The sequence below is a fragment of the Nuphar pumila genome, chromosome 7 (assembly GCF_984573655.1).
Source record: "Nuphar pumila chromosome 7, dmNupPumi1.hap1.1, whole genome shotgun sequence".
Classification (NCBI taxonomy): Eukaryota; Viridiplantae; Streptophyta; class Magnoliopsida; order Nymphaeales; family Nymphaeaceae; genus Nuphar; species Nuphar pumila.
This window is the reverse complement of record NC_143255.1, coordinates 41,907,328-42,021,752: the sequence shown is the minus strand read 5'-3', so window position 1 is coordinate 42,021,752 and position 114,425 is coordinate 41,907,328. Positions and strand designations below refer to the sequence as shown.

At 36.7% G+C, this 114,425-nt stretch overlaps 2 protein-coding genes across 3 annotated transcripts; both read left to right on the top strand.

Moving 5' to 3' along the window:
* Window positions 1–25,762: 25,762 nt before the first annotated feature.
* Window positions 25,763–61,918, top strand: LOC149832054 (ATP-dependent RNA helicase HAS1-like). 2 transcript variants are annotated; one of them, XM_090012341.1, is made up of 13 exons: window positions 25,763–26,306; window positions 41,319–41,504; window positions 56,164–56,349; window positions 57,760–57,843; window positions 60,127–60,168; window positions 60,253–60,324; window positions 60,428–60,727; window positions 60,833–60,871; window positions 60,958–61,062; window positions 61,162–61,230; window positions 61,316–61,441; window positions 61,548–61,683; window positions 61,765–61,918. In XM_090012341.1, the coding sequence occupies exons 1-13, from the start codon at window positions 25,809–25,811 to the stop codon at window positions 61,782–61,784; spliced, it is 1,863 nt and encodes a 620-aa protein (XP_089868467.1). In that variant the 5' UTR covers window positions 25,763–25,808; the 3' UTR covers window positions 61,785–61,918. The 2 variants fall into 2 exon arrangements, with proteins under 2 accessions (XP_089868467.1, XP_089868468.1); XM_090012342.1 differs by lacking the exon at window positions 61,765–61,918 and having other exon boundaries at window positions 61,548–61,758.
* Window positions 61,919–63,248: 1,330 nt separating this feature from the next.
* On the top strand, window positions 63,249–77,109 carry LOC149832053 (CASP-like protein 4A4). Its single transcript, XM_090013145.1, has 3 exons — window positions 63,249–63,475; window positions 76,186–76,318; window positions 77,059–77,109. Exons 1-3 carry the CDS (start codon window positions 63,249–63,251, stop codon window positions 77,107–77,109), a joined length of 411 nt encoding a protein of 136 aa, XP_089869271.1.
* The last annotated feature ends 37,316 nt before the right edge of the window (window positions 77,110–114,425 follow it).

The following is a 114,425-nucleotide window of genomic DNA, read 5'->3' as shown; positions in this document are numbered from 1 at the left end:
ACTTAATTGTAATTCATTGTATAGTGTGTGTGTGTGTGGATGAATGCTAGAACTACAAACCAAGGATTTTGTGATGCCATTTTCTAATTGTGAATGAAGATGATGACCATGTTGAATGGCATCAAGCAAGGAAAAGTGAGTATGAATATGCTTGAAAGTCTCAAGCATTCTCTGCATTTGGGCTTCCTGCTTGTTGAAACCCTTGGTTTATTTAAGGCCTCAGTAAATGGGTCTTTAGCAATATAGGAAGGAGGCCTAGAGAAGGAGGAAGTCAACTACTCTATGGGTAGGTCTTTGGAGTCCTCAGTTGTCTCCTTGGGTGGGTGAAATTTCTTTCCACTTTGAAGGGTTATCACAAAATTGACATATTCTTGATGAGTTTTTGCTATGTGAAGGTCATTATGTATTGGTTCTTTACCCCTTGGGTTAATCACAGATTGACTTGCAGTCTCCCTTCACTTTGCCTACTCAAGGCTTCAACCAACTATCTCATTTGTGTTTCTAATTTTGCTATTGACTGTGTATGGGAACAAAGGTTGGCCTTTATGTTAGAAAAATACCTCAAGGAGCTTCTTCTGAAAGGTCTGACTCGTTGTGGGCTTTTGGGTAGAAGGTAGGCTCAACTGAGGGGGTTGTTGGAAAATGGATTTTTGGTAACTTTGCTGAAAGTTACTTGGTCTAACATGTGGGAAGGAAATGGTTGAGACTTGTGGATTTCTTCACGAGAAGTTGGGGTGGTTTTGTCAACCTTGGTTATAAGTGGGTGCATGTGGGTCATGTGTAGGACTGACGAAACCTTTAGCAACATTCACCTTTTCCTAAACAGATTCAGAATCGAGTGGTGTTGTAGGACAATCAGAAACATAGTGTGACAGGCTAGAACGTAACTCACACACTTGACTCACTTGATTCAATGAAGTTGAGTTAACTAATAATTGATCTATTCTTTTGGTCAACTGGCCCACTTTGACATGAAGGTTTTGGTTAGACTCAACTTCATAAATCCCTCCTTTCTTTGGACCACTAGGATCAGAAGTGATCCTATCAAATCTTGAAGATGAAGCATGATGCATAGAATTATCACTTAATGTTTTAAATAGAGACCAGGCTTCGTCTTCATTTTTTAGCATGAATGTGCCCCCCGCAAGCAACATCTACCATTTGACTGTTCTTTTCAATAAGATCGCCATAAAAATATTGCATAAGTTGACATTTTGGAACTTGGTAGTGGGGACATGTGATCATTGCAAAAAAATTCTTTTTCTTTTTAGGGAAAGAGAAAACTCTCGCAGGGTCTACTTGACAGTTTGGAAAAGATTTTGAAAATTTACTCGCCTCTATTTTTAGAAAATGCGAAAAAATGGAGAGACGGGATTCACTCGTTGGTACGAGGTTCAACCGTTCCTGATGTCTTAACTAGGGGTAATCGAACCAAGGATCGAATTTTATGCTTTTGCCATGCTTAAATTTGTCTAAGAAATTATTCTAAGTCCTAAAATGCACATTGAATCAGGCTTGTGCCATGATTTTGAACTTGAAAATATGTATGCTTTTAGAAATACTTTAGAAATTTGGATTTTCTAAGTGTTTTTCAAAAAATATCTTTTAGGAAGAAGGATTGAACTTAAATTAAAATTTTGAAATTGAGTTTGAATTGACAATTTGAAGTTGAATTGAATTTGAATTTGAATTTGAATTTAAATTAAAATCTCAAAATTGAATCGAAATTGGAATTTGAAATTAATTGAGTTTGATTTTGAAATGGGTTTTGAAATGAAATGGAAATCAGAGTTAAAAATTGAGATTTTTGAATTGCTTTTGAATTCAAAATTGATTTAAAAAAAATCGAATTTTGAAATTGAATTTGGAGTTTAAAATTGAAATTGAAAATTAGAGTTTAGAATTGAAATTGGAATAAAATTGAACTTTGAATTTAAAGTTAAAGAATTTGAAATTGAAAATGTAATTGAATTTGAAGATTAATTTGAAAATTAAAAATTGAAATTTGAAAATAAAATTAGAATTTAGAATTGGAAATTCAAAACAAAATTTGAAATTTAATAAAAAAATTGAGAATTGAATTGAAATTAAGAATTGAAATTTGAAAAATAAAAAATTTGAAATTGGCATTTTAATTTGAAAATGAAATTCGAAATTTGGCATTTGAAATTTGAATGAAATAGAAAATTGAAATGGAATTGAAATTCAAAGTTGAATTTTTGAAATTCAAAAATAGAAAGTTAGAATTGAAAAAATAAAAAATTGAAAATTGAAAATAGATATTTGAAATAGGATTTGAAATTGAATGAAATAAAAAAAAACTTTGAATTAGATAATAGAAACTAAAAATGGCTTTGAATTTAGAAATAAAAATTGTTTTTGAAAATCATTTCGAAAATCACTTAGAAATTTGAAAATAACTTGAAATAATTTAAAAAAATGATGCAACTCTATCTTAAATAATGAATATGTTATTTCTTTGAAAAATCATTTGAATTTTAGGGAGAATTTTATACTTTATAGAATTAAAACAAGATTAATTTTTATATATTCATGACTATGGCCACAAATATACTTTAAATTAATCTTTATATTAAATTCTAATAAAGAAAAAGATTTTGTGCCTTTATAGAATTAAAATAAAATTATTTTTTAACATATTCATGACTAGAGCCACAAATATATTTTGAATTAATCTTTATTTTAATTCAAATAAAAGAAAAAATAGAATTATTTATGAAAGAAATGATGCTTTTCAAAAATAACCTAGAAGTGTAAGCTAAATTTTTTTATTTAATAAAGAATAATAACTCTAAGTATTATTTGTACTTCAACTAGGGCCATAAATACAAATTTTACTTAGTTTTATTTATCCTTTATTAAAATGGTGCACATGCCAATTGTGTTTCCATAATGTATTTTAAAATAAAAGGCAAAAATTCAATAATTAATTATAAAAAATTAATCTATATGCTCATTCATTCTAAACTAAGCATAAACAAAAATTCTCATTAATGTAATTATTATAACCCTTGAATGAATTACAATAATTGGAAATAAAAGATAAAAAATTCCTTTAAAATGAGCAAACATGTTAGAAATAAATGTAGGTATTTATGGATTTACTTTAATTATTAAAACATTAAAGGAAAATCCAAGATTAGCCTATTTATGCCCCAAAAAATAAGGAAAAATTAAAATAAAATACAAATCATGCATTGCCTTTGCAAACGCATTTCAAAAATATGTTTTGGAGTTTTATATTTTCGAAATTTGGGTCTAAAACATATAGATTCATTTTAAAACTTGAATTCAAAATGAATTTAACCTTAAAATTGAAGTTTTAATAAAAATATATTGAAAATAATTGAAATAAAAAGCAAATAAACTCTAAAATTTATTTAAAATGAAGTTAAAGCATTCTAACTTGATAAAAATTATTTTCAATTCATGAAATACATGAATTGTATTTAAGAATTGAATTTAAAGTTATTAAAATGCCCAATTTAACTTTATTTTGACAAAGAAGATGCATTTTATAAAACCAGTTTTGCAGAATGAAATGAATGGAGGGTCAAATGACTATAGAAATTTATGAAATTTTATATGAATGAACTATACTTAAAATAAAAGAAAACTCTTTTTACAGTTTTTGAAAATGAGTTTTCATTAGAGAGGACACATCCAAAAAGTTAAAATAAAATTTAAGAAATAGTTAATGAAGTAAAATGACATGGTTCTAATTTTTTATCGGAATCAGATCTGAAAACTTTATATTTTTTTTAAAAAATTTACAGAGATAAACTAGACATTTATAGAAGAATTCTCCACTTTACATATCTAGACAATGATCTCTCATTGAGGAGATCCAATCAGATCAAGTTGACCAAAAATCTGTAAATGCCTGTGAAAAAAAATCAATAGGATTCTGGTTTTTGACCTAATGACAAATGAAAAGTTTATAAAAGTTTATAAAACTTGGCATGCATAAACTATACATTCTAATAAGAAAACTATTTTTTACAGATTTGAAAAATGATCTTCCATTAAGGAGATATAAATGCAACAAGTTGGTCTTTAGCCTGAGCAATGCCTGAGATTGCAAACAGATAGGGTTCCAACTTAAAATGTAAAAGAAATAAAAATATATATATAGAAATAGATAAAAATTTACTGAGATAAACTACACATTTAGATGAAAAAAGTCTTTTTTATAGATCTCAGAAATGATCTCCCATTAAGGAGATATGACTCTGACAAAATGGGCTAAAACTAGGCTCAAAAAGTGATACAGTATAATAGGGTTGCGGTTTTTTACCAAAATGGGGCATGAAAATACTATATAAATTGATGAAAATTGTTGTGAACAAACTAGACTCAATGCTGAAGACATCCCTTTTCACAGATTTGAGAAATCTACTCTGGTTAGGGAGAAATCACTCAAACAAGTTGGTCTAATTTTGGGTCAAATCCGGATGAGGTCAAATGACAGGGTTCAAATCATGATTTTTTTAGAAGTCAAATCAACTTAGATTGATCTGATTTTTTGTGGAGATCTCAAAAACATATGCTTGAAGATACCATAAAATTTTAGATAAAAATGATGCCTAATTATATGTGAATTGATGCAATAAAAAATAGACTAGAATTGAAAATATCATCTAAACATGATTAAGTAGAGTAGCATCTCATTAATGAATTGTTCCAAGGATCAAACATGAGATCTATCATTTTAAATTATGAAAGATGATGAAAATGATGTAAAAACAAAAATAAAAGCATCTAAAATGAAATTAAAAGTATTGAGACATAAATTGAAATCAATTTTTCCTGTTGAATGTGAGATTTAATCTATTGAAGATAAAATCTCAATTCTAAATGGCTAAAATGAAAATACACAAAGTAAATAGCAATTTGAATGGATCAAAACATAAAAATAGAAATTAACATAGAATTAAGATAGATCTACATTGCTTTTACATGATATTAAAAATAAATTTCAAGAAAGAAGAGAAGAGAGGGGGGGGGGGAGGAAGCGATTTTGAGAAATTGAAAGAAAATAAAAAGAAAATGAGAAAAATTAGAAAAAAAAGAGAGAGAGGGCCTACCTTGGGCTTTTTTCTTCTTCACTTCAACCACCAAGAGAGGAGAGGAGGAGTGCTTGAGAGAGAGGGGGGTTTTCCTTCTTAAAAAACTCGTCTCTCATGGGGGCTTTTTATAACATGAGGTTGGGGCATTATGGGCATAGCCCATTTAAGATATTTTCAACCTCTTAGGGTTGATGTGGTAAGGCTCACATGGGGAAGGATGGCACCAATCCCTATGTGGGATTCTTGTTTTGTTGAATGGGTAAAAGTGCCCCTTTGTGAGATATTTTGACATGACATCCTCTTGCAAGAGGGTGACTATGTGTGTCATTTTTTAGTTTTGTAGATGGGCAAAGTAGGCCTTTATTTGAAAATTTGACACATGGCATCACCTTGTGAGTGATGCTCATATGGGTTTTTAAAAGCAAGAGGGTTCTTAAAAGTTTGTTAAAAAAACAATTTTGATTTTGAATCTTGAAAATGCCAAGTGGCGCCCCTCTTTGAAAATAATATTTTTGATTTTTGATTTTGAAATTAAGATAAAAAGAGAAATAAAATATGAGAAATGAAATAATTGGATTTCAAAAATCTAATTTTCATTTATGAAATCCAAATTGGGCAAAAATCGGATCCAGATTGAATTGAGAATTTTTGCAAAAATACTGATTTTGGTTTTTAAAATTCAAAGATTATTTTTTAAATTTAAAGATTATTAATAGATTTTGAATTTGAAATCCTTAAATTGATTTTGAATAAAAATTGGATTTTGATATTGGATGTGGATCCATTCTGATATTTTAAAATCCAAACTGAATTTTGAACTGGATCTAGGGTATTTTTCAAAAGATTTTTACAAAATGATGAATTTGAGATTGAAATCCAAAGATTGATTTTGAAATTTAAGATAAAAATTAAATTTTGAAAGGGATCTGGATCCAAGGTTTTAAAAAAGATTGGATTTGGATATCGATTTGAAGAAAATTGGTTTGAAATGGGAATCAAACCCTAAATATGGATTTCTGAAGAATTGAAAATGAAAAAACCCCAAATTCATAATGCAAATTGGGATTTTGATTTTGGATCTTGGACCCAGTTCAGAGAATGGAATTAAATCTTGGGTCTGAATCAAAATCCAAGAAGTGGAAATTGGATCTAAGATGTTAGATTAATCTAAGTTCAGAAATTGATTTTGTTAAACTTCTGAACGGATCAGGAGGTGGATCCGGACTAAAATGGATCTGAAATGTTTTAATTGGATCCTGGATATCTGATGAGATATTCAAGGTTTTGAAGAATAAATTGGATTTTGGATATGGATTTATGAATGAATCAGATGAAAAATCCAGGTCTTGAAAGAAATTAGACACCAGATCCAACATTGGATCCAATATCCGAATTAAACTAGATTGGATCTGAGATATTGATAAGATATTAGATGAAGGAATTGATTCGAGTCCAAATTTGGGGCTTGCCCTAGTTTAAAAATTATTGAAAACAGTGTCCCGGATAATTTTTTATTTTTTGGTGTTCGCCCTGCAGGGGCAGAAACATGGTATTAGACTGGTTTAAACTAATTTGAACTAAATTGGAATAGAATGAACTGAATCTGAAGCCAGTTATACTCATACGAACTAAATTCGAAGCTAAAAAACTAGCTCAACCAGCTGGGGCTAGCTCAATTTGGATTGAATTGATCTTAGACGAGCTAAAATGAGCTGAAATGCAGGTCCAAGTGACTTTGAATTGGAATTGAGTTATTCGAACTCCTGGTAAACTTTGATTAGACTCAGTGGGATGAGATCTAATGGATTTGACTGAGTCAGGGACAATTTGGTTAAGATTCGAGCTAAAATGAGCTTATTTTACCTGAAACAAGCTAAATTAGCTGAAATGGTAAAAAATTGTTAGGATTCGCTCATCGTAAGCTCAAGGGAGCTAGAAATGATAGATATTTTAACTTTTCTGAACTTTAGAATGAGCTTGACTAGGTCTGACTGACAAAAGGGGTAAGGGTGACTCTGGGGTAAAATGGTAATTGTATTGTCAAACGGGGTATACTGGCCTCTAGACTAGGATAGACCTAGGGATGAGACTTGACACTGCACTGCAAGGTTAGGCATCTGCGAAAAGAGGGTGTCCGAAATGGACCTAAAAAATTTGGGGTGTTTACATGACACTTGTTTAGTAGGTCTTTCAACATATCCCAGGTTTCATGAAATTGTTCTCCCTCTATTTGAATGAAACTAGTTATTGCTTTTCGAAATTGGTTTGTTTTACCTATGAAAAATACTTTTTCAGAAATTATTTTTGCATTTGTTTTCAACTGGTAATTCTAACCGTGTCTAAAGATTTAAGTCAGTGTTTAGCTTTATCCTTTAGGGAGAATGGAAAAAGGGTTAACCTCATAACGTCATCTTCAAAATTGTGAATCCACACAGTAGAACAAATCTCTAGAAATTCGTTAAGGTGACGATATGGATCATCATTACTAAGGCCATAGAATGAATGTAGCATCTGTATCACACTGGCCTTAATCTCAAATTGGTTTGCTCCTACATTCGGTCTCATGATGCAGAAAGCAGGGGTATAGACATTGGAAATAAAATATTCTCGAAGTGGACGGGTAAGCCTTTGATCTTCCTCCATGGGGATAGATCGATTGGATTTCTTGACTAAGGACTCAGGGTCCTTGAATGACAATATAAGCTATGGATCTTTTGACCTACTACCTTGTATACACCTAACGCGAGACCGGTGTAAGCAAACGTCCTAAATTTGGGTTTGCTACCTAACTAAGGTGTACTCATGATCAAACCACGCAAACCATGAAGCAATAGTTATTTTGAAAAATAAATAAAGCAAGTAAATAATCAAACAAACAACACGCACTTGCAATTATTCAATTGATTTTCAAAAATTAAACTAAGTGCAAGGTACCAATCAAGCACAAGTTGTCACCTATTATAGGTTTTTCCTATTTGGGTGAGTCGTGCAAGAAAGTAAACTCAGCACGATGGCTTCGCAAGCAACATGGATCTAATCCTAATTTGCAAAAATAAACTATCAATATTAATTCAAGTGCAAGAATTTAAACTAACAATCTTAAATATTTTGTAAAAATCAAATCTAACAATCCTAATTAAGAGTAAACAAACAGTTAGGTAATAAACGAATACTTGTTTTTCAATCACCGTTTTCCGATAACGGCACCAAAAATTTGGTGTACACTTTGTTAATGTATTTTTAAAAGGATATTTTGATGAAAAGTATTTATGAAAGTTGGTCACCAAATTTAAAAAATCCAACTCTCACAAGTAGTGAGAACCGGGATCGAACTCGATGAACGGGTTGATAAAACTTTGTTAAAAGAGAATTTGTTTATTGCCTTAAAAAAAATTTAAACTAATTAAAAGTAATTACAAAAATGAGAATTAAAAGATTATTAAAGACCCCAAATAATGTTGAAATTAAAATTAATTACAAAGCTTAAATGTGGCCAAAAGGCCTTAATTAACTAGGAATTGAAAATGCTAAAAAAAAAACTAAAAATTGAGCTTCTTCGCCTTTGCTTCTTCACTTTAACTTCAAATCCACTTCACTTTAATCATGTAGAATAAGCAAATGGCTCTATCTTCTGCAAAAACAAACAAAATGCAAAATCTACACTAATTGAATTACTAAACAAAATTATAATTCTGCCACTAGCTATTACAAAGTTTCCTATCAGAACAAGTTTCTTTAATTTGACAGAATCAGATAGCAAATGAATTTAGACCCTACTCAAAATTTTTAGATATCTTTTCAAAACATGAATGAAGAGAATCCAATTTACAGAATTATAAAATTCAATATAGAATTCAATTTATTAACAAGTGAACAACAATATCAAAACTCTGGAAATTGCTGTAAAAAATTTTAACAGTTTCGGTATTTAACATATTCAGTCTAGCAAAATAGATTGAAAATAAATGGAAATTTTACAGCAAAAATTAAATTTAATCATGAATCCAATATATTTTACGGATTTGGATTTGGAGTGCAGAAGTTCTAGATATATCAAAAACAAAAACTAGAAAAATATAGAAAATAAAAGTTGCAGAAAATAGAAATGCCAGAATATACGGCTGGAAAAAGCTAAGAACATCCGATCAATCGAAATCTGAGCGAATTGAATTTTTGGAAAGAATAACTAGACTCAAACACAAATCAGATTCAATTTATGGATCATAATTTGGATTCCAAAATCTCTATTTATGATAAAAAAAAACTATAAAAAATTAGAAAAACGATATTCTAGAATTCCAGAATTTCACACTTTGATCTATTGTATTAGATCAAAGAATGAACACTTCTAAATTAATGGAATTAGATCTAATTACTAAAAAAAATATAAAAAAATAGAATTTGTAGAATGATTAAATTGAAACAAAGAAAGAAAAGAACAACCAAAATTATAGTTAATTCACAAAGAAAGATGTGAAGAAAACTCACCAAATCGTAGATCTAGTGAATTTGAATGATCTTCAACCTAAAAGATGTGTAACTTCACTCTAGATTGGGCTCCCAAAGAGATCTCTATTGTTGGAATAGAAAGGAGAAAAGAGAAAAGAAGAAGAAGAAGAAGAAGAAGAGAGGAGAGAGGAAGAAGATGGAAAGAAGAGGCAAAAGAAAAATTCTTTGGAATTCTTAAAAGGGGTGAAGAGGAAGAAGAGGGGCTAGTGTGAAAGGGGCTGAAGACCCCTTTGACTCCAGTCCTAAGCTTTGTATTTATACTAAATTTTAGGTTAAAAACTATTTACAATTAACTTCCTAAAAGTTTTTTTATTTACAAATTAGTACCTAACTAACTAGATTTTGCAAAAAGGGGGTTTTGAGTCAATTCAAGAGAAGTTTGTAAAAATTATGAAGTGGGTTTGGGTTTAAGTGTTTGCTAAACACATTAGTATTGGATCCAAGATCTAATTAATATATTTTGGACTGGATCATAGTCTGAATTGCTTTGGGGTTCGCTCTAAAACCGTAAAATGGCCATAACTTTCTCATTTTAACTTCGAATAGCATGAAATTCAAACCATGACTTTTTTACCCTTAAAACATTATAAGCATGAAATGAAAACCAATAAAAGATACTTAAATACATGATTTTATGTATTAAGAATGAATGTATTATTATGCATTATTATGGATCCAGAGATATCTGGGTTTGAATCCAGAACTGGATCTGGTTCAAATCAGTATTGAATTTAGATCAAAACTAGATTTGAATCCAAATCAAAACTGGATCCGGATCCAACTGAATGAATCAGTTTTGAATCTAGATCAGTAATGAGTCTAGATACAGATCAAAAATTAATCTAAATATAGTTATGATTTAATTTCAAATTTTGAACATAATTATTGAAATGGCCAAAGTATCCTTGTGTGGACCCAAGATCCGTTTTGGTAAAATGGGCATAACTTTACACTCCAAAATTGGAATCGAGTGAAGTTTGGTGCGTTGGACTCGTATCGTAGAGGAAAAACTTTGTATTTTCTGATTTTGGTCAATACAAAGGCACATAAATTGAGGTCTCACACGTCAATTTGGGAGGAGCATTTTGGTAATTTTGTTAAAATATAAAAGAAAATATGTATTGATACGAATATACTTGTGTAATAATCGGATCCTACTATTAGAGTTGCTTAAAACTCGATTGCGATCCGAACACAAGATTTGTATTCGAGGTAAGGGATATTATAAATAATTTTAGATATGTATAAACATTTTTTTGTTGCATTGTTATTGTAATGTTGTGAATTAGCATGATAGCTTTTTGAGTGTGAACATGATGTACATAAAATGACTATGCATGATATTATAAGATGATTGCATACACGTGTTAATAGTGATATGTCATGCATATTAGAAAGAGATTATTTTGTGATAGCATATCTATGTGATAAATTACTAATAACATGCATTATGATGAGATTGTGTTTAGACTTGAGTTATCTTTATTCTATTCATATTATGTGAACAAATATATTAAAATTAGCATGCATAACTCCTTAAATCCCGAAAGTGATGACATGTGGTAAGGGCTACATGGCTAGAGTGTAGTTACCATAGAGAGTGACTTACCGATGATTTAACGATATGGAGACCCTACATCATTGCATGCTTAGTATGAGATAAGTGTGAATCCTAATGTCATCCTGAGATTAAAAAGTGAGGTTTATCATGATCATTTTACGATATTACTTGTGAGAGAATGCGTGAATTACGAGTTTGAGAATATGGTTCAATGTGTTGAACTTAGCTTATGACTTAGGGTTATACTCACACAGTGTTTGTGACTCTAGACGACCATGAATGGTTGATAACCATCATAGTTAGGATGTAGCATAAACCATACCGAGATTGAAATTGAGCCTAACCTCCCGGATAGCTACCAGCGGGGTCCCTCTTTTGTTTTACTGTAGTGCCTGATAGTTCGGATATCATTGGAAGTACATGGTTTATTGTATGGCCAACATGTAGAATTTGGGTGTTCTATGCGGGTTGCTAACCCCATAGACGCTATGACCGATATTGCCGACCTAGGTTAGTTTGGTATGACAAAGTATTTAAGACAGCTAATGAATGGATAATTAAAACATACAAACTTATGTGGTGTCAAAAATTAAACTCAGACTATGGACTTAGAGACCACTACAATTGTAAGTTAAAGTGTTTATTTGCTTATACTTATTTTTACTAGGTTGTAGACTCACCTCCCTATATAATTATAATTGTAGGTTTCAAGCACACTAACACAGGCAAGGCATGATCAACTACTTCTTCGGCCAAACATTTCTTAGTTTTTATTTTTTTTTATCATTGAACATTTATATATTTGTTATTTCTTATGTTATAAATAATGAGCATTGTGAAAGAAAGTAAGTTATTTAAAAAAGAATGAAAAAAATAGCCATGTTTTCTCTGTGTGAACTTTGTATGATTTTCCTCTGGGGAGTACTACCAACCAAACTCAGACTCCCGAGGACCCAAATTGAGGTGTTACAAAAACAACCGCTCTTATGCATCCATTTGAGCAGAAAGCAATAACAAAGAGCTTGTTCTATCTGATTATGGAAGGAATTGGTTGCCTTGTAGCTTGTCTTTCTGTCGTTCCCTAACTTCATTGGAATTGCACCATTGTGTTGTGATGCTATCGCATGGATTCAAGGGCTTTAGGAACCTCAAAACCTTAAAGCTTCTGCGAGTTTATTTTGACCAGTTAAAGTCTGGTTTTTGGCAGCAAGCACCTCCGAAGGTTAAAGTCAGGTTGGTGTTAAAGCTTTTGCGAGCCTCTTTTGATCAATCGGAGTCTAGAAACAGCAAGCACCTCAGAAGGTTAAAGTCGGGTTGGTGTTATGGGTTTGACACTTTGAATGACTTGTTATTGGTTCCTCCACCTTAAAGGTTGTGGATCTCCCATGCTCTGCTTTTGTTGCTATAAATGGGAAGGACACCACTAAGCATAAGGTGTTGGAAAAAATTGTGTGGGCCTACATATGAAAAATCACACATTATAGGTTGTATATGGTTCAGGCCCTCTTTATGTGATCTAATTCAGTTGGGCCATGTGATATCTCATATGATATGGTCTTATTATGTGAAAAGACCTCTTATGCCCTTATCTGTCATTTTCTGATTCTATAATGGGCTGAATTGGAAAGAGACTCTCAGTTGGTTATGAATTAGGTTATAGTTTCCAAACCATATATAGTGGTTTTCTCTCTTTAAACTCCTCATCTACAACAAAAGAATTTAGTCCCTCTCATAAGGTTTAGAGAAAGAAAAAGAGACACATATATAGGTTCTAAAAGATCATACCTATCAAAGATCTACCAGAGTGCCAATGGATTCAGGTACACTTTCACATTAAGATTCAGTTTATGTTTTCCTTTCAACGATTTAGCGTGAACAAGTTTGACAATCATTTTAGTTTTTTAATGGATTCTAAATCCAACAATTGGTATCAAAGCAACTTGTTCCTGATGAATAGTTGAAAATTTTCAATTTTATTAAATGTATTATGTTTTCTTTTCGTTGTTGGCGTCGATTCATTATCATCGATGTTTAGGCATGGGCGGAGGACGGTCGATCGATCATTCTCACATCGTTCGGATGTGCCCGAATGTAGGGAGGGCCGATCAACCCTCTCTCTTTGAGATATCGGAACAATGCAGGCTAGAACATGGGTTTGCTCCTATTCGGTTATTATCAGACAGGAAGGGTCGGCAAGCCCTTCCCCTTTTTGTTTTGATCGGACTGAGGGGGGCATTTGGCCCTCCTTTGTTTTTCCTCTGCTCGTCGGATGAAAGGAGATATCGTCTTCTGCCCGATTCATCGGGTGGCAGATGGTTACCCTCATCAGGCATCCAGTGGTGGAGGGGTTTTCTTTTGGGTTATTGATCTGATCACCCTCGTCTGCTCTGAATGTCGAATGGGCACCTACATTTTTGGATCGCCGAACGATGGCATTCGGGGTCGCTTTAGACCATCGTCGGTCGCACTCAGCTCACCGACGTTGATAGGGCTTATTTCTAACATAACTAAAGGCACTTGTTCCATCATCCAAAGTCGTTTTCAGGTGCTATTGGATTATTTTTCTAGCCCTCTAACAACGTTATTCTTTTGAATGGGTTGTTTACCGACATTCAGGCCTGATTTCTCTTTTGTCAGCATCTTTCGAGGGTCGACAATAGTTGGTATCTGGTTCCACCCTCCGTCAGCAATGTCTTAGCCATTAGGTGAGTCATTCAAGTGGGTTTACTGGTTCAGCCTTCAGATGATATAGAATAACTCGGGGTTGGTTCAACCTTCTGCCAAACCGGTAACTCGGGTGATTCAGTGTTGTATCATTGTGCAGGTTGATTCAGCGCACCATCAAACGACTTGGTCGAGTAGACCGATTTGGCTGTTCGTTCTGGGCTGGTTTGACCATAAGGCATGGGACAGTTTGACAGCCTTCCACTGAGGCAGTTGTGTTGGGCCAGTTCGGTTACCTGCATAGGACTAGTTCGACCTTGTGTTGTGTTGGGTGTTGGCTTCACTAGCAACCTGAGCCAGTTCAGTGCTCAGTCAAGAACCAGGCTAGCTAAGGTTGCATTCGAGGTGAGGGGAGCATGCTGACTCGATTCAGTCCCATTTAGTTGAGGGACTGAACCGAGTGGGGCTCTATGCGAGTCAAGCCTGGTTAGACCTGGCCCACTAAATGGGCCCGCACCCGGCTGCGTATTACTGGGACTAACCCGATCTGGGTCAGACCAGTTTTTACCCGCAGAGGGATTCAGCCAGATTTGATTGGTCGGATCCGTGCATACGCCTTGAAGTAATAAAAAAATTATGAGGATTTATTATTTTGAAAGGCTATTTGGTGTGCTTTATGGGTTATTTTGGTGGGCTATTTTTGTTATTTTTTTGGCCCCATGCATATTATAATTGTGCCTACTTTATATTCATATGCATAGATCAACGTATTTGAACCTTGATATTCTTTTGATTAAAGGTCTGATATTCTAAATTGAATTGATTGAATCAATATGTTGCCAAAATAATCTTTATTATGCATATTAGCTCATTTTGGAATATTGTAATGTTTATGTATTTGAGGTTCATGCAAATAGTGATTGGCTCAAAGAAAGATTACTATTTGGCCAAACCCAAATACACATTTTTAGTAATAAATATGAGATAATTGTATGATTTTTCATGTTAATAACGAGTTGGTCCAAAGAACGACTCGTTATTTGATAGAATTAATTATTCATGTTTGATTACTGTATTGAGAGTATCACTTACAAGTTGATATTTTTGTCCAAAGACTAAATGTTCATGTTGTGTTGGGTATCTTATGATAGGGTTCACTACAATTTAAATATGTTATTTTATGTTAATGCATGTGAAAATATATGTTAATCGTAAGTTTATTTATTCTTGATTCAGTTAATACTTCCGCTACTTCAATATCTGTAAATGTTAATTCAATCTCTATTTTGAGTGGTTCCAATTTCAAAAACTGAAAAGAGAACGTTATGATTATTCTCGAATGTATGAATTTAGATCTTGCACTACAAGAGGATCAATCACCTGCTCTTACGGATAAGAGTTTCACTAAGGATAAAAAGAACTCTGAGCGATGGGATAAATCTAATCACATGAATCTCATGATCATGAAATGTGTAATTCTTGAATCTTTTAGAAGCACTATGTTTGAAGAGGTTAATGCCAAAGGTTTCCTTGAAGAAATAAAAAAATATTTTGCTAAAAATGAAAAGGCTGAGACAAGTACTCTTCTTTCGAGTCTTGTCTCTATGAGGTATAAAGGTAAAGAGAATATTAGGGAGTACATTATGAAAATGTCTCATCTTGCTTCGAAACTAAAGGCACTAAAGTTAGAGTTGTCTGAGGACTTACTCATGCAATTAGTTTTGATATCCCTTCATACACAATACAGTCAGTTATAACTGCCAGAAGAATAAATAGACTTTTAATGAGCTTATTTTACAATGTGTACAATAAGTGGATACGATGAAGCAAGAGAAGATAAAAAGTATTCATTTGGCAGTAGCCTCTAAGGACAAGTTTAAAAAAAAGGACTTAGGAAGCTGCAGTGGACTCTCAATTGCAAAAGAAACATAAAAAATATCAGGATTCAAAGTCGAGTTGTTTCTTTTGCAAAGGGGAGGGTCACATGAAGAAGGATTGTACCAAATATCACGCTTAGCATGAGAAGAAAGATACACTCCTTACTTTGGTTTGTTCTAGGGTTAATTTAACTTCTATGCAAGAACACAGTTGGTGGATGGATTCTAGTGCTACTACTCACATAAGTGTGTCTATGCAGGGTTGCCTAAGTTGTCGACTGACAATTGATGTTGAAAGATTCATTTATGTGGGTGATGGCAAATCAGTTCAAGTTGAGGCAATAGAAACATTTAGGTTACTTTTAAAGACTAAGAATTATTTAGATTTGAAAGAAACATTTATTGTGCCATCTTTTAGGCAGAATTTGGTTTTTATTTCTGCATTAGACAAATCTGGTTATTCTTATTTATTTAAAAATAGTTAATTTAAATTATTTCTTGATTCAAATCTTATTAGGACTGGTTCTTTATCTGTGGTTAATAACCTTTATTTTCTTAATATTGTTGCCTCATATAATGAAACCTTGTATTTAAGTTCTCGTTGTGCAAAATAAAAATTATCAAATGAGAATTCTGCTTTATTATGACATAAGTGCTTATGTCATATTTCTAAATAAAGAATTAAAAGGCTTGTGTCAAGTAAGATTCTTGATTCCTTTTATTTCACCGACTTTCGGTTTTGTATTGAGTGTATAAAAGGGAAATGAACAAACATAAGTAAATTAGGTGTTGAAAGGAGAACAAACGTCTTAAAACTAATTCATACAGATATTTTTGGGTCATTCTCTATGGCTTCTTGAAATGATCAACAATATTTTATTACGTTCATAGATGACTATTCTCGTTATGGGTACCTATATTTAATTCATGAAAAGTCTCAGTCTCTAGATGTGTTTAAATCTTTCAAGGTTGAAGTTAAAAACCAACTTGGCAAAAGAATTAAGGATGTCAAATCTGACAGTGGTGGTGAATACTATGGTAGATACGATGGATTAGGTGAACAACGTCCTAGGCCCTTTGCTAAATTCTTAGAGAAATATGAGATCATCCCTCAGTATACCATGTCAGGCACTTATAACATGAATGGTGTTACTGAGAGAGGAAACAAGAATCTTAAAGATATGGTAAGAAGTATGATTTCTCATTCTGCCTTACCAAAGTCCCTCTAGGGAGAGACATTAAAGATTGCAGCTTATGTATTGAACAAGGTACCATCTAAAGCAGTAACAAAGACCCCATATGAATTATAGACAAGCAAAAAGCCTAATATGAAGCATTTTCATATTTGAGGATATCCAGTTGAGTTTAGGCCTTACAAGCCACATGAAAAAAAAACTAGATTTCAAAAGGGTTAGCTGTTATTTTGTTGGGTATTCTAAAAGCTTAAGGGGCTATAAGTTTTATGACCGTATGAATAAGTTCTTTTTTAAAATGAGAAATTCTTATTTCTTTGAGGGTGCTGAGTTTGAGAGGAGTGATAAAGTAAAAGACATTGATTTTGAAGAAGAGTTTCTTTCTTTTCCTACAATTGTGGTTGACAATGTTTAGATTTATATTCCTCACATTGTTCCTACATATTTAGATCATGGCAATGCTTTAGATCTCCCTATTCAAAATCAAGCTTCTACTCATGTAGTACAAACTCAACAACCTCAAGAAATACTTCAAGAACAAGTGTTATTAAAAAAATCTACTAAAGAGAGGAGAAGAGCAATTTTAGATGATTATATTGTCTTTCTATAAGAACATGAGAGTGATAATGGCTTAAGGGAAGATGATTCAATCAATTTCCATCAAGCCACACAAAGTTCTAACTCTCAAAAGTGGATTGACCTAATGCATGAGGATATTAAATTTAGGAGGGACAATGATGTGTGGGATCTTGTCTCATTACCTGAAAGTGTGAAACCCATTGGTTGAAAATGAATATTTAAAACTAAAAGAGATTTAAAGGATAATGTAGAAATATATAAGACCTGTCTTGTTGCAAAAGGGTTTACTCAAAGGGAAGACATTGATTACACAAAGACTTTCTCTCCGATTTCTATAAAAGACTCTTTTAGGATTATGATGGTTTCTATGAAACACTCTTTTAGGATTATGATGACACTTGTGGCTCATTATAATTTGGAGTTACATCAGATGAATGTAAAAAACTATATTCCTTAATGGTTACAACCAAAACATTTTGTCTCAGGCGATGCCAAAAAAATAGTTTGCAAATTAAAGAAATACATCTATGGACTTAAGCATGCTTCCCGTCAGTGGTATCATAAATTTCATCAAGTTGTCATCTCATTTAGTTTTGAGATGAATGTGGTTGATGAATACATATACCATAAGTTCAGTAGGAGTAAATATATTTTTCTGGTTTTATATGTTGATAAATATTGCTTGCTAGTAATGATACAAACATACTGCACGAAACCAAAAGATTTCTGACAAAGAAATTTGAAATGAAAGATCTTGGTGACACCTCTTTTGTATTAGGAATCCAGATACATCAAGATCATTCTCGGGGTATACTTGAATTATCACAAAAGAGCTATATTGAAAGGATTCTAGATAGATTTGGCATGAAGGATTGCAAACCAGGTGAAACTCCTGTTGCAAAGGGAGATAAGTTTAGTCTCACTTAATGCCTCAAACACCAGTCTAGAATTAAGGATATGGAATAGATTCTCTATGCATCTGTTGTGGAGAGTATTATGCATGCTCAAGTATGTACGCATCTAGATTTAGCATACATCATTGAGATGTTAGGTAGATATCTTAGTAACCCAGGTATCGATCATTTGAAAGCAGTCAAACGAGTTATGCGATATTTGCTGAGAACAAAAGGTTACATGCTCACATATAGAAAGTCAGATCAATTAGAAATCATTGGGTATTCTGATTTTGACTCTGACTTTGCAGGATGCCAAGACAGTTGTAGATCCACGTTAGGTTATGTTTTTCTATTAGTCAGAGGAGCTATTTTCTGGATGAGTGCCAAGCAAACACTCATTGCTTCTTCCACTATGGCAGTAGAAGTCGTAGCCTGTTATGAGGCATCCAATCATAAAATATGGTTACGTAATTTTGTCACAGAGCTATGGATTTTGAATAATGTTGAGCGACCACTAAAGTTATTTTGTGACAATAATTCAGTAATGCTATATTCCAATAACAATAGGAACTCATCGAAGTCAAAGCATATGGACATTAAGTTTCTTGTTGCTAAAGAAAGAGTGCAGAATGATCAGATATCGATAGAACATATTGGCACAAACTCCATGATTACAGATCTGCTTACTAAAGATTTGTCACCCAAGGTCTTTCATGAACATACTGCTCGAATGAGTTTTATCATTTTATGATATGTAGGTTTAGTAGAAGTTTGTATTTGGACATTTTATGATATAATAAAGTTCTTTTTACCACTTCAAAATAAAGTTAAAGTTTTAGTTTCATTCTGTACTCATATATTGTGATCTCACTAAAGTTGAATGAAGGATAAGTTGAAAATAGGCATGTTTGATCACATTACATGTAATTTTCATGCTTCACATTCATACTTAATCCATGTCATTTGGTTATGTCGATATATGTGATCATTCTGCACTAAAGTCACTTGGCTTGGGAGTCACCGACCTGAAAGCCCGTTACATAGACTTTATAGAGAGCCTAATAGATGTCAACATTGCACATGACAAGAAGCAAGCTATATGTAAACTATTAAAATGAAAGGTCTAGTGACTCGAGTAATTAAGTATGAGGGATACTTTGTATATGGTGCCCTAAGGTCATCTGGTCTGGGAGTCACTGACCCAAAACTCGTTACATGGGTCACGCAAATTGGAAATTTGATATAGTGCTCAACAAAAAGGAAAAAAAGTGTGAAAAAATCAAAAATCTGAAAAGGTAGAAAGAAAGAAATTCAAGAGCATAAAGATAAAGTTCACTGCTTAGAAATAATTTCTGAAAAACCTGTGCAAAAAATATATGAGTAAGGATAAGTAAATAATGACATGTATATATTTGATTTTTTGAGAATAAATCATAAATGATTACAATATTTAGAAAAGTAAAAGAAAAAGTTTTACTCTGTGGTGGCATGTAAAAGACTCTAATTATGTTTTGATAATGTAATGACATGAAATATTTATGAAAACAAACTCCTTAACTAACTAATACTTTTTGAAGTTGAATTTTTATGCATACATGACAGAGATGTTTCTGAATAGCATCACTGCAAACCCTCATAAAACCTTACTCGTCCACTGGGGTAACTCAGGGGTTTAAAGGGCTTGTTGCATATGCTAAATGCAACCATGATTCCTACGAAAGTGAGTTAGGTTTTTGCTTTATTTAGTTTATCTTTTGCTTTTTGTTTAGGGTCAATTTGCTCGAGGACTAACAAATGATAAACATGGAGAAATTTGATCATGCATATATTTTGCATTTTATTCATACTATTTTATATATGATCCAGTGAAAAATTACATTAAAAACTCATTCTTATCAACATTTTTGAGAAACTATTTTTAAATTGAAAATAAAGGAAAATCACATATTTAAACCCTTCCCTGCATTTTTCAGTATTTAGTTTTGTTTATAACTTTTTAATTCTTAGTCTAATTAGTTTAGAAGTGTTTAATTAGTATTTCATTCAATTTATAAGAGTCCTTTTTGTAAAACACGTTTTTTTAGAAGTACTATTTTGAAATTTTTAAAAATTAATTAGAGTTTTCTAAAAAAAATGTATAACCTAATTTTTAGTATAAATAGTATGTTTTCAGCTATGGAACACGTTTTTTCTCTTGGATTTTATGCAGCTCTATCTTCCTCCCTCTTTTCTCTTCTTCCCCTGTTTCACTCTTGGTCGGTTCCTCTTTCTCCCCTTGTTTCATCCTGCTTATGATATTTGCTTTCGTCGGCTTTTTCTTGTCTCCATTATTGAAGCTACATGCAGCTCGAAGGAAGACCACGTTCTTCTCCTCAACTCCTCCATCTGAGGTAAATAATGAGGTTTTCCTCTCCTTCCCCTTCTCTTTACATTAGGTGCATAGATTAGATTTTTTTTCATTCATTACATACATTATCGTATTTGTTTTCTTTCATTACATACATCACATTGTTTATTTTTTTACTCGCACAGCACATAGGATAGGTTGCTTTTGATTTATATTTCTGCATTTAGGTTATACATATTCTTGAGCCGTTGCATCCCTATCATCAAGTTTCAGATTCACATGTAGCGTAGAGTAATTTGTTTGGTTACATCATTACAAGTAGCATAATGCTAGATTTATTAAGTAGTTCATTTCTTTCGCTGCGTAGAATAGGATGTGTTGAGGTTTTATTTTATTTCTTGTTCTGGGGTACACACTGCTATAGTTCCATTTGCATGAGAGCAAAATCGAGCCTGTCATTTTGCTGATAGATTCAGTTGCTCATTACATTGACGCAACATCGGGGTGATCAAAGTTTAATCCCATCTTTACTGACCCAACAATTTCTGGAATTCAGATTGTGCACGCTCAGCAGAACGTTGTGTTCTTGATCATGGTGCTGCAAATCACACATTTTGATGTGATCAGCAACACTTGCATGAATCAACCATCAGGACTGGTCTATATTGCAAATTGGTTCATCAGCACAATCACTTGTTACATTGTTTCCTTTGCTGGGTTAAGTAAAATTTTTATGCAGCATCACCCGATCACGCAAAGCACATATACTCATGCATGAACTGTTAGTATTTATGTCCATTATGCCCAACGTGACTTTCATTAATGAAACAATTACCATTTTTTTTTTTGCAGCAGGTGCTTTGTAGATAGCTAGTTACTCTAGGTTTTTAAATTATTACAACTGCATCTTAGTTGAGTTAGATGTTATGCCATTGTTTACATTAAAAGTAGCAACCCGTGTTAACGATTTTATAGTAATAGTCAACTAAATGTTTCCCAGCCAAGCAGTTAGTTGCAGAATTAATGCTTTGGAGTTATTTAGTTAATTTAGTTTACGTTTTGCTTGTTTTAGTAAAATTCACATGTTCTTATTTAAGTTGTTAATTGGTTAAAATTTGTTTGATTGAATAGTTAGGTTAGGTTTAGTTATATTTTATGTTTTAATTAGCTAGTTTTGAATTCACATTTTTCTTAAACTAGAATCATTAATTAGTTTTAGTTTATTTTAGGCATTAGTGGTATCCACCCTTTTTGTAGTTTTTAAATAATTAGTTGAATGGTTAGTTTTAGTTATTTCCAATTCAGTTACTTGTTCATAGTTGCTATTAATCTAGTTAGTTTGCTAATTAGTTTCATAATTTGTTAGTAGTTTGTTAGATTAGTTAGTTTCTTTATTGTTATTCTTAGTTAGCTATTTTGTCTTTTAGTGAATTAGTTTATTACATGTTAGTTAGTGTGTTATAGGTTAGTTAGATTCTTATTTTATGATTCTTTTGATCGAACTAACATTGACTTTGTGTTTAGTTTTTCTTTGTTTCATTTTTGTTTTGTATTTTTGTTTTGCAGGAAAGCGGTCGGACGTGAAGTAGTTTCTCAAAAGTACCCCTGAAGAGCCCTCTGAGGTCCCTCAAAGGTCTCTTGAAGATCCCTAAAAGCCCCCTAAGAGTGCCCTCAAAGTACTGATCATATTAAGATGTATGAAAAATGTAAGCAGTGAAAATTGTAAAGGAACTAGAGCTCAAGCATTAAAGACCCTTTCTCTTTTATTTTTAGTTTAGAGTTTATTTTATTTAATTCATTGGGTTTGTAATAAGACTACTTTATTATTTTTATTTGTTTAAGCCCTTCATATAGAGTCGTACTCTTAGTTAATTAATTAATTAATTCTTTTATTTTTCAAGGCAATAAATAGTAGATTAGTTTTCTGTGAAATACAAAGTTTTTTTTCGTTTTCTGAGATCGACCCAGACTTTACCACTGGTGTGAGCCGATTTTTATTATTTGGTCTCTGACTTGCATAAACCGTTTTTATAAAAAATATCATTTTTATTGTGATAACCGTTTTTATAAAACTTACACTAATTCTCTTTCAGTCCATCTTTACTGTGATAACCAAGCAATCCTTCATATCGCAGCTACCCCAATTTTTTATGAACAGACCAAGCACATTAACATTGATTGTCAGGTGGTTCACGATCAACTCATGATTAGAATTATACACACTTGTTATATTTGCAGAAAGATCAAATAACTGATCTTTTCACAAAGGCACTTGGACGTGAGTCTTTTTAGCACTTGGTTTACAAACTGGGCATTCGAGATATTCATGCCACAGTTTGAAGGAGAGTCTTATCATTTATCCTAAAAGCATCATTTGAGGGTATCACCAACTCATCATTTGAGGAGTCAACTTATTTTTTGCCATCAATTGAGGAGATATCGTTAACGAGGATAGATCGTTAACAATATCAACTTAATCCCTATCATATCGTGATATCGCGAATGATCTATTATCGCTAACAATATCATCACATCCTTATCAGTTTTGTGTTTTAACAACGGATAACAACAACACCCATTCAGTTGTAACATTTTCTATTTATTTTGTATCATTCAAAGATGAGTGATTAATGAAATATGCGAGATATTTTTTAAGTCTTCAACTTCACAAACACAAAAATGAGGAAATCAAGCCAATTTCAAACTTGGTCAAGAATCAAACACCCCATGCACGGAGGGAGGTTTCCCATGGGTGTTGCCTTTCTGGGCCCTGAGGGCAGGGGTCCTAGACTCAGAGTTTTACGCTACAAGCATGATGACCGTAAGTATGGCAGGCTGAGCCAGTGTGACAAGGTCTTCAGTGCTGGGTGCAATTTCTTTGGGGTATCAATTCAAAAAAAAAAAAAAACACCCCAAGTACTGGTGTACAAACCACAACCACCAGTGAAAGTGAAGCCTCCTACATCATTGTACATAGGGGTGGGCAACGGGCCAGGGCACAACCTTGACTTGAACCAGGCCGGCTTGACCCCTAGCCCACCCCTAGTCATGGGGATACCTCGGACCTGCAGGCTGGTTCTCTCTCTCTCTCTCTCTATATATATATATATATATATATATATATCATTGAACTGGTTAAGTGTCGAACGACGCTCAGATGCACAACTGCATGTTCAAAAAAAAGTTTTTAGCAATGTTTAGTGATGCTAAAGACCTGGTTTTCGCTAAGGTCTTTAGTAAAGAGTGTATTCAATGCAAAATCATCCACTATCGTCAGATGATTTTAGCGTCAATGATATGTGCTACTCTCTCTCTCTCTCTCTCTCTCTCTCTCTATATATATATATATATATATATATATATATATATATATATATATATATATATATATATATATATATATATATATATATATATATATATATACTCTCTCCACTCCCCCACCTCCCTACACATTTGGCTGGAGTGGACATTTTTGGTCGATCATTGGACAGGCTGGTAGCACCTGATAAGGGCGGTACTAGACAGCCATTTTTCTGTTGGCAATCGGCCTAGAAATGGTAGGGATTCTTTTTTTTTTTATGTTTTTTCAGAAATGGTGGTGGCTGATCGACCATTTTCCGGCTGGGAAATGGCTGGGCAGCTATTCTTTTTTTTGGCCTGGCTGGAAAATGGCTGGCCAACCATTTTTTTTTTCGAGAGTATTTTCATATTCAATGACTTGCTGCGACCATTTTCCAGCTAGCTACAGACTAGGAAATGACTTGGATGATGTAGTTCGACAATGGCAACACTAGCCAAGCCATTCTCGACTGGTGGCTGGACGCAAAATGGCAGTCCTTTATTTATTTTTCTTTTTTTTTGGTTTTTTTGTGATCACAAACTTGAAATTCAGGTTTTTAGTGACCAAAACAGCCCATTGTGGATTGGTTTATGGGAAAAAAAATAATCAAGTTTTGCCAAACACTTGGTTTGAGATAAAACCTGGTTTGCCAACACCAGGTTTTGTTCCCCTGTCATCCAATGATCCAAACAGGGTTTTGTTCCCCTGATATTTTCAAAATATTGTGATTTTCACGCGATATTTTCAATAACAAATATTTAAATGAAAATAATGCGATATTTTGAAAGAAAGCATCCATATTGAAAATATAACATTTTAACAATATTTTAACTTATTATTATGCAATAAAAATTTGTTTTATATCGCCCATTTTTTCACATGTATATATTATACATATATACTTGATATACCTATAATTTTTTGACCCATTAATATGACTTTCAGTTTATGTTGATTTCAAACCCCGAATCAATCTGAATCGGCCAACATTTAACCAGCAGTTGACAGTGACTAAAAATTACTAAAATAATATTAAAAACTATTAAGCACATTAAAAAACTATTTTATAGCATTTTTATTATTTATTTGAGAAAAATCTGAATCATTTTTTGTATTGATATTCTTGCAATGTGATAAGATTCGGCCGATTCGCAACGATACTGACAACATTGGACCAATAGTAAGATATCTTAAATATCGGATATGGACATAGAACAACCTCAAGCACTAACCCGATTCCCACCATATTAGTATTACACAGTGACGGATCCGGAACAATCACAAGACCCAATCCACTAGTCCATCTCGGTTCAGACTCAGAACAGAACCCATCCATTTGGAAGTGGATTAATCGTAGATGTAAACGGTTAGAATTCAGGCCGGATATTCGAGGAAATCCTGATCCTTTTAGCCAGATTCAGTAGCTAAGTTGGATCTGAACTGGGTATTGAGTTTTGCACCCAATCCGAGTCCAGGTCCTAATAAAAAGTTAAATTGAGTCATCTGACTAAGATCTGAATCCGAATACATGTAAAAGTCGGATTCTAAGGTAGTCGGATCCGGATTCCGCTTTAGCTGATGCCCAACCGATTCCGAATCCGACTTTGGATCTGAATAAGTCGGACTCGGTAATGCCTAGATCCGACCCGTCAACATCCCTCTATAAAACGCTTCCAGCGGCTACCCTAACACAGTTCGCGATTCTGGTTGAGCAGACAAGGCTGTGTGAGTCTCTCTCTGCGTCCAACCATGTCTATAACCGAAGAGGACGACCACCAGATGACGAAGAAGAAGAAAGACAAGAAGAAGATGAAGAAGAAGGCGATTGAGGAAACGCTAACCCTAGAGAACGCCTCTGTTGCAGAGGCCACTCCCCAGGACGACGAGAAGGAGAAGAAGAAGAGGAAGAAGGAGAAGTTCGAGATGGTGGACGCAATAGAGAAGAAGAAAGATAAGAAGAAGAAGAAGAACCCGGGAATGGTGGAGCAACAGGAAGAGGAGGATGGGGCGGTTGCGAACGAAGATGATGAAGAAGGAAAGGAAGAAGAGGAGGCGGTAGAGGACGCGGCGAAGAAACAGAAGCATTCGGAGGGCGAGGACGAAGAGGAAGTAAGCGACGGTGATGCGAAGAAGCAGAGGACGAGTGCTGGTTCGGGGATCATGAGCTCGACGTCATTCGAGGCGCTGGAGTTGTCAGAGCTGACCATGAAGGCGATTAAGGGGATGGGGTTCACTAATATGACCGAGGTGCGTGCTTCTGTTTTTTGAATTGCTATGGTTATTGGTGTTCTTATTGAGGAAGTTATCCATTTTGGTGTTTTAATTGTTGTGATTTTTTGGTTCTTCTGTATCTGATGAGACTCTGTGTAGCTCTTTTAAACGTGAGTCCGCTCTGATTATGGTCTTTGCGTTAAAGAAATGTGGGTTGTAATGTATCCTCACCAACTTCTTTTTCTCCTTTTTGGTTTTCAAGTTTTTAGTATCTTCCGCTGAAAATTAGGGCTGACAAAAGCCTAACGGGAATGGAATAAGTAAGTCGAATGACAAATTTTCCCACCCCTATTGAAGATAGTTTAATTATCTGTTGGTGATCTTGGATTCATTAATAGAGAAGTAAAAACTGATCAATCTTTCATTTTTTTCCCTTCAATTAGTATAATTGTTTCTGTGGTCTCTGAAAAGACCCTTGAACAAAAAGAGAGAGAAATTTTATTTTGGGAACGGCTTCTGCTTATAGCCATTATAGTGAAAAATCCGCTTCTGCTGTTTTTCTTCACTCTTGCCAATGATATATTCAATCAGTTGCTTATGGTATGGGAAGGCAAGCATGTGCACGCTGAGGCAGGGAATAGCATGTCTGGAGGTTAGCATTGTCTTTTGACAATGTAAAAGTAAAGCGTCTTTACTGACATAAACCTCAGTGGTTCTTTACTTTGATTCCATTGAGATGCAGATATCATGGGACTAAAATGGAGTTGACTCTGCCAATGGCAAATCAAATCAAAGATTTAATGAGGGGAAGAGCAGGGCATGACGACTAGATCAATGACCTGTGACCTCGGCCACAATGAATTTTAATATATTTATTCAAATATTTTGACATGAAATACATTTCGGTAACCAGATTTTAATAGCTATTACCATACTAGGAGCCTTGACCATAACTATGCTTCTGGCATAAATATTTCATACTTATGTAGAAGAGGAAAAAAGTGGACTTTGCGGATTTGAAGAGAGTCAGATCCAAATGAATTGGTCTTACCTTGGTTATCCACCTATGCTAATAGTTTGCATTCTAGGACTAGAGCACAAAATCTCTAAAGTGGAGCACCTCATAAGGTATTGTGTACTGTAATAATAGTATACTTGCGAGGACTCTCATTTTTAATCTTTGTTGTTTGAAGTAGTGGTTTGCAAATACACATATCGATATAAAAATGTAACATGGCATAAAAGGTAAGCTAGTATGGAGGGAGAATAGAATGATGATAAGATTATCCCTTGACCCAGTGTTATTTGTAGAATCAATCATGGCCCTGTATAAATGGGCTGTAATTGAATTGGCATTTGTATCCTAAATATGCTTCTCAATAATGTGCGCTAATAATCTCTAATAGTCTAACTAAGCTTTGTAATCAAATGAGCGGAAATAATAAAAGCCTCTAAGGGCATACAAAGAGCATAAAGAACAATCACAAGTCAAAAAGGACACTACAAAGAGCCAAACATAATGACACTCAGAGGTCACATAGGGCAAGAAGAGAATAAAAACAACGTGAAGGTAAAGCTTTAGTGAAAAAGTCTGCTAGCTGACACTCAGAGGTCACATAGGGCAAGAAGAGAATAAAAACAAGGTGAAGGTAAAGCTTTAGTGAAAAAGTCTGCTAGCTGACACTCAGAGGTCACATAGGGCATTTGAACAGTTTCTCTCAGGTATTCTTCTCTAACATAATGACAATCCATTTCTATATGCTTGGTTCATTCGTGGAATGTATGATTGCTTGTAATATAAATAGCACTTTTATTGTCGCAATACATCTTCGAAGGACCAGAGATGATGACACCTATATCTTTGAGAAGACTCTTTAGCCATATAATTTTCATAGTTGTTGTTGGCATAACTCGATATTTAGCTTCTGCTGATGACAACAAGACCTTTTGTTGCTTTTTATACCTCCAAGATATATGAGAGTCTCCTAAAAACACACAAAAACTAGTAGTTGAGACTCTATTATTGGGATTACCTCCCCAATCAACATCATTATACATAATTAAGTTTAAAGGTGAGGATGAGGATATGAAAAGCCCTTTAGTTAAAGTAGTTTTGATATATCTGATGATCCTCAAAACGACATTAATATGCACAATAGTTGGTGCATGTTGAAACTGATTGGCAGAAAGTATATCCAGTCTTGTGATAGACAAGTAAGTCAGGTATCCAATTAGTTGCTGATATGGAGTTGGATCTTCAAGGAGTGTTCCATCTTCTAGTCTTAGTTTTGAATTGATGACCTTCGACGTATCAACTTTTTTGCCATCATAGATTTCTAATTTGACAACAATATCTGTAACCAACTTCATTTGAGATAATATATATCCTCTAGGTGAATAAGTCATTTTAATACCTAAAAAATATCTTAAAAAACCAAGATCAGACACATCAAAATATTTTTAAGAATTATTTTAATTTCATCAACTCCCTTTTTGTCACTTTCTGTAAAAATCATATCATTTACATATAATAGAAGAATAATAATGTCAACACATGTATCTTTGACAAAAAGAGTAGTATTAGTTTAACAAGATCTAAAACCTAAATTTAGCATAACATTACTAAATATATCATACCATGCTTTTGGAGCTTGTTTAAACCTATACAAAGCTTTTTGCAAGCAAAAAACTTTTCCATTCTCGATCTCAAGACAAGGAGAGTTCATGTATACTTCTTTGTTTAGGTCTCCATTCAAAAATACATTTTTGACATCTAATTGGTAGATAAACCACTTCTTAATGAATGCTAAGGCAACAAGAGTTCTTACACTAGTCATACATGCTACATGTAAAAGAGTCTTCATAATCAATTCCATATTCTTGAGCATATCCCTTCACTATTAGTCTAGCATTAAATCTTTCTAAGTATCCATCCTCCTTTGTCTTAATTGTAATGAAACAAGAGTGCACTAGTACAATGCCAACGAAGGGCTAATGGACAGACAACAATCTCTTAAAAGAGATAAAAAAGTATGAAATCTACAATAGCACAAAGGCACAAAGCTCACAAGAGCATAAAAAAAAGAAATTGTATTAGCTTCACAAATGCTTTAGAAAAAGCATGCATGTACAAGAGAGGTGAGGCTCTATTTATAGAATCTCACAAGTCATTAAGGGAGGCAGTCCAACACCCTAACAATCATAATGGTATTACATTAAACACAGAAAATAAATAAACACAAAAAAGTATTTCAGTCCCTAATGGACTGTACTAAAAATACATACAATGAAATGTCCAAAATACTTGTGATATACGTATATTGTATAAATATACATATATTAGTCAGGTATATATACATAGTATTTTAACACTCCCCCTCAAACTTATGGTGAAATCACCGAAAATTTGCTAAGAAGATACAAAAATCTTGGTAGAGGAAGAGCTTTGGTGAAGAAGTCCTCCATCTGAAACTTGGACTGAACATATGGTAGAGTAATTATCCCCTTCAAGTATTTTTCTTGAACATAGTGACAATCCATCTCAGTATATTTTGTTCGCTCATGAAATGTGTGATTGCTGACTATATATATGATACTTTTGTTATCACAACATAATTTTGAAGGTTCTAAAGCATCAACACCCATATCTGAAAGTAATGATCTCATCCATATGACCTCAGTAGTTCTTGTAGCTATCGCTCTATACTCAGCTTTCGTGGAAGATAAAGACACATTTCGTTATTTTTTGCATCGCCTAGAGATAAGAGAATCACCTATAAACACACAAAAACTTATAAATGAGTGACGGTTATTGGAATCTCCTCCCCAGTCAAAATCAGTATAAGCAATAAGAATATCTCTTTAGATATAGTTTTCTTGATGTATCGAACAATTCTTAATACGCCACTCATGTGAACTAATGTTAGTGTTAAAATACATGTATTCCTATATATATATATATTTATGATATAAAAAATATATATATATATATATATATACATATTTATGATATAAATATAAATAAATATATATATATGTATGTATGTATGTATAATCCCCGATAAGGGTATTTTCATCTTTTTTATAAGTTTTTTTAAAAACAACTATTTATTTTAGATAGTTTTATTTTCATTTTATTTTTTGTATTTTCTTTTATTTTTTGTTTTATTTTATTTTTATTCCACGCAAAAGTGGCCACACATAGAGCAATTGGGACTCCCAACGGTCACAAATGTGACTGTTGGGGGCTCCCAACAACTCTATGGGGAGCCTTCAATGATGCTCCCCTTTTTCCCTTTTTCTCTTTGTATAAATAGGGGCTTCCCCCTCTTGGTTTTTCAAGCTTTAGAGCTCCTCTCTAATAAAGCTCATATTCATTTTTATGTGTTGCCTTTAAGGCTTGTTGTATTGTCCCATAGTGGACTTCTCTCTTGTTCTCTCTCTTGTCCATTGTAGGACATTGTGAATGCTTTAATCATTCTTTATATTTTTACATACTTCATTACAGTTAGCGCATGTTGAAACTGACTTGCAGTGTGCACGACATGCACAATGTCAGACCTGGTAATAGACAGATACATTAATGATTCGATAAATTGCCTATAAGGAGTTGGATAATCTAAAATTACTCCATCTTTAGCTCTCATTTTTGCATTTATCATTTCAAGAGTATCGACAAATTTTGTGTCAATGTTTTCGAGCGCGCAACAATATCAGTTACAAACTTGATTTGAGACAAAATGTACTCTCTTGGCGAGTCTACTATTTTCTAAAAAGTATTTCAAAAAACCAAGGTTAGTCATATCAAAATATTTTTTTAAGTATAATTTTAGTTTCTTCAATTTTCTTCAGATCATTCTCAGTGATAATCATGTCATCAACATACAAAAAGAGAATGATAAGTAAAGTACATGTAGATCTTACAAAAAGAGCAGTGTCAATGTAATAAGATTTAAATCCAAGATTTAACTAAGTTTCACTAAAACGATCTTACCATGCTTTAGGCTCGTTTAAGCCCATATAAGCCTTTTTTAAAACGAAGAACCATACCCTTTTCAATAGTCAGACTAACTGATATATAGGTCATTTTTGATGGATGCTACTGCAACTAGGGTCCTAACTGTGGTCATGCGCGCTACTTGGGCAAATATTTTCTCATAATCTATTTGATATTCTTGAAAATATCTTTTTGTAACTAATCTTGCTTTATATCTTTCTAGGGACTCGTCACTCTTTGTTTTAATTTTAAAGACCCATTTGCATCCTATTGTCTTCTTTCCCTTGGGGAGAGGTTGAACTCTTCATGGGCCTGGTGTAATGCATTTAGTTTTATTTTCATGGACCTCTACCTATTCTTTTAAGTCTTTGCTTCTTTGTAGTTAGATAGTTCATGATATGAATGAATTTCTAGAAGGCAAGCTCTATAGATTGGAGAAAAGGATTCATAAGAGACAAACCTATTTAGAGGCCTATGTATACATTCAGATTTCCTAACACTAGTTTCTTCAACATTTGTTGATTGATTATACCTTTCAAAAGCACATGGATGCTCCCCATTAACACGTCTAGAGTATCGTAAGAGGTTATGAATTGATTTTCTTTCTTCACTTGAGTCATTAATAGACTAAAAAATATCTATATCATTATTATCAATAATTTTATTATTTGATTTAAGTAACAAATCAAATAATAAGGCATAATCAGATTCTTTCTTAGGTTTTTTAAAAGCAAATCCATTTTCATGGTCAAGAAAAGTAACATTTTTATAAACATAAAGTTTATCACTTGTTTGATCATAACATCGATAGCCTTTTTTATTTTTGGCATATCCAAGAAAAACACATTTTATAGCTTTATGAGACAGTTTGTTATATTTTTTAAGAAGCATAAAACATTTACATCCAAATACCCTTAACCTTTTCAAACCGGGAGTAATTTTAAAAAGTTTTTCAATAGGAGATTTGTTTTCCAATGTTTGAGAAGATATTCTATTTATTAGATATACCGCGGTGAGAGTGGCTTCGGCCCAAAAAATTTTCATTTTTTTTTGAAATCATTAGGGTCCTAGTAGTTTCAATAATGTGACGATGTTTTTTTTCGAAAATACCATTTTGTTGGGTATCCTAGCACAAGACCTTTGGTGTAAAATATCATGAATTTTTAGATATAATTGAAATTCATTTGAAAAAAACTCTTCCACTAAGTCGGAGCGGAAGACTTTAATATTTGTTTTAAATTGATTTTTAAATAAATTATGAAAATTTTTAAAACACGAAAAGACCAGATTTGAGTTTAAGAAAGTATATTTAAGTATGTCTACTAAAATCATTTATGAACGTAACATAATATGAATAACCACCTTTTGACATAATGGAGCGTGACACATACATCCGAACGCACTAATTCAAAGATTTCATTAGTTAAGTAAGTTCTAGATCCAAAAGGTATCATTCACATTTTTTCAAGTATACAATGTTCACATACAAAATTTTTATCCTTACAAAAGTTTTTCAAAAATGAAAAATGAGATAATTTGGATATACTTGGGTGTCCTAATCTTTTATGCTAATGACCTAAATTAATGTCTTTGATGTAACGCCCCAAAAATTCAATTTGTAAATTTTGAAAACATTTAGAGAAAACCTTTCAGATTTCAGGGTTTGGTTTTAAAGAAGTCGGCGAAAGCAAATTTTTTTTAGAAAGAAAAATAAGTTTACGTTAGCTTACAAACTAACCTTATCTACAAAGAATAACCAGGACGTCGGCAGAAAGAGGGTGATCTCGAGCCATGTTGCATCGCGCCATCGGCCGTATATAAAGTCCTACTTGCTACCTACCCATGAAATGGGTCATTTTCATAACAAACTGGTAGGTGCACAAATAGACAATGTAGAATAAAATAAAGTAGGACATTCACGAGATAAACAATTTATTTCATTAAAAGCAGTAATTAAAATGTATAATCTATTCTAAAAGGTGCAACAAATGCAGAGATCTATTGTGCTGAACAATGTTATTAAAAGCACGCCTCAAGGCGCAAAAAGCACGCCTCGCCTCAAGGGGAGGGCCTTTGTGCCTTGAGGCGCAGGTATAAAGCGCAAATGCCCCAAGGCGTACGCCTCATACGCCGTGAGGCACATGCCTCGGGGCGAGGCACGCCTCAAGGTGAAGCGTATACGCCTTAGATTTTTGGTCAAATGAGGGTCAAAGCCCTCATTTGACAAAAAATTAGGTTTTAAATAACAGGGTCCCCCGACCCTAATGTTATATTTTCTGAGAAACACGCAGTTGGGAGCCTGTTGTTTTCTGAAAAACAGAGAGCCGAGGAGACGAGTTAGGAGGAGATGAGTTTGGGGGCCAAAAATTTGTTTGGGTGTATTAGGGTTTGTTGTCGTAGAGAAAGGAGGAGACAAGTTCGTTCATTTGAAACACATAGTTTGTACATTTTGGGTAAGTTTCACTTTTTCCCCATTCTTGTTCTCAGATTGTATTTTCTGTTTTTTCTTCGACTTATCTTTCCATCTTTTGGACAAAGCATTGGTTCACAAAATAGGTTTTTCATCTTTGATTTGCAAAGGATGAATGGACTCAACCCTCTGTCCAAAATCTCCTATATAGATTGTGATCTGCAGGTCATCTTTTTAGGTTTCTTTAAGGTGTGGGATAAATGCCTTACTTCTTTTGAGTGTTGATTATGAGACTTTATTACTGCAACTTTGAGAATCCTCTTTAGGTTTTTAACATTAATTATTTTTTGTTTGATTTATTCTAGTTTATAAGCTTAAATTACTTAAATTAAGATTTTCTTTTGATTTACTACGGCGGACCTTTGGTCCAGACCGTTTTGTCAAGGGTGCTTCTCATAAAAAAAACTTAGTGGGTCCACTGGCTGGTCATCATCCTAAATCAATTCTTAATGGTTTTTATCTCTTTTAGTAGTCAGTTGAGCACGTTATTGTGGTGACAAAAAAAAAGATTTAAAAGTTGTCGGTCATTAAATTGATTTGGCAAGCCATGCACAACTTGCTACATTCGGTTGAGGAAGAAAAAAAAATCAAAAGATATGTTGAATCCATTGAATTGATAAGTTGTTAATGCTAACATTCACTTTCTAATTATGTCCATATGATGTTGTTAATGCTAATATGCATTTCGTTGTTAATTTTTTATTGAATAAATACACATATTTTATTTCTTAGATACTTACGTAGATAAAGTTATTGCATTAATGTTACTTTTACATGTTAATCTCATATTCATATTTTTTTAGTATTTATTTGAGATTTTTTATTTCTTGTTGGTTGTTGTTTCATCAATAAAGCAATTCTTATTTATTTATAATTTTAGATATTTTTTATAATCTTTTTTAAGATTAAAAAAAATTGAGGCTTACGCTTTACGCCTCGAGGCTTACGCCTCGCCTCAGATTTTGGTGGAGCGCCTCGCTACGCCTCAACGCTTTTCACAACACTGGTGCTGAAAGAGATATTCTTCACAAGATATAAACAACATTGTAAGTAGTATGAATATACTTGGCATGCTCAATCACTACGAAACAGAAAATCTCAAACAAGTCTTGGGATCGCCGTGAATCCAATCATTCCTTCTGAGTAACCGACTCAGGGTATAATTAGTTGCATCTAGCAACACAGAGATGAAACATAAGCTTTATAAACAGGATTTTGTGCTCGAGGAGTCGGGCCTTGCACAAAGAAGATTCTCTTCTCGAGCTTGTAGTGCCTGTACGCAATTTCGCACCTTTCTGAAAGGCGTGAAATGTGGTACACACACTTGCATGCCCCACGAGGCTTGCCTGAGGGCGGCAACTAGAACAGAAATGTAGTAGCAAATATAATCACATGCGGTGCAACGACAACAAGAAGCAAGTGAAGGAAATTAACAACAGAAACCAACTACAGAACTAAATAAGCATGCAACATTTGTCGGCTACAGGAAACATATAATTTCAAGGATATAAAAACAAGCGAGTATCATCTGTCATTATCTCAATTTTCTAAATCTTTACTTTATTCATCCAAAGTCCTCATGCGACTTTCCCCTACCTCGGGAGGTTGCATCGCTGTGTGCGCCTGCGAGTGTAGGTGATGTAAAGCTCAAGTCACGGGGCACAAACGGGATCCATTGCGTAAATTTGCAAAAGTGTTAAAACTTAGAAGGTTGTAGCTATACTAAAGAATAGAAAGGGACAGAGGTACAACCCCTGTCCGCCTATCAATAATTAGCGTAGGGACAGGGGCGCAACCCCTGCCCGCCATTTTACTGGTAACCCTAAGAAGGGGGCAGTGGCAGGGCACAGAAAACAGCAGGGGGCGGAAAGCGGCAGGGGGGCCACCGACCTTCTGCCGGCCTCCCGACGAACGTAGAAGAAAGGGGGAGAAAGGGAAGACACGACAGGGGGCCACCAACCCTCCGACAAGAAGAAGAAGAAGAAGAAGAAGAAGAAGAAGAAGAAGAAGAGGAGGAGGAGGAGGAGGAGGAGGAGGAGGAGAGCGTACCTGGAAGGGGGCCGACGTCATGCGAGGTCGCCGATGTCATGCGAGGTCGCCAACCTCATGCTAGGTCGCCGACGGCGTCGGGCGATTGTCGAGATATGCCGAATGGGAGGAAGCGAAGGAGAGGCGGGCGTCTGGCTCACTGGGGGTTGCAGAGGAGAGGTCACCAGAAGTGGGAGCAGGGAGGGCGTAGGTTGAGAGCCCTCCCTCCCCTCTGCACGATTTTAAAGGGCACGAAGGGGGGAGATTTAGGAAACCCTAAAAGGGTTTCCCTTTTTCAATCGAAGGGGAAAGGGGAAAGCGACGCAGGGGAGGAAGGGTTTAAAATAAAACCCTCGTTCCCCTGCGATCTTTAACCCTAATGGGTTATCGGGTCTGAATCCGACCCGGGTCCGAAAAGTTTTTTAGTGGGTTTTACATTTGACATGATTATAAAAAGATTTTTTGGGTAAACATAACGAATCTATATATTAAAGATCCCCTCTTCTATGACTTTGGCCAATTAGCTTCCCTGGCTGAAGATCCTGCACCCAACAAGCCTTAGATAAGAAGAATACTTTATACCCATAATCAGAAATTTGAGATACTAAAAAAAGGTTTAAATATAATTTTAGAATAACCCTTACATTTGGAACAAAATAAATTTTTTTGATATATTGTTGAAGTTTTCTATACTTTTAACTTTTAAAGAAGTACCATTGGCGGTTGATACACATGAAAAATATGAATTAGTGCAATCGGATAATAAAAACTCATTATGAGTCATGTAAAAAGAGACTCTCGAATCCAAAATCCAAGAAAATTTACCTAGAGGAAAGGAGGAGGAAATGACAGTGCTGGATGTAGGAGTGACTTTAAGAATTTGTGAGACGACCTCTGCTATTCGGGCAATTGTTAAATCATTGAAGTTGTCCTATTTCTTTGATTATGGAGGTTCTTCACTTATGGCGGCCACTTTCTTGAACTTCGGACAATCTGATCTTATATGATCCGGTTCCTTACAATGATGACAAATAATTTTATTTTTGTATCTTCTTTCGTATCTGCTTCCATTATTTTCTTCTCCATTGATTTTTTTTTCAAAGTGAGGTGGTTTATAAGTTTTTACAAAAAAGCTCATCATTAGACTTGTGCATTCCAAGTTTTGTTTCTTCTTGGTTAATTTGAGCAAGAGCTTCACTATGAATCAAGAATGACCTAACTTATTCCAATTTGGGTCGAAGACCATAAAGAAATGAGAAAAGGTTTTCTCTTTCAACTTGCACTCTCTTCAATTCAATAGCCAAACCTTCCTATTTAGGTTCTAACATAGCTAATTCATCTTAAATATAAGATAAAATACCATAAAAGTCTCTTACGCTTTTATCTCCTTGTTTGGTATTACATACTTTGTCTTGAAGGTAATATAGCCTAACCATATCCTTTTGAATGAAGATGCCTTTTAGAAAAATCTAAGCATCACTTGCTCTTTTAAATTTGATGATGTTGGTAGCGATTTTGAACTCCATGGTATTTATGAACCATGAGAGAATTTGAGCATTGCTAGCTTCCCTATCCTCCAACTTGTTTTGATATTCTTGCAAGGCTTTCTCTTTTTCTTCTTAGGATAACTTGATCTTCTTCTTTTCTTGTCAATTTGAGTTGGGGTTCATTAGTGGTTCCACTAACAAAACCCTAAAGCTGTTTACTTTTGATGTGATTCTCTATAGCGGTCACCCACATCAAATAATTATTTTCGTTGAGCTTGTAGGAGATGACGGAGGCAAAATCTCTTTCTCCCATAATAAAGAATTCTTGTGTAGAAGGAATCAATGAAAACTAACGATTGAAGAACACTATCACAAGGAAAGTATATCCAAGATAGATTTCACAACTCAAGAGCCAAGCTCTTATACCATGTAATGAAACAAGAGTGCACTATTACAATGCCAACTAAGGGCTAGGTGCACAAATATAATATGGTCTCTAATGGACAAACAACAATCCCATAAAAGAGATACAAAAAGTATGAAATCTACAATAACACAAAGGCACAAAGCCCACAAGAGCATAAAAAAAAGAGAAATTGTATTAGCTTCACAAATGCTTTAGAAAAAGCATGCATGTACAAGAGAGGCCTCACAAGTCATTAAGGGAGGCAGTCCACCCCAACAATCATAATGGTATTACATTAAAAACATATAATAAATAAGCACAAAAAAAGTATTTCAGTCCCTAATGAATTGTACTAAAAATACATACAATGAAATGTCCGAAACATCCTTGATATACATATACTGTATAAATATGCCTATACTGTATAAATATACATATATTGTATAAATATACATATATTGTATAAATATACATATATCAGTCAGGTATATATACACAAAATTTTAAAATTAACTTTATAGACCCATCTATATCTTATATTCTTCTTACCTCTGAGTAATAGTTGAATTTCCATGTCTTAGCCTTTTTTAGAGCTCCTAACTCTAGTCTCATAGCATTTACCCATTTGGGATAATCTTTAGCATCTTTATAAGTTGAAGATTCATAAAATGAGTGAATAGATATAAGACATGCTCTATATCTAGGTGAGAAGGATTCATAAGACACAAACCTATTAGAAGTTCTTGAGGTCCTATTGGATTTTCTAATACTAGATTCTTCGTATGGTTGGTCATGCAAATGCCTATCAAGTGCACATGGAGGGTCCTCACCAGTTCTAGAATAAGTTTGAATCTCAAGATTCAAAACTTCTCCATTAAAGGAGTCACTAGAATCATAAATATGTGTGATTCGATCATGATCATTTTCTAATTCATCACTATCGTTACCTTTCTTAGGTAACAAATCAAATAAAAAAGAATACTTAGAATCATCCTTAGGCTTATCCATTTTAAATCCATTTTCTTTATCAAGAAAGTTCACATTCTTTGAAATATACAATTTATCATTTTTCAAATCATGACATCTGTAACCATTTTGGGTTTCTCCATACCCAAGAAAAACACAGTCAAAGGCTTTAGGTGATAATTTATCTCTCTTTACAAAACATTTACACAAAAAAACTCTTAATTTACTTAAATCTGGAATAGTTTGATAAATTTTTTCAATTGAAGATATATTTTGCAAAGATGATGAGGGCATTCGGTTGATAAGATAAACCACATTAAGTACTTTGGCCTAAAATATTTTTAAAACATTTTTTGAAATAAGATTTGTGTTGTTTCAATCAAGGTTGTAAGTATTGTATCATTACGTATTATAATTTTTTATTTTTTTTTAAATTCCAAGAAAATCTAGAAAATTTAGAAAAAATTGGCAAACATTCTAAAAAAATCATCACATAAAACAATGACAAATTGCATAAAATACAACCATAAAATCACATATGAAGGCAAGTGCATAATTTAAATTAATAACAAACCATGCAACTGATAATTGACAATGTAAATAAACGACAACTACATAATTTAAATTTAAAAAACAATTAAAGCCTTAACTAACAAAATTAAATTCATATTCAAGTTGTACTAAAATGTCATAAGTCATAATTGAACTACTAAGAGTTTATGATAACTAAAAATATTACATTTAACCAACGTCTTACATGCCAATCTTTATCTCTAAAGTTCTAAACTATAAAGTAACTAAAGCTTAACTATCCTCTAGAGCCTATTTGCCAAACATGAAGGCATTATTTTCTCAGTGTTGCATCTAACTGCTGCACTAAAGAACAATCACATGTCCCGAAAAAGGACATTACAAAGAGCCAAACAATGGCAATAACAAAAGCACAAACAAGTGCTTACAATGGCCACTAAGGGCAAACACATCAAAGTAAAAAGTGGGATCTTTATTAGTCATAAAAATGCTTAAGAAAAACATTAGTTACAAGCGGGGACTGTAACCCCTTTTTATAGACCACAAGAGGGCCTATATAGTCGTTTTGGGATGCTCCCAACGACTATGTTGATTAAAAACCAATATGCCCTTATACAAAAAGTAAAAGGCAAAAATAAAATAAAAGGGAAAAAATTTGAAAGTCTGCCCCTAATGAGCAATACTAATTACATATATGTAAAATGACTAAAATGCCCCTATAAAGGCAAAGACATATTACAATAGAAAACTGTATATATATATATATTATATACATATATATATATATATATTAACAAGCTTATTGTATGGAATAAATGAAGCAGATTGCGACATTCAGTGAGTTCCATCACGTTCAAACATAGATCTGAGAGCATTGAAGAATATGATTACCTGTTGCAAGAGGAGCTAGAGAGGAGTCTGTAAGAAAAGGAAGACATTTTTTGAGTAAGTTAACATGAACAGGAACAAGTAACGAGTGTAGCAATGTTATTATCTACTTAACAAATGGCTAGACTTGTCTCTAGTAAATGCCACAGTAAAATCAGAGAACTTTTTGGGCTTGAGGACCTGTCTTGAAAAGCTAACACATTGAAGACACACAATCAAACAATGCTTATTGGACTTGGGGATATGTTTATACATGTAATGCACACATTTTCTTTCGTGTGTGTCCCTGAATCAAGTCACATCATTTATCGAATATGGAGAACCATCTCATTGTATAGATCCATGTTTGTGTAACTCACTGCTCAAAGCTTAGAGATCTGGTTCCATGTCCCTATGGGTTCAAGTTCTCCCATCTTTTTTGTTTGAAATCGGTGTATTTGCTTAATTCTTCTTAGTCCTGGATGTTTTAATATTTTGATTTTTCTTTTTTGGAATAAGAAGGGTGTCAAAGTGTTTTATCTTCCACTGGCTTAGAGTTGTTTCATTTGCTTAGCTTAACATTAGCCATCTTATGGTCTGTATGCTTACTCAGGCATCATTCAATTTATTTCCTGCCTTAATTTATGTGGTTCAAAACAAGTGTTACATGTATAGTGGATAATATTTATCCTAGTGGGTGTTCATTAGCACTGAACATACTATGACAATCTTCAAGTGATGGCACATCATGCCGGTCCAAACTTTTTCTTCTTCCTTTAAAAAATACTTTTTCCTTCTAAGGCCGTTCTATCTAGCATGTCTTGATATGGGAGGACATTATCATCCATTGTGATGGCAGGCAACTTATATTTGCAGAATGATTGCAGTTAGATCTATCACATACACTGCAAAAGTGATTTGGTGGTGTGTTCTACTGGAAAGTAACTCTAGCATAGCTCAGGTCACCTGACCTTCCTCTTATTTTTCTTTCAGTAAGGTCCAAAGGGATATTGGGGAATTGGTTGGTGTAACTAATAGCTTTGCAATATCAGTGAGAAGCGCTAGAGTTAGGTTCATCTTCTGATTGTGAATGCAAGTTATTCTTTAGCTATTAATAGAACTTTTCTTTTTGTGATCTCAAAGAAAAGAAAAAAGATCACGAGTAGCACTGTAGCATTTCTCATACTGTTAGTTGAATGATGATCATTTGGATTCCATATGCAGTTGGGATGTTATTCTTAACTTTTTATTTTATATTCACTCTGTTGTTGTTTGTGGTCTTAATGCGTTCTTGCAGATCCAATCTAGAGCGATTCCAGAGCTGCTGAAAGGTTCCGATGTTGTTGGAGCTGCAAGAACTGGATCTGGAAAGACCCTTGCGTTTTTGGTCCCAGCAGTGGAACTGTTGTATCATATCCACTTTACTCCTCGTAATGGAACTGGGGTTATCATAATTTGCCCTACAAGAGAACTTGCAATACAGGTATCTTTACATATACTGTGTCTGAGCTCTGATGTAGCATGGGAGCGTTTTGGATTTCAAATATTTCAAGTTTGTAATTCATCTTGTTCATGCTTGCACACCCTTATAGTATGCTCTGCTGATACTTTGTAGATGACTAGGTTGGCCTAGTGTCATAAAATGTCTAGAGTTGATTTTATAGTTCTTGATGCCATAAGATGTCTGGAGTTGTTTTGGTAGTTCTGTAAATCAACGGATCTTCAACACAATACAGATATAAATCTGTATCTCACTCAAGACAAAGGAAATAATTGCACTAAGGCACTGTGTATTATTAACAAAAAATAGAAAAGCTTCAAAGAAGCAATGATATACAAGAAGGCCAAGAGGCCTTTAAATAAGAACAACATGAGATAGCTGTTGGAGTCCCCAACGGTTAGAAAACTAGCCGTTGGGGAGTCCAACAACTCCTATAGCTGACACAGTCAGCAAAGGAAATACAAAAAAAATAAAAAAGAAAAAATACAAAAAAAGATATACAAAAATACAGGACAGCAATATATATATATATACATATATATATTTTTTTAACACCCCCCTCAAACTCACGGGCGAAAGACCGAAAGTTTGCTGAGAAGGAAATTAAAGCGAGGAGCCACAAAGGGTTTGGTGAATGGCAGATCAATGGACTTCTTCAAAAATTCTTCCCGAACATAATGACAATCCATCTCTATATGCTTGGTTCTTTCATGAAACGTGTGATTGCTGGCAATTTAAATAACACTCTTGTTGTCGCAACATAATTTTGATGGAGAATTCAGGCCTACACCCATATCTTTTAGGAGACTTTTTATCCAAATAAGTTCAGAAGTTGTAGTAGCCATCACTCGATATTCTGCTTTGGTTGACGATAAAGATATTTTTTGTTGTTTCTTGCACCTCCATGATATCAATGAGCTTCCCAAAAAGATACAGAAGCCAGTAGTAGAATGACGATTATTAGGATTTCCTTCCCAGTCTGCATCAGTATATGTAGTGAGTTCCAGCGATGATGAAGAAGACAAAAAAAGCCCCTTTGTTAGAGTATTATTGATATATCTGACAATGCGAAGGACAACTCCCATATGAACTGTAGTTGGAGCATGTTGAAACTGACTGACCGTATGCACAACATGAGAGATATCTGGACGAGCGATAGTAAGATATGAAAGTGCTCTGATGAGTTGTCTGTAAGGAGTGGGATTGGATAATGGTTCCCCATCATTAATCTTCATTTTTACACCCAAAGCTTTAGGGGTATCTACAACTTTATCATCAGTGATTCCTGAACGATCAATAATACTAGACGCAAATTTAATTTGAGATAGAAGGTAGCCTTTAGGTGAGTAGGCTACCTTAATACCAAGAAAATAAGTCAGGAAACCTAAATTTGACATATCAAATTTTTGTTTAAGAATATTTTTGATTTCAGTAATCTCATGTTTGTCACTTCCAGTTATGATCATATCATCAACATACAATAGTAAAATCACAATTCCTTCTTGAGATTTTTTAACAAAAAGAGCAGTATCAGTGTAACAAGATTTGAATTGAAGTTGATCAATTATCTTACTGAATTTGTCAAACAAAGCTTAAGGAGCTTGTTTCAAACCATACAGAGCTTTCTTAAGTTGAAGAATTTTTCCTTGAAGAAGATTCATATGAAGAGGAGGTTCCATATAACCAGTTTCATTAAGGTCTCCATTTAAAAAGGCATTTTTAACATCCATTTGATAAAGAGACCAACCTTTAATGGAAGCAATAGAAATAAGAGCTCTAACAAATGTCATACAGGCTACAGGAGCAAAGGTTTCCTCATAATCTATCCCATATTCCTGAGCATATCCCTTCACTACAAGTCTAGCTTTATATGTCTCAGGACTTCCATCACTTTTAGTCTTAACTTTATACACCCATCGAGACCCTATAGGTTTTTTGTCCTTTGGAAGGTTAACAATCTCCCAAGTTTTAGACTTTTCAAGAGCATTCAATTCACATTTCATAGCTTCCTCCCATTCGGGTTTGCCTTTGGCATCATTGTAATTAGTGGGTTCAACAAATGGATGTAAAGCTATAAGACAAGATCTATGTTTTGGAGAAAAAGAATCATATGAGACAAATTTTGTATGTGGCCTAGTCATTCTTTGAGATCTTCTAACAAACTCTTGTTCATTTCTAATAGGAGAATCACTAGTAGACTCATTCAGATCAAAGGGATCATCAATGGATTCACATCTGATAGGTAAAATCTCTACATTTGTGGTTTCTTCATCAAATGGATCATCAGTATTAGTATCAAAGTCATCATTAGTCAATACAAGGTATATTTAGAAAATAATAATCATTGGAGTTTTGTGAGATACTCTTATCAAATCCATTTTCATTTTCAGGAAAGGTCACATTCCTAGATACACGAAGTTTGTCATTTTTTAAATCATAACATCTGTATCCCTTTTGGTTTTCAGCATACCCTATAAAGACACAAGGAATAACCTTGTTAGAAAGCTTGTCATTTTGATCTGTTAGGACAAAACATTTACATCCAAATACTCTAAGACGATTGTAATCAGGTTATATTTTCAAAAGCTTGTAAATAGGAGATATATTTTGAAGACATGAGGAGGGCATTCTATTTATTAAGTAGACAGTTGTAAGAGCAACTTCTTCCCAAAATTTTTTTGGAACATTCCTTGAAATAAGTAAAGTTCTAGTTGTTTCAATGATATGTCTATGTTTTCTTTCAGCTAAACCATTTTGTTGAGGAGTTTTAGGACAAGACCTTTGATGAATAATTCCATTTTCTTCTAAATAATTTTAAATTCATTAGAAAAATATTCTCCTCCTGAATCAGTTCTTAGCATAATAACATTAGCATCAAATTGATTTTGAATCATTTTGTGAAAAATCTTGAAGTAACCAAAGACTTCATATTTAAACTTGAGGAAATATATCCAAGTATATCTAGTAAAGTCATCAACAAAAATTACATAATAAGAGAAGCCTCCTTTAGAGACCACGGGTGCCCGTTCTCATACGTCCGAATGAATTAATTCAAAAGGTTTAGCAAAAAGAAAATTCCTTGAACCAAAAGGTAGAGCTTTCATTTTTCCCAAAATACAATCATTATAGACAAAATTTTCCTTACAAAATTCCTTAGCAAAGGATAAGGTAGACAGTTTTTCTATGTGTGGATGCCCTAATCTTTCATGAAGAAGATTTATATCAACTTTCTTCATGGAATTACAAAAAGCTTTTTGGCCTAAGTCAAGAAAATCCATGTAGTACAAATCTCTTCTTCTATGGCCTTTCCCAATCCGCATCCCGGACTGACGATTCTGCACAATGCAATCTTTGGATGAGAAGAGGACATTGCACCCGTGATTGGTTATTTGTGAAACAGATAAAAGATTTAAATTCAATTTGGGAATGCATCTAACATTAGGAACTTTAAAAAGTTTGAGATTTTGAAGGTTCTTTTCAAGTTTTCCAATACTTTTAATTTTTAAATTTGTTTCATCGGCCGTAGAAACATATTTGTCCAAATAGATGTGTTTACATTCGGAAAGAATAGTTTCATTGGGAGTCATATGAAAAGAGGCACCCGAGTCTAGAAGCCAAGAATTCATACCTTGATTGGACGAGATGGTGGCTCTGACGAAAGAATTTCCCTTGATCAAAGGTTGAAGTGCTTGAACAAGTTGAGAGATAGAAGCTTGCATCCCTCCCATAAAGGCTTGAATGTCACTTAAAGAAGATTCTTCATTAGCTTGGGACATTTAGGTCTAATATGTCCCGTTTGTTTGCAATAATGGCATACAACATTTTTTGTAAAAATCTTCATTGCTTTGCTTGTTGAAGTGCGGAGGTCTATAAGACTTGACATTATATCCCGGTTTAGACATGGCAAGGACACTATCATTCTTGAGATTTTGACTTGTCAACCTTGTCTCTTCCATTGTTAACTCGGCAAGTGCTTCTTGAATCGTAAGAGGTCATTCTCTATGAAGAAGGGCTGTTTTTACTCCATCAAACTCCGGTCGAAGGCTATTAATGTATTTAAAAAGTTTGTCTTCTTCTAATTGTTGCCTTCGAAGAGCTAAATCAGTTGTCCATTTGGGTTCACATAATAAAAGTTGATCCCATAATTGCATTATTTCTCCATAAAATTCCCTAATAGTTTTGTCTCCTTGTTGTTCCAGCATAATGCCTCTTTGGAGATTGGCCTTGTGAGCAGCATCCTTTAAAGTAAAGGTTTCCTTTATATAATCCAAGCTTCGTAAGCTAATTGAAAATTGGATATTTGAGCTTGTGTGGCCGAATCTACACCCGCTTGAAGCCAATGAATGGCCTTATGATGACCACACTTCCAAGCTCTCCATTTCTTATTGTATTCATTGAAAGTCTTTTCTTTTTCATTTTCATTTAACTTCACTTCTTTCCCTTCAACTTTCTTTGTGAGAGATAGTTGTGGTTCCTCATCGGATCCATCTATATATCCCCAAAGATTTCTTCCCCAAAAAATATGTTCCATAGAAGAGGCCCATGTTCTATAATTGTTAGAAGAAAGCTTGGGAATGGTAGACAAGAAACCGAATTTTTTCTCTTTCATTTCAACAAAACAGAATTAAAAATAAGAAGAATCACACCTTATAGGTTTGAAGAAGAGTATGACTTTTGAACACAAGAATGCCTTTGAAATGCAGCAGTCTTCAAAATTTCAGCAATACACCAATGATAACAGCACAAGATTCTTCCGCCGCAAAGTTGGTTGCTGCAGCACTTCAAACAGCAATCTGTCGCAGCAGATTTGACAGCAACAGATTATGCCCACAGCAGCAGCGTAAGAACAGAATCAGATCAGAAACTGATCTGCCTTTGATCAGAGGCAAAACACCAAACAGTTGGTGTTCAGAAACCAGCAAACCGAGGTGCTTCAAAACAAGAAATAGCTGTTTACAGGGAACCTGGCTCTGATACCGTGTAAATCAGCAGATCTTCAACACAATACAGATATAAATCTGTATCTCACTCAAGACAAAGGAAATAAGTGCACTAAGGCACTTTGTGTTATTAACAAAAAATAGAAAAACTTCAAAGAAGCAATGATATACAAGAAGGCCAAGAGGCCTTTAAATAAGAACAACATGAGATAGCTGTTGGAGTCCCCAACGGTTAGAAAACTAGCCGTTGGGGAGTCCAACAGCTCCTATAGCTGACACAGTCAGCAAAGGAAATACAAAAAAAAGAAAAAATACAAAAAAAGAGATACAAAAATACAGGACAGCAACATATATATATATATATGTATATATATATTTTTTTAACAAGTTCATGCTGCCGTCTGAAGTTGTTTTGGTAGTTCATGCTGCTTATGTTTATTGAAATGATTTTATTTGGCGAGATAATCTAGTATTCATCCAAATTAGTTGCTCTGTAATTGAGGAAAAAGTGCCCAAAATATCCAGAACTAATTCAAAAGCCTTTAAGCCAAGGGGGCTAGCTAGTTAACTTGACGTTGGTTTTGGATTTGGCTTTAACTTTATTTTTCCAGAAAGGATCTAGAAATAATTTGATGATGGACATGGAACTTATGTTTACTGAGGTTGTCTTATATGGGATGTTTTTTTCTTGTTGGCTCAAGGCTGACATTGATTATATTGACTGAAGTGTATGGTAAACTCTTGCAACTTAGGCAAGATTCTGTGTCAACTCTTACACAACTTTTCCTATGCTCCTTGAGCCCCCAGTTAATCTCTATTATGCATTGATGCAGAACCACTTTGTTAGCTTTGTGGATCAGCCATGTGATGGACAAGGGATGTTTAGGTCATCTGATGCTTCTAAGGTTTTTCTTGTGTAATAATCTTGCAAATCACAAGATGCCTGGGATTGTATTCCTATGTGTTCACATTCCGGAAGAATATGCACCTATTACAATGCTTGAGGCTTATTACTAGATATGATTGTTTTGCTGGAATAGTAATCCAAGCATAACTTTGCTGCTATATCAAATAAATAGCTTGATATATATAACTGTAAAGAGTCTTACACACAATCAAGTCTACAAACAACTTACATACATTCACCCAATATGGTAAACCAAAATAGCATACAAAATGCTCCACAGCACAAACATAAGAATAGTGCATAAATGCACTTGAATCTGAATATGTAATATGTAAGAGGTAAAACCCTCTACCTTTGTATTAAAATTACAATGGGCAGCATGCCCTTATTTATAGAGAGGTTACATGAGAGGAGCTATTAAAATAGCTGTTGGGATAGCTGTTGGGCTACTCCCAACAGCTCTATTCAAACAGTCAACATTTTGACTGTTTGACAGAACCTGACAAAAAGGCTGTTGGCTGTTTTGACAGTCCAACAGCTCTAGTCAATTATGATTGTTTGACAAAAAGACAAAAAAATAAGAAATAAATAAAATTACAAAAATAAATAAATAAAAAAGTATTACAAGAATATAAGTATATACTTTAAATATATAGTTATATACATATATATATGTCATTTTCTAACAGTCTCCCTCAAACTTATGGTGAAATCACCGAAGTTTGTCAAGTAAAAAGTTGAATCTTGGTGAGCATAGTGCCTTGGTGAAGAAGTCAGCAAGTTGATATTCTGATGTCACATAGGGAAGATCAATAGTCTTCTTCAAATATTCTTCACGAACAAAATGGCAATCCATCTCTATATGCTTAGTTCTTTCATGAAATGTATGATTTCGAGCAATGTATATTGAACTCTTATTGTCACAGCACAATCTTGTAGGATTCTGAGGGTGAATCCCCATATCTGAAATCAGTTGTTTGAGCCACACGACTTCCATAGTAGTAGTTGCCATTGCTCTATATTCAGCTTCTATAGATGATAATGACACCTTTTGTTGTTTCTTACACCTCCATGAAATCAAAGATTCACCTAGAAATATACAAAAACCAGTTGTTGAGCGTCTGTTATTTGGATCTCCTCCCCAATCAGCATCAGAATATGCAATAAGATCTAAGGAGGAAGAAGAGGACAGAAAGACTCCCTTATTTATAGTGCCTCTGATGTATTTAATAATTCTCGTGTCTGCACTCATACGAGCTGATGTTGGAGCATGTTGAAATTGACTGGCTATATGTACAGCATGAGTTATGTCTGGTCTTGTAATACTTAAATACGTAAGAGATCCCACTAGCTGTCTGAAAGGAGTTGGATTGTCCAAAGGAACTCCATCATCGACTCGCATTTTCATTCCAATAATCTCTGGAGTATCAACAACTTTATCATCTGAAAGTCCCGACCTGTCAATAATATCTGAAGCAAACTTTGTTTGTGACAATATGTATCCTCGGTTAGAGTATGAAACTTCTATACCAAGAAAGTATCTTAGAAACCCAAGATTTGTCATTTCAAAAGACTTTTTCAAAAACTGTTTTACTTTCTTGATTCCCTCCTTTTCACTACCTGTAATCAACATATCATCAACATATAAAAGTAAAATTATAATACCAGCAGAAGAGTTCTTGATAAACAAAGTTGTATCAGTATAGCATGGTTTAAAACCATACCTTGTAATAACATTGTTAAAAGTATCAAACCAAGCTTTAGGTGCTTGTTTGAGGCCATATAATGCCTTTTTTAATTTAAGCACTTTACCTGAAGGAATTATTAATCCAGGTGGAATATCCATATATACTTCCTCATTGAGATTCCCATTTAAAAATGCATTTTTAACATCCATTTGAAATATATTCCAATTTTTAATAGCTGAAATAGCTACAAGCATTCGAACAATGGTCATCTTGGCAACAGGAGCAAAAGTTTCTTCGTAATCTACTCCGTATTCTTGAGAATATCCTTTGGCAACTAATCTGGCTTTATGCCTTTCCAAGGATCCATCACTTTTGGTTTTTACTTTAAAAACCCATCTACAACCTATTGTCTTTTTTCCTATAGGTAAATCCAGAATTTCTCAAGTATTAGCATCTTTAAGAGCTTCTAATTCTATGTGCATAGCTTTTATCCATTCAGGTAAATTTTTTGCTTCATTGTAACATGAGGGTTCAAAATATGAGTGGATAGCTATAAGACATGCTCTATGTTTAGGAGAGAATGAATCATAAGACACAAATTTATTTGGGATTCTTGAGGTTCGTTCTGATCTACGAATAGTGGTTTGTTCTGAAGGAATTTCTGATGCTTCATGATTACTTTGATTTACACCTTCATTGAATGCATTTCGATTTCTTCTAGTGTATACTATTGGTTCAACTATTGTTCTATTTTCAATAAGAGGTTCTACATAAATATTTTCATTATTAGACAATAGTTTGAACGAGAAAGAATAACCAGAGTTTATGTCTTCCGACATGTTTTCTTCAAATCCACTTTCATTTTCAACAAAATTAACATTCCTTGAAATGAGAAGTTTATCATTTTTGGTATTATAACATTTAAATCCTTTTTGTATTTCTGAATAACCAATGAACGCACATGAAATAGCTTTAGAACTATGTCACAGGGATTCGGCTAGCAGGGTGCCGCACCCGCGTCGACGCGACTCGACGCGGGTGCGGCACCAGGTGCAGTCAACCCGAGCCTGGGTGCGTTGACCGCACCCAAGATCATTTATGTCCTTTTTTTGGATTTTTTTTTTAAAATTGCCCCTGCGATTTTTTTTTAAAAAAATCTGCTGACAGCAGTTGTCAGCTGCTGTCAGCTCCTGACTTTTCAATGATGGTGGTAGCCTTGCTTGTGCTATCGTGCAGCTGTATATAAAAAAAAAATCTGCTGCTGTCAGGAGCTGACAGCTGCTGTCAGCTCCTGACTTTTCAATGATGGTGGTAGCCTTGCTTGTGCTATCGTGCAGCTGTATATAAAAAAAAACTGACAGCAGCTGTGACAGCTGTGACAGCTGCTGACTTTTCAATGATGGTGGTAGCTTTGCTTGTGCTATCGTGCAGCTGTATATACAAAAAAAATCTGCTGACAACAGCTGTCAGCTCCTGACTTTTCAATGATGGTGGTAGCCTTGCTTGTGCTATCGTGTAAAATTTGAAAAAACCCGCCCCCGACCCCTTATATATATTTACATTTTTTCCCTTGCCGCACCCCCGCACCCGGGTTTTTTGGAAGTGCCGAATCCCCGCACCCGCACCCGCCCGCGCCCGCACCCGCACCCGCACCCATGTGACATAGCTTTAGAAGATAGTTTATCTCCTTTATCATTCAAAACATAACATTTACAACCAAAGATTCTCAGTCTTTGATAGTCAGGTTGATATTTGAATAATTTTTCAAAAGGAATTTCATTAGATAAAGTTTTGGAAGGCATCTTATTTATAAGATATACTGAGGTTAATGCAGTTTCATCCCAAAGATTTTTTGGAACATTTTTAGCAATAAGAAGAGTTCTTGTAGTTTCCATAATATGTCTGTGTTTCCTTTCTGAAATTCCATTTTGTTGCGGGGTTCTAGGACATGATCTTTGATGTAAAATTCCTTCATTTTCTAAAAATTGTTTAAACTCATTTGACAAGTATTCTCCTCCAGAGTCAGTTTTGAGAATTTTGAGTTTACTTTCAAATTGATTTTTAATCATGTTATGGAATGTTTTGAAGGTTGCAAATACATCTGATTTATACTTAAGAAAGCAAATCCAACAATATCTAGTGAAGTCATCAATAAACACAACATAGTAGGAGAATCCGCCTTTAGAGGCTACAGGAGCAGGACCCCATACATCCGAATGAACTAATTCAAAAGGCATTGAGGAGTAAAAAGTTCTTTGACCATAAGGCAAGACTGTCATTTTACCAAGTAAACATTCTTTGCATTCAAAATTATCTTTACAAAGATTCTTGGTAATAGGTACAAAATTTAATTTTCTTATATTTGGATGCCCAAGTCTATGATGCCAAGTCCGTATGTCTTTTGTTTGGGCAGTGTTGCAAAATGATTCCTTTGGAATACAAAGGAAATCTATATAATAGAGATCTCCTTGCCTAGAACCTTCCCCAATCAATTTCCCGGACTGGCGATCCTGCACCCAACATTTACTTGATGAGAAAATGACATCACATCCATGATCCGAGATTTGAGAAACAGAAAGTAGATTAAGATGAAGTTTTGGTATAAGTCTTATTTTCGGAATATAAAAGTTGTTATGTTTTGACAAATCATTTTTAAAGATTCCAACACCCTCTATTTTCAAGGCAGTACCATCGGCAGTGGAAACAAATGATGCATTTGAATTAGGTTGACATTCGGATAGTATAGATCTATGTGGGGTCATATGAAAAGAAGCTCCTGAATCAAGAAGCCAAGAGCACATACCAGGAGTAAAAGAGGTTGTAATGGCCGCTCCTGAGGTAGATCCTTTAAGCAGTGGTTGCAATGCCTCCGTCAGTTGAGATAATGATTTGGTGAGGTCTTTGAGATTCAAAGTATCTTCATTTTGTTTTGATGGTGCAGCCGCAACACGCTTTTCTTGAGGCCTATATTTGTATCTAGGACATTGAGGCCTAATATGACCAGGCTCATTACAATTATGGCAAATGATTTTTGATTCTCCTCGATTCTTATTAAAATGATGAGGTTTATATGGCTTGATATAGTGTCTTGGTTTTGATGCGGCAAGTGCGCAATACTCTTCTTGACCATTGCTAGAAGTAGCAAGCACACTAACATTTTTACTCATGTTTAGCCTAGTCTCTTCTCCACTAAGTTTAGTGAGAATCTCATGAATAGGAGGAGGTGATGAAGATGATAGCAAGGAGGCCCTTGTTTGTTCAAACTCGGGTCTCAAACCATAGAGAAAAGCGAAAAGTCTCTCTTCTTCAACTTGAACTCTCCGCATTTCTATACACTTTCCTTCCCATTTGGGTTCAAATTGGGCAAGTTGGGTCCAAATGGAAGATAACTCCATAAAATAATCTCTTATATTCTTATCTCCTTGTTTAATGTTTCTAACTTTTTCTTGGAGATAATACTTGTGAGCCATATCTTTTTCGGTAAACATACCTCTAAGATATTCCCATGCTTCATTTGCCTTTTTGTAACACAAAAGGTTTGAGGCAATTTTTGTCTCAACTCCACTAAGCATCCATGAAAGAATTTTGGCATTTTTCATTTCCCATTCATCTAATTTTTTGTAGTATTCTTCCATGGCTTTGTTTTTTTCTTCAAGACTAGTCTCAACGTCATTTTCACCTAATGTAATTTTGGGAGTGGGTTCAAGAATAGTACTTCTTACAAATCCCCACAAACCTTGACCCTTGATGAATGTCTCCAAGTGTCCCGCCCAAATGTTATAGTTGTTTCCTTCAAGTTTGAATGGCGGAATGAAGTTGGAGTTGCTTGTATTGTGCGGAAAAAATTCACCCATGATGAATCCAAATAAAAAAAGGAACCACCAATCACGAAAGAAAGAAGGCACGCTTTACGAGGCAACTCACCAATGCACGGTTGATCATACACCATGCTCTGATACCATGTAAAGAGTCTTACACACAATCAAGTCTACAAACAACTTGACAAAACATACATTCACCCAATATGGTAAACCAAAATAGCATACAAAATGCTCCACAGCACAAACATAAGAATAGTGCATAAATGCACTTGAATCTGAATATGTAATATGTAAGAGGTAAAACCCTCTACCTTTGTATTAAAATTACAATGGGCAGCATGCCCTTATTTATAGAGAGGTTACATGAGAGGAGCTATTAAAATAGCTGTTGGGATAGCTGCTGGGCTACTCCCAACAGCTCTATTCAAACATTCAACATTTTGACTGTTTGACAGAACCTGACAAAAAGGCTGTTGGCTGTTTTGACAGTCCAACAGCTCTAGTCAATTATGACTGTTTGACAAAAAAGACAAAAAAATAAGAAATAAATAAAATTACAAAAATAAATAAATAAAAAAGTATTACAAGAATATAAGTATATACTTTAAATATATAGTTATATACATATATATATATATACATATACATACTCTTGTATTACGAAAAGTATGTATATATATATAAATATATATATATATATATATATTCAAGTATATACATATATATGTCATTTTCTAACAATAACCACTAAAATATGTTAACTAGAAATATGTGAACCAGAGTGTGAACTAAATATTTCTGTTACTTTTTCATAAATCTGACCCTGCAGATGTGTTCAGCACACTCTATTTGCTAGGAGTCATCTGTTGGATCATGTATTTTTGACGAAAAATATGATTTTTGGATGGATGCTTCAATATTTACAAAAAATCTGAGATGTTGATTTTCGAGCCTTAAAAGATCTTCTTATGCATTGTAATCGGACGATCAGAGAGCCGGTCCCCATAAAACCAAGCATGTAGATCACATTGTACAATGAGATTTAAAAAAAAATTTAAAAACCTCACGAAAATCTCGATTCATACTCTGGTTCACATATTTCCGGTTAACATAATTTTTGGTTGATCAGATCTCATTGATACGATCTACACGCATTCTTAAGTAGAAAACAAGTTTTGGATCATTCGATTGTGATGTCTGTATAGGTTTTTAAGTCCTTAAAAATCAACGGCCCACAATGTACCAAAGTTTTATGATTTAAACAATGCTATTTTATGTCCAAAAGACATGATTCAGAACATGATTCCTATCAAATAAACTATGTTGAACACATCTATAAAGCTTGATTGAGAATATGCAACCTGCATCTAGTATTTCTACCAGGTGGGTGTAGGTGCTCCCAGAGCACCGTTGAATTATATATACATATGTTCGCTGTTGTATATCAAATAAATAACTTGAGGCCTATGTAACTTGGACTCTTCTAACAGGGCACCGCACCCGCGTTGCACCCATACCCAAGTGGGTGCGACACTTGGACACAACTTCCTTTGTGTTAGGTGAACTCAACCACACTGAGGTCCATTTCTATCCAAAAGTATATTCAATTAACCCTAATCAAGTCCATTTTTATCTATATTATATATATAAATACATAAATGCATACAAATACATGTAGTGTTAACTTAAAACTGTTAAAAATTATATATATAACCTTCCCGCACCCCCGCACCCAAGTTTTTTTAAAGTGCCACATCTCCGCATCCGCATCCGTACCTCCACCTATGTGACATAGCTTGAGGCATGTGGTCCGCTCATCAGTATATTAGGAAGTTAATGCCCGCCAGTTTGCAGGTTGTTATCTCTGTTTCTCTAAGGCTCTTTTCAAAGGGAAGGTTGATTTCTATTGGCTTCTTCTTTACTTAACCGATTGTTGGATGATTGGTAAAAAGCATGTGAGAATGCATTGTTCCTGACGGCCTGACCCCTTCATAGGTACATAGCTATGTCACATGGGTGTGGGTGCGACACGGGTGCGGCGCGAATTTAAAATTTTTGGACACGGGGACTCGGCTATATATATATATATATATATATATATATAAGTGCAAAGACAGCACAGTCACAGTCTGTGACAGTGCACAGCACAGTTCACTGTGCAACCCCGCCTCCCCAAGATTTTTTTTTAATTCTGTAGCCCAGAATTTTAAAAAAAATCAAAAAATGGACCAAAATGCGTTGACTGCACCCAGGGTCGGGTTGACCGAGTCGGAGCCGCACCCGTGTTGGTGCGTGTCGACGCGGGTGCGTCTACCTTGGAGCCGAGTCCGTGTGACATAGGTACATAGACAGCCTTGTTCTTGTTGATGATGTCCATAGATTTGGGATGAAAAGCATCATAGGGAGGTTGCCATATGCAGATGATGCTGGCAGTCTCTGCATTCCTAGGAAGGTTAAGGACTGTAGCAATGTAAGGAAAGAAGAGCATTTATGATCATTACTCTTTTTTTGTTCCATTTTTTCTTGAATGTTCTTCCAAATTGTCATTTTAGACATTCATGATTGGGGATCAGGCAAGAGATTCCACACAAACCATGCTTGCATGGTTTGATAGAGATATAGAAGAGGAAACCTGAAGAGAAGGTCCATTTGGAACAAAAATTGTAGCGGTGCCATTGATCCATGCGATGTAAGTCCTCTTTAAGTTATTGTGGCCTTCAGACACCTTTGGTGCTTGATGCCTGTAATTTTTTTTGGCGTTAAAAATAATAAAGAAGAATATTTGAACCAGAAATGATCCTTTCTAGATGTTGGTTACTTTGTTGCCATAACTAGGCTAAGCTGTAAAAGGACAGCCATATATGTGAAATCGATCAGATTAATATTTAAAAATTCACTTGATTCAATGTTGTATTGAAGCTTTTTATGTTGTTCTGTGCATAGTCCCTGCGATGGTCCAAAAGTTTAACTATTTTGCAGGCTAACTAAATGACTAACAATGTTTGTTTTGTTTCTAGTTACTTATGCGTATGCCCATTTGTCACTATAAGCAAACTATTTCATGTGTAATTAATTTTCCTGATAGATAGATGTAACCTGTTTTTTATATTGTGACTTGTCTGCTGTTCCAATCTCCAGTATTTTATAGTATTGACATTTCTTACTGGTTTATGGAACAATCATAAAAGGGTCTGTATGCAACTGGAACTTCTTTAAATCTCTAGGTGTTCTACATGAATAAATAATTATTACTGAAGATTCTGTTATCTTTTCTGGTAATAACAGACCCATGCTGTTGCAGAGGAGCTTTTATCACACCACAAACAGACCCATGGTGTAAGTTTTGGTGGTACTGCTCTAAGGGGAGAAAGAGAGCGCCTTGTGAAGGGCGTAAATCTTTTGGTCGCCACTCCTGGTAGACTTCGTGATCATCTTGAAAACACTTCAGGGTTCATATATAAGAATTTGAAGGTAGATATTCTATGTCTGTCATCATGCATTTTGAGTAATTTATATATCATACATGTTTTTTTTTTCTTTCTGCAAATCTGAATTATTATCTCTTGCTATCTGATTGTGCTATAGGGATTTACTGAATTAGGTAATTGCAGTTCTTCCTGTTGGAAGAAATATATTATATGGGGTTGTAAACACTGTCGTTACTGCATTCATTTCTTTGTCAAAGGAGGTTGTTCCTGCAGTAAAACCACTTTGGGTTCCATGCTAAGTGACTTGTTGTTGTTGTTTGCTGAATACCCATTTTCATCCGACTACGTTTTTCCCATGTGGCAGCTTTATCAACTCCCACGCTATGATGCATAGCATGGGTACGAGTACTTGGTGTTCTGGATCGGGTTGGGTCCAACCTTGATCCAACCCAAATAACTTTTGTTTTCCTTTTTTTTGTTTTGTTTACGTTTGACCTGGAGTGTAAGGGCAGGGAGGAAGAAGAAAAAGGAGAAAAGAAGAAGAAAGAGGAAGGAATAAAAAGAAGAAAAAGAAAGATGAGAAGGAAGAAGAAAGAGGAGGAGAAAGAAAAAGTAGAGGAGAGAGAGAGAGAGAGAGAGCATACCGGTTCTTCCTCAACCTTCTGAGAGAGAGAGAGAGAGAGAGAGAGAGAGAGAGTTGTGTTCGGTGGGGGGGAGGGGGCTGCTGAGGGATGAAAGCCTCCCTCTCTGCCCAACCCACCACTTTATTTTTTTTAATCCACCCACTTTTTTAGTTTTTAAATAAAATTTCATTTCTTCTCCTTTCTTTTCAAAAATTGCAGTCAACCTCCTTTAAATATTTTTTTTTCTAATTTCTGATATGGACCTTAATGTGGATCCACACTTGATCTAGACCCAAACTCTCTCTCCCTCTCTCTCTCTCTCTCTCTCTCTCTCTATATATATATATATATATATATATATATATATATATATATATATATATATATAGGGGCAGAGGCACATTAAGGGGAGGGTGGGCACGTGCTCAACGGGCTGACAGGCCGAGATTGCCTCCCCTTTCCTAAATCTTCGTTCCCCCAAAATCTCTAGCTCTCTCTCCACGGCTCCGCCCTCCCCGTAACGGTGCGACCCCACCTCTGTGGCACCCCATCTCTGCTGCTCCACCCCTGCTCGTGATCCCACAGCCAGCCCCGACCCAACCCAGGGGCATGGCATACCCGCACCAAGTCCTGTACCCGTACCCGTGTCCTGCTGTGTCGAAACAGGTATGGGGGTGCATGACGTGTCTATTTGACAGATTAGGAATTAGATCCTTTCAAATTTTTCTAGATTTTTTTTGCTGGGTTTTATCACTTTTATGCCATTTTTAGAATCTTGCAATTATTTGTTGCTTGTTACTTTTCTAAGCTGAAATTTGTCAATGTTGCAGTGTCTTATAATTGATGAAGCTGACCGTATACTGGACCCTAACTTTGAGGAGGATATGAGAAAGATTCTTTCACTCCTACCTAAGGTATGCTTATGCTTCTTTGGCATGGAAAACATTTCCTTCAGTCATATGCTATAGCCTGATCTAGATCTGAATGTTCATCCAATTTTCATTCATGTGGATCAATGATGCCTCAATTTGGGGTGCCATGGTTCTAGCCTTAGTTGTCAAAGGCGGTGTCTAGGCAACCGAGTCACAGCCCCGCCACCTGGGTGACCAGGTCTGGGCGGTGGGGCCCTATTTTGCAGCCTAGGTTGTCACCGCCTAGGCTTTTTTTAAAGCCTAGTTTTTTTTTGTTTTTTTTGTAAAGATTTTTTTTGTAGACATCATTTGTTTTCTTCTTCGAAGAGGAGAAAAAGAAGAAGAGAAGACATTTTATTTGTATATTGCTTGTATTATGTCTATTGCTGAGAAGAATAAGAAGACATATTATTTGTTTATTGCTTGTATTATGTCTATTGTTGAGAAAAACAAGAAGACATTATTTGTCTATTGTTGTTGACTTTTTTGTATACATGATTTTATTTTTTGTGTATTGTTCATTCGCATTGTTAGTTGTATGGTTTGTTTATTCAATTATTAATTTATTCAATTGTAATACAATTGTTTTACAATGTTCAACTACATATTATTTTTCTATTGCTTATTATTGATTGATTTTATGTTGTATACATGTTTCTTATTATATTTTTTATGTTTTTTTTTTTTTTTGTATTTTGGGTACCGCCTAGGACACCTAGGCCCCGCCTAGGCCTTTTTAGGGGCTCACCGCCTAGGCTCCGCCTAGCTTCTATGACAACTAATGTTCTAGCAAGGTTGGCTGCTAGAGCGTGTAGAGCCCTCTATACCAGTGAGACTGATTTTCTGAGTGGTTCCAATGAGTGAACCTGGCTCTCAGTGGAGTTTCCTCACTACCTTTAATGCTGGTAGCTCATCTGTTGGAACTGCTGAAGGTCAAACTGTTTATTTTTCAGCATCGATTGGAATCTAAAATCCATTATTCTAAATTATAAATGAAGCACTTTGCATGTCTGCTTATATGCATGTGCATTGTGTGTGTTTGTGCTCGTGTGCATGCATGTTTGTGTAGTGCAATGAAGGGTTGTATGCTGTGCTCAGGAACGATGAAATCTCTTGTTTGTGTGCACGTGTCTGTTTGTGCGTGTGTGCATACGTGCATGCCTGATTTTGAATCATAGTCACAGATGCAACCGGTAAATTGAAAATATGTGCTACATAAATCTTATTTTTTTAGAGAACAATTTAAAAGGTAAAAGTATCGTAATATTTTCACAAATAATTTTATAACGATATTGTCACAATAATATCATGATATTTTCAGTTACTTTTTAACTCTTTTGTTTATTTCTTTTATATATCTTAAGTATGTTTTTCTTCTTTCTTTTATATTTATTTATTTCTTTCTTTTATTATATTTTATACCTGTGTATTTATTATTTAAACATATTATTTATTTATTTGTTTATTTCTGTTATTTTATATTTCAAATTTTTGTAAGCCCTGAGTCTTTTTTGAGATTATCTTAAGATTTATAAATCAAAACCTATATTATCGCAAGATTTGCCTTGTGATATATAGCCAGGACAGATATTTGTGACTATGAACGAATATCCCAAATCCCAGTATGGTCTTTGCTAGCAGGAGCTGGTATTTTGGTATTGTCAAACTTATTATTCATTATACCTTGTTTTAAACAACTCCTTTTGGGAATATGTTGCAAGTTGTGTGTAATTGTTTTGTGACATTAGTAATGTGTACTGTATTAATAAATTCTTTTCTTTTAATTTCCCGTTGACATTTCTTAACAAAAGGGAGATATTAAAGTAGTTAGTAATCTTCTTTCCAGTTCATTGCTTGCATTTATTTTGGACTAAACGATCTATATTAGGTGAATTTTCAATTATTTTGGATTAAATAATTTATATTAGGGTTAATCTACCAATAAACCAGTTAGGTTTAACATTAGTTGGATTAAAAAATGACTCAAACACACTTAAAAGATGACATTTTTTAAAATGAAAGGTTACTTTTTGAGGACAAAAAGGTATCATAAAGTTACTTTTTTGGAAAAGGTGTTTGACTTTTCAATTCCCTCCAAGTTCAAAAGACTTGTAATGCCCAAAAAAGTAACCTTGCATTTTCAAAAAATGCCATTATTTTATTGGTGTTTTAGTCATTTTCATAAGGTTGAATCCATCTAATGTTAAACCTAACTGGTGTAATGGTAGATTAACCTTTTATATTAAGTGAAATGTCTAACAACACATCCTTGTTTGGTGTGTGCAGACAAGACAAACTATTCTTTTCTCTGCCACTCAGACTAAAAAGGTTTGCTATCCTCACTATAGCTTTTGGATCTTCAACGTTTGATGTTCCTTGAGGTAATCATGTTGTGCTGATGGTTTACAATAGGTTGCCGATCTTATACGTTTGTCATTTCAGTCTTCTCCAAAATATATTGGTGTGGATGATGGGAGGATGAAGGTAAATGTTTGGATGGGTTCCATATCATGGTTCTATTTCCTTTTTCTTCTTTACTTGTTCACTTGATTTATCAAGCCTGACCAACTTGATGTTTGCATTGTAGGCTACTGCTGAAGGCTTGCAGCAAGGCTATTGTGTGGTGCCATGTGCAAAAAGATTTGTTCTTCTATACTCTTTCTTGAAAAGAAATAAGTCAAAGAAGGTTATGGTTTTCTTCTCTTCTTGCAACTCGGTCAAGTTCTACTCTGAACTCCTTAGATACATTAACATTGAGTGCTTTGATATTCATGGAAAACAAAAGCAACAAAAAAGAACCTCTACATTCTTTGACTTCTGCAAAGCAGAAAAAGGTTTTCTTTTGTGCACAAATGTTGCAGCCCGGGGACTTGATATCCCTTCTGTGGTTAGTTCTTTTCTTCCTCTTTTAGCAGGTTAGTTTTTTTCATTATACCATTTGCTGAGCTGGATGCTCACTTGATTGTTACTGTATTTTTGGTCTCATTTGTAGGACTGGATTGTCCAGTATGATCCTCCAGATGACCCGAAGGTGCATCTTGTTGTCATGATCCACTTGCTAAATATGCTCTTTCTTCTTCTCTTGTAAAGTTGTGGTTTATTTGCTTTGTGTTTCAGGAATACATTCATAGGGTAGGTCGAACTGCCCGTGGGGAATTTGGGAGTGGCCACGCTCTATTGTTTCTACTGCCAGAAGAGTTACAATTTCTCTCTTATCTAAGGGTCTGTTTCGAGTCTTTACTCGCTGAGTTATGTCGTCATTGCATTGGAATTATTAACTTTATTACATAAATGGAATCTCATATACTTCTTTGTTTCCAGAAAGAAAGGATTCCACTAAAAGAGTACGAGTATAATGAAAACAAGCTGGCAAACATTCAGGCTGCTTTGGTATCCAACTTTCCTAATGATCATTGGCTGCTTGTTTATTGAGTTACTGTAATGTGAAATAACCTTGATCAATTGCTTTTAACAGGATAAGCTGGTAGCGAACAATTATCACCTTCTCCGCTCGGCAAAAGAGGCATATAGTTCTTATATCAAAGCATATGCATCTCACTCCATGAAGGAGGTATTCAATGTTCACCGCCTAGATGTTCAGGTAATTCTGAGCATGATTGGATAAGGTTTCTGCTGATTGTTATTCCTTTTGCAACGTTACTGCTAGTTTCTCCATCAAGTGATTATACTTGTTCATTTGGGTACAGGCCGTAGCTGCTTCCTTCTGTTTTGATTCTCCTCCTATGATAAATCTGAACATTGACAGCAGTGCTTCCAAGTTCAAAAGAAAGATGCATAAAGATGGGTGGAATCGACACGGAATTAGTGAGCGGAACCCTTATGGTAAAAATGGTTAAGAATGACAGTAGATAGTAAGAAACTAAGTATTCACTAGGTAATGTTCTGCCTACATTGTATAAACAGGAGGAAGGCAGCGGAGATGATCAGAGTTTACGGCATGCGGATTGGTGAAGTAGTTTCATTGATCTAATTTATTTTTGTAACTATTGAATAATTAAATCTTTTGTATTTGTCCAGCAGACATAAAAATTTTGGTAGTTGGCGGGTTCATGTGAGGAGTTTCTTCAGTTATCATTGTGAAGTGCTAGGACTCAGTTTTCATGTCTATATAGCAAAATATTTGGTATGTTATGCTTTTTCTTTGGAATATATCCATTGAGACATCTTTTGTCAAGCGAGGGCTTGCATTGGGTGCAAAAAGAGGGCATATCAGTTTTCAAAGATAGGCAAATGATATCAGAATAGTTGTTTCGGTTTGTGAGTTACTCTCACTAGCATGGAACCGATTTATCTTGGGTTGGATAATTGCAAGTAGGAAATGGATCATGCTATGGGGATAATGTTTATTACCAGTCCTGCTGGTATGTGGGGTTTCGCTTGTTTAGGTCTGGACTCAGCTTGGGCTCGTGCTGAGCTAAGCCAAGCTGAAGCTTGTGACGAGCGTGTCTTGCTGAGTCCGAGCTGTCTCTTGCAGAAAAAATTCCCCATTTTATAGAGCAAGAACGATGGATTTCTTTTGCAAGCCATGTACCGTAGCCAAAACTGTCATGCTGTTTTTTGAAACATGTTGCACTTGGATCATATAATATTTCATCTACACGATCTTAGCCGGGCACGCTCTGTTCATTTATGTTAACGAGCTGCTCATGGCTCGTCTCACTGAGCCCAGTTGGCAAATCTATACATGATCCAACCAAAGCCGAGATCTTCAGCATGGTTCGTTTCCCCGAACCTTCCCACCACACGCAATTATTGTATTAAATCAATGATACCGTAGCTTCTGAAATGTTACTAGATTCAGGGATCTTGTTGCTGAAACCATTAGAGTTTGCTTTTCTTATTGGGAGTGAGCCTAAGATGATATGAAGGAAACTTGTGTTTTGTGATAAAATGTAGTCAGATGCAAATGGGTTCAACAAGATCAAGATTGGCCTTGCAAGGTCCAAATGAACTGACCCGCTGGCGATAGGTTGGTGGTTAAGCTGGGCTTGAGTTTAGGTTGGTCAGCATATTGCCGTATCCAGCCTGGTCAGAGAATAGCGAGTCTGGATGATATAGGTTTGGTTGCCCAAACTCTGTCTAGGTTGGTGAGTGGGTTCAGTTTGGACCAAAAGAAACAGAAAATTACAAAAAATAGAAGTTCCTAAATCGTTTATACATACAATAGATTTTAGCAACTTTTAACCCCGAGAATTAGAGTTCTAAGAGTTTCTATAATTGTAATACTTAATATCTAAGAAGGGAACACTTTTAATTATGTCTCTTTTGCAAGTCGATTGCGTTTATCTACATACAATGCAAGGCACAATGGTATATAAATGTATCTTGATCATTACACGATCTATTTGTATATGTAATACGAGTAGGGGTTTTGGGGAGGCTTAAAAATGGAGTATGGGGCTTGCACTCCAATATCTACACCATCCTCCTTTGCTGCAGAGTCAATTGCATCCACAAGGTTGAGTCCCCAACCAACTCTTCTATATCTCTTGAATCTCACCCTTTGTTGCTTTACCCTACTATTATCCTTCTTGGCTGCTATTTCTCTTGCTCTTGCTGTTTTACCATCCAATGAGAAGCTTTGCATTTGCTTCTCCCACTCGTCTTCGTACAGGTATGTATATACATTATAACACCTCGAGATTTTTAATCACTTGTAAAATACATAAAAATTAAAAACTTTTTTTTATTAAAATCATTAGTAGAAACCTTTTTAACTTTGGTACATCTCAAGCGAGTTACATTTTAACAAAAAACGATCTTATTGAATTTAAATGCGGATAACATAATTCATTTAAAATACTTCAATTTCAAAAGAATAAAGTATTACAAGACTAATACAATAGTAACATATATCCGAATTTAGTGCCTAAAAAAGGCAAATGATTGACTCTCGATGCCACCTCAACATCCTGTATCCGCTCCACAACTATACATCGCCTGAAATCTCATAAAAAGTATCAAACTTGTGAAAGTCTGATAAGTCTACACAATAACAAATGGAGAGTGTAGAAAGCTAATATAGGTAGCACAATAATAATAGCATAATTCATTTAATGAAATATCCATGATATACATCCATCATGTTATACATACGTGATATAAGTCAATCAAGAAATATAAAGCATTTATTAGCAACATGACAAAGTAGGCGTGATATTTCATTCACCTAATAAGTCAACATATTCATTTGTAGGTGTAGGTGTGCTGTGTCATTTACCTAATATATCAATATATTCATTCCAATCATACTGTGATTTATAGTCGATCCAAATTCAATATATAATCAAGCTACAACAATTAGAATATAACTAAACCTATAGATTCACAACTGGCTATCTCAACCAGCTCATTCAATCATCACAATCCATCACAATTAATATATTTAACATGTTCACACTCACACAAATTTACAACATATTAAAACAAATTCCTCGTTGAATTACCTAGTCTTGAAAATGTACATTTTCAGAGGCTCATCCTTATCGGACTACTTGATATTGGACTAGTATACCCTCACAAAATCATCCTAGCTAGGTTGTTGGTATTGCACATGTACACTCTCAGAGTCTCGTCTCTATTGAACTACTAGTGTTGGATTGGTACATCCTCACAAGTTAGTCTTGACCAGACTATCTGACCTTCGATATATAAAATCTCACATGATCATCATCTTGAAAACAATTTTTTAACGAGTTATTTTATCAAGTGAATTCTATTGCCGTACATGCATAAACACAGTTGACCACTCACAAAGTCGATGGTCACCAATTCAGGTACAAGCATGCATACATTCAACATACATCACATCATATGACATTTCAAGTTATACCATCATGCATTTAACATAATCAATAAGGTTTCATGAACAATAGCTCAATCCTAAGCTTAAACATTTACCACATGCATTCATAACTTAACATCATCTGACATTTAATTCATAAAGAAACATCTCGTCACATGCATTAATATCATAACATAGTCATCTACATATCACATTTCATCATGTATTCATAAATTAAATATCAAAGTATTTAATACTTCAATATGCATAATTCAAACATGAAGCATACGTATAATCATCACATGCATACATGTAACCTCGCATGAGCACATAAATTCCAGCATATGTATTTGATAATACAAAGCAGTTAAACCTCAAGCTTATGTATTTTTTATACAATTCAAGTCACGTGTACATAGTTTAAATCATACATATACATATTTCAAAGTACGAGCAATATCATGCATGCAATATACGTATTCAACTTCAAATAGAAAACACACAGTTTCAATATATATTATTATATTATAAATTAATAAGCAATTAACGTAAATATCAACACCAACATGTATGCATTGGAATCACACAAATATCAAAGTTAGTATAAATTTATCTTACATTTTTTGAAGATTATAAAAACCCAAAAATAATAAACTTCTTCAATAGTGAGCTCTTACACATGAGAATTACCTCAATTTCATGGATTTAAAAAGAACCTAATTAAGGGCACTCTCAAAATTGTGAAAAGAATGAGCTCTTTTACTCTAAGAAAGTCGGCACCAAGGAGAAGAGAGAGAACTTGAGAGAGTTGAAAATATGAAGAGTTAGATATAAAAAAGATAAAGTGTGAGTCATTTTATAAGCAAGAGATGCGAAGAAAATAAGGAGTAACAAATTATTTGAGAAGAACCATGGGTTGTAAGACAAAAAGTGAAAATCATGAGATAAAAACCATGTGTTGTAAAACAAGAGTTAAAAACCAGTGAAAATCATGAGGGTTTGGGCTTTGGTTTTAGACTTGGTGAAACCCATTTGGGTCTTATCAAATCTAATTTATTATATATATTTTTATATATTTAATATTATATATAATATTTAATATGATTCTTTTGGGTCTCGAATAAACCCAAATCATTTTTACCTTATTAGGATTCATTTGGGTTTCAAGCGGATCCAAATCCTCATTTAATTTTTGTGAGATCCATTTGGGTCTCAAATGGATCTAAATCATCATTTAGTATTAGTAAGATCTATTTGGGTCTTAAATGGATCAAAAATATTGTTTACCTTCGAGAAATCCGTTTGTGTCTTTAGTAGATCCAAATTCTTAACAAGAACTATTTGGGTCTCGGATGGATCTATTCTTCTATAACCAGTTTAAACCTTTAAACCCTACTAGACCCATTTGGTTTGACTCAAATCATTCAGAAATCGAAATTTGAATAACTTAAAATTCAGTGGATTCAATGCGCTTATTCGAATAGTTTGAGCTTGTGCTTATGAGGGTTAATCATCTTGGATCTTTACAGAGGTCCAGATTCAAATACCTCATAAATTTTTAATTAAATGCCAGATAATCCAAATAAATCCCCAAAAAATCATGGGTATTACATACATAGCTCTAGACATATGTTGACTCGCTGGTCTGATTGAAGATTGAACTAGAAGCATTCAACAAATCTATGACCTTTTTAAATTACTCATTTTGAGACGAGTCAAAGTGGGCTTAGTCCCAAGTGTGAGTTTAAGCGAGCTCAATTATCGATCATACCTTATTGATTAATTGGTCAATAAATGATGAACAATAAATAATGAGCTACACTTACTATCATGTTGTCAAGGAATAGAGGAATCAAGAAGTGTTCTTGTGGGCGTGGTGCTCTAGGGAACTGGCTTTTTGAGGCTCTTGTGAACCAGAATTTAACGAGAACAGTTTCAGTGCATTTTCGGAAAGAGATTGAACTACAAACCTCCGATCTATTATGCAAAATGGGTAGCTCTCAAGTTTTGATTGGACTGCGTCTTTGAGATGGACTGCATGCGGATTGGAGGGTCCCCACAAGGCAACAACATCTAAAAAAAATTTGTAGTCCCATTACTCGCATTTTTTTTTTACTTTTTCCTCTTTTCTTTGTTGGCATCCAAGCTTATTCTTTGCAGTTTTTGATGCCTAAGTAATTTGAGTTGGGAATACCAACACGCACACACACACACAGAGAGAGAGAGAGAGAGAGAGAGAGAGAGAGAGAGAGAGAGAGAGAGTATATAAATCATGTAAGGTGAGAGTTGCCGATACAAATCATTAGGGTGTGTTTAGATAGAATTCTATGCCAACAGGAAGATAGCACCCAAGATGAATACTGCTTTTCTTTCTATAAGGCAAGCTGGGGTTAGTCTGACCCTACCAGATATCTCTTAAGCCCCATGTGGCACTGGGATTCGAACCTGGCCTTCAGCTTGGAACAGGACTCTGCTTACCACATGGGATACCACCTTGGTGGTAAGAGAATATTTCTCGGTGTGTTAGAGTGGGAGATTTTCAAGGTGAATATTTTTAGTTCTTTTAGAAGTGGGAGATTTTCAAGGTGAATATTTTTAGTTCTTTTAGAAGTGGGAGATTTTCAAGGTGTCATAGCACCCCAAGAGGCCCCTAGACCCTACCCAAATACACACCCCATTTAAGCAATTTATCTGTTAAGAGAGTACGTTCTAGTGCCTGGTGCCTAAACTCTCACAGGTTGCCGTGCCTGACCTCTCACAGATTTCAGGCTTTTAGAATCGCTTTCTCAGGTTCTAGTGCCTCTGTGTTGATCTTGAGGATATCTCATCCTCATGATATCTCTGATTCTGCTGCTATTTCATTACATAGGCATTTCTCAAATGAAACGAATTTTCTGTTATAGTCAGCAAGATGGGAGCTAGCCAAATCCATAAAAATAATTCAATCAGGTGGTTTTATCTATCTATTTGTTTGGTGCACCCTTAACCTGCCCAGACCAGCTAAACTTGTTGGCTAAAATTTTTTATTCCAGACCTGGACCCGACCCGATTTCCGATTAAGACCCACAATTTTTCAATGTAAAAGTGATAAAAATATGGTTTTATCGGGCCTGGTTCATGTCGTTCTTATCGGGTCCGGGTATGGCTTTTCTTATAGTGGATCCAATTAGACCTGGGTTCGGATCTGATACCATACCCGAAAATCAGGTCCAAGTTTGGTACCACCTGGGTCCGAACCAAACCCGACCTGTTGACACCTAGGGGTGGCAAAAGGGTCGGGTTGGCGGGTCAGCATACCTCAACACGAACCCGACATGACACGGTTAACCCGTTTAATAAATGGGTCGGGTCCGGTAAATGGGTTGATGGGTTAGCGGGCGGGTTGGTGGGCTGGGTTCAGGGTTTTACATTGAAAAGTTTACGGGTTGGTGGGTTAGCGGGCGGGTTGGCGGGTCAGGTTCGGGTAAACGAGTTGACTCGACCCACCTAACCCGTTTATTAAACGGGTTGGCGGGTTGGCATACCCCTAACACGAACCCAACCCGTTTAATAAACGGGTTAGATGGGTCAACCCGTTTAAGCCAAACCCGAACCCGGCTAAGAAGCGGGTTGGCGGGTCGTGTCAGAAATTGCCACCCCTAGTTAAAAGCAAAGACCATCTGCACAACGTATTAGAAATGTACAATATAGGAGAGCTAATATCCAATCCAAATCCGACATATTGTTTTGGACATGGGCACTTTAAGTAAAATCCAAATGTGGATTCGGATTGGATTCAGATGTGCTCAATCGGATCACTTTCGGAATTCGGATCGGATTTGGATCAACATTTTAAGTCGGATCTGGAGTTGATATGAATAAAAATCTGAGCCGAATGCATTTTTTACATGTAAATAGCTTGTTTTCTTTTATTTTTTCCGGATTTTAGTATTACCACATGTATTTCCGATTCAGATTTGACCTAACCTTCTCAAATCTCATTCAGATTTGCATCTGGATTCGGATATGCTGATTGCATTTTGGATTTGGATATGACAAGATCCAGCCCGAATCCCACCAGTTTGCACCCATACTAATAGGTTATAGCAAACCATTCCTCATCTTAACATATTAACCCTTCATCGTGACTAATAGTAGCTTGGGGAAGCTACTAACATGATCTTGCAATAGGGTCGGTGTACTCAGCCTTCCAACTTTTCCCTAACAATTTGTCACATGCCTTATTTAGGGATGGCAGTGGATCAGGGGAAACGGGCTGCACCCCGCCCAGTTTGGACGGGGGAGGACATGAAACACGGATGGAAGCAAGAATGGAGGTTAAAATCAAAACCTGTGCGGGGATGGACTTACACTTTCCCCCACTCTGCCCCATCCCCGTCCTTGATCTCTACCTTGCCCTGTCCCTGTCCTCAATCCCCACCTTGTTCTTGATCCTTCTTTAGAGATGGCAGTGTGCCAAAGGAAAACAGGACCCCGCCTCGCCCCATTTAGACTGGGGATGGAGGTTAAAATCAAAACTCGTGCAGGGATGGAGGGTAGAATTTTGAGACGGGCCAGGGGGTGAAGACCTTCTCCCCCGCCCCCACCCGGGTCTACTGCCATCCCTAGCCTTATTTTTTCATAAAATCATTTATCCACATCTCGAGTATGGATGGTATCCATCAATATTTGTATCCATGTCTATATGTGAAGCAGGAGCAGGTTTTTCAAGGCTTATAAAAACAACAGTCCAATTATTTGTTTAAATATTTAAACCTCAAAAAATCATATTTATTCACTGAACAAAATGACCACATCAAACACATTTGAATAGTTAGTTTAACAAAAAAAAGTTTTCAAAAATTTCAGGTTCTTATGACTTTTGTACCCATGTATAGTGATTTCTGACGTACCAATTTTCTGTTTAAAACTATGAGTTATCCACAAGGATTCTTGACAAGTACGAATTTAAAAATGAAAAAAGTTGAAGAACTCCTTTCCCGTGAGGAAGACGATATTGAATATAAAAGTAATGCTCGTGCACGCATGCATCAGCATTGTACAGGGTCAGATACCACGTAATTATAACCAAACAAACAAACAAAAAGACTGGCCCATCTCCTGGCTCCACGTGTTGTGGACCCTTCAAGATACAATATTTTGTGGGGTCCATAGTCTGAATGGACACATTGTGGGTAGGGGTGTTAACCGGTCGGGTTTGGTTGGGATTCAGGTGGAACCAGACTTGGACGAGATTTTAGGGTATGGTATCGGGTCTGGACTCGGGACTAATTGGGTCTACTATAAGAAAAATCATACCCAACCAGACCCGGTAAAATAATAATTTTTTATCATTTTTACATTAAAAAATTGTGGGTCTTAATTGAAACTCGGGTCGAGCCAAGGGTCTGGTATAAAATTTCACAAACTATACCCGAGTCCATGTATTGGTCGGACCATCAGGTCCAGAACCGGGTCTTAGTCGGGTCTTCTTATTTGTCACCATACCCGGACCTTATAGGGTTTGGTCCAGGTTAGGGTAAACCTAAGACCGGTCCAGGTAAACCCAACGGCTGAGACCTCTAATTGTGGGACATCATTTTTTTTCACAATTAATTGTGCCCCATTATTGTTCAATATTTTTTTATGACCAATGAACCCTCACCGAGAACCATGTCACTTAAAGAGCCCACCTTCCAGCAAGGTAAAACTCCAGGTTGATACCAACATGGGCTCCACTTATTTGGTAGGAGCTGTTAGTGCAAGTCACCATGTGTTGGGACATTGCAAGTTCAAAACCCAATGGTATGTTGTGTAACTGGTGGGAGTTTGCTTAACCCCGGCTTGCCTTTCAAAAAGAAAAACTCTGGGTTGAAGGCACAATTCACCACCAATCCTTTCGTGCGACAATTGTGATAAAACAATATTGGAACCCCCATGCACCGGCAGGATTTGATCATGGACCTTCAGCTTGACACAGGACCCTGCTGACAACATGGCTAACCACCATGGCCACACCCGATTCTGGCTCAATAGAATTCCATGTTTTGATTGTTAACAACTGATCTTAATTGACTCCTTGAATGAACCAGCTTGGCCAGAAGTGAGAATCTTCATTGAACCACTGGTGTCAAACTGAGAAGAGTTTCAAGCCGATTTATCAAATGAATTTGGTGACAAAGGTAACCATTTGGTAATTCAAAAAAAAAAGGTTAGGTGCCCTTCCTTTTTCTGTTGCCATCAACGGTCAATTTTAACATGAGAAAAATGCATTGTAAGGATTAGAAAAAAAAGATAGTAAGATAAGATCAACTTGGCAGGTTTGAGTGCTAGGAAAAAGGGCTTAATATAATAAGGAAAAGCAAATTACAAGGCATTTGATTGTTGTATGTGCGTATGCATTGTATAATCATGCTAGGAAATAATCAATGCTCCCTGTTATACATTATTGAAGCTTTTATAATTTATATGAAAAGGTCCACATCAAGAGCTCATTTAAAGGGCATCAGTTATAGGTTTATGTAATCACAATTCACAGGGAAGGTAAAAATATGACTTTGCAGACTTTTTTTTTAAACGGGTTTGAATTTGAGGCAATGTTTTTGGTTAACTATTCTCAATCTTTAATCAATTATCTAAGCTGACCTAAACATCTACTTAGAATAAACAAGGCAAAAGTAAAAATGTGTTTTCATTAGATACTTACAAACCACTAATTAGGTAGTCTGTGCATTAGATATTTAAAGTATATCACATTTGGCATTGCAGCAGATCATAGATAAGTCTCAAACTTTGGAGGATTAGCAGATAGCAAGTGGTGATGCGAATAGTATTACCAGTGGTATCATCATGTTGAAAAGCTTGAGGTTTCAATGCTTTCTTTTCAAGCTCTTGGGACAATTTATTATGGCCGTATTTGTAAATCAAGATTAGCATGACTGTTGATTTTGATTATTTGCTGCAGTGTACTGCGTGTGATTTGCTTAACCCTTTTTTTTTTTTGGTAAATCTAATCCCAACAAATGTGACCTGCATGGTCTATTTAGAGGGGATAAGCTTCTGGTTGACTGGTTCCTACGTGTGTGGCAATTTTTTATGACAATTCAAAGATTGATGGTAGAAAATGCATGAGAATTTTATCATTTTTTAATATTCATACGGAGAAACCACCCCAGGATCAGAGACTTGCAATCATTGTCGTGGCAGTGTAAAACTCTGTGGGCTTACCCTTGCCCCCGAGGAGTTGCCACCCTTTGGCTTGCACAAGGGATGACACTCATGGGATTTGAACCTAGACTGCCTACCTAGTGACCTAGCCCCATCCCACCACGCCAAACCCGTTTGGAGCAATTATATCACTTAAAAAAAGATTTTATTTGGTTAAAAAAATGTGATCAAAGAGTTTAACCTAAAAAATTGATTGAACACTTGTATAGGGTTAGATAGAGTAAAAAAGAACTTGCAACTGATCTTAAGTTAACAACATAGGTTTACTGCATGCGCGCACGTGCTCACACACACACACACACACATATATATATATATATATATATATATATATATATATGAGAATTAACATGTGAACTGGGCATTCTCAACACCTTGTTTTTTTTGCAAATCCAATCGGTGAAGATGCATTTGACATGGTGAAATTGCTAGGAATAGACTATTTGATCGTGTATTTTCTGTGAAAAAATGTGATTTTTTGATGCTTGAATATTTATAAAGATTCTCAGCCTTTGATTTTTAATGCATTAAAAATCTTTTTATTGCATCATAATCGGATGATTCAAGAGCTGATCCCTATAAATCCAAGCATGTAGATCACATCTTTACGGTTGGATTTAAATAAAAAATAAAAAATTCCATGACAATTATTGGTTCACAAACTAGAAATATGAAAACACTAGAATATGAGAACTATCACACTGGGCATTTTCAATACATTTTTTTTCACAAATACCTGCAACCATGCAGATGCGTTATATATATATATATATATATATATATATATATATATATATATATATATATATATATATATATATATATATATATATATATATATATATATATATATATATATATATTAGTAATGATAGGGTGCTCCTAGAACTCCTACTCTCGCCTAACCGAAGCTTCAAAATTTTAAAATTCGAGTGCTTTTTCTGTTGATCAAATTCTATGATTATGGCATACTTGTAGTTTTTTTTAAGATCTTAAAAAACCAACAGAAAAAACCTATTTTGATGTTAAAAAACAAAAAAAAAAATTATTCCTGTCAAATAAACTGTGTTAAGTACATCTATGAGGTCTGATTGACAAGATGCAACCTGCAATAGGTGGGAGTAGGTGTTACCAGAGTACCTAGCATTTCTCTCTCTCTCTCTCTCATATATATATATAGATAGAGAGAGAGAGAGAGAGAGAGAGAGAGAGGAATTGAACATGGAGCATCAGCCTTCTACACTGCGGGGAACTCCCTTCCCGTATGCAGCAACGCCCTCCCCATATGTGGCAACACCTTCTCCCTTTGCACTGTCCATCGTATCCACAAGGATAAGCAACAAACCGCCCAACCTTCACCTTTCAGACCTGATCCTCAGGGGACTGGCCTTGTTGTTCTCATTGGTAGCGGTGCTGACCCTTGCCCTTGCATCTTCACCAAACAGTGGAAAAGGAAGCCCCTGCTCCACCTTCTCCCATTCATCTGCCTACTGGTACGCTCCTTCACAAAATTAATTTGCATGTTAGACTTGGGATCCCGAATGGTCCCCAAGAAGGTCGGTCACTATGTGACCACTTGATCCATGTCTGTCCTCGCTGGGCGGGGCTAGCTAGGTGGAACTGGGTCCGTATATTCGCCTACCAGGGACAACTTTGTTTCAGCAGTTAGTGTCAACTCTAGCCCCTGATCCATGACTCATCCAGTTGGGGAATGTTTGGATGCACCTCTCAACCTCGAAAAACCAGGACAAGTTGGAATATTGCACTTTGATGCTCAATACAATATTCTGGATAAGTGGGTGCATCCAAACACTCCCTTAGTGGCTTTGAATACTTGGTTTGTGGCAGAACATCGGTTCTTGGATGGGCTTTTTTTTGGTTTTTTATGGGGGAAGATGAGATTGATTATTCTCAAACCAAGTAAACCCCTCTCTCCTGCATAGCTACCTGCTTTAAATAACCCCAACTAGAGCATCTATCATAATCTCCATGAGTTCATGGCTTGGAACATATCCCAAGTCTTATGGCTTTCCTGTGGAAATATCATCATATTCTTTTGGTTTTTTGAAAAAATAATGGAGTATTTCCTCAAACTCACCTCCTTACCTAAGAATCAGAAGTTTGGGGAGGATTTTTTCTTCTGCTTGTTCATCTTTTCTTTTATCCTATCTTTTCTAATGGCTGGTAATATGATAAGGGGCCTCTTTATTTCTTTTTTTTTTGGGTTAGGCCAAGGGAAAACTCTTTCATCACTGACCACACATGGCTGGCCTTAGATTGGTAAAAACCCTTATCCACTGTAATTAACTTTAAGCTTGTGGCAAAAGATGCCCCTTATGGGTTTCGAACTCGTGACGTTCTGGCGACTTGGTGACATTAACAAATGGCCCCTACCTGATGAGCCGAACCCTTGTGGGCTGATCAAGGAACCTTTAGCAACACACAAGAAGTAGTGAAAACTTGTACTTAGGATCACTACATTATCACTCTACAGAGAACTAATGAATCAATATGGCCCCACTGATTTACCCTGCAGTGCGTTAGTTTCACCACTCATGAAAAATAAGCCCACCGTCCGGGGTGAAGCAAAATTGTCTTGGTGTTGAAAAACCAGCTCAACCAAAGTTTACTTCCGCATATGAAAGTACACTCTTCAACTTGTGTTTAACGTGAAATCATTCATTAAGGGGGCGTTTGAAGGGCAGACCGCACGCGTCTGCAGGATGCTCGGTGTGGGGCCCATGCGCATCCGTGCACCCATGCAAACGCGGGATGCACAGACGTTATTTTGGAGCGTCCCATGGATGCTAAAACAGCATCCACCACCACCAATGAAACAGTGGTGGATGGACACTGCAGGCTACTTGAAAAAAAAAATTTAGGTACTTGGACAGCGCTGTGATGCTCCCGACCAATACAAGACAGGACAGTGCATCCCTGTATACGTGCGTCTGCGTATCAAACACACCCTAATTGGACAATTTTACTTGATATTATATTGCAGTTTTGCAATTATAATACAAACTACAAAGATATTTTCGAAGAAGCGACAAATTAATTACACAAAGATGCCAACTTATCACCTATTTACAGAAGGCCATGTTTGTTGAGTTAATACGTTTTTTCAGCTTGTGGTTTCCTAATGTTGTAAACAACTACCCACCTACAATACAAATGAAAAAAGGTAAGGTGATTTCGGGATGCATTGGCGTGTCCTTTATTGATTCAGGGCTTGGATCTACATGCTTAGAACCGCCTATAACTAATGGATCTATATGAAAACATTTTTAAAAATTCAAAACGATTCTTTGCTAAATCGGTTTTGAAAAAATGTTTTTGAAAAAAAACTAGTTTTGAAGCCTTTAAAGCAAAAAACATTTTGAATTTTTAGATTTTCAGTGATTTGTTCGTAATGTGTATAGGATAGCTTATTTGAGTGATTAGCATACGTTATAATGCTGAAATCTTGTTCTACATGGACCTATATAAAAAAATTACGTAAAAATAGTTTTGTAGATTAGAAAAGGCAAATTCGGTTTTTGAAGCTTGGTTTTCTTGTTTAAATCTTACACATTCCAAATGCGCTGCTGTGCGTAAGCACCCACCATCATGTGTTGGCCCTCACAGCTGCTCTATGGAAAAGATGGAGGGTGCTCAAGTGCAGAAGCACATAAAAATGTGTAATGTAATTGCACCTGATCCAAACTTGTGTTTTTGTTCTTCTATGACAAAATAATCCATACTGTATTCTTCTGCTAGATAAATAAATGTTGCAGAGTCTTTTGTCATTTTATTTAAAGAAATCATGGTCAACTTATTGATTTTAAGGCCAGGCGTATCTTTGTTAAAGAAGTTAAAAGGCTGGGCAGTTAAATGTACAACATAGGTGTTGTTGGCTTCCATTAAGTAGGTTGTAATCAAAACTCTCTCTCTCTCTCTCTCTCTCTCTCTCTCTCTCTCTCTCTCTTTCTCTCTCAACCCATTGAGCTAAGACAGCAGATCCAGTGATCGGGCCTGATTACTTTACAAAGTACTTGGCCCACACAAAACACAGAAAATCACAGCCCAAGTAGTGATTTTTTCTGTGTTTGTGTTCTACACAGAAAATCACTACACCTGTTACTGATTTTCTGTATTCTGTGTAGCCCGAGTACTTTGTAAGGTACTCGTCCCGATCATCCAACCACACCACTTGAATTAGAAGTTGACCAAGTTCTAAGTTCGTTGTGTTGGACCCAAGTCTCTAACCGATAGCTACATCTTTAGTGAAACTCACTGAATTTAATTAGAATAATCTCTATAATGATCTGATTGTATACGTGACCATATGACAGGTACTCGGTGAGTGTGGCATTCCTCTCATTAGTCTACACAGCATTGCAACTCTTCAAAGGAATAATTGACATTGCTTTAAGGGGCCTAATTCCGGAAAAGACATTGGAGTATGCTGCTTTTATTATGGATCAGGTAAAACTACAAGAACTCCAAGAGAGAGAGAGAGAGAGAGAGAGAGAGAGAGAGAGAGAGAGAGAGAGAGAGACGAACTATAACCATCAACATTACGAAAAACAGGTTCAACCAACATTGAACCTACCGGATAACCCATCAGGCCCAAGACATGCCAAGGAGCCCCAAAAAGAAGGAAAAAGAGAAACAGATAAAGGAAAAAGAAAAAAAGATAAAAGAGAGACAGGAAACAACTACAGCTAGTCGACGAGCATCACCCTGGATCATGAGTGAACCTTGTAAGCAGATTGTGCTGTAGATCAGGGATGTTGATGCGAAGAATGACATACACGTCCGCCAAAATAAGTTTCACCATTTTGTTGAACACTGCCGGAATATTCCAAAAAATAGCGTTGTTGCGAGTCATCCATACGGCCCACCATGACGAGAGAAGCCAGGTTCGCCAAATAATCCGCCAGTAGTTGCAATGACGAACCTGCTGAGGACCCCACAGCAAATCGCTGGTGAACGATTCCTGGCGCACGCTGACCCCCGGCTTATTCCAAGTCACCTTAAAGATGTTTTGAAAAACAGATCACTCCCAAAAAAGGTGAAGCGCAGATTCTTCAGCCGCCTCGCACAACACACATTTACTCGCCAGATGAAAACCGATGGATTTGAGGAAGTTGTCAGTCTGCACCCGGTCGTGTAAGATTAGCCAAGCCAGGAAACATGATCTCGGTGTCGGACCCTTGCCCCAGATCAGGCTCGTCGGGAACCGCTCCACCCCCGACGGAAGGAGAGCGAGGTAGCCCTCTTTTGAGCGGAAGGATCCATTCGGAGCAAAGTTGTGTCCAACGAACTGAGACTGCGAGTCAACATTACCATTATGTGACAAAACCGCAGACCAAGCTTGGATCCATGATCGACGAAGCTTTGACAATGTTCGTTGACGCCCGCTTGTGGCCCCTACCAAGGAATCCACACCTCCGTATTTAGCCAGAAGCACGCTTGCACATGGGGACCCAGGTTGGTGCGCAAGCTAGCTCTGCTTCACGACAAGAATCATACTCCTCAGCCGAGGATCCTTGATTCTCAACCCCCCCCTATATAGGGGAAGTCGAAGAGTGTCCCACCCTATGAGGTGTCGTTTGTTGTTGGAACATCGCCCAGACCACAGGAAGTTCGCCACTACCCGGGCTAGCTTCTTACTGACTCCCACAGGCATCAGGAACATAGACATAAAAAATTCTGGCATAGCAGAAAGAATGTGCTTGATAAGAGTCAGTCTACCCGCGATAGACAGGTAGGAAGCTTGCCAGCCCGATATTTTGTTCTGAACCCTTTGAATAGTAGCGCTCTAGGCTGCCGATGTTACATGACTGATTTGAAGTGGCAAACCCAGATAAGAAAAGGAGTTTTCCGATACCGAGCACCCGAATATCCGCTGGCCCATGTCCAGCATTGACGGGGGTGCATTGACCATGGATAGACAACACTTATCGTAGTTCATGGATAGCCCTAACATCGATAGGAAAAAAAGAAGGACAAGCTTGAATCTTAACATTTGTTGGATGGAAGCCCTTCCGAAGATAATTATGTCATCAGCAAAAGTCATGATCTGACTACGGCACTCCTGTATACCGAGAGACTCAATTAGACCATCCTCCACTGCCCTCTTTACCAAAACCACAAGGCCTTCAGAGACGACGTTAAAGAGTAACGGAGATAGAGGACATCCTTGCCGAAGACCACGACCAAGTTTGAATTGTTTTCCCTTGACCCCATTGATCTGAATCTGTGATTGGGCATTGGTGACCAGCTCATTCATCCAGCTAGAGAAACGTCGATCGAAGCCTAGGTTCGCCAGCATGTTGAAGAGGAACGACCAATGAACCGAGTCGTAGGCTTTATGAAAGTCAAGCTTAAGAGTGAAGAAGCCCCCCCCCCTGCTGATCTTGAGAGAGTGCAACACTTCTGTGGCCAAAATGAAGGAATGTTGAAGCCTTCTGTTAGGAATGAAGGCAAACTGGGCCTCCGAAAAAATCCTAGGAGCGACTGACCGCATCCTATTAGCCAAGACCTTGGCGATAATGCGATATAAACTCCCTAACACTGATATAGGACGAAACCGCGAGATATCTGATGCGGCTTCCTCCTTAGGAATAAGCGACACAATTGCTAGGTGAGAATGAACCGGCAGTCTACCATTGCGATGAAACTCAGCGAAGACACTAAGAATGTCATTCTTAACGCATTGCCAGAATATGCAAAAAAAGTCTACTAGATACCCATCAAAACCTAGAGCTTTCCACCCAGACGAATCCCGCACCGTCGAGACGATTTCTTCTTCAGTGAATAACCCCTGAATCGAGTTGAAGAGCGCTGGATCCAAGGACAAAAATAATGCCGTACCCATATTGCAACCTGCAGCTTGGTTGCAAGAATACAGGTTAGAGAAATAGTTGGTGACAACATTGATTACCTGGTCGCCCGAAAAGGAGACATCGTTGATATACATAGAATGAATCGCATGTCTTCGATGCCTGTGAGACACTAAAGAATGAAAGAACCTTGTATTCCCGTCACCCGCTTTAAGCCAAGTCACCCTTGACCGCTGCTTCCAACGAATCTCATCCTTCAGACGCCAAGATTTTACTAGAAGAGTCAGCTCGGCCGATCTAGCATTGAGACTTTCAATATTAGATGCATTCATATAGGTCGTATCCAAGAGAGACTGATTGATAGAAGACAACTCACGCTCCCAATCCTCCATATTTTGGAATTTGCTTATTTTATTGAAGATAAGCCAAGATTTGATATCGCAGGATAGGCGAAAAAACTTAACCATGCATCTAGTAGCCGCCCGGACCGCATAGCAAGGTCTACTCCAAGATTGTTGGACTAATGACTCGAAGCCCGCCTCCTTAAGCCACCATTGCTCAAATCTAAAGGATCTGATGCCGCTGAAGCCTTGTCCCTATCGGATAACAATTTGACTATGGTCTGAGATAGATGGTGGAATTAGGTAACATGAAATGTCATTAATAAAACTCAACAGATCTGACAAAACGAGTACCCTGTTTAGCAGACGAAAGCACGGTCTAGATCGCCGATTGGTCCACGAGAAAGCTTCACCTCCATGGGGGACGTGGTACAACCGGTTCATCTGAATAAAGTTTTGGAAGCCCCTCATTGAAGCCGAGTAGGGAACCAAAATGCTTGAGTCGATAGGAGACAAGAGGCAGTTGAAGTCTCCCATGATAATATGTTGATCCCCAAATGAAGCAATGACCATATTCAAGTCCAACCAAAACTCCTCCCGACGGCTTTGACGGTGGGGTCCATACACCATAGTGACCACAGCTGGATTTGCATTTGGAGGAAGTGGGAGAGTGATGGATATGGAAAACGTACCTTCATCCACCCGTTGTAAGGCTAGAGAATGCTTCCCTAGGATGAGGATGCCTCCCACATATTAAATCACAGGCTTGAAGAAGAAATTTGCACCACGCCAGATTTCAGAGACGACGGAGCTCGAGATGTCTGTCATCTTCGTTTCACAAAGTGCAATCAGATCTGGCTTTTCTTGACGGATCCAACTCGCCAGGAAAAGACGTTTGGAGGGGCAATTCAGTCCCTGAATATTCTAACACAAGATCTTCATAACTGAAAGTGTGGAAATCCCCGAGGAGTGCGGATCCTCGTCGACTGCCTAGGAGAGACCCCAGACTCGCCGGATAGAGAAAGCGAAGGCCGACGACGTCTCCTTATTGGGAGACCACCCCGCCCAGTATGAGATAACCCCCCGACCGAAAGAGATAGGGAGCTGACGTTCGTGACACGCCTAATATCTGCTACCAAGATCGGTAAACGATCTGCGATCGCAGCCAGGGACTCACGCATAACAAAATCGATGCTGAGTAACTGGGATTGGGTAAGCGCTAGATCGAGACGCCGAGCTGCATCATCCACAGACAGACCCATAATGGATGAAAGATGATCGCTCATAGATGGCGAACCCGCAAGCGACGGATAGACCGAGTTTGGGGAACCCCTCTTGCCTTCGAGGTCACCCTCCCAGATGAAAGAGGTGTTGTTCAATGCAGACTGGGCCCTGCAATACACGGCTAACAAAGGTGCACTTAACCAACTGATAGAGACCAGGCGAAGTGGACAGACGATGCAATTGTTTGAGATAGACGAAACCAAGGTTGAAAGGCCGTCAACTAGCCTGTAGAAAAAAATGTTGTCGGATCGAGACTCTGATACTCGACGACCTGAGTGCCCGAGCCAGAAATGAGTCCTCCGAAAGCTGAGACCTCTTGGTCGCCCAGACGACTCCTGACGGTCCCTGATCCCCATCAACTTCAAAGAATGGGTCCACCAAAAGGTTCCGCAGCAACATAACCCGAGGCTCAGACCACCAGGATTCTCATGACAACAAGCATCTTCCTGACCGAGACACAGATGCCTCGTCACACCCGCCATTCTACCTGATAGCCCGCCCGACTTCGAGCAACGAGCCTAGAAAGGATGATACTACAAATAATGATGATGACAGCAGGCTCTCACCCCGAGGTTGCAAAAAGCCCCCAGCTGACACAGTGGCACATACACCGCCAAGTAGCCGCAGTAGCCTATACCCCAACACCCCCGAAGGAGAGCAAGATGATGATAGCAGACGAAGAAAATCCCTGCTCGCCCAAGAGGACCTCGCGATGTTGCTCAAGGGCACCACACCAGCCACTGATCGCTGAACGACGTGATAACCGAGTGGCCAGCAACGCCACCAAAACAAGGAGAGGCAAGAACTCGATATATGAATTGAGGAGAGCCTGCGTGCCTTACCTCTGGCCTGAACATCTCCTCAAAAATAAAAAAAGGTGAAAGAAGAGCAATAGTACCTTTGTCGAAAAGAAGAAGATGAATAAATCATTGGCACCCCAGAGCACGTAACCCGCACCCCCGAGCTTTGTCGAAGAGATACAGACTGATAAATCGCAGGCAGCCCATAGCATGCCGCCTGCACCCCCGAGACTGTCGTCTGCACCCCCGAGCTGCAAAACTCACCAGAAGAGGAGCCCTCAAAGACGGCGGCATCACAGTAGATAGGCGGACCCGACAGAGCAGAGCAGGGATCGACCCGACCCGTGAGGGCTAGCGAGCCACTGGGGCGGTCACGACAAAGATGGTTGAGTCTGAAACACTTCCCTGAGAATGACATCAACGCGGTTGGTGACGGCGGCATCGACACCCAAACAGAGCCTATCTTGATTCCCAAAAACGATGTCGAAGGATCTTCCATTATGCCGATCTGGACCCAAGGTGCGAACAAAGTTTTGCGAGGGAGGTGCATCCCTCGCGAAGAGGCTCTTACGAAGGAGGAAGGAGAGGCTACTGCCCCCGAGCGCCTGAGAACCGGGTGCCGCCGGGACCTGAACAACGAGGCACAATGGAGGCAGGTCCGACGCCTACGAAAGTTGAGCGAAAGGCAACCCGCGCACCACCAGTCACCCGGCTGTGCCCGAGGAAGATGAGAACGAGAGAGCTTTTTGGAGAAAGATTGCTGCCAGGTTGCTTTCACCTCCTGCCAACCCCGACCGACGATCGAACTGGGAGGTCTCCGAAAGAAAAACGGAGCCCAGAGAGTGGCGCCAACAGAGCAAGCCTGAAGGGATTCCACCCTGACGGCTCTAAGGAATCGCCTGACATCACGAGCAAGCAGCGATCCGACGGCAAGATAAGATGAGAAGGCCTCCGAAAGGGAGAAGAACACACGAAAAGATAGGCGAAAAGGGAGGGCAACAGAGGCACCCTGGCGGCGAAGGGCGAAAGCGAGCCCCCAATCATTCAAGGCCTCTTGGATAGATGATAGAGCAAGCTGGTTGACCCGCAGGGGGTTGGAGGCGCCTAATCCTCAGAAGAAGAGGGATGGGGGAGGCATGAGACACAACCAAACGACAGAGAGAGAAACGGGTGGAGATGACGCTTGAGAAACCTGCGGGAGCTACGATGGAGGCAGAACAGGGTGGGTGGGGTCAGGAGAGGAGGCAAACCAAGTGGGGTCAGGGGTAGAGCCTTGATGATAGAGGAGCATGGTGGGTGGGGTTCGCTTTGCCTGATGCTCGAGAGAGAGAGAGAGGCGGGGGTCAGTGCTCCACTGGAGTTTGGCGTTGCGGAAGGGATGGAAGTAATGGCAACAGCGGGTTTGTGTCGATGTTGAGGGAGCTCGTATCGATCGAGCTCGAATTGTTGTTGGGTAGCAAATAGCTCAGATTTGCAGTGACCTCGATCATCAATGCTAATGGGCGATGCTGCAAAAAGGGAGAACAACAGGGTTTGCCGAAAAAGGGGGGGGGGTGAGTTAGGGCTTAGGGTTTTCGAAGGAGAGAGAGAGAGAGAGTGAGGAGAAGAGGAGGACAAGGACTGTGATGTAGGTGGACGACACTGGTGGTGGCCCGCGATGAAGGTGGCCTGAACCAGCGAAAAGGATGGAGGTGATCCTTGGCAAAAGGGGTGGTGATGGTGATACTCGACGGCTGGAGAAACTGATGGTTAAGCAAAATGGCCGGCTGATTGGGGGTTCAGAAATGAAGGATTGCAAATAGCTCCTCAAGCGTCAAGCAGGTGAAGGGATGGAGGTAATGGCAGCAGCGGGATTCCAAAGAGAGAGAGAGAGAGATTTTGGTTAAGTTATTCGAGAGAGAGAGAGAGAGCAGAGAGGGAGAGCAGAGAGAGGAGAGAGAGAGCAGAGAGAGAGAGAGAGAGAGAATTCTTGCATATGATGTGTGTAGCACATGTGCTAGCTTGTCCATTCATTTTGAATTTGTTTGGGGGTGAATGTCAGGAGAACACACGGATCCCATCATTTGAAATAGGATGGTTCCATCATACATTTAATCCAAGCCATCCAATCAATGGCGAGATGGTTCTGCTGGATGGCCAAGATTGAATGTATGATGAAACCCATCCAATTTCAAATAATGGGAGATAGAAAGGTCATGATGTACAGGAATACGAGAGAAGCGATGACAGTGACATCCTCATGAAACACCACCGATCCCGCGGAACAACTCAAAAGATGATGGGGGATAGGAGGAGACCTATATATCTCCCCTCCGATTCTGAACCCGAGACCATAAACAGTGGAAATCGGTGGGGCTTTGGGAATCCTCATCACCCTCCTCTCTCCTCAAACATAGTCACAAATATTGGTATCGGTATATCTCGAGGTTGTTATTTCTCATGATATTATAGATTAGGTGATAAATCTTGGAGCTTAACTTTTTTTTTTTTAAACATATAAAAATAAATAAGAAAATATCATGTCTACACAATAAATTATATATATAATTAAAAAATAAGTAAAAATGTAAAAGGAAAAAGAAGAGATATTTAAGATATAGAAAATAAATAAAAACAATAAAAATAATTGATAATATTGTGATATAATAAAATTTGACAATATTTTTAAAATATCACAATACTTTACCTTTAAATTTGGTTGCTGAAAATACAACGGTAATATTATGATATTTGAAAAATATCACCAATATATGTTGACTATGCTCCCAACAAATTAGAGCAGATCTGCCAAATCAGCAGGCAAAATGCTCCAACATCACCACCATCTAGGGCTGTCAACGGGCCTGGTTTACCCAAACCCAACCTGAACCAAATCCTATAGTGTTCGAGTATGGTGATAAATAAGAAAGACCCGATTAAGACCCAAGTTCGGACCTAAAGGTCTGATTAATACATGGATCCAGGTATAGTTTGTGAAATTTTATACCAGACCCGGACCCGACCTCAGTTTTGATTTAAGACTCGCAAATTTTTAATGTAAAAATGATTAAAAAATATGGTTTTACTAGGTATGGTCCATGTTTGGGTCATGTATTTCTTATTGGGTCCAGGTATGTTTTTTTTAATTATGAACCTAACTAGACCTGGGTTTGGACCCAATTAGACCAGGGTCTAGACCCAATACTTATAACGTCCATAAAAAATCCAACCTTTTTAAAAATTTCTTAAACCCCAAAGTTTAAGAAAAAATTAAAAAATTTTATTTATTATAAAAATTCACTTGATTCTCGAAAGTAATATGTCAACAAATTCGTCTATGGCCACATTCCAACCATTCTAAATACTAGACGACCCACCTGAGCGCAAGCACGAGTATATATTAGTCTCTCAATATTAGATTCAGTACAAAATTATCCATAAACACAACTTGATTAGAGTTATTACTCTAAATATTCTCACATGTGAAAAAAATGTGGAAGACAAAATTTATTTAAGGTTTAATACAATTGAAGAGTTACGTAAGATTTAAAGTTTCCAAACTACATGCATAACCAATACGAAAATAGAAGGACAAAATTCAGAATTTCTTTCCATTCTAAAATATTACAAACAGGAAGTTAAATTGATATGAGTTTATAACCATCAAAATTTGCCTAGGTCCTCCAAGGATCGTAATAGGTAAGAGTGGAGCCTTCAACCGCACAACAACCTGCGTTTCACTTCAATCCTCCACAAAATTACCTGTAATATTATAGGGCATCAACCACTTGCCCGTAGAAAACCAAAATTAAACTTGGAGAATACAAACTAAGTTGTAATGGTATAATCAAAGTGTATTTCTCATCATTTAAAAAAATGAAAGTCAAGGGAATCCACACCAAAACATGCACATAAATTTCAATCACATTTATCAGCAATCATTGCATGGCATTCATAATTGCGTAAATTGTAAGCATGTTCTCACACTCATATTTGTTTTCATTCATGGCATTCAACATTATAATCATTTATATCTATGACAAGTGTTCACATAGATGAATGAGAATTCACAATTCATAGCATGTTTAGAAGTGAAGTAAAATGCAACAATTCATGATAATGTAAACATTCACTTTCTTTATTCTCAAAAGAAAACATGTTCATGTCCAACTCATGACTAAGACATGCATTATCTAAGTTATAAATTCATATGTCATTTCTCATAACATTTATGCACTTTGCATTCAGATATATAAATAGAATAGGCCATAATTTGACCTCTTTCGTGTGTCTCACACACATAAGCACCTCATGTGCAACAATCAAGCCTCTGACTTGCATCAACAGGTCAAATTATATGATCAACATAAGCATTTTTTTTTATTCACAAGTAACAAATCATATACAATAATCATGCAAAACTTAGTAGTCTCCACATATTCACATCTATATGTTTATGCATATGATATCAGCGATTCTAAGAAATCTAATTAATTGTTTCTCTTATAGATACTTATAAATAATCATAAAAGTATTTATTATTCTATATATTTTAATTATCCTCCTATGGCTTAATTGGTTCTTTACCGAGCGATTCAACCCTGTAATGCAGCAGTTGAGAAAACGGACCCGTAGTCTCAGATTTTAATTAGCCTACGCCAAACCAAAATCGCCGATAAAAAATCGAGTATGTATCCCTAACTCTGCAGAGCTTTGTTACTGTCACCTAGGATTCATTGATAGACTTGTCCCTTAACCTCTATGGGATGGAAACAAGAGGCGTCTTTAGCCTTCAAAAACACATGTCCCACGAGACTTGTACCACCCTTTCTCTCTCAGGAGGACAAGAGTTCAGGATGGACCCAGCCATCTGAGAGAGCCTGACTTCACTGGCGCCTCAAATGAACCCATGGTCCAGAGTTATCTTTATTATTAAGTCATAGGTCAAAGTCAAGTATTATTATTTCACAGGATAACCCTTTCATGCCCTCATGCATGATATCAACAGTTCATGCCCTCTCGCATGACTAAAACAGTCTATGCCATATGTATGACTTAATCTTACATGTGCTTATGCATGTACATGACATAATCATTTATACATGATATAATCATTCTCATTTTTAATCATGATCCTATCATGTTATGATTTAAACTACACATGTTATCATGCATGATTCATTTCTAACATGCTTTTATGTATAAATTGAATTCAACACGCTTTATGCATGATTCTCTCACATGAGTCACTATGCATGTACATCTCATAAAAGATTTTATTTTTCATGCATAATACATATCACAACATAATTCACACACAAACATGATATACACTAACATGCATTCGCATTCACATGCATGACACATTCATTTTATGATATGTAATCATGTTACATACTTCATATACATGATATGCTTCATTTAGTTATTAATTTACACAAGCATTCAATACAATCATGTCAAACACATCAAGCTATACATTCATACATTTCACACAATGAATGCACAAACATGTATCTGCAGCAAACACACTTCATATTTCGCTAACTAAAATCATGACAAGTATGATCTTCAACTACAAAAATAAGACCACTTCTATTCTCATACATTCAAATCATGCTCAGCATGATCTCCGAACTACAGTCATAACAGTCCTAGATATCTATAACTAAGTGAGTGTGTGAGCAGAAAGGTGTTGCATACAATGAAGTAAATATAAGGTGTGATGCATTTGCACCACCTACTTACCATGGATATTTACTCGATTTACATTCTTTTTATATTACATTCATGGCACATGACATTTCTAACCATAAGTGATACTTAACATTAAGTATCATATATCCTTTTTTTTGTACATGCAAATCAATTAATCACAGTGCAATACATTTACCTCTAAGCATTTTCTACCATTACAACTAAACTACTGATTTAATCTAAGTACATTTCAAATTTCTAGCATGAACTTAGCTACACAATAATTCATACTCAACATAGTACTTGTATACATTAGATTGCTATTAAATAACAAGAATTTACATTCTACAAGTTTAGCTCAGGAATCTTATCTTTGCGATGCGATATAAAAGGTAGCAGAAGTCAAAAACCAAAAAGTCCCCCGAAGAACTGTAACCGATTGGCCGTGTAGGCAAAATACTGAACACTTGGTGTGCGACACACAATGAAGAACTCCAAAATGAATAAGATAGCCATCCTCTCACAATGAGAGAGCGCTAGAGTGTTACACAAACAACAATAACTTTTATCCACATACGCTTTCACACACAAGCGACAAAAATCAAATTAAACGTAATTCGATAACCGGATTGGCAAAAATCCTAAAGCAACACACTAGCAAGTCTCAAACAAGATTGGACAATACTCCATGGGTTGCATGCTGCCCAGTGCATCACCCTAATAATGGCACAAAAATTGAGGCTCATTTATGCTCAATGTTTTGAGACTATAAACATGGGAATCAACTCGATAAGCATTGACTCGTGATACTCTACAAATTCTAAAGTATATATATATATATATATATATATATATATATATATATATATATATATATATATATATATATATATATATATATTCCACCTATTCTTCTCGGATTTTCTAATAGAGCATTATGATATTCTAAATCGCAGCTAAATGCTAGAAAAAAATCTAACTGAATCCCCCCCCCCCCCCCGCCCCCGCCTAGACCACCCGAATTCAAGGCAAGAAGAAAGAAAAATTAAAATTAAATTTGCAGAATAAGAACTGCGATTTCACATACTTACTTGACCATGGCTAATCTTCACAAGTCTCACTAAACATTCATAATTCTTTCGCTAAGAACACACAAAAGAGGGTCCTAACGCCTAACTGACATGCTGATCGTTTCGTCCAATCAGAAAATAGAATCCCCAAACACACGAGCTCCAAGAAAAAATAAAAAAATAAAAATTATACTGCCGACCAAAAACTGAGAGAGAAAAAAATATATACAAGCTGAGGAATGAAGAACTATAACTACCGATGTTTTTAAAGAAACAAGAAAATAGTTACAATGCGAGAGAACTTTGAGGGTGGACTCATAAGGTGCGTGTACAAGTGGGGACTTCAGTGGTGGTGATCGTGTGGCTTCCGGCGAATGGTCGCTCGAACAAGAGGAAGAAGAGGGTGAGTCCCGGCGACGATGATGGCAGTAGATGGCAGTGGCGCAGGCGTTGATGGTTGGCGCCCGAACGGGGGAACAAAAAAGGAGAAGGGAAGGGGAAGATAAAATGAGAGAAAAGAGGGGAAATGGGAAGGAGGAAGAAGAGGCATCAACGGGGGCGGTCACAACGGCGGCACACGGTCGGCCACTGGCCGACGCACAAATGGGGAAGAGAAGAAGATGAGGAGAGGGGTCGGTAGGGGTTTTGTGCAAAGGATGGAAAAGAGCAAACGAGATATGTGGGATGGTCAAGCGCCCTACTGGCCTCGCCCTTCCCCTTTTGCAGGAAAGTGGTTGAGTTCGGATCGGATCTGGTTTGGGTCCGGTTCGGTCCCAAACCAAAAGTCATAAAAATTAAAAAAAATATAATACTAAAAATAAAATAGTTCGAACCTAACCTAATTAATTACTACAGTTTATTTTTAACCAATATATAAAAAATCATAATTAGGCTAGCGTAAAATCTTCATTTAATCGCATAAAACTAATAAAACATTATATTTGGTTAGATCCAATTGGATCCAACCCATATAGAGTTCAGATCCATTCTAAATCTTCGGATTTTATTTTCGCAAGAGTTTCTTACCTTTATTCACATTAATTAATCATTAAAATTTAAATAATTCAAAGTCTTGAGTATTTTCTAACAATAATAATTTATTCAATTAAAATATTTCTTGTAATTGATTTTATGACCAAAATACCCTTTTTAAGAAATTATCCCGAAAACCATTAAAATATGTCTTGTTAAGTTTGAAATGCCTCAACAACCCCTAAATGAGTTTGTGACTCTTTAAAGCAAGGTTGTTAAATGCGATGAGGCGAAGCGAGGCGTTGAGCCTGCGCTTCGCCTCTGAGGCGTACGCCTCTCACAACTGGTATGGAAGTGAAGTGGTGGGAGGGAGGCAGTAAGAGAAGGACCACGCGCCCAGCTGGTACGGAAGCGAGGGATATGCTGATCGTCCGGTGGTCGGAGAAGACTGAGCAGCAGCTGCAGCACAGCAACTCCGGTGGTCGGTGGTCACAACTGGTCAGAGGTTGATGAGGGGCGCATCACAGCAACGCCTCAGTACCTTGAGCGTGCGCCTCGCCTCTGAGGCGTACGCTTCAGGTACTGAGGCGTACGCCTCTCACAACACTGCTTTAAAGCAATTAATTTTCATGATCATTTGAATATTTTATTAGTATCTTGTTAAAAAAATTCTGGTAAGAAAGATATAATTAGGCATATAAAATACCCAAAATTGACATTTAAAGGATAGAAACACATTTTTAACTCGAAGGTAAAGCTAAATCTTTATTTATTTAAAATCTTTATTTATTTAAAATCTTCAAAAATTTATAGGTTTTACAATACCATACTCGAATATATGATCCAAGTCTGGTCAAACCTGAGTCTGAACCAAACACGACCCGTTGACACCCATACCACCATCCGCTCAACCACTATCATGGCCTCCAATGATGCTGTCATCAGCACCTTTATGGTGGGTCCGATCACTTGCACAGAGAATGGTTGGATGAGATCGATAGAAGGTGGGAATGTTAGAGCGATTCCCACTCCAACCAACACCAGCTCCCAAACTGAGTGTTACTCCTGTTGGTAGGATGATACTGACCTTTCTGTTATTGGAATATGCAGTTAATGGCATATCTTCTGCTATCTTCATCCTCAATCCTAGTGTCTACAACAATCAATTCAGTGGCAGTCCGCTGCAGGAAAGCCATAAATGCTTCCGTGGTAATGTTCTTCTTTTGTTTCTTGGTTGCTGCTGCCTCTGCTCTCATTTCAGGTTACAAGCTTTGCAAGAGGCTTATATGGTGAACCACTTGGAGCAATGAATCATGTAAATAGCGTGTGCTTTAATTTATGCAAACTTTCTTGTAAGAAACTTACTTCTCAACTTCATGGATGTTTAAAGCACAGGCTTGCAAGCATTCTCTTTAAACACAAGTGTAGAGGCAGAAAGACAGATCCGGATCAAGGAGACGATAAATCTCTTCATCCAATGCACTCAAAATCTTGTAAGAAGTAAAATAAAAAAGAAATCACAAAGAATTCAGGGAAAATGAGAGCAAGGTATTGGTATCATCTTTGCTTTCTTATCCTTCCTTCTGTGTATACTATAGTGGATACTCTAGGTTATATTTTCTTTCCCTAATTAAAATAGGATCTTCCTACCATTAAAAAAAAAGTTTTAAAATATATCATATTTTGTAAAGTTTTGGTGTTTTATTGTTTTCACCAAAAGTGCTTTAAAAATGTTTAGCCTCGTATCTAAGAGTGAGAAATTTTTTTGGTGGTTCAAATAGAGTGCCTGTTCTCTATTCTTTACTTTGATAAAGGTTGTGTGTTAAGGTGATTTGTAGATGTTGTGCTATTTGTGCACGTGCATGTGTGTGTTTGAGGTGCAATGTGGCATTTTGATGGCACACATCGTAGTGGTGGGAAGCACGTGTGAGGTGCTGAGGTTTAATCAAGCCATCGATCATTTTTGTCCAAATTTTAAACCGTTGGATTTATGACCTTTAATTTAATTTATCACAAAAAATGTCTTGGCCTTCTTAAAATATATAAATTTCTTCATTTTTTTTTCTTTTTATTCATCAGATTTTCTGATTCTTAAACTTTTTCTCCTTCTATTCTTTTGTTCTCAATTTGGCATGTCAAGTTCAAGTGTAAAAGAGCTCATCAGATCTTGTAAAGCAGTGACGCTCTTGAGGTCCAAGCCTAGTTGTATTATGTGAACTCAATCATGAACAAACTCTTTTCGCATCTTCAAAAATCTTGAAGTAGGGCAATTGAAGTTCTAAAAATAATGATCTTAAGAACGCTCCTTTAAGCTTGGAATATCGATTCTCCAAAATCCTGTTTTGGTCACCATTTGCACCAACATCTGCTACTTAAAAATGCTAAACACTTAATTAGATATGTTACAATTACAAATTACATGAGCTACATCGACTGCAAAAAAATGATCTAATTCCAATATTAGTCACCAAAGTTATTCCTCATAGAAGTTGCATATATCACTTTGCTCTTCTAATGGACTCGAATATTAATCCAATTTTTCAAGATTTCTCCTGCATCAACACGGATCAAAGACTAGTGCCACATGCTACCAAGCATTCTTCTCCAGGACACTCAATCTTGCATGAAGGAAATTCTTAATGTAAGATGGATGACAGAATTAGCATGTAAGATGAACAATAGAATTAACAACTGCTAATTAATTCATAGCATGTTGGGCTGCCAAGAGACATCAAATTCAAAAAATGAGTGTAGCTGAGATGCGGATGCTTAGATGGATGTGTGGAAATACAATAAAAGATAAGATTCGGAACGAAGAGATACGTAAGAAGGTAGGTGTTGCACCCATTGAAAATAAGATGCGAGAGAATCGTTTACGGTGGTTTGGACATATTCGGCGAAGGCCTAATGATGCTCCAGTTAGAAGGTTGGAGAAATGGGAAAATATATTAGTTAAAAGAGGTCGGGGTAGGCCTAGGAAGACTTGGATGGAGATGATAGGAAAGGATATGAATGCTTTGAACCTCACCGAGGACATGGCGTTGGATAGAAATGATTGGAGGAAAAGGATTCATGTGGAAGACCCAAAATGAATTTCTTTTTTGGTTCATATCGCTGACCCCAATTGTTTTGGGATGAAGGCGTTGTTGTTGTTGTTGTTGTAATTAATTCATAGCTCGCAACAATGCAAATGAAAATTATTATTGCCAGAAAGCAAGTTTAGAAGATTTACTTGTTTATTCCCTAATGTAAAACTATTAATGTCTTATACCATTGTATTTTTTTTTTACGAGGAACCTCGCCGAAGTGAGGGAAACCTCGGGTGGGGCCCCACGACCAGCCTGACTTACGTGGCTCACCTCCGAAAGCTACTGACACACTCGAGCGCCAATGGAGTTTGATCCATTGTAGTTGAGTGTTGATTAGCAAGGATGCTGCAGATAACTTGAATTTTTATTACATATGATTTTTCTACTATTAGTAAAGGAACAGCCAAGACATTCTTCCATATATTCTAGCCAAGGGACTTAGACGCCATTCATTGCCAAGATGAAGGTACTTAAAAAACCTACCAAACAAAGGTTGCTTGGACAAATGTGAACAACTGATTTTTCAACCCTTGATGCCGTTCATCTAAACAATGAATGACATTGAAAAGGCTTGTGGGATCCGCCTAGGTAGAGACCTTCCATTTGGTGGGTTTCTGGATGCCGTTCATCTTGGCGATGGACGCTTTTCCATCCAAGGTCCATTGGACCTGATCCTCCCTCAATTTCATCTAATCCATCGAAAGAAATTTGGAAAAGCACAGAATGCTCAGCATCACATGGACATTTAGTAAAGTTTTAGTTCCTTCTCTCTTTGTTTTTTCTGATGTGCTACAATGTAGATGTCAACTGCACAAGAACACTCACATGTGATAACGTGCTCTTCACTATCTAAGAACAGGAAATGACAACTCCCACGATTCCCACTTCTCCCAAACAACACCATCCATAGATACTCCATACACTAGCCTTTTCTTCTTGTAAGCAATAATCTTGATCAGCTGTTGAAAACTTATTGTATTGTCATCATCATCATTGCCATCAAGACATACAATCTCAAATCAAGGCATGTCATTTTTTTTCTCTTGGAAAAAGTTATGCCAATCTTTATTTATTAGAAGAAAGATCACATATAACAAATCGATGTAATGCACCGGATGTTTATTTATTAGAACAAAGATCACATACGACACATCAGTGTAATATATGCGAACAGGTAATAGAATCGATAAGATCACAACAAACAAACAAATTGGACTAGTGTTTTTTTTTTTTTAAAGGAAAGCTGAGGTTAGGCACCCCGTTTGGACTGAGGATGGAGGACATAAAACGGGGATGGAGGTTAAAATCAAAATCCGTGAGGGGATGGAGGGCAAACTTTTGAGACGGGGCAGGGGTGGAGACCTTGTCCCCCACCCCACCCCGGCCCACTGCCATCCCTAATCCCTTCCATTTCACTTTTTGAAAGTTCTGGATCCGGGTCCAGTGTTCTTATACTCCGCATAGAGTGGAGTTTGGGGCAGAGTTTCCGGTCCACGGCAACCAACCGGCCGGATTCACCAAACTTCCGATTATCGTTCTCATGATAACTGTTATGGAATATGCATGGTTTCCGTGGCCTGCCTAGGAACACTTGTGCCTTTAGGCCTCTGAATGCCCGGAGAACCTGGCAGCGGTGGATCGATATTCTGGTGTTCTTGTTCGGGTCCATTCGTCCTTGAGCTGTGATGACGTCCTTCTGGCCTTTCATGGGCTCCTTTGGCAGGATCTTGCAGTCCTGGATCACGGTGGACGCATTTCCAAAGATGAAATCGACGGTGCTGGAGATGGTGCAATTCTTGTAGAATTGCCTGTTGGGGTGGACATAGAAAGTGTCCTGGTAGGCATGAACCTGCATCTGTAGACACAGAGGCCCGCTCCAACCCGGACGGCCACTGCCTGGTGTTTGAATGGTCCAGACGAGTTCCTGAACCCAATGTCTCTGGCTACGAACCCTTTCCCCACGGTGACTGTATGGAAAAGCATCACAAACAGTTAGTATCTTGAAGCTATATGCTTGGAATTTTAAGACATATATATTGATTGCATTTCCAATTCATGCCTCCAATGGCGTGCTGTTTTGAATTATGGATTTTTTTATTTAGGGTTTAGAATTAGGGCTTTTGGCTTCAAATTAGGATTTTTCAAATTATGCTTTGAATTAAATATAAAAAAATATGAAATTTCCTTGATTAGCACTTTGAATCAAAAAAATTTAATTAGGGATTTTTATGTTTAATTTGATTAGGGCCTTTTTTCTTTGATTAGGGTTTGAATTAGTATTTTTTATATTTAATTTTATGGTTTATTATTGGTTTCTTTGATTTTACGATTTATTTTTCTGATAGCTTAGGATTTTTTGGTTTGGGTTTATCTATGTTTTATTTTGTTACAATTTATCTATTTTCAAATAAAAATATATGATTTCCTATTTGAGTAAAAAAATGCTGAATGAACAATATGTGTTTTGTCTGTTGTGTCTAATCTTGGACAAACAATCAAACAACGAGTCAGACCCAAACAACTTAAGCTCTACTAGTTTACCATGACTAGTGCATTGGTTGCAAGGTTAAAGTTGGGGGTACTGCCCCTAAAAGAAAACAGTCACAGGGACATGATGAAATGGTCTTGTGTCACACCTGACACGAGATGCAACACAATTACGGATAAGACACGCGGATGACACGGTGTTGACCGTATTGGATTTGGTCAATCGCGTGTTGAGCGTCTTAGGATGAATTTTGACCTGTTTTTGAAGCTTATAAAAAGAAAAAAAGGGTTTATGAAACCCCTTCACCCCATCCTTCTGCCTCTCTTGGAAGGTGTTTGCTTGTCACGGATTAGGGTGTCAATGTGTCGGGTTTGGTTCGGACCCAGTTAGAATCAGACTTGGACCAGATTTTCAGATATGGTATCAGGTCCGAACCCAGGTCTAATCGAGTCTACTATAAGAGAAATCATACCTGAACCCAATAAAAACTACATAAACCTGACCCGGTCCATATATACCCAATAAAATAATATTTTTCCTGATAAAATAATATTTTTTTTATTGGCTACTATTTTTTTTTTAGATCAAATGTTCCATGATGTGATCTACATGGTTTGCTTTTGTTTAGTAGGAAACTTGTTTTGAATCATGCTATTTAACGGAGAAAATGTCCACTCAAAAGAAGGTCCAAAATCTACTATCGATGATGCTTTTTCTCTAACGATCCAATTTTTCATCTATTGAACTTAACATATTAGATTTTGATCATTCATTTAGTGAGTGGCATGTTTTGAATTATGAATTTTAGATGTTTAGATGTGTTTTTGAAAGCGCTCGACCCACAATACTTTGTATTGTAGAGTTTTAAATGCACTGCAAGCAGTATATTTTTCACGTTTTTAAAACATGTTTATATGTGGTAAGGTGTTTGTGTAAATCATATTAAATAAATTATAAGAACAAATATATAATGTTCAATAGATGAAAGCATTGAAGGGTAGCCATCTGATCATCGTTGGTTGTAGATTTTAGACCTTCATTTGGTTGGATGGTCCTCGTTCCCTATATATATATATATATATATATATATATATATATATATATATATATATATATATATATATATATATATATATATATATATATATATATATATATATATATATATATATATATTGTGTGTGTGTGTGTTCTCGTGTCTTGTTTTTGAAACGTTTTCTCAAATCCGTATCGAGTGTTCGAATCGCGTATCTGAATCCTCCCGTGTTTTTGTGACATGGTTAAAAAAGGATTTATCAATAAAGGCTTATACCAGAACCGGTTGGGTTCATATCCGTCCAGGTCTCTGCCGATGAGAACCAAGGCTAATGGATTCTGCTGTATCTAAATGCCAATTTTATATTTCTAATCAATTTCTGCTGGATCTAAAAGTCGATTTTGATATTCCTATGCAAACTTTCAAATAAAATGTACCACTCAAGTTGTGCTTGATTGCTTGTATACAGAAGAAATTGGATTCAATAAATTGACGTTTTTATTTCTTATTTCAGCTTTTCTTTGTGGGTGAACGAGAGCCCTTTTAAATTTTCTTTCATTTTAGAATGAATGGAGAGTTAACTGAAATTATGTACAAATAAATAGGATGTGAAATAATATGCAGGTTTGTTGTGGAATGTATCCATTTCCAACAAGCATTTTATCTTTTACTTTCTTGCTATATTTCTTATTTTTCTTAAAATAATCATGGTGGTGAGGTGAAATGCACATATACAAATATGCTTGACCCCAACGGCATAAACCATCAAATCCATTATTTTCTTTTTGCACTCATCATCATTTTTTTTTTCAATATCTACTCTATTCACCACTCTTCCTTTTTGCTTTCTTAAAAATTCAAACCATCAAATCATGTGTGCGTGTGTATTTTAATTAATGGCTATATAGAAATTAATGAATTTAAATGATTGCATACCATATTTCTGAAAATGTATTGTTTTACAAAGTACACATTAAGAGAGCTGGGGTTAGGCAGACCCCTACCAGTTATACAGCCATACCATTTGGGGTTCGAATCTGGAAAGTCCCAACACAAGGTGACGTGCACTAAATGCTCCTACCAGACAAGCGGAGCCCCAGTTGATCAAAGTATGCGTCTCTCCCTCTCAAAATGTATAAAATGTATGGTGCTTGGATGAGGGTAGAAGAGCCATTTTTTCAAGATTTTGCAAATTAGTGCTTACCTTTTTGAAATTTTGCAAAATGGTCCTCCAGTAAGAACAGGACCTTCAATTTGCCTGTCTTTAATGGTTGCCATCATAGAACATGATAGATGTTAACCTGAGGAATTAATTTGCAGGAGCTAATGAAATGGCGGAACTGATTTGCAAATTTGCATAAGGCTCAGACTAATTTGTAAATTTCTGAAAAGGCAGGGACCATTTTGGACAGAATCCTAAAAAATATTCACCAACTTGCATCTCCAACACGCACCGCTATCCCTGCTTTTAATTTTTTACTCAACTGTTTTAGGAAAGCCCCAAGGGTGGTTGGCTTAGTGGGGTGGAGCCTTGGCAGCTGGATGGACAGTCAAGGTTCAATTCTCATGGCCGTCACCCCCTCTGTTCAAGCCAATGCCTAGCATAGGTCACTAGCAGTGGCGGAGCCAGAAGTTTTTCGTTGAGTGGGCAAACTTCGGGTCTCGGGGACAATGCTATGGTCTTGAAGGACGATCCATTTATTCGGACCAGTGGCGGAGCCAAATTTTTTTCGCTAGAAGAACCGTCATTCGTGGAGAGATAAAACTTAAATAAGCCTTTGAATTAAATAACAATTGTTACAAGCACAAACAACTAAATTTATAAACATAATAAGATAAAACCTTAAATTGTACTTTTAAACTAAAATAAAGATTGTTCACTTAAGAAATACAAACAACTAAATTTATGAAAAATTTATAACGGCATCTTCTATTTTTTCATATTTTGAAAATAATTCATAATTGCATCATCATTGTTGGTATCAAATGTCTCATTCTCTATGTAAGTAACCAAAGCATCATTGATCCATTAATCTCCCATTCTATTACGTAGACGACTTTTGATATTGTTCATAACTGAAAATGCTCTTTCAACACTTACCAACTTAATCAATAGATATACATGAGAAAATACAATGTGCTTTTGAGTTGCTACCATCATCTCTGCTAGCTCTGTTAAAGATTTTAAGCTTGAAAACTTATCACTATTTCACATTTCTGCAATATATATATCTAATTGATTTTCAAGTCTAATTATGTTTACTCTAGAAAAGTCCTTAAGATAAAGCTTAGCAATGCGAATCAACTTATCTTTATCAAAAAGCAGAAAAAGAATTCTTTGAACTCAAGCATGCCATTGAAAGAAGGAGCTTTGTATTTGCCTCAGTGAAACGATCATTCAACTCTTGAAGTTGCAAATCAATAATAGCATAAAGCACATCAATATGATAATGATACAATATGGTGATCATTTCAACCTTATATCTTGGTCGTCCTTGAGGTGTATATGAGTCCCCTAAATTAGGAATCAGAATATCAAATCTCTTACAAAATATGAACACTTTGTTTATGAGAGAGTCTCATCCATTGTCTCTCAGACCTTGAATGCATTGTTTTGATGTAGTGACTAAACTCATAGCATTCACAATGTCTTGATCTTTTCGTTAAAGTGCTTGTGAAAGGTCATCAGTTATTTCCAAAACTTTACACATCAAATGTAAGGAAAAAATAAATTCAAAATCTTGCAACTGATGATATAAAATAATTGTATCTGAACTTTTTCTTGAATATGTATCTTCTGCAATGAAATCTAACACTTGAATAACAGAAAAATACATACTGAGTAAATTAACCAAAGCATCGTAATGAGAACCCCACCGAGTATCACCAGGCCGTTTGAAACTTATTTCTTAATTTAATCCTCATCCTGTTTCAAGTTCACCCAATGCAAGTGTTTCAGCAATTCAAATAAATTCTGCTTCTCGAATAAGCTCAGATCTCTTGCATGAAGTGGAGAAAAAAGTTGACAACCTACCTAATATATTGAAAAACACATCAAGCAATGAATTTTTTTTAGCAACACTAACTAATGCCAATTAAAGTTGATGTGCAAAACAATGAATATAATATGCATATGCATTTTCATGTAATATAAGACTTTTCAATCCATTAAACCCCCCTCTCATATTACTTGCTTCATCATAACCTTGCCCACGCAAACTTGATATGCTTAATTTATTCTTACAAAATACTTCTTTAACTGCTTATTTGAGTGATATAAAACTTATTTCAAGAACATGCACAAGAGTAAGAAATCGCTTAACCACTCGACCTTTTTCATTAACAAACTGTAAAACAATAGTCATTTGTTCTTTAGTTGATACATCACGAGAATCATCAAGTAAAGAAAAAAAAGTATCTCCAAGTTCCATGATAATAGCATTTATGGTTTGTATAGAAGCAGCCTAGACAATATCCTTTTGTATATCAGAAGATATCAAATTGTTATTTTCTTGAGCACTTTTCAATACAACTTTATTTATGTCATCATTGATCTTTGCAAATATCTTCAACAACTCAATAAAATTTTCTCTATTAAGAGATTTTTCAGCTTCATCATGCCCTCGAAATGTCAATCCTTAACAAGTATCTGATTGCATTAACAGTTGCCCAAAGGCGAAGTCTATATTCATCTTTCTGTCGAACACTTTGTTTATAAAGTATAGCATCAATATATTGTTTTTATTGCATCAAATTTTGACACTTCATTCGTGCTGAATTGTGAAAACTGCTAGAGCTTCCAACATGTTTATCAAACCTCTTCTTGTCTTTTCAGTTATCAAATCCTTCAAATACGAATGCATCTGCACTAATCTTCTTTGTGCTTTTTAGCCTGAAAAGATAACATTGCAAACAATATGCATTATGCTTACTTGTACTATACTCCAACCAATCCTTATACTCATCATACCAAGCTGGAATGAACCTTCATTTTTAGTGGTTTAGTTGAAACATACAATCTCGAGGTTGACAAGGACTTTGAATCATATATGATCTATGAACATTATCTTGGATATTAGGATGATAACTAGAAATAGAAGGACGAAGTGCAGGCTCTACAGGTCACTCTGATCCATCAATTTCTGTTTTGCTTATTTTCTGACTTGGTTCTCCTTCTCGAGTTATAGAATATTTATCAAAGATTGGCCTTTTTATTATAAACTTATCCATTCCTATGCAACAGAAAAAAATAAGACAATATTCTATGAGCCAAATCTCATTGCAAAAAAGGATCGAGCAAAATAAAAATGGTAATCTTCTATGAGGCTAGGTATCAAACTATGTTTTGTAACTAAGCAATGATTATCAACAACATGATATGAACTGAATCTAAAACTCTCAATCATCAAGTGAAAGTAAAATTCTAGAGAAGGTGGCAGCAGGTATCATAAAATTCTCCAAAGTCCAAACCCGATGTGATATCTGGATCTTCCTCTTACATGAAATAATCAGTTTATCTCATCTGAAGTAATGCCAAGTCCAAACCCGATTTTCAGTTCGCAAGTTCTAGCAAGTAATGCCAAATCATTAAAAAGATAAAAATTTATCAAAGTTCTGCACGTTTCAATAAAATCACATAAGAGAAGCATTCAGCCCATGACTATAGAGGCTTTGCCCCTGCCGACGATCAAAATGACAGGGGGTGGAGCCACATATCCTGTCGGAAAGATCAAAGGGGCAGGGGGCAAAGCCCCCTGCTGGCAGGCTTGAGAACATGGGTGAGGCCCTCTATCCTACCGAAAAGATAAAAGGGGTAGGGGGCAAAGCCCCTTATCGGCAAGCACGAGGACAGGAGCGAAGCCCCCCCTGTCCTGCCAAAAAGAACAAAGGGACAGGGGGCAAAGCCCCCTGCCGGCAGGCACGAGGACAAAGGCAGCCCCCCCCCCCCCCCCCTGTCCTGTCAGAGAGACCAAAGGGGCAGGGGAAGCTTGGTAGAGGTGGTCGAGACCTCTGGTAGCCCCCCCACCCCACCAACCTCAGATGGGTGGGGAGGGCACGACAGAGGTAGTCAGGCCTTGTCGGTCCTCTCTTAGACCTCCGACGGGCCCAGGGGAAGGGGAGGCTCTGGCAGAGGCCACCGGCCCTCTGTCAGACCTCCAACGGTCATGGGGGAAGGGGAAGGGGAAGGGAAATGCTCTGACAGAGGACACTGACCCTCTGTCGGTCCTCCTGCAATCCCGATTGAACGAGAAAAGAAAATCAGAAGTCAGGGTTTACAACTTTACCTGCAGGAGGCACCGATGCTCGTCGCAGTAGGGTTGGTGCGAGGGATCGGCTTGCCAGAAATCACAGAGGGGAAAACAAAGAGGACGAGAGGGAGCTGGCGACACTGGGGCAGTGAGGCTGTCGAAAGCCGCAACGAGACAGAGAGACAAGAGTTGCGAGGAGAAAGAATAAGAGGAGAGGGAAGAGGGAGCAGGCGCAGAGCTCCTACCCTTCCCTCTGATGATAAAGAACCCCTCAGGGGTCTGAATAAGGAAACCCCAAAGGCTTTCTTTTCACGGAGTAACGCAATGGTCGACGATGGCCGTTACGGGAAGTGAAAAGGAAGGGGGAGGGCGGCGCAGGGAAAGGCGTTGTGAGCTCTTCCTCGTGACCCTACTCACTTAACCCTATTGGGTTCTCAAATCCGGGTCGGGTCCAGACCCGACCCAGGTCCGATAAGATTTTTTTTTCTCACGGTTATTACAGTTGGGCACCGAGTTGACACTACAAGAAAAAATGCCAAATAGCGACAGACTTTTGCGACAGAATTTTTCCATCGCAAAGTTACAACAGATTAGCGAGAGAAAAACATCCATCGGTAAGTTCATAAATATTTACGAAATTAGCGATGGACAAACATCTGTCATCAACTCCCTCGCTAAGTAGCGATAGATTAGCGACTGAAATTTTATGTCACAAAACCTGGTGCACTTAGCGATGGATATAGCGACGAAATAACGTCGTTGCTAGTTAGCGACGGAGTTTGTGATGGAAAAAATCTGTTGCAAAAGTTTGCCGCTAACTGTCGATGTAAATCACCCTAGGGCACGAAATCGATTTTTTTTTTTTACTCTCACTCACGTCGCTCTCTCTCTCTCTCACCTGCATCGCTTTCCATCCTCTCTCCGGCTACCGGCAACCGCCCCCCTCACGCCTTCTGGCTATCGCCCCGTCCCTCTCTCTGGCTACCAGCGAAGGCCCCCCTCACGCCCTCTAGCTACCGCCCCGTCCCTCTCTCCGGCTACCAGCGATCGCCCCCTCACGCCCTCATGTAACTCCCTCCCCCAGTCTTCTTCTTCTTCTTCTTCTTCTCCTTCTCTCCCTTCCTCTTCTTCATCTTGTTTCGGCAAAGGTGTCACCCATGTCGCCTGTCGTTTTTCAGCAGACCGGCAGAGGCGATGCCCCTGCCGCCTTTCTCCTTGGTCAAGCAGGGTCGAGCCCTCCTGCCTCTTTCCTCTCTATCAGGCAGAGGCTTCGCCCCTGCCGCTTTATTTTCTAGCAGGGGCGATGCTCCTGCCCCTCTCATTTTTATGGTAGGCAGGGGCAGAGCCCTGCCTGTCTCTATTTTTTTTGGTAGGCAGGGGCAATGCCCCTGACGCCTTTGCAGTTTTTGGCAGTGGCGCAGAGGTGAGGCCCCCTGCCACCTTTGGATTTTCGGCAGCCCCCTGCCACTTTCCTCTTGGTCAGGTAGGGGCTTTGCCTCTGCGGCCTCATTTTCCGGCAGGCAGGGGTTCGCCCCCTCCCTCTGCCACCCTCTCCTTTGTGAGGCAGGGGCCTTGCCCCACCCTCGATTTTTGGCAGGGAAGGCGAGGCCCTGCCTCCTACAATCTGCCAGGGGCCTCGACCCCTGCTGCTCGGGTTTTTTGACAGGCAAGGGGCAAAGCCCCCTGTCTCTGTGTGTTTTTGACATGCAGAGGGGTGCCTCAATTTTTGTTTTGCTTTGTTTTAATTTGTTTTAGCATTCAACTAAGTTTCAAGTGTGATTTTTAGCAGGTTTTACTATTTTTTAGTAAATATAAGGAGCTCTGAGCACTATGCTTGTAAAAGATTTTTGGTGAAAAGCAATTCAAATCGGGTAAATACCCGAGGTAAGTAAGTGATGCAAGCGCATCACATGTTATTTAATTTATTAGATGCAACACTTTTTTGTTCACACTCACTTAGTTATGGATATCTAGGACTGATTTGATGGAGTTTGGAGATCATGTTGTGCATGAATTTAATATATGAGAATAGAAGTGTTCTTATTTTTGGAGTACGGATTTCATGCTAGGCATGGTAGTAGTTAGCGGGATATTGGAGTGTGTTTGCTGCAGGTACATGTTTGATATTGTTTTGAAATGAATGATTTGAATGTATTACAATGTTTGATGTTTCTGTATCCATGCTTGCATGAAGTTATTTTTCGCAGCCTGCAGGATGACTGTAGGTATGGCAGGCTAAGCCAGCGCGACCTGATCTCCATGCCAGGTGAGGTTTATTGAGGTTAAATATTAAAAATAAAAAAAACCTGTTTTAGGGAAAGCCTCAACTTGGCATATCTAATTAAGGGATGACATTCAGTCATGTGGGGGCCCTACATCATACTATATATTTTTTTGGCAGAATGCGAGCCCCCTAGCTCTTCATAGAATGCATATATACAAGCACAGGGAATGGGGTTGGTTGGGGGTTTTTAGATTTAAGAAGATGCAGCCAAAGAGTTGTGCACTGCATATTGTTGGTCCATGTCCAAGAGGTCCGTGTGTCCCAAACCTCTACCTTCCTATGTGCTTTACTTTTCTCCTGCACTCTTCGTGGCGCCCTTACAATTTAAGGGCAGACCCTCTTACGACTGCTACCATTCATCCCTGTACAGGTACTTCTTTAGCTATGCACTTTTTTCCTTCCTTTCTTTCAAAGAAAAGAAACATCTTGCTAACGGATATGAAATATTAGGCATAACAAATTAGGGATGGCAGTGGACCGGGGTGGGTGCGGGGGACAAGGTCTCCACCCCGGCCCCGTCTCAAAATCCTGCCCTCCATTCCAGCACGGGTCTTGATTTGTAACCTCCATCCATGCCTACATCCCCTTTTCATGTCCTCAATTCTCGGTCCAAACAGGGCAAGGCGGGGCCCATTTCCCCTCGGTCCACTGCCATCCTTAAAGAAGGATTGAGGATGAAGCGGCGTGGGGCAAGACGGGGACGAGATGAGGGTGAGAAAAAGTGTAAGTCCATCCCCGCACGGGTTTTGATTTTAATCTCCATCTCAGCCTCCATCCCGTTTCATGTCCTTCATCCTCGATCCAAATGGGGCGAAGCGGGGCCGGCCCGGGCCCCCTTTTCTTCCGGTTTACTGCCATCCCTACAACAAATAGGATGGTGATAAAAAAATATATAGTTTCTAAGATATTTTTGAATATATATATATATATATATATATATATATATATATATATATATATATATATATATTTATTAAATGGGTTGATATATTATCAAGAAAATCAGAATCTTCTAATTTATTGAGAAATTTTCCTTGCGTAGATATGCCTAAAAATGAGACTCGTGATTAGCTTATTTTCTGCTTTGATTGTTCCATCAAAGTCAACAAGTTAATATATGTCAATATGTGAAGAAAATGCATAAACAATTAATGATCCTAAATATGAAATAGAAATAATCAACCTTTCCTATGCAGTCTGTTAATCACCCAGTTGATTCAATCTCATAGCATTTTGATGGTATATAATCGACGTTAAAACTTAAAACACATTCAAAAGTTGATCTAATATTTCATCATGAGATATATCCATTATGTTTAAAAATTGCAAGAAATTGCATAGCCTACCACTGGTTTCTAGCTTCATTGGAACCCAACCAGTATAGATTAAACCATTAGATCACCTATATATATATATAAATTTGTTTCGTGTTTCCATGCAATGTCACAGTGACACGCTATTTGGACTGCGTAGCAGGGGTGACACGAGTTAGACACCCTCACTTGAACCTGACACATACAGTCATTACTTTAATATTCTTAATAGTTTAAAAACACAGCTTAATTTTTATTTTTTAAAATAAAAAATCTGTGTTCTTATGTCTTATTTTGTAAAAATTAGCTCATGTCAAGTATCAGGTTGCAAATGGGCCAGATCCAGGAAGAGGAATTTGCAAAGTTTGGCTGTTCTGGGTCCCAACTGATCCGACTTTTGAATGTATTTTGGGATCCCAAACCCAACCTGTTTGCATCCTAGTGTCAGGTAGTACTCGAATCTTTGTGACATAGTTTCCATGGCCAAAAGCTATTCGGATTTATTTGTTCATGTTTGAATGAGAGAACCTTGCATGCTCGAAGCAAGATTGAGCTTCTAAAAGAAAAAAAAAGGTCCAACCTGACCAGCAATCGGACTTCAATGGTTTCAAAACTGCTTTCCTATATGACCCAATAAGGGTCTAGATCAGGTCAAACCCGACCCATTGAAATGGGTCTAGATTAGGTAGAACACATGGCATCCAATTAATACTTAATAATTAGATTCTTTATGCAGTTTTACAGCTTATTGATTTGCTAGTCAGATCCAGATTGAATGTTACGCTTTATCATTGGACTCTAAATCAATTAGGCAAAATCAAATTAGGTCAAATTCAGTAATTCAGACATCAGAAAATCTGACTTACATCCTTACCTACAAGAACTTGAGTGAACTCTCAGAAGCAGATCCAGTATTGTTCAGGGCAGATCACTTATAAAAGTGTTCTGCCCAACTAAGGGGACCCAGTGTACTGCCACCCCTTATTAAAAGGCCGAACACTTTTTAAATGTTCGACCCCAACACAGGACCACGCCTCCACCCAGTTGGGTTAGAATGAGATAGCTGGACCTGGATGGTAAGGTCAGACTGCAATAACCAAGGGGTCTCGCAATTAGGCTCAAGATAGCAAAAGCTTAACTCATTTTACAATTAAATCTGCAAGTAAAAAATGGAAAAATAACATAAATTACCCTTACAAGATTATATATAACAGTGGGCATGTGTAGTAAATTAGTATTTGGAACTACCTATATTGATCTTATAGGGATTCAACAAGGCTAAGTACAAATATATGTATATTGCTAGCTTAAGACTTTAGCAACCATATATAGTCCACCCATTTCATCTATGGGCTGTCATTTTTTGTGTTTTCCCCAACTTTACATGTGGATTTTTTCAAAGCTAGGTCACAATCCTTCCAAGGACATTCTGACCTGCCCTAATGAGCTTTATCGGGTATATTTTGCCGGACAAAGTTAGAGAACCAGAGTTAACAATATATTTTATCTCTTCTTTTTCTTTTCTTTTTTTTTGTTTTTTGGATACCCAGAATTAACAATGTCATTATGGTAGCACTACAAGAAAACACGTCTTTATCAAACATAAATATCATGCCCATAAATTATCATCGTCAATAATATATTAATCCCCATGATATCAAATGTCGTAGTAAAAATATCTATAGCCTATGAAAAATATTGCCGCTCTTATCTCGTCGGTAATATGAATAGGAAAACACGAAACATGGTCGATACTAAATATTACTGACGATATTATCGTCAATTTTAATATAACGATAGTTAATCATCACACATGAAGGTATCTAAAATCAACCATAATTATCATCATCAATAATATATCGTTGACGATATTTATCATCGTCAATGTGCTGATATAGTTTAATCTCAAACCGATGATAATTATCATCGTCAATATAATCTAAAATCAACAATCTTTATCATCATCAATATAATCATGACAATGATAATTATCATCGTTAACATGTTGGTTATTTGTTTTCTAGTTTAATCTAAAAACGACCATAATTATCATCGTCAATATTATATTGATGACAATAAATATCCTTGGAGAAATAATCTAAAACTGATGATATTTATCATCATTAATAAGTAAAAAAAAATGAGGCACACTGCAAGGAGGTAGCGACGATATTTATCGTTGTCAATATGATAGCTTTGACGATATTTATTGCTGTCACCATTGTCTAAAATCGACAATATTTATCATCGCAAACATCACTACAAGAAAACATGTCATTACAAATAATCATCAATAATTATCATCGTTAACATATTACAAATAGTCGGCATGTTGACAATGATAATTATCATCATCAATATGTTGAATATTTGTAATATGTTGACGACAATAATTATGGTCGTCAATATGCTGATTATTTATAATCTGATATGCACTAAAATTTTTATAGGTTTTTTTTTTATTTTTTTTTAGAAACTTTCATTATATCGGTGCAATCTAGATGCATGGTTTTATAGACACATACTCTTGGATCATCCGATTACGATGTATAAGACAGTTCTTTTAAGGCTTGAAAATCAATATTTCATATTTTTATAAATATACAACCACAAAAATCACGTATCTTGATCCGATTACGATGATTCAATAGTAGATTCCAAGCAAATATACCACAATGAATGCATTTGCAGGGTTAGATTTGCAAAAATGCAAATCTCGGTTTATACCATTTTACATGTTACAAATTTTTTTGATCCAAGGTAACTAAAATATACAAACCAGTACTGAAATTTTCATAGTTTTTTTATTTTTTCTAAAATTTCACTCATATGCGATCTAGATGCATGATTTTATAAAAACAGACTCTTGGATCATCCGATTAAGATGATCCAATATTCGATTCCAAGCAAATGGACCACGTCGAATGCATCTTCAAGGTTAGATTTGCAAAAAATAAATGAAAATCTCAATTTATACCAGTTTACATATTACAGTTTCCTTTGATCTAGGGTAACTAAAATATGCAAACCAGTCAAAATGTAAACTGGTATATGCACAGAGGCTTTCATAGGTTTCGTTTATTTTTTTCTAAAATTTTACAGTATGGATGTGATCTAGATGCATGATTTTATTGAAACAGACTATCAGATCATCCGATTATGATGTATAAGAAGGATCTTTTAAGGCTTGAAAATCAATGACTAAGAATTTTCATAAATATTTAAGCATAAAAAATCACATTTCTTGATCCGATTATGATGGTTCAATAGTCGATTCCAAGCAAATAGACCACGCCCAATGCATCTGCAGGGTTAGATTTGAAAAAACCTACGAATAGATTATGAATGATCATCGCAGTGATAATAATTATCGTTGTTAATATATCTAAAAACTGACAATAATTATTGTCGTCAATATGAACTAAAATGATAATTATCATCATCGATATAAATATAAAAGTGATGATAATTATCATTGCTGATGTTAGCAATTATCCCTAAATATTTTAGGGCCGTAAAAAGCCGATGCCTATGACGACGATATTTATCATCATCTATGTTATTAACCATCATAAATCATATATTGTCAACGATAGTAGTGTAATGTGACCATATCATCCAAGCTATCTCAATATTCCGTAGAGGAGTGTAAGTTGGAAAACCAGTGTTAACAATATCATAACCAATAAAATCAACTCCTACCCCTATCTTTTCAAGATCTTTTAAAATGAAGTTACAACATTAAGCTAAATTAATGAATGTTTATATATAAGAAACTAGCATGTGAGTAAAATATTTGATCTAATTTTAACAGCAAAGCAAGCCAATTTCAACTTGAAATTAAAACGTGGAAAACATCATATTGCAATTTTCCAAGAATACTAAAAGAAGAGAACATTAGCTAAAGTTTAAGGCTTGACATATCACATCACCAAACTAGCACCCAAATAAAAAAAGGCTTAAAAAAGTCTGTGAAACAATTTGTTTTACAAGGAGTAACTCGGTGGTTTAAGAGCGTCTCTTCTTTAGTTTGCTCAATAGCCACATCATTCTTCTTTACCCTCCACCCTAATCGGAAATCGTTAACACGCTGTCCAAGAGCAACACCAACAAACGTTGATCGTCATCATCACTTTCTTCATCACTTACCTGTTCTTCAGTTTTTTCATCACTTTCTCTTGTTTCTTCATTGTTTAGATAAGCTAGTGCCATGATAAGATTCAGAAGCCGTTTGGGATCCTCGATTTCTTCATCAGTTTCTTCATCGGGTTCTGCATGAGTTAGTTCACTCAGTACCCTCTGTACAAATAAGATGAGCTTCTCTTCTATCGTTTCATCAGTTTCTTCCACGGATAACTGACTCATTGCTCTCCTGACGAGTAGGGTTAGCTGTGACTCAGCTTCATCTTCTTCATTTATCTCTTCAATATCCAACTCTCGTATCACATATTTTATGAGATGGACAAGTTTTTTCTCCTCTTCTTCACGGGATAGGTCACTCGCTACCTTCTTCACAACCAAGATGATATTTTCTTCTCCTTCTTCATCAAATTCTATTTCAAATCGTTCCTTCAAAATATTCTTAATGAGCTCTACAAATTTTTTCAATGTTTCCTCATCGAGGTCTTCAACAATCAATTGGCTACATAGCCCCTTAACAAGCATGATGATCTTTGCTTCAGTCTCATCTTTTGTGTCCGAGTTGTCTAATTCGCTCAACACAAACTTAATGAAAGTTATCATCTTTTGCTCGTCTTCTCTCTTGGTATCTTCATCAGTTAATATGTACAATACCCTCTTCACGATCTCTTCAACCACCAGGCCTTCATACCTAGAAATAGAATTTACCAACGGTGAAGAAAAGTAATGCAAAAAAAACTATTATAATTTTGGTATTTCATGATAATAACACAAGAACTTGAACAATTTGATAAACATGCAGTGAGAATTGATGGATTAAGTTCATTAAGAATGAGAGTTAAATATTATGGTTGTGGCTTTAGGGGCCATTGATATTCCAAGAGGACTACATGACCTCTTTATGTGAAGAAACTTAAGCCTCTCAAAAATGGTTTCTCATTAAAAGATCATAGTACAAAATAGTTACAAAGATTTATTTTCGCTTAAATATAATGTCCTTTAGAAATTAACAAACTTGTAAAGTCGATTTTCAAAAGATACAAAATAATTTTACACATTAAGATAAAGTAGATAGATTTAGACTCCATTTGAGTAGATAACTCAGTATATTACTAGTAGAGCTTTTTGGAATTAGTGGTCCTCCTTATAGCCAATTTGCAAAATAGTCCCTGCCTTTTTCCATTTTTGTAAATTGGTACCTGCCCTTTCATTAACCCTTGCAAATCCACCCTTGAGGTTAACAGTTGTTAGCTTTCCTAACGGTAACTATTGAAGGGTAGACAAATTAACAGTTCCGCCCTTACAGGAAGACCAATTTGCAAAATGTGTATAAGGTAGGGATTAATTTGAAAAAAATTAATACACTAACAATTATTTGATGAAGGGCATTTAGGTGACAACTTAACCATGTTCAGTATTTGACCATGGTCAAACTAACAACCGTTGAGTGTTGACAGACCAGTTTGTAATAAGGGCGAGAAGGTTGAGGATGATTTGCAAAATGGCATATAAGGCAGGGACTATTTTGCAAATAGGTTATAAGGCGAGTACCAATGGACCAATTTGCAAAAAAGACCCAACTAGTAACTTCCATTATATAAGAAAGTAGACTATGAAGCTACGACGCCTTAATTAAAGCGAAAAGGTAGTTAAGCAAGGATAAATACAATAAGAGTCTATATTACAAAAAGTATTGTTTAGTGGCAAGAGGTACAAAGTTTTAGCATTTCCACCATGATTATACAAAAGCTATATGACCTGTAATTTAAATCAAAAATCAAAAATCAAAAATCAAAAATCAAAAATCAAAAATCAAAAAGATGAAAATAAGTAACTACAAAAGGTATACAATTGACAAATAACAAAAGACACTTACAACCTAGCTCTTGCACTTTTAATCTCATTTATGCTCTGTTATTTTTATAGAATTCAAAGGAATTCAGTGATAATGGATCAAATTTTCATATATATATATATATATATATATATATATATATATATATATAGAGAGAGAGAGAGAGAGAGAGAGAGAGAGAGAGAGAGAGACCCGCCAGCCATGTTCTTGACATCGTAACCAACAATTCGGCTTGCGGTGGTCAGTGCATCCCTCCATTCTCTTACTTGTTCCGAATGATATGTCTCATGTCTCTGGAATGCTTCTCTGAATGGTCCTTCCTGTCTCCGTACCTCAGACGGATTGACATCGTAGAACACGGGAAGGATCACTCCCCCGCGTTGGGTCATGCATGTGACTTCCATGAGGCACCATCGTGAATCGGCATACGACCTGGAGAATATTGGTATGGAGATCTTCGCCACTACTATCGCTTCCAAAATCTTCTCAATCTTTTCTCCGGGCCTCAAACTATTTTCATCTCGGAAGGTGCGGACTGTTCTCCTTCTCAGAGCTCGGTAGAGATGGTCAGTGAAGCTCTTGCGGGTATCCTCCCCACTGAAGCTGAGGAACACATCATAAGCATACCCACTGCCTGATGAGGAGGCCATGATTTGCTCTTCTGCCAATTTTGTCTAATTGGTTGTTGGAGCTGTAACTTTTATAGGGGGACTAACTCACGCCCCTTGGTTTCTCTTCTTACCCACCGGATGATGCAATCACAGGTGCCCACTCAGATCATTATTTTAACAGGTTCATGTCACTTATGGACCCCATTCATACGTGTCCTGTCAGTCGGGCATCACATTTTTTTGTGAAATGTGATTGCATGTGATAGTGAGGCACAATGCTGTATTTACTTGGTAGGAAGACGGGCCCATTTGAGTTTCCAAGTCCCTGAACAGGCTCTTTAATCTTTATCAATATAATATATATATATATATATATATATATATATATATATATATATATATATATATGTCGATAGCAATGATTCTAGCTATGAGTGAATCCAACTCCCTGAAGAACTGTTCAGCACGCAAACGCGTTTGAAACGAATAGGAAAACTTAAATTATACACGAAATTGAAACTAGAATGAGTCCTCTATATCGTACCTCCCAGCACGTTGCATGTTAAATATTTTTAAACCATGTAAGCTATACTTTTTTTTTTTTTGATAGGCCGTGCAAACCATACTTTGCTAATATATTAACAGGCTTACGATGGGCTCCCGGTTGACGCGATCCTACTAGTTTCTTGGGTACGTTTGGTTGTGTTTTTGAAAAGTAAAAATATTGTTCAAAAGAAAATTAATTACTTTCAAAATCCCATGAGATTTTAAATTTTACAAAAATGAGGTTCATTTTTTAAATCTCACTTTTGGGGTTATGCACAAACTCATTTTTATGAAGCTTGCTTTTGTCAAAAAAAAAAAAGGTTTTATGTTTGCTTGCTTTTGAGAGACTGTTTAAATGATATTCACTTTCTAAATATCATGTCATTCCAAGTCACATGAGATGCAAACAAACTTACCCTTGGGGAATGTTCTGTTTGTTCCGACAGAATAGCTTTCTCAGGAAACCTGAGAAAGCGATACAACCGTGAATTTGAATCAAAATTCATTCTGATTCGAAATCACGGTTGGGATTTGGAATCAGCTCCAAATCCCGTGCGAGTTGAGGGAGGCACCCGAACGTACCCTTCATGCTTCCAATAGGGGCAAAGCTACAATGGTAAGATCAATAACAAAGAGATAATTCAAATTAAGCATGCAAGAGTGAGAGCAATTTTTCCCTAAAAAAGTGTTCATTGTTTTTTATAATAAAAGAAAACCCTCACTCAAAAACTGGGTCAATTAATCAGCCCCGCCTTCCAAGTAAAACTCCAGGTTGAGTACATGACCACTCAGCCTTAAGTACCCCAACCACGGTAAAGCAACAACATCCCCCATGCACTAGCAGGATGTTATACCAACCTGGTGAAAATTGGATTTCAGAAAAGAGATTTCAAGCCTAGAGGTACGTTCTTAAGATCACTATTTTTAGAACTTCAATCGCCCCACTCCGGAAATTCTGAAGATGCGAAAAAGGGTTTTGCTACGATTGAGTTCCCAGGATACAACTAGGCTTGAACCTCAAGAGAGTCACTGCTTCGCAAGAACAGATGACATCTCCCACACATGAACTCTGCAAGCCAAACCGAGAAGAAAGAAAGGAGAAAACTGGAGAGTCAGAGATTTTGATCATCTTCAAAAGACGAAAATAGAAGAATTTATAGACTTTTAGAGAGGCCAAAACGTTTTGCGATAAATGAGATTAATGGCCATAAATCTGACAGTTTGAAAATAGGACGAAAAGGTACATGAACGGTCACCCACCTTTGACTGTTAATCAAAGGCCTTCAAAACCGTCCAACAGTCACAAAGCGCCTTAAACTCAATATAAATGATATTAAAACTTTTCAAACGGTCAGATATCTCAAAACCGAAAAATCAAAGCGGATATTTGTGCCTCATATGCACCTCGCACCGCTGCGAAGTGCAAAGTGCGCCATCAAAACGCCACATTGCGCCTCATGCGCAGCAACGTCCGCAAGCCACCCATGGACACAAGGCTTACCAAAGTAAAGAATAGAGAACAAAGTCTGTATTTAAACCACTAGAAAAACTAATTTCTCTTAAATATGAGACTTAACTTTTTAAAACACTTTTGGTGGAAAGAAATCATCAATTTTAAAACTTTCCTAACACAGGATTCGATCCTGGGCCTTCAGCTTAACATAGGACCCCACTGACCACATGGGTAACAATGTGATAAAAACATAGATAATTTTGACCTATGTCACAAGGTCATAGCTAAGGGGGCGTTCGAATCACAAAGAGAGGAGGATAAGGACAACATGTCCTATCCACAAACAGGACAGGACATGTTGTCCTCCCCTCTCCAGGTGCCTTATTTTTTTTTTGTGCACCATGCATCATCGCATCCTCCATGTTTCGTTTGGGGTGGGGTGGGGTGGGGAGGGAGACAAAACAGGGAGGACGCTGTTTTCACAACCACGGGATACACTGAAAAAAGCATCCATGCATCCCACATTCGTATGCTCGTGCAGACGCATGTGGGCACCACACACTGGGTGTCCTGCAAATGCCCTGGGACATGTCATTTTTGTGCAATCTTTCATTAATAATATTTTATAAGTGGACATGACACGGCCAAATGGGAGTATCACTGTAACATATATAGATTTGGACAAGAACATTTTTTTTTCAGATTCTTAGGGGACGTTTGGTTGGATTATTCAGAATTGCTTTCTCAGGTTCCTCTAATAGCCTGAAATCTCATGTTTAACCTAACATGAGATTCTCATGGGTTGCCTTGGGATTTAGAATCTCGTCAAGTTGAGGCACCCGAACGTACCCTTAGATCATTCACAGGTGACCTTTCGGATTTTATTTCTGGCCTACAATTGATTGTAGGGAATGCTTTGGAAATCACAGGTGGACAATGTGGTTTTGAATCGCATAAGTGAGTAAAGTGGCCCCTAATGTGATTAGCTTGCATGTGAGAAATGAGGCAAATAAGAATCATTCTCTTACAATTTTGAGACGGGGCGGGAGTGGAAACCTTGTCCGCCGGTCCACTGCCATCCCTAATCCCTTTCATTTCACTCTTTTAGAAGTTTCGGGTCCAGTGTTCTTATACTCTGCATAAAATATGGTGTTTGGGGCAGAGTCTCTGGTCCATGGCAACCTACCGGCCGGATTCACAAAGCTTCTGATTATCGTTCTCATGATAACTGTTCTGAAATATGCATGGTTTCCATGGCCTGCCTAGGAACAGTTGTACCATTATGCCTCTGAATGTCGGGAGAATCTGGCAGTGGTCGATCGATATTCCTGCATTCTTGTTCGGCCCTACTTTGAGCTGTGATGACGTCCTTATGGCCTTTCATGGGCTCCCTTGGCAGGATCTTGCAGTCCTGGATCATGGTGATCGTGTTTCTGAAGATGAAATCGACGGTGCCGGAGATGGTGCACTTGTAGAATTGCCTGTTGGGGTGGACATAGAAAGTGTCCTGGTAGGCATCAAACCTGCATCTATAGAA

Bases quoted from the DNA above. Each gene is read 5' to 3' on its own strand.
- LOC149832053 (XM_090013145.1), top strand. From the start codon at position 63,249: ATGGAGTATGGGGCTTGCACTCCAATATCTACACCATCCTCCTTTGCT. The intron at 63,476-76,185 runs GTATGTATATAC...ACCATATGACAG, and splicing joins TCCCACTCGTCTTCGTACAG to GTACTCGGTGAGTGTGGCAT. The intron at 76,319-77,058 runs GTAAAACTACAA...CCCTTGCCCCAG, and splicing joins CTGCTTTTATTATGGATCAG to ATCAGGCTCGTCGGGAACCG.
- LOC149832054 (XM_090012341.1), top strand. From the start codon at position 25,809: ATGTCTATAACCGAAGAGGACGACCACCAGATGACGAAGAAGAAGAAA. The intron at 60,325-60,427 runs GTAAATGTTTGG...TTTGCATTGTAG, and splicing joins TGGATGATGGGAGGATGAAG to GCTACTGCTGAAGGCTTGCA. The intron at 60,872-60,957 runs GTGCATCTTGTT...TTTGTGTTTCAG, and splicing joins ATCCTCCAGATGACCCGAAG to GAATACATTCATAGGGTAGG.